Here is a 144,179-nt window from a genome sequence, read left to right on the forward strand (position 1 = left end):
ATAGGAGTTTTTGGTAATGCATATATCCATTTTATGATTGGTCTCTCACATCTCTTCATTGCCAGCAAGCCTAAACAATACCCCGACGTAGTTGTATTTTATGCCATACAAGCCTATTCTCGTTGTGAGTGAGCATCCATAGCCTCGACGAGTCTACTTGTATTTCCCATCCTTCCTCTTTTAATCACCTTTTTGATAAGTGCATTTTTCAAGCTTTTACTTTATGATGTATTTGAGTGAAAGAGGTGGGATGGTAATAGATATTTATGTTTAATGGACATAATACTTTCATAATGTTTACTCCAAATTCATTTCCTAGAACTATCAATAGTAGGTTTTTATGTGAAGGGGTGGGAGGGATTCATTGTATTAAACTCAAATCAGTTCTTTCCTTGAAAAGGTAAACTCCATCACTTAGTAAGGATATGTGTTCCTCCATGAAAATGATTCAAGGTAAGATGGTCTTATGGTTCCATAAGGATTTTTCTTCGACGTAAATGAGATTCAATTAAATAGAAATATTTAAGAGATTTCACATGTATGCTAATTACCATTGGGAGAGGAAATTTTTTTTTACATAAAGCATGGCGGAGTCACCAAAATGAAATCAAAATTGAAAGAAAAACAAAAATAATTCTTAAACTAAAGTAAAAAGGAAATTAGCAAACAAAAATAAAAATGAAGAAAGAAAAAAATGAAAGACAAAAAAATCCAAATTTCAAAGGTAAACTCCAACAAAATTGCTTATACAAATGTTTCAAAAAAAGAGATTAAGGAAAATAAACATATGTACGTTTCTTCCTATGTTGAGATTTAATTTCTTTTATCTTGTAGAGTTATAGGAAATGAGTCTCTCATAATTTAGAGGGTGAATAACAGTAATGATAACTTATATGTTAAATGAGAAAGCTTTGTTTGCTGCAAACTTTATTGTTTCGAAGAAAAAACCTGAAAAAAGCATTTTAACCATTTTCTCACAAAAGTAATGCTTAAATCAATAGTTAAAGGTTCAAAAACTTCTTAGCTTAGCTGATTTAATGACGACCAATATTGCTTCTATCAAGAATCTCAAAGAAAACTGAGTAAGAGAGAATGAACTTCAAATTCGATCTAGTATAGGTGTGAAAGGTTCATGAAGACCCGAAAAAGACAGAGTTTCATATCAGCAAAAACTAAAAATGAAACTAGAAACAAAAGTAGAGTAATGAATATAAATGAAAGTTGGTACATGAAACTTACCATTGGAGAATTGCATTTAATCTTACTTGAGAGGTATCATTTTATCCAACAAAAGATAATTTATTCCTTTAATTAAAATTAAAAGCATGAAGACGCTAAACTAATTGAAATCTTATTAACCCAAAATAATCATTTATTAAATATAATCTAAAGCAGACAGTAAACTAAAAGCAATGTTTCGCATTCAAGGAATCTAAAAATAAAAGAAAATCCATCAGAAATAGGAAAGAAGATATGCTTGTTAATGAATCGCAACCATGAATGTTCTCTTAATATTACGAGTTTCATATCAACTCCATGATTTTAATAAATTGTTTAAAATTAAGACCAAATCCAAGGTAAAGTAAAATTGAAGTATAGATTGAGAGGTCTTGAATTTCGTATATTAAATATAGAGTGATATATTAAAACTCAAATAAAAGAGAAATTGAAAATGGTTTAGCCATACTCCAAATTTCTTATGAATTTCTATATTTCCACGATGGCTACCCAAAAGTGCCTTAAATTATTTTATACAGGACAATGCCTCATTGGATGTTTCGCATCGCAAGCTTTTCTGCCATGCATAATTTTCAAACTACAAGATTCACCTTTATTGATATGCGATTGAATAGAATAGTTAAGAGATAAAGGTAGAGAGGTATATACCGGGGTTTATCGCATCAGAGGATGTCAAGACAAGGCATCATTTGAGTTTTTTTACGCGATAGAACTGTTAGGATATTAGGATTACGATATGAGCATATACAATGAGACATTGCAATGGAGCGATTGCATATCAGAGAATAGTCATATCGCAAATCAGGGTTGTTAGGAGAAAGAAACGCTGATACTATTATTGGGATAACGGGAATGTGATAGATGAAATGGTTCATTGGTGGGATTGACTTTGGATTTTATAAGAGATCGATGATCAGAAGTTTTGAGTATGGGATGTAACATTATTGATATGCCGATATGTGATGAAGAATAGACCCGATCGTTTAATTATATGGATTTAATTTCATATCAGATACAGGACATCAAAACTTTTAAACATGTGCCTCAACTGAAATTGTGATTTATGAGTAGACATAATATCTTTTAAAACTGGATTTAAACATTATATCAGGTCTAAGACATTAGAATTTTTAAACGTATGCTCCTACCAAAATTATGTTTTATGAATGGATGTGATATCTTTCAGAACTAGATTTAAATGTGGTATCGAGTCTGGGGTTATATGTTCATCACAATATTGGTTAATTTAACTATCAAAGATTAGTGAGTCGAGATAATGGGGATATTCTCAATTAAAAACTTTCAATATGTGAAATGCGATATGAGATGTGCCATATGTTGGGCAAACAACTTCTTAAAGTATTCAATTAAAAAGAAAGTGACCAACTTAACTTTAACTCTTAACGAAACCCCTTTTAAAAATTTAATTAACTATCATGAATATCCAATTACAGAAAGACGTTATCAAAACATTATTATGATAAGAGTTGTGATTTGTAATGATCTGATATGAACCTTCTTGTAATGTATTAAAAATTTATTGGAGTTTCAATGAATATAAGGAAATTTAGAAGAGTGCTCAAATCCAGATGAAACAATGAATACTTCCATGAACATGAAGAAGGTTTAGAAAAGGTCTCACATCTTTCTTATCTTAACTCTCCATAATTAAGACGATGAAGACCTGTAAAAGAAACAAAAACATAAATAAGAAATAACCTTTAAAAAAGTAAAATTAACAATAGATGACGATGAACTTGTAAATGCATACCTGGAAATTTTTTTTATTGTAACTTTATCTCTTGAATCTTCAAATTCCCACAAATTTTCTCAAAATTTGCATATGTTCAACATCACTTGCTTGTTTAATCTAAAAATGCTAACTGATTAATTTTCAAATTTCATCCACCTCAAATTTATATCAGAATACAAGAGTGGTGAAAACAAACTCTTTTTGATAAATACTTATGAATAGAAAATTGTCGACCTGTAGCAAGTTATTGGAATTTCCTCATGTATGATAAATGTCATGAAGTTTTGCAAGACAAGAGAATTAATGGGTTCAAAAATATGTATGATATGGCTATTCAAGAACTTCTAAAATGTTCTAGCATACTTTCCAAAAATGAAAGAGGGGGCTCAAAAAAATTTGGATTCATTTCTTGATTATTGAACATATGAAATAATGAAATAAATGTAGACAAAAAGAAATATAATATAAGTTAAGCTATTACTATTTCTAACTAAATGAAGGAAACATGACTAAGTATATTCATACTTCCAATGTAACCATGCAACCATTTTGTTTCCTACATGTATGTACATGTCAAACATTAGTAACACATATAAAAATATAGTTAAACTAAGAAAACAAAACCTCAAAGAAGAATCTACATATATTTTTAGCAACTTATTCACAATTACCTTCTCTTGAAATGTCCTTTCCAGTTGAATTTCAATTGGATCATAGAAATCTGGATGAATTTCTATTAATGATTGGAAGGGATTCAAAAGAGAAGATGACAAGCCAAATCATGGAAATGAGCTTTTAGATACCATGGCCTACATAAATTTGTTAGTTTTATGTGCAAGTGTTAAACTATTGACAATCTTCTGTGAAGGAAAACTTTCCAAATATTTTTCAAATGGGTGAATGAAAAATGGATGAAAATGTATTAGATACAATGGAAGATTATTAATTGAATTAGATTTCTGGTCATATTGTGAAAATACACTCTCTTGTTGATAATTCCTTTGAGAAGATATATGTAATCGGTAATAAATGAACATTAATTGAAATTGGAAGATTAATAGATCTTGATGTTCATGATTATGATCTAAAAATTCATTTTCCCATTCAGACAACACATCAATTGAGTGCTTAATACTGATCTACTTAGTATGCTAGCACAAAGTATCTAAAAATCGAAAATTAAAAACAGAAAAAAAATATAAATTTAAACAAAATAAGTGAAGGACGGATAACAAAATTGAATCATAGTTTACAATAGTGTTACAATTATTGTTACAACACAATTGGGATTGATTTAAAACAATTTCCTTTCCACAATAATTGGTCTAATTTAAAATAGAATTTGAATGATTGCTAATACCAACTTCTGAATTAGAAAGAGAATCATGACTATGAATAAGAATGAGAGCTTTATCGCCATATAAATCATATATCGGGGTTGTTTCTTGAATGTTGAAATCATGAGTATGATTAATTGCCTGAAAATGATAACTATTCGAGACAATTTCTGAATTAGAGTGTTCTTCATTTTCACATTTGATTTGACTTTGATCACGAGGATTCATTTGTGAAAAAGACAAATCAATATCTTCAATGTCAAACTAACTATCATAAATGACCTCATGAAATTCATTAGAATTCCTTTCGATCTCATCCAATGTATCAAAGCAAGAAGGAATATAAAGCACATGTTCATTAATTCCAGAAGAATGATCAATAATTAATTCTCTATCTTGATAAAAACTAATTGGCAATTCATTAAGATCAGCCTCCCTATTTTCTAAAATATCATTAATGTTAAGAGGGGATAAATTGCTATCAGCAAAAATCTTAGGATAAAGAGAAAAATGAGAATTATAAGCAATGGATTTAAAAGCGTCTCTATTTAAGAACCCTTTTCCATTTTGTTCATTATAAATTTCAGATTCGAGATCATTCATTTGTGTACTTGTTCTTTCTTGAAGAATGTTTTTTTGTTGTTCTGAATTTGGCATTTTCTCATCGTAAAAGAATTCAGAAATTTGTACAGTGGATTGTGTTATTGGAAAATTGTTAGGTCGCTATACTACTAGTGTAACCCCTTATTGTTATTAGTTCAACCCCCTTATTGTATTATTGTGCCCATATAGTCCCCATGGTTTTAATATTATGCCCCATAGAAGCCTATTATTGTTATTGTTGTACCCTACAATATTATTGCTATGTAGGCTCTGATTTTATTGGCACCCCTTAGACTCCTATATATAGAAAGGAGGTCTTGTCATTTGTATCATCGAAGAATTGTTCATTTGTGTAATTTAAAGGAGGTTTCCCCCTTAAAGAAGCTGATTTTTAAGTCATTGATCTACCTTTTCTATCTTTCTGTGAGCTGGTTTCATAACATTTGGTATGAGACCTTTGGATTCTAGGGTTTCCCTGCTCCAAATAAGTCATCGTGGCATTTTCGATACAAATTTTTCTCTACGAAGTTTCAGAAGCTAAAAAAAATTTGATTTAAGCCGAAATCATTTTGAGCCTTGGGTCAAATTTTCAGATCTTGTCTCGCTATATTTTCGGAGATATGATCTAAGGAAGTTAGGATTTTTGCAAGCTCGATAATTCCATCACAAATAGGTCATCGTGGAATTTTCACTCTATTTTTTTCTACAAAGGTTCAATCTCTAAAATTAAAACCCATTTGAACCGAAATCTTGATGAAGCTTGGACCTAAATTTTAGGTCTTGTTTTCCTATATTTTTGGAGATATGGTCTAAGACATTTAGGGTTTTCGCAAGCTCACGAATTACATCCCAAATAGGTGACCAGGGGAATTCATCATAACTTTCTCTCTGAGCATCAGATTGAAATTTGTTATGAAAATAGCTCACAATAAGATAGTGAAGATATATCAAAGCCTTAGAATTCAGCCTATTCAAGGGGGAAACCTCCTTTACATTATAGAAATGAACAATTCTTGGACGATTCAAATGAAAAATCCTCCTTTCTATATATAGGAGTCTAAGGGGTCACAATAAAACCAAGCAGACCTAACAATAATAATATAAAGGCACAAAAATAACAATAGTGGGATTCGATGGGGCACAATAATAACAATATGGGGATAATATGGGCACAAAAATAACAATAAGGGATACAACGACAATAGTAATGTGGGAATCATTAGTATTATAGGGACCTAACATGCCCTTCTCATTCAAAAAAGTGTTGTCATCAATGCTTGAGTGGTTATGGATGCTTCTGTATAAAATTCTCATCCTCCCATGTGGAATATTCAGCGGGTAAGTTCTTCCACTTGATGAGATACTCTGAAATTGATTGATTTCGTAGCTGTGAAGTTCTTGTTTCTTTGACTGCTTCAGGTTCCAATATGATTTTTCCTTCCTCATCAAGTTTTGGAAATATTGTTTGAACTGGAATATTTTCACCTTTAATAGTATTTAAGCATGAAACATGGGAAATTGTGTGCACTTGGGAAGCTACAGGAAGCTCCAATTTGTATGCCATAGTACCTATCTTTTGCAGCACCTTGTATGGACCATAATACTTTAGTGATAACTTATTATCCTTCTTAGCTTGCTTTAGGGACTTTTGTTTATATGGTTGTAGCCATAGGAATACCCAATCACCTACATCAAAACTTCTTTCGTTGTGATGTAGATCTGCCTGTTTTGTCATTCTATTCTGCACTAAGGTGAGGTTATCCTTTAAGAGTTGGAGAACTTGTTGCTGATGCTCGATGTGATCTTCCACTGCTTAAACCTTAGAATTTTATCTTAAATATGACGTAATGAATGGTGGAAGATATCCATAAAGTGCCATAAATGGGGTCATTTTTGTTGCAGTATGAAAGGAAGTGTTACACCACCATTCAGCTAGAGGCAACCATTTGACCCATTGTGTTTGTTTATCAGATACAAAGCAATGAAGCTAGCCTTCCAATCATTTGTTTACTATATTAGTTTTCCCATCAGATTGAGGATGATAAGATCAGCTATGAGCTAACTGAGTACCATGACAAGTAAATAATTATGCCCAAAAATTTCTAGTAAAAATGGGATCTCTGTCACTTACAATAATCTTTGGGTTTCCATGTAGCTTTTGAATTGTTTCCATAAATGCAGTAGAAACTGTACTCACTTTAAATGGATGAGATAATGCACAAAAGTGTGCATACTTGCTAAGTCTTTCAACTACCACCATGATAACACTCTTTCCTTTAGACTTGGGTAAACTTGTGATAAAATCCATTAAAACCCCCTCCCAACATTGGCTTGTAATGGATAAAGGTTGTAATAGTCCTGGGGTATTGTTTCAACTTTATTTCATTGGCAAACAAAACATTCTGCCACAAACTTTTGAATATCCAATTCAAGGCCATCCCAAAAAAAACCCTTCTTAAACCTATGATAGTTTTTTAGAAATCTTGAGTGCCCTCCTAAGGGAGAGGTATGCAATCCCATAAGAATATTTTGTTTGAGTTGGGAATTCTTACATAGGTATAACCGATCCTTGTACCATAACGAATCATTTTTCTAGCTAAATGTATCAGATGTATATGGATCTTGTTGTATCTTTTTAATGAGTGCCCACACTTCCTCATCATTCCTCCATTCATCCCTTGCTTCATTTATCCAATCTAGTTGGATGATAGAAATGGCGCAAAGAAAAGCTTCCACATCCTCATCCTTTCTTGAGAGTGCATATGCCACAAAATTTTTCTTCCCTTTTTTGTAGATGATTTCAAAGTCATAACCCAACATCTTTGTGACCCATTTTTGATACCCTTATAAAGATAATCTTTGTTGTAAAAGGTATTTAAGACTATCATGATCTGTTTTTACCTTGAAGTGTCTTCCCATGAGGTAGGGTCACCATTTCTTAAGTGCATGTAGTATTGCTAACATTTCCTTCTCATAAATAGCTTTGTGTAAATAATTTCCTTTGATTGGACGACTTTTGAAAGCAATGGGTCTTTATTCTTGTATTAAGACAACACCAATTCCATTTCCTGAGGCATCACATTCCACAACAAAGGTTTGTGAAGTCTGTTGTAGCTAAGATTGGTGCTTGGAATATTGCCTCTTTAAGATGTTCAAAGGCCTTTGTTGCTTCTGGAGTCCATGAAAATGAATGTTTCTTCAATAATGTTGTTAGAGGTGCTACTATTCTCCCATAATTCTTAACAAACTTGTGATAATACCCTGTCAACCTGAGAAATCCTCATAGATGCTTTATGGATGTGGGGATTTCCCATTCCTTAATGGTATTAATTTTGTTAGGGTCTACCTTAACACCTCCATGAGATACAATATGACCCAGATATTCCACCTCTTGTACTCCAAAGAATCATTTGGATATTTTTGCATATAATTGTTTCTCCTCAAATAGTTTGAGCACCATGTTAACATGTTGGACATGATCCTTCCAAGACTTGTTGTAGATTAGTATATCATCAAAATATACTAACACAAATTTTCTAAGGGTTTGGAAATGGAATTCATCAAATCTTGAAATATAGAAGGTGCATTAGTAAGGCCAAAAGGCATGACGAAAAATTCATAATGACCCTCATGTGTTCTAAATGTTGTTTTTGGAATGTCTTTAGTCTTCATTCTGATTTGATGATATCCTAAATGAAGATCCAACTTGGTTAAGTAAATTGATCCATGCGATTCATCCAATAATTCATCAATGACAGGAATGGGAAATTTATCTTTAATAGTCAGCTTCTTGAGCTTCCTATATTCTAGACAAATGTGCCATGATCCATCCTTCTTGTGAACCAATACTACTAGAGTAGAGAAAGAACTTTGACTAGGTTGAATTATACCAACCTCTAACATTTATGCAACCATATGTTCAATTTCACTATTTTGGAAATAGGGATATCTGTAAGGCCTCATGTTTGGAGGAACACTTCCTGGAAGGAAATTATAGCATGACCGTGATCACAAATAGGTGGGAGGCCTTTGGGAGTCTCAAATGCCTTGGAATGATTGTCCAAGACTTTTTGGAGATCTAGAGAAATGGATGATTTCGATGTGGGAACCTCTAGTGAACATAATTGTGCAATTATGCACCATTTTTCTTTCTTTAGAACCTTTGTCATTCTGTTAGAGCTGATTATCTTTCCCAGTTTCCCTATGATACCTATTAATTCAACTTATTTTCCTTCTAAAGAGAATTTCATGAAAATTTCTTGAAAATTAAAAGCTATTGTACCGAAGGATTGTAGCCGTTGGACTCCTAGTACAACATCAACACCACCCATTGGAATGGAAAGAATTGGGCTATTCAATACATATTCTCCCATGGATAGCTTGATATTATGGCGCTTTCCTAAGCAATTTAGTGTTCGTCCACTTGCAACCATCACTTGACACTCTGGTGTTGGATATATGAAGCAATTCAATTCCTTGGCTATCTTACAATGAATAAAATTATGGGTACTTCCCGAATCCATCAAAACTATTACCTTTTTCTTCTTGATATTCCCTTCTATCTTGATAGTTTGAGGAGTGGTAATTCTAGCTAATGCATTACAATATATGGTCAGATTCATTTCTTCTTTTTCTAGGGTTTTTTCCTGGTGTATATCCTCTTCTTTTGACACTTCTTGTCCCTTTTCTTCCTCCTCTTCACAATCTATGTAAATTAATTTCTTCTAAGCACACTTATTACCTTTACTGTATTTTCTCTCACAACTGTAAGAAAGCCCTTTTTCTCTTTTTTCTTCCAATTTTTGTGGTGTCAACCTTATAGGTTGTGGATGGCTAGGGGTAGCAACACTTCCATCTTTATGATTGTTAGTGGTAGGCTTCCTTGTTTCCATAATTTTTATTTCCATTTTTTTTTCCAACCTGAATGCCTTCTCCAATGAATTTGGTTTCCAAAGGCGAACCTCATGTAGGATGTTATCTTTTAAATTCCCTATGAACACATCAATCCTATTCTCCTCTCGAATATCTTTTACCATTATATTCAATTTTTGGAAGTCCTAAATGCGCTCCATCATTGAACCCTTTTGTTTGAGATTTATCAATTCGATAGAAAAAGTGTTTCTTTTCATATCCTCATAATGTTCTGTCATTTCATCCGTAAAAATATCCCAAGTGACAATTTGTTTATGAGAGTAAAGCCATCGATACCATAGAAACTGATTTGGTTCCAATATTAAAGTTGCAATGCATACTTTTTGTGTGTTTTGCACATTAGGGAGATAGAAAAATTGCTCCATCTGTAGTATCCATGTTCCAGGATCCTTGCCATCAAACTTCCTCATATCAATCTTTGGAACATGGTGGTTCTTTGATCCAACGTTAGAGTCTATGAAATCATGATTAACATTTATTTTTTTCTCATCATGAGTTTCCTTTACTACTCTTTCGCCATTAGTAAGAATTTCTTGTAGAAACTTTATCAAATCTATCTTCAAATCTTCCATGCCTTTCTTTAAATCATCCATATTAGCTTCCATGCCATCCATCTTAGCTTCCACGATGTCCATCTTAGCTTCCACGTCATTCATCTTATCTTCTACAACTTTTTTTAAACCATCCATCTTAGCTTCCACGTCTTTCTTTCAAACATCCATCTTAGCTTCCACACCATACATATTAGCTTCTACATCTTTCTTTAAACTAGCCATCTTAGCTTCTCTTACTTTTTCTGTGAGTGAAATTTGTTACACTTGGTCTCATAATTTTGATATATCATATTGCATTTCTTCCTCTTCTTTATGAGTCATGCTAGAGCTTTCAGGTTGCTTACTAGGTGTTTTTGTTTTCTTTCATTGGGGCATCAATTATCGATAATAATGCTTAACTATGCCCTTTGAATTCCCTCAAACTAATTTTTCAAATGAAGCTTATGTAGAAATTTAAAAAAAACTACACACCTTTTTTCACTTTTTAGGAGCTCGATATCGAATCTGATGTATCTCTGTAATTTTCGATCTCCAAGGTCTGCAGCTTCTTCATGCATTAACCCTTTGAGTAATATTTCTAACCCCGTAAGTATGATCAAGATTCGATTCTCTAATGAATAGCTATGCAAAATCTCCCACGATGACCTGAGTATAGACTGTTTCAATAGAGAGAACATGTACAATATGTTACGGGTCACTGTTTTAACCTTAGGTTCTGTAAATGATACCAAAAGCAAACTAAAATCTGTCCTATTTCTGTAACTTCTTACAAAAATTAAATCTGATGCTCATAGAGAAAGTTACGATGATTTTCCCAAGGTGACCTGTTTGGAATGTAATTCGGGGGTTTGCAAAAACCCTAACATCCTCAGATTATATCTCCAAAAATATAGTGAGACAGGATATAAAATTTGGAACCAATGTTTAGATTGATCCCTTCTCAAATGGCCTTTGTTCTTAGCTTTTGAAACTTTGTAGCGAAAGAAGTATAGTGAAACTTCCATAATGCCCTGTTTTAGATGAAATTTTGGAGCTTGCCAAAACCCTAACTTCCTCAGATCATATCTCCGAAAATATAGGGAGATAAGATCTAAAATTTGGACCCAAGGTTCAACAAGATGTCATCTTAAATGGGTCGTTTTTTTAGCTTCTGAAACGTCCCAGAATTTTTTTTATAGAAAAACTTCCACGATGGCCTGTTTGGGCTAGTGAAACCCTAGAATCCAAAGCTCTGTTACCAAATGTTATGAAACCATCTCACAAAAAGATAGAAAAGATAGATCAATGCCTTAGAATTTAGCCTCTTCGAGGGGAAACCTCCTTTACATTACAAAAATGAACAATTATTGTATGATTCAAATGAAAAAACCTCCTTTCTATATATTGGAGTCTAAGCGATCACAATATAACCATGCCAACCTAAGAATAATAAAATAAAGGCACAAAAATAACAATATTGGGATTCTATAGGGCACAATAATAACAATATGGGGACAATATGGGCACAACAATAAAAATAAGGGATACATCGAAAATAGTAATGGGGGAATCACTAGTATTATAGGGACCTAACAAAATTTCCTAAAACGTTACAGAAAGAGGAGAACCTGTGGCTTTGTACATATCAGTTTCAAGTCGTAAGGTTGAAACAATGACACGCGGAACCTCGTACAAGTTCGCTTTACTGAACCAGTCTATAATCAGGTCATCATGGGCGATTTAGTATAACTCTTTCTTGGAGAATCCAATCTTGATCAGACTTATGGGGTTGGAAAGAGGACACAGAGGGCTACCATAGGTCGCAATTTCAAACATTGGAGATCCGAAATTACAGAGATACAACAGATTCAATATTGAGCACCTACAAAGTGAAAAAAGGCATGTAGTTTTTTTAAACTTTTGCATAAGTTTGGTTGAAAAAATTAGTTTTAAGTAATTCAAAGGACGTGGAAGCTAATATGGATCGTATGGAAGAAAAAATTGAAGGCATCATGAAATATTTGAAGACAAATTTGACAAAGTTGCTACAAGAAATTCTTACTAATGGCGAAAGGGTAGTAAAGGAAACTCATGATGAGAACAAAAGAAATGCTAATCATGATTTCATAGACTCCAACGTTGGATTAAAGACCTACCATGTTCCAAAGGTTTATGTGAGGAATTTTGATGGCTAGGAACCCGTAACATGGATACTACAAACGGAGCAATATTTCGATCTCCATAATGTGCAAAACACACAAAAGGTATGCATTGAAATTTTATATTTGGAACCAAATTAGTTTGCATGGTATCCATGGTGTTTCTCTTGTAAAAAATTTGTCACTTAGGCAATTTTTATAGAAGAGGAGATAGCACATTATGAGGACACATAAAATAACAACTTTCTTACCCAACTGATAAACCTCAAACAAAAGGATTCAATGATGGAGGACATTGAGGACTTCCAAAAATTGAATATAAAGTTAAAAGATATTCCTCATGAGCATAGGGTTGATGTGTTCATAGGGACTTTAAAGGATAACATCCAACATGAGGTTCGCCTTTGGGAACTTGATTCATTGGAGAAGCCATTCGAGTTAGCAAGAAAAATGGAAAGCAAAATTATGGCAACAAGGAAACCTACCACTGACAACTATAAATATGGAAGATTTGTTTCTCCTATCCTTTCACCACCTGTTAGCTACCTATATCAATAGGTTTCATATTTCATGATTGGCAAAGAAAGGTCCAAATATGCTCTGCTTTGGTGATGCAAAGATTCCATATTTCCTAGAGAAAACAATGTATGTACATAAGTTCTTTGCTGACTCAATTTTGATGGGTGATCCAAAAGCCTAATCTGGATCATGCCATGTTTCAATTTTTTGTTGTAGAATAGAGGAAGAAGTCTGTCCAAACTGTTTAATCTTGGCAGACCAGTAGCTTAGGTAGAGAATTAAGGTTCCCAACTGCTTAATCTGGGACCTTGGAAGCAATAAGGGTAGCATTAAATAGAAAATCAAAAGGAAAAAGCCAAGGAAAAGAAAAAGGTATATAAGGGTCTGCAAGTCTAAGTGCACCCTCCATGAAGAAATAAAAAATGCTACGCAAATAGATGGGTAGGCAGTTGGGGTTGCAGAAGTGTCAGCCCTTTCTAATTGAGTGTTTGATAACCTGTTTACAAAGGAAAATCAGTGGATTGAGAAGAACCTCTTCTCCATTATGTTGCAGCAAAGCAAAGGAGCATGTCTAACTTCCCAGTTTCCCCTTTCACTCCCATTTCTAACATCCCTTCATCAGTTGAGAGTCATGGAAGAATTTGTGGTCTTATGGTGGTTCTTATTCCTTTAAAAGCCACATTTCTTGTCTAAAATTCTTTTCATTTTGATCTACTCCCTAAACTAAGTGATTTTCAAAATAAACTTAGTGATATCATCCCTCATTCACCCTTTTCATCCATATTAACCCCTAACTTCTATTATATAAATCCCCTGTGTTACCCTTTCCCTACTATTATAACACTATGGTGTATAAACCCCAAGCATTGTATAAATATCCCTCCCCTTGGCATTATAGCCATATGTTCACAGTCAGGGATTAAATTGGCACCAGGCAAATTTAAGAACCCTAAGCCCTACCCTTTTCCCCCTTTCAAGAAGTTATCCAAGCCATTTAACCCCTTTAAAAACCTTTTCTACCCATAACCCGCTTCATTTGCAAAAAACATATGAAAACCCACTTTTTCCCGTTTACCCAAAGTTTGGCGCAAAAGCGTGTTTGCATAAAAAACATTGGAAAAACCATGTAATCCGCCAAATTTCCAAAGGTCCCGCCGGGCGCGAATCTCAAAAGAAACATTATTTTATTCCCGCCCTCCGCCCGTATCTTGCGGCCATCTCAACGTCCCGTCGACCGTCGGATCGGGCCCCTTTGATCCGACGACCCTCGCGCATATCGGACCGGCCCCGACGTCCGAGAGTTACCTTCCGATATCTGTCAGAGGGTGACGTCAGGCCTCTGCCACGCATCACCCCCACAGCGTATCGGAGGTACATCTGACATTTCTGCTTCCGTATCAAAAGCGGTGCGATATGAAACCGCTAACCACTTCCGGTTTCGGTTGATCCGCCCTGCCAGCGTCACCGCCGTGTCAGTGTCCCGTCCTCCAATTGCCCCACCTGTCTGCCACTTCACCATCCCCGTGGACCTCTAGTATGCCGCCACGTCACCCGATGACGTCATGCTGACGTCATCCGACTTTGACCCCACCTGATGACGTCATGCTGACGTCATCCAAAAAAGGCGCCAAAGTCCTGAAAAAACCATATTTTGGCCGAAATGTCGCGTTTTTTGCACTTTTTGCAAAAAACGCTGTTATATCCTCTGCATGAATTTTTACGTCCGAGCCTTTGCCAACCTGCTGAATCAACCTGGAGACTGCTGGCGCACCTATTCACCTGCATTCTTGACCATTGCTGACTGTATATCAGGTATTTATCCATGCAAATCCTTTCTGCGCCCGGTTTTGTCTGTAAATTGACAAAATAACTTAAAACAGTGAAAAATAGATAATTCACCGGCAAATCCCCTGTGCCTGGTTCCCATTTGCACCTAGAACGTCGAAATTCACCAGCTAAGCCTTGTTTACCTGAAATTTTATAAAAACTGCATTCTGTTCACGCAATCGTGAACTGGTAACCCACACTGTACCAATTTGCGGTAAAAGAGAGAGCAAGGCCAGACATTGCCTTATTCGTGTTCTAAGCAGTATTTCAATTGCTGCAGCTCACCTTTTGTCCTCTGTTCCTGAGTAATTCACCTTCCTGTTCATAGAAAACTCTTTGGTGTTGTTCTACACAGTAACACTAGTCCATAAACAACAAAATCCCAAAGGAAATCATGGATCCACCAGTAGCCCCGGTGGCATTAAACGTTGCTCCATTGAATGCCCCTCAGAGACAATTGGAGTGGCAGCCTCTAGCAGACCTAGACTATCAAATTTCAGAGGAAATTCTGATGAGGACCAAGTTCCACATCCACCTGCTAAATGAATTAAAGGTTAAACATGAGATTGGGACAGATGTGCTGGGCATATGGGACTCTTTTCTCCCTATATTCAAACTCCCTCAGGTCAATCAGTTCCCTGATTTGATCCACCTATGTGCTGAAAACTATGACCCTACTCAGAGGGTAGTGCTTGACCCTTCAGGCTCAGCTGTGTTCTATATCACCCCAGAAGCTATCAAAGAGATGCTCTGCTTCAACACTGAGAAGAAATTGGTCCCTCTATCACTCATAGACTTGATAAATCAAGGAGCCAGATTGACAGATGCTCAGGTCACCAAATTAAATCAGCTGTACATTGACTCCAACTCTATGAAGTATCCTCCCATTAACCAAGTATACCTCAACCAATTGGGCAGAGATCTTGCAGACATGATTAGTCCCATTTTGGGCTATAATTCAATTGAATTTGTTGATGAAACTGTGCTAGTGATGATGCTAATGTTCGCTCCTGGCAAGTCTCCAATCTGCTATGACTATGCCACCTACATCTCTGACAAGATACATGAGCAGTTGATGAACTTGGGCCGAGAAAAGGTGTTCGGATACACCTCCTACATTTATCATTTGATCTTATATTATCAACATGAGAAGTTTTCTTTTGCTATCAAAAGAGTGGATGCCCAAGGCAATCCAAGGTCAGTGATCTATTGGTCCTCTGCCTTCCACTACAGATCTCACTCACCATACAGTTACTGTGAGTTCATAGATCTCTTCATCCACCCAGCCATGTCTATGCTGACAAGCTCACCTCCTCCAAGGCTCACTGATGACATGCAAAGGATCCTTCAGTTATCCAAAACATACAGCATTGGAGACTGGTACTTCTACCAGAACCACACGGTCATCAGGATATATGGGTGTGAATTACCTCCCTACAGATTGCCCAGATATGTACCCATGAGATTGTTTGCCTTGGAATATTTCAGGCAGTTTGGGAATGCCGATGTGCTGCACTTTTCAGGCAGAGGCAACAAAGCACAACTGAAGGTCAGGAACCAACTTGTCCACTTTATCTACAACAAAAGGGAAGAAGGTTGGAAGGAGGTGGATAGCATGTTAGAATCCCTTGGCCTACAAACCAGTTTCCTGTGGAAACCATATGACCCCAATCACTTCATAACTTTAAGAAGGGTCAAGTATAGGCTGTCAGGTTATGACCATGTGAGGATTCCTCACATAGAAAAATATGCAAACCAAGTAAAATGGAGGAGAGGAACCCTAGAGGAGCATGTTACACAAGAAGAGTTGAATCAAAGAGCAGCGAGAAATCTAAAAAAGATGGCTGACCTTGAACTTTGTTCACAGGTACCCACTCTTCCAAGCACACAAGTGGGAGCAGTTGCCTCGTCCTCAACTGCAAATCAGCAAGCAGCCAAAGCTAGTGAGCAAACCTCTAGCAAAGGCAAGGAAAAAGTGATGGAAACAGAACAGCCGACTCATGAGGAGGTGCAGCAGCAACAACAGCAGGGAGAGTAGCCACAACAGCAGGAACAACAGCGAGAAGAGGGGCAGCATGACAAAGAGCAGCCATTACATCAAGAAAGGACAGCTGAGGCCCCAATTTTCACTGAGCAACAGGCTCAGAATACTGTGCCTCCTAGGCAAGAGACTACTACTGAAGCTTCAGTCCTCCAAACTCCACAAAAGGAGGATATAAGTAGGAAAAGGGACAGAGAGACTCCCCTCACATCATCCATAAATCAGGGAGGAAAATGGCATAGAATGAATCCCTTCTCTGAGGAGGAAATACCAATAGGGCAGTCTCTGGGCATGGGCCCACCTAGTAGAGAAGCATCTGCTAGCTCTTTCCAGCAGGGACAAGACAGAACAATGGGAGGAGAAGTCAGCTCCTCAAGCCACCAAAGAGAAGCTGAAGGAGGAATCAAACAGCAGTTTATAGATATTAAAAGGAAAAATGAGCCACTTAAAATACAGCTCTACAATCATCTGTTGAAAATGGCTCCTACCAACCAGCAAAGACTGATGTCTGCCTATGATGTTCAGGAGGGCAAAATGATCATGAGTCATTTTATGCCAGCTGTAGTATAGCCACAGTCCCCTGCAGATTATATAAGGACCAATCTTGAGGTCCTTGCCAAGGACATCCACCCAATGGACAAAATCGAATTGCACAAACAAACGGGTGAGATGGTGTATGCCTCCTTGGCAAACAAAACACTGGACAACTACAGGCTAGAAAATAGCCTAAATAATACAACTTCCCAGCTTGAGTTGGAAAGGGCATCGTCCCAAGCAAAGGATAATAGGACCAGGGCCTTAGAAGATATAATTATAGAACTTGGGCATGATCCCAAGGATATTAAGGTCATGCAGGCATTGTTGAAATTGAGGGATGCAGACATGGCAGCCCTTAGAAAGATGGTCAAAGTCCCAGCAACAATTCACCCACAAACTGAAGAAGTTGCTCAGCTAATACATGATCAAGATGCCACAGCTTTGCTGGTATCCCTATACAAACAGTTAATCCAGACACAAGAGAAGTTGGGAGAGTCAGAGGCTGCCCAGGCAGCGTTGCAGGCAGCATTGCAGCAAAAGGAAGGAGGTCAAACCTCTCAGCCTCCTCTCGAAATAATCAACCTTGAGGAAGCTCCTCAAACCACTGCTCCCCCTACTCAACAAACAGAACAAGAAGCACCATCCACCTCAGCACCAGTGCCAACAACAGACCAGGCTTCAAGCCTGGACATGCAGAAACTAAGGAATGAAATCCAAGCCCTGGAAGCCCAAATGTCAGAGTTAAAAGAGGCTAGGGAAAATTTGGTCAAGTTGAATGAAAGATATGACAAATCCAAGCAGACTGTAGCAGAAAAGGGCAGGGAAATAAAGGCCCTTAAGGACAGGATAAAGGAGCTGGAGAAGGAGCTCACATTGGATAAAGTGACAGCTGAGCTCAAGACAGTGCTATGGGCCAACATTGGCCAATCCATCACTGACCAATGGCAGTATATTGAGACAATCCATGAGCAGTTGGAGCTCATTGCAAAAGCACAAAGGGAAATCCAGAGATCAAGGGCATCTCTAGGCAATATGCCTGAGGTTGCCAATAGAATGATCAATGTGCTTAACAACAGAACGAGTGCTCAGTTAGCTACTATGGGAATCTCCAACAGAACTGAGACCATCCAGCTAATAAAGAGGGTCCTAACACTGAGAAACCTGGTGCAAACATTAGAAAGAAGGACCCAGGACATGCAGACAGAGGTCAATAAATTCATGGACAAGTATGTGGCATTGCAAAACAGAGGTCTCCCTGGCTTACTGAACAGCGCAGGAAGACTACTTACACATGAGCAGTATGCCAAGAGGGTCAATACATTCGCCACAAATCAGATCACTGAAAGGCCCAACACCTCAGAGGAAACAGGGCCAGCTACAGGACAAACTCTCTACAACAGGGTAGAGAATCTATTCTTTATAATGAATGAAATCAAACATCTGTTTGAAGTGCCTCCCAATTTTTATAAATACACAGAGGCAGATGAGACTTTGGATGCAATTCTCAGACATCAATTGCCCACACAGGAATGGTGGACTAAGGCAATACAGATGATATTATAAACCAGAGCCTGTAAATCAAGTTTTGTTATTTATTATTCAAATTTACAAGTGATCATGCACAGGAAAACTTGAAAAGATCAGCATGCATGAAAAGGGAAGGGCTGAGCCAACTCAGCAGAACTATTCGGCCAACAAAGCACAATTGACAGCTAACAGGTAGCAGGGCCGAAAGTTACAGCACGACATGCCATAAAGGCGCATTTTTCAGAGTTAAAGCAGAACGGTCAGACCGACTCAGTGGCCTCTAAAGACCAAAATATCTTCTGACAGACATAAAGAGCATTTATGTTGTATTAAAAGCAGTAATAACTTCTTATCTACTGTTCTGTACAAGTTGGTGAAAGCATTTATTTCTCAGATGACTCAATGCCTTAGATATTTTGTATGACCGTTTGTATATATTCCCCCTGGCATAAGCTTGCAGGGGTTGTTGTTGATTTCTCTTCAAGAGTTCTTTTGCTGTAAATTTTCAGTGTTTAATACAAAGGCCGATGGAATTTCCAAAGTCTGCATTGTCTGAGGGATTGTAATGTGATTGCTAAGTGCTACAGGATTCCTGCATGTTGTCATGGCTCAATAAGTTTCCTTTAAACTTTCGTTATGTTCTTTCTGTTATTTTCTCATAACTCATCCATGTTCTAGATTTCACAATTAATGGCAGAGAAAAAGACTAATTCCAGGATTTATTCATAGAATACCCTGAATTCAATCTGTGCTATTACAAATGTTTTCTTCAGTTATGGTTATAAAGGTGTGATTCTTAATTGCTGCACCTCTACACTGTATCTTTCACAGGAGTTACTGTTTAGGAATTCAAGTCTGCTCCTTTACAATACATCTCTTTCTCACAACCCAGCTTAGTGGAAAATTTTTAATTGCTTTTCACTGGTTACACACATTTCATCATTATAATATCAAGTTTGTTTCATGAGATATTCAAAAGGCCCTGCAGTTTCAGCAATCCTAATCTACCTCTCAAACAACCAGTAACCAAAGACTCCATTGCCCAATGGACTAGAATAATCTGAAGGTTTCCACCTTAGGTACAGAAGACATCCCTCAACCAAAATATAAAACCAAACCCTGAACTTCACAGCTAGCCTAAAATAATATCAAAACAGAGACAAATCATAAAGAGAGAGCCCTCTCTAATTATAGTTTGGCTAGAAACTGTAATCCAAAGATTTGTTAGTGGTTACCCTGGCCGTATTCCCTTGGGAGTGATACGGAACAACCTGGGTGTTAACATAATTGGCGACTCCACTGGGGACTCCTTAGGATTTTCTAATTACTGTATATCTCCTAAATCTACAGATGAAGTCTGAATACCAGCCAGGAAGCCTTCAGAACTGTTTCTGTTTTACATAAATAGGTTCAGATAAATGCTGCTTCAGTCAATCTTCATGTTATCTTTGAGAAATATACAGCCATTCCAAAATCTTGCCTAGTCCTTACAGATATAAAAATACTCCAAAAAACATACTCAAAAAGAAGTTCAGAAGCTGGCTCCTAAAAGGGAAACCAGACACACTAGGTCAAACCCTGACCCAAATCCACCAGCAGTTTTTGAAAATCCTAATACAATCCCCAAAATAATTAGGAAACAGCAAAGGCAGGAAAATCCTAGTGATTTGAGTCCTGAGATAGCGCACCCTGAACCAGTTCCAACTCCTATCAAGGTTCTATTTCGGTCTACCCCTGTTTCCCCCACTTCACCATCTACATCTCAAAGCCCTCCTTTCACACCTTCATCCACTGCACATATTCCCTTGACCAACACTCTAGTTTCTACTGGTCCCATCAACCCTGTAGTACCCATCGTCCCTGTTATCCCGTTTATCCCTGTCAATCCCATAAACCCTGCAAATATGGCCAATAGGTATGCACCCTTGCAGTTACCTGCTAATGCTGCAGCTTTACCCCGAGACTACCAATCCAAGATCTCATATTTTGACTCGATTGGCCCTTTTACAGCTACTCAGCATGCCAAAAGGATGCAAGACCATTTTGAGACCTATGAAATAGATGATGACAGTGTGAGAATGAGGATGTTTTTTCAAAGTCTGACTGGGGATGTAAGAACTTGGTTTAGATCCCTGAATGCAAATTCCATCACAACTCCTTATGAGCTTTATCAAGCCTTTACTAATAGATGGGAGAAAAAGAAAGATCCTCTGCACATACTTGGTGAATATGACACTATCAAAATAGGTCCCCAAGAGACTGTTTTAGAGTATTGTGCAAGATTCAATAATGTATATAACGCAATCCCACAAAATTTAAGACCTCCTCCTGATTTGGCCTTGTACAAATTTCCTGATGGTTTTTACCCTGATATGGCCTACCAGTTGAAGGAGAGAGCTCCTGAAACCCTTGTGGATGCCCAGAAGGTTGCTGTCACAGTGGAAGCTAACCTGATCGCCAAAAGAAACAGAGCAAGGTTGGAAAAGAGAACCACCTTCAAAGAAGAACCCTCAGCCTTTGATCAAAAGCGGGATGCAATACTCACTGGTATGAAGAGATTGGGTGATAGAGTGGAATCTGTTGAGAGAAAGTCATCATGGGAAGCACCAGACAACAACCCTCCTAGGAATCCAAATTTTAGGAGAACTCAAAATCCAAACGTTGGCAAGGCCAGTGTTGACCCAGACATAAGACCCCCTTTCCAAGAGAATTATGCTGAGACTTCCACATCAAGTGAACCCAATGAAGATCCCCACATTAATTTAATGGGTTTGGATGGTGAAAGTCAAGTCTTTTTAACACAAGAAGACCATGAGAATGATGAAATCAAGCTGTTCCAAACCAAATCAGGTGAGTCATTTGACTTTAAGCAAGGCTATGACACAACTATTTATGAAGTCCATAAACAATACAAGCTAAGGAGTAGAACTGTAAATGTAACACAGCCTGAAAAGATAAAGGATAGCCAGCAGCCCAAAAGAGCCATAGTCATAGAGCCAAATGACACAACGGAATCACTTGCAAAGGAAGTAACCATTGAAGAAATCACTGAACCATTTTCTGCAAAACAGCAGCCCATGGCTGCATCATCCTTGCACCCTAACCCAAGTGTCACTCCTCAAGAGACGAGCAAGAAGGACAGGCCTCAAGATCAAGATAAGAATCAAGAAGAAGAGTTACTGAACAAGGAAAGAACTGTCATCCACTACCAAAAGACCCAATCTGAAAAACCCTTTGACCTAGAAACTGAAATTGGTAAATTGAAGGTAGCTATTCCTCTTTCAGAACTAGCCAAGCATGGCATTTATAAACAACAAATCAAGAAGTCCCTTCAACTTACTAACAACAAAGATGATGTCAATGTGCTGGATGATACCCCAGAATTGCTGTTCGGTCCAGAAGTTGATGGAAAAACAGTAGTCACAGGGATCTTACCTTTTCATGTTAGTTTACATGTTCATGATAAGATATTACACAATGCAATGTTTGACTCAGGTGCCTCTCACAACCTCATGCCAAAAGTAGTCATGGAAAGATTGAATCTAGATATTACAAGACCATACAAGGACCTATTCTCCTTTGACTCCAGCCAAGTCAAGTGCTTAGGTCTAATAAAATATCTCTGTGTGTCCCTTGTTCAGTACCCAAATAAAACAATTCTAATGGATGTTGTAGTTGCTGATATCCCACCCAAGTATGGGATGCTGTTATCAAGGTCATGGGGGGCTAAACTTCAAGGTTCCCTACAACTGGACATGTCATACGCCACCATCTCTGTTTTTGGGCAACCAAAGAGACTATACAGAGAAACACTAATGAAATACATGGTCAGCAGTGAAGAAAAGCCCCAAAACTTTCCCATATATGTTGTCCATTCAGACATAGACTCATACATACTCTTCAATAATAATACAACTCCCTCAAGCAATGATGTTGAAACCAATACACTCATGCAAGAGGAGGACACTGATGAAAAAACTGCTACCCAAGAAATAATTCAATTGAACCATCACTAAGCAAAGCTACTGTTCTAGAAACCAAGCTAATTCAATCAAGTGATCAGACTGTCCTAGAAGACAAACCAGGTGAAAAACCAGAACTTCAACTTATGATCCCAGATCACAGAGAAGTTATTAAATCTCCCCTAGAAAAAGAGAACCTATGGTTTCTTGAATTTGATGGGTCAGTCAACAAATTAGGGGCAGGAGCTGGAGTCTGGATACACAATAAACAAAACAGTCATGCTGAAGGCCGAGCCTACAAACTAAATTTCAGATGCACCAATAACATGGCAGAATATGAAGCTCTTTTACTAGGCCTCAAACTAGTAAAGTCCCTACAAGCCATAAAAGTGTCAATTCTAGGAGACTCAGACCTAGTTATCCAACAAGTAAAGGGAAATTTTGTCACCAATGACAAAAGACTGAGGTCTTATAGATCTGCTGCTGCTGAACTACTACATTCCTTCACTGAATTTCAAATTACCAAGATTCCCAGAATCCATAACTTGCATGCCCACAATTTAGCCACATTTGCTAGTACCTGCAAGCTACCTTTTGAGCCCCACCACTGCTTTACAGCTGAGGTAAAACACAGACCTTCTGTCCCAAACAATGTCAAGGACTAGCAAGTATTTGAAGATGATACACAAATAAATAATTTCTTGACCTTGCAACAAGAATTTGCAGGATTAAATATTGACACTGAAAGAGCAAGTCAATCACAAATACCTGGAAGAGCAAGTCAATCACAAATACAGTTTGAACAGAATAACCACCCAATATCACCCAGAACAGCAAAACAAATGCTACATCCAACCATTTTCAACAAATAAAACATACAACAAATTCAACAAAACAGTTATGAAGAACTGCTTGTTATAGAGGCTGAGATCATAGAGCTTAAAGACAATTTTCTTCCAACAGGCCTAACTCCACTAGAGGACATCTTTGACTCAAATGACATCCCTAGAAAACCAAAGATGCAGCCCCTTAACGCTGCCGTTGAGGAATGCAACATTCGAACCATTGAGAAACCCAAGATAATAAAATTGTCTGCATCCTTACCTCCTGATCAAAAGCCCAAATACATTGACTTTTTCAAAGAGTTCCAGGACGTGTTTGCATGGGGCTATGAGGATCTAAAATCCTATGATACCTATGTTATCCAGCACACTATCCCTCTCAAGCCTAATCAAAAGCCATTCAAATAGAAATTGAGAAGAATTAATCCCATGCTTCTCCCCTCAATTGAAAAGGAGCTACAAAAAATGTTTAAAGCTGGTATTATAGCACCAATCAGGTTTTCTGATTGGATTTCAAATTTGGTGCTCACAAGAAAGAAAACTGGTGAAATAAGGCTCTGTGTTGATCTTAGAAACTTAAATCAAGTGTCCCTCAAGGAAAATTATCCCTTGCCCAAGATGGATCACATTCTCCAGAGAGTGGTAGGGGCCTCAAGGATTTCATTACTTGATGGATTCTTAGGCTTTAATCAGATCCTAGTTCACCCTGATGATCAAGACAAAACTGCATTCACAACCCCATGGGGAACTTTCAAATATGTAAAAATGCATTTTGGACTGAAGAATGCAGGGGCAAAATTTCAAAGAGCAATGGATATTGCTTTTGCCAAAGAGATTCATGACTTCCTTGTCATTTATTTGGATGATATCACACCTTTCTCGAAGTCAGACCAAGAACATTTGAAACATTTGAGACAGATCTTCCTAACATGTAGGAAATATGGAGTCTCCTTGAATCCCAAGAAATCCTTATTTGGTTTGGAAGAAGGTAAGCTATTGGGACATATCATTTCAAAGGATGGCATTAGAATTGACCCAGATAGGATACAAGCTATCTTACAAATGCCCCACCCAAGAAATATCAAAGAATTGCAAGCATTCTTGGGAAAAATAAATTTCTTGAGAAGGTTTATCCCAAACTTAGCAGAACTGATCAGATTACTAAATAACATGCTAAGGAAGGATTCAAAAGTGAAATGGACCGTTGAAGCAAATCAAGCCTTTGAAGGTATAAAATTGGCCCTTACCCAAACTCCAGTCTTAACAAATCCTCAATTTGATAAAGAATTCATCATTTTTTCTTTTGCCTCCCAACATACTATTGTTGTTGTTTTATTACAGAAAGATGACCAAGTAAATGAAAAGCCCATTGCTTTCTTTAGCAGAGCTCTTAGAGATGCACCTCTGAAATATCAAATCATGGAAAAGCAAGCTTATGCTTTGGTCAAGGCCATTAAAGACTTTAGGATTTACATCCTTTATTCCCATGTTATAGCTTATGTGCCAAGTCCTATTGTAAAAGACATACTCACTCAAGAAAACTTAGAGGGTAGAAGAGGAAAATGGATTGCTAACATCTTGGAATTTGACATTGAAATAAAACCTACAAAGCTGATAAAAGGGCAAGGCTTGGCCAAATTAATGACTGAATCAAATTTCCAAGCCTTAGACATAAACCAACTGGACAATGAACCGGAGCTAGCGACTCCAAAGATCAACGTAACCTTTGAACAATCCCTTTGGTACTCTGATATATGTTGTGTGTTACAAAACCTGTGTGCTCCCCCAGGATTGTCCAGAACTAAATGTAGGTTCTTAAAAATTAAAGCCTCAAGATTTTGTGTTATGGATGGTAATTTCCTTTGGAAAAACCATGAAGGGATATTGCTAAACTGCTTAATTGAGAATGAGACTAACAATATCATGAAAGAATTTCATGCAGGTGACTGTGGTGGACACTTGTACTGGAAGTCCACCGTGGACAAGATACTAAGGGGTGGTTACTATTGGCCCAATATTTTCTCTGATGTTAGAAAGTTTACCACATCATGTCATAAATGTCAAGTGTTTGAGGGAAAGAGAAAGTTACTACCACTTCCCTTGAGGCCTATTGCCACAGAGAGGCCTTTTCAACAATGGGGCTTGGATTTCATTGGGGAAATTCATCCCTCATCTTCAGGCCAACATAGATGGATTCTAACAGCTACAGACTACTTCACTAAGTGGATTGAAGCTGTTCCATGCAGACAAGCAAATGATTCAACAATCATTCAGTTTTTGGAGAATAACATACTGGCTAGATTTGGTTGTCCTGACAAAATAATAACAGACAATGCTGATGCTTTCAGATCTAAGAAGATGGTCAATTTCTGCCACAAATTTCACATTACCTTGGGCCATTCTACTGCATACTATCCCCAAGGAAATGGCCTTGCTGAGTCATCAAATAAGAGCTTGGTAAACATCATAAAGAAAGTGCTGGAAGAAAATAAAAAGAATTGGCATAAGAAACTTGTGAATGCCTTATGGGCAGATAGACTAACAACCAAGAGATCGATTGGGACCAGCCCATATGAGTTAGTTTATGGATTGGAAGCCAAATTCCCTTCAGCACTAGGGATTCCTGTTATGAAACTTCTTCAAGAAAGTCAAGCTGAACCAAATGATATGCAGAGAAGGATAAATCAAATAATATGTCTGCAGCAAACTAGAGATCAAGTTTATAGCAGAGTTCAAGTTTTTCAAGAAAAATTAAAGAAAGCTTTTGACAGAAGGACTAAGGCTGAAGATTTCAATATTGGAGATAAAGTCCTCAAATGGGATTCAAGAAGAGAGGATAAAGGAAAACATGGAAAATTTGATTCCCTTTGGACAGGACCATTTGCTGTGCAAGCAGTGCAAGGAAACAATACTTATTTCCTCAAAAGTCTTGATGAAGCTGATTTGAATGAAGGTCCTGTGAATGGCCGGATGCTGAAGCACTATTTTGACTACCATCCATGAGTGCAACCATGATTTTCCCTTCTACATATTTAGGTGTATATATTACTTTTTGTTGACATGTAACAATGCAGTTTCTCAAAGTTTTACAGATTATCAGCAAAGGGCAAATAAGTTTCAAGCTTTATCAAGATAGGAAGAACACAATTTTGGATTTTTAAAAAGGAATACTCCAACTTTTGATACAAGAAGTCAAGGGGCAAGGCATTCTAACCTGCTGTTCTTGGTCTTTCAAATGAAAAACCATCCCCATGTGGAGCCACTGTTAGCTACCTATATCAATAGGTTTCATATTTCATGATTGGCAAAGAAAGGTCCAAATATGCTCTGCTTTGGTGATGCAAAGATCCCATATTTCCTAGAGAAAACAATGTATGTACATAAGTTCTTTGCTGACTCAATTTTGATGGGTGATCCAAAAGCCTAATCTGGATCATGCCATGTTTCAATTTTTTGTTGTAGAATAGAGGAAGAAGTCTGTCCAAACTGTTTAATCTTGGCAGACCAGTAGCTTAGGTAGAGAATTAAGGTTCCCAACTGCTTAATCTGGGACCTTGGAAGCAATAAGGGTAGCATTAGATAGAAAATCAAAAGGAAAAAGCCAAGCAAAAGAAAAAGGTATATAAGGGTCTGCAAGTCTAAGTGCACCCTCCATGAAGAAATAAAAAATGCTAGGCAAATAGATGGGTAGGCAGTTGGGGTTGCAGAAATGTCAGCCCTTTCTAATTGAGTGTTTGATAACCTATTTACAAAGGAAAATCAGTTGATTGAGAAGAACCTCTTCTCCATTATGTTGCAGCAAAGCAAAGGAGCATGTCTAACTTCCCAGTTTCCCCTTTCAGTCCCATTTCTAACATCCCTTCATCAGTTGAGGTTCATGGAAGAATTTGTGGTTTTATGGTGGTTCTTATTCCTTTAAAAGCCACATTTCTTGTCTAAAATTATTTTCATTTTGATCTACTCCCTAAACTAAGTGATTTTCAAAATAAACTTAGTGATATCATCCCTCATTCACCCTTTTCATCCATATTAACCCCTAACTTCTATTATATAAATCCCCTGTGTTACCCTTTCCCTACTATTATAACACTATGGTGTATAAACCCCAAGCATTGTATAAATATCCCTCCCCTTGGCATTATAGCCATATGTTCACAGTCAGGGATTAAATTGGCACCAGGCCAGTTTAAGAACCCTAAGCCCTACCCTTTTCCCCCTTTCAAGAAGTTATCCAAGCCATTTAACCCCTTCTTATGCTAGAAACCTTCTAAAAACCCTTTTTACCCATAACCCGCTTCATTTGCAAAAAACATATGAAAACCCACTTTTTCCCGTTTACCCAAAGTTTGGCGCAAAAGCGCATTTGCATAAAAAACATTGGAAAAACCATGTAATCCGCCAAATTTCCAAAGGTCCCGCCGGGCGCGAATCTCAAAAGAAACATTATTTTATTCCCGCCCTCCGCCCGTATCGTGCGGCCATCTCAACGTCCCGTCGACCGTCGGATCGGGCCCCTTTGATCTGACGACCCTCGTGCATATCGGACCGGCCCCGATGTCCGAGAGTTACCTTCCGATATCTGTCAGAGGGTGACGTCAGGCCTCTGCCACGCGTCACCGCCACAGCGTATCGGAGGTACATCTGACATTTTTTCTTCCGTATCAAAAGCGGTGCGATATGAAACCGCTAACCACTTCCGGTTTCGGTTGATCCGCCCTGCCAGCGTCACCGCCAGTGTCACCGCCGTGTCAGCGTCCCGTCCTCCAATTGCCCCACCTGTCTGCCACTTCACCATCCCCGTGGACCTCTAGTATGCCGCCATGTCACCCGATGATGTCATGCTGACGTCATCCGACTTTGACCCCACCTGATGACGTCATGCTGACGTCATCCAAAAAAGGCGCCAAAGTCCTGAAAAAACCATATTTTGGCCGAAATGTCGCGTTTTTTGCACTTTTTGCAAAAAATGTTGTTATATCCTCTGCATGAATTTTTACGTCCGAGCCTTTGCCAACCTGCTGAATCAACCTGGAGACTGCTGGCGCACCTATTCACCTGCATTCTTGACCATTGCTGACTGTATATCAGGTATTTATCCATGCAAATCCTTTCTGCGCCCGGTTTTGTCTGTAAATTGCCAAAATAACTTAAAACAGTGAAAAATAGATAATTCACCGGCAAATCCCATGTGCCTGGTTCCCATTTACACCTAGAACATCGAAATTCACCAGCTAAGCCTCGTTTACTTGAAATTTCATAAAAACTACATTCTGTTCGCGCAATCGCGAACTGGTAACCCACATTGTACCAATTTGCGGTAAAAGAGAGAGCAAGGCCAGACATTGCCTTATTCGTGTTCTAAGCAGTATTTCAATTGCTGCAGCTCACCTTTTGTCCTCTGTTCCTGAGTAATTCACCTTCCTGTTCATAGAAAACTCTTTGGTGTTGTTCTACACAGTAACACTAGTCCATAAACAACAGAATCCCAAAGGAAATCATGGATCCACCAGTAGCCCCGGTGGCATTAAACGTTGCTCCATTGAATGCCCCTCAGAGACAATTGGAGTGGCAGCCTCTAGCAGACCTGGACTATCAAATTTCAGAGGAAATGCTGATGAGGACCAAGTTCCACATCCACCTGCTAAATGAATTAAAGGTTAAACATGAGAGTGGGACAGATGTGCTGGGCATATGGGACTCTTTTCTCCCTATATTCAAACTCCCTCAGGTCAATCAGTTCCTTGATTTGATCCACCTATGTGCTGAAAACTATGACCCTACTCAGAGGGCAGTGCTTGACCCTTCAGGCTCAGCTGTGTTCTATATCACCCCAGAAGCTATCAAAGAGATGCTCTGCTTCAACACTGAGAAGAAATTGGTCCCTCTATCACTCATAGACTTGATAAATCAAGGAGCCAGATTGACAGATGCTCAGGTCACCAAATTAAATCAGCTGTACATTGACTCCGACTCTGTGAAGTATCCTCCTATTAACCAAGTATACCTCAACCAATTGGGCAGAGATCTTGGAGACATGAGTAGTCCCATTTTGGGCTATAATTCAATTGAATTTGTTGATGAAACTGTGCTAGTGATGATGCTAATGTTCGCTCCTGGCAAGTCTCCAATCTGCTATGAATATGCCACCTACATCTCTGACAAGATACATGAGCAGTTGATGAACTTGGCCCAAGAAAAGGTGTTCAGATACACCCCCTACATTTATCATTTGATCTTATATTATCAACATGAGAAGTTTTCTTTTGTTATCAAAAGAGTGGATGCCCAAGGCAATCCAAGGTCAGTGGTCTATTGGTCCTCTGCCTTCCACTACAGATCTCACTCTCCATACACTTACTGTGAGTTCATAGATCTCTTCATCCACCCAGCCATGTCTATGCTGATCAACTCACCTCCTCCAAGGCTCACTGATGACATGCAAAGGATCCTTTAGTTATCCAAAACATACAGCGTTGGAGACTGGTACTTCTACCAGAACCACACGGTCATCAGGATATATGGGTGTGAATTACCTCCCTACAGATTGCCCAGATATGTACCCATGAGATTGTTTGCCCTAGAATATTTCAGGCAGTTTGGGAATGCCAATGTGCTGCACTTTTCAGGCAGAGGCAAGAAAGCACAACTGAAGGTCAGGAACCAACTTGGCCACTTTATCTACAACAAAAGGGAAGAAGGTTGGAAGGAGGCAGATAGCATGTTAGAATCCCTTGGCCTACAAACCAGTTTCCTGTGGAAACCATATGACCCCAATCACTTCATAACTTTAAGAAGGGTCAAGTATAGGCTGTCAGGTTATGACCATGTGAGGATTCCTCACATAGAAAAATATGCAAACCAAGTAAAATGGAGGAGAGGAACCCTAGAGGAGCATGTTACACAAGAAGAGTTGAATCAAAGAGCAGCGAGAAATCTAAAAAAGATGGCTGACCTTGAACTTTGTTCACAGGTACCCACTCTTCCAAGCACACAAGTGGGAGCAGTTGCCTCGTCCTCAACTGCAAATCAGCAAGCAGCCAAAGCTAGTTTGCAAACCTCTAGCAAAGGCAAGGAAAAAGTGATGGAAACAGAACAGCCGCCTCATGAGGAGGTGCAGCAGCAACAGCAGCAGGTAGAGCAGCCACAATAGCAGGAACAATAGCGAGAAGAGGGGCAGCATGACAAAGAGCAGCCATTGCATCAAGAAAGGACAGCTGAGGCCCGAATTTTCACTGAGCAACAGGCTTAGAATACTGTGCCTCCTAGGCAAGAGACTACTACTGAAGCTTCAGTCCTCCAAACTCCACAAAAGGAGGATATAAGTAGGAAAAGGGACAGAGAGACTCCCCTCACATCATCCATAAATCAGGGAGGAAAAAGGGATAGAATGAATCCCTTCTCTGAGGAGGAAATGCCAATAGGGCAGTCTCTGGGCATGGGCCCACCTAGTAGAGAAGCATCTGCTAGCTCTTTCCAGCAGGGACAAGACAGAACAATGGGAGGAGAAGTCAGCTGCTCAAGCCACCAAAGAGAAGCTGGAGGAGGAATCAAACAGCAGTTTATTGATATTAAAAGGAAAAATGAGCCACTTAAAATACTGCTCTACAATCATCTACTGAAAATGGCTCCTACCAACCAGTAAAGACTGATGTCTGCCTATGATGTTCAGGAGGGAAAAATGATCATGAGTCATTTTATGCCAGCTGTAGTACAGCCACAGTCCCCTGCAGATTATATAAGGACCAATCTTGAGGTCCTTGCCAAGGACATCCACCCAATGGACAAAATCGAATTGCACAAACAAACGGGTGAGATGGTGTATGCCTCCTTGGCAGACAAAACACTGGATAACTACAGGCTAGAAAATAGCCTAAATAATACAACTGCCCAGCTTGAGTTGGAAAGGGCATCCTCCCAAGCAAAGGATAACAGGATCAGGGCCTTAGAAGATATAATTATAGAACTTGGGCATGATCCCAAGGATATTAAGGCCGTGCAGGCATTGTTGAAATTGAGGGATGCAGACATGGCAGCCCTTAGAAAGATGGTCAAAGTCCCAGCAACAATTCACCCACAAACTGAAGAAGTTGCTCAGCTGAGACATGATCAAGATGCCACAGCTTTGCTGGTATCCCTATACAAACAGTTAATCCAGACACAAGAGAAGTTGGGAGAGTCAGAGGCTGCCCAGGCAGCGTTGCAGGCAGCATTGCAGCAAAAGGAAGGAGGTCAAACCTCTCAGCCTCCTCCTGAAATAATCAACCTTGAGGAAGCTCCTCAAACCACTGCTCCCCCTACTCAACAAACAGAACAGGCAGCACCATCCACCTCAGCACCAGTGCCAACAACAGACCAGGCTTCAAGCCTGGACATGCAGAAACTAAGGAATGAAATCCAAGCCCTGGAAGCCCAAATGTCAGAGTTAAAAGAGGCCAGGGAAAATTTGGTCAAGTTGAATGAAAGATATGACAAATCCAAGCAGACTGTAGCAGAAAAGGGCAGGGAAATAAAGGCCCTTAAGGACAGGATAAAGGAGCTGGAGAAGGAGCTCACATTGGATAAAGTGACAGCTGAGCTCAAGACAGTGCTATGGGCCAACATTGGCCAATCCATCACTGACCAATGGCAGTATATTGAGACAATCCATGAGCAGTTGGAGCTCATTGCAAAAGCACAAAGGGAAATCTAGAGATCAAGGGCATCTCTAGGCAATATGACTGAGGTTGCCAACAGAATGATCAATGTGCTTAACAACAGAACGAGTGCTCAGTTAGCTACTATGGGAATCTCCAACAGAACTGAGACCATCCAGCTAATAAAGAGGGTCCTAACACTGAGAAACCTGGTGCAAACATTAGAAAGAAGGACCCAGGACATGCAGACAGAGGTCAATAAATTCATGGACAAGTATGTGGCATTGCAAAACAGAGGTCTCCCTGGCTTACTGAACAGCGCAGGAAGACTACTTACACATGATCAGTATGCCAAGAGGGTCAATACATTCGCCACAAATCAGATCACTGAAAGGCCCAGCACCTCAGAGGAAACAGGGCCAGCTACAGGACAAACTCTCTACAACAGGGTAGAGAATCTATTCTTTATAATGAATGAAATCAAACATCTGTTTGAAGTGCCTCCCAATTTTTATAAATACACAAAGGCAGATGAGACTTTGGATGCAATTCTCAGACATCAATTTCCCACACAGGAATGGTGGACTAAGGCAATACAGATGATATTATAAACCAGAGCCTGTAAATCAAGTTTTGTTATTTATTATTCAAATTTACAAGTGATCATGCACAGGAAAACTTGAAAAGATCAGCATGCATGAAAAGGGAAGGGCTGAGCCAACTCAGCAGAACATTTCTTCCAACAAAGCACAATTGACAGCTAACAGGTAGCAGGGCCGAAAGTTACAGCACGACATGCCATAAAGGCGCATTTTTCAGAGTTAAAGCAGAACGGTCAGACCGACTCAGTGGCCTCTAAAGACCAAAATATCTTCTGACAGACATAAAGAGCATTTATGTTGTATTAAAAGTAGTAATAACTTCTTATCTACTGTTATGTACAAGTTGGTGAAAACATTTATTTCTCAGATGACTCAACGCCTTAGATATTTTGTATGACCGTTTGTATATATTCCCCCCTGGCATAAGCTTGCAGGGGTTGTTGTTGATTTCTCTTCAAGAGTTCTTTTGCTGTAAATTTTCAGAGTTTAATACAAAGGCCGATGGAATTTCCAAAGTCTGCGTTGTCTGAGGGATTGTAATGCGATTGTTGAGTGCTACAGGATTCCTGCATGTTGTCATGGCTCAATAAGTTTCCTTTAAACTTTCGTTATGTTCTTTCTGTTATTTTCTCATAACTCATCCATGTTCTAGATTTCACAATTAATGGCAGAGAAAAAGACTAATTCCAGGATTTATTCATAGAATACCCTGAATTCAATCTATGCTATTACAAATGTTTTCTTCAGTTATGGCTATAAAGGTGTGATTCTTAATTGCTCCACCTCTACATTGTATCTTTCACAGGAGTTACTGTTTAGGAATTCAAGTCTGCTCCTTTACAATACATCTCTTTCTCACAACCTAGCTTAGTGGAAAATTCTTAATTGCTTTTCACTGGTTACACACATTTCATCATTATAATATCAAGTTTGTTTCATGAGATATTCAAAAGGCCCTGCAGTTTCAGCAATCCTAATCTACCTCTCAAACAATCAGTAACCAAAGACTCCATTGCCCAATGGACTAGAATAATCTGAAGGTTTCCACCTTAGGTACAGAGACATCCCTCAACCAAAATATAAAACCAAACCCTGAACATCACAGCTAGCCTAAAATAATATCAAAACAGAGACAAATCATAAAGAGAGAGCCCTCTCTGATTACAGTTTGGCTAGAAACTGTAATCCAAAGATTGGTTAGTGGTTACCCCGGCCATATTCCCTTGGGAGTCATAGGGAACAACCTGGGTGTTAACACCACCTACAAGGTTGACACCACAACAATTGGAAGAATAAAGAGAAAAAGGCCTTTATGATAGTTGTGGTAGAAAATACAGTAAAGGTCATAAGTGTTCTGAGAATAAATTAATTTACATAGATGGGGAAGAGGAGAAAGAAAAGGAACAAGAAATGTCAAAAGAAGAGGATATACACCAGGAACTAATCCCAGAGAAAGAAGAAATGAATCTGGCCATATCTTGTAATGCATTTACAGGAATTACCACTCCTCAAACTCTCAAGATAGAAGGTCATATCAGGAAGAAAAATGTAATAGTGTTGAATGATTCAAGTAGTACCCATTATTTTATTAATTGTAAGATAGCCAAGGAATTGAATTGCCTCCAATATGCAGCACCATAGTGTCAAGTAATTTTTTCAAATGGAGGAACCATAAATTGCTCTAGAAAGTGCCATGATATCAAGCTATCCATGCGAGAATATGTCTTGAATAGTCCAATGCTTTCCTTTCGAATGGGTGGTGCATATGTCGTACTAGGAGTCCAATGGCTATAATCTTTGGGTATGAAAGGAAAGGAAGTTAAATTAAGGGGTATTGAAGGGAAACTGGGAAAGCTAATAGATTCTAATAGCATGAAAAATATTTTAAAGAAAGAACAATGGGGTGTAATTGCACAATTATGTTCACTAGAGTTTCCCACATCGAAATCATCTATTTCTCCAGATATGTAAAAAAAATTGAACAATCATTACAAGGTTTTTGAAACTCCCAAATGCATCCCACCAATTCCTGATCACAATCATGTTATTCATTTGATTCCAGGAATTGTCCCCCCAAACATCATGCCTTACAGATATCCATATGTCCAAAAGAGTGAAATTGAACATATGGTTGTAGAAATGCTAGAGGTTGGTATAATTTAACCTAGCGAAAGTTCGTTATCTATTCCCCTGGCATTGGTACACAAGAAGGATGGATCATGGTGCATGTGTCTGGATTATAGGGAGCTCAACAAGCTTCCTATTAAATATAAATTTACCATTCATGTCATTGATGAATTATTGGATGAATTACATCCATCAATTTACTTCACCAAGCTGATCCTCATTCAGGATATCATCAAATCAGAATGAAGACTGGAGACATTTCAAAAACAACATTTAGAACTCATGAGGCTCATTATGAATTTTTGTTCATGCCTTTTGGCCTTACCAATTCACCTACTACATTTCAAGGTTTGATGAATCCCATTTTCAAACCCTTCCTTAGAAAATTTGTGTTAGTATTTTTTGATGATATACTAATCTACAGAAAGTCTTGGAAAGATCGTGTTCAACATGTTGACAAGGTGCTCAAACTACTATTGGAGGAGAAGCAATTATATGCAAAAAGCTCCAAATGTTTATTTGGAGTTTAAGAGGTGGAATATTTGGGTACTCAGCTATCTCATAGCTCATATCATCCTCAATCTGATGGGAAAATTGAGATACTGAATAAATGTTTGGAAGGATATCTTCTTTGCTTTGTATATCATAAACAGACATAATGGGTCAAGTGGTTGCCTCTAGTTCAATGGTGGTATAACACTTCCTTCCATGCTACAAAAAAAGTGACCCCATTTATGGAAATTTATGAATATCATCCACTATCCATCAGATCATCTTTAAAATAAAATTCTAAGGTTCAAGTAGTGGAAGATCACAACGAGCATCAACAACAAGTTCTCAAACTCTTAAGGGATAACCTCACCTTGGCACAGAATAGGATGAAACAATAGGCATATGAACATCAGATCGAAAGAATTTTTGATGTAGGTGACTCGGTATTTCTACGACTACAACCATACAAACAAATGTCCATCAAGCAAGCTAAGAAAGATAATAAATTATCACCAAATTAATATGGTCCATACAAGGTGTTAGAAAATATTTGTACTATGGCATACAAATTCGAGCTTCCTGCATCCTCCCGAGTGCACCCAATCTTCCATGCTTCATGCTTAAAGAAGGTTATAGATGAGAAGGTCTCAGTTCAAACAATATTTCTAGAACTTGATGGGGATGAAAAAATCATAATGGAACCAGAAGCAATCACAAAATCAAGAAATCGAAAACTATGGAATCAATCAATTTTAGAGTATCTCATCAATTGGAAGAACTTACCCTCTGAAGATTCCACATGAGAGGAATATGAGAATTTTATACAAAAGTATCCTAAACTGCTCAAGCATTGAGGACGACACTTTTTGAAGGAGAGGGGCATGTTATATCCCTATACTACTAGTGTAACCCCTTATTGCTATTAGTTCAAACCACTTATTGTATTATTGCGCCCATATAGTCCCCATGTTGTTATTATTATACCCCATAGAGGCCCACTATTGTTTTGTTGTGCCCCTAAAATATTACATTATGTAGGCTTTGATTGTATTGGGACCCCTTAGACTCCTATATATAGAAAGGAGGTCATTTCATTTGTATCATCGAAGGATTGTTCCTTTGTGTAATGTGAAGGAGGTTTCCCCCTCAAAGAGGCTGATTTTTAAGTCATTAATCTATATTTTTTATCTTTCTATGAGCTGGTTTCATAACAATAATTTAATCGCTACTTGTACTTCTTGAATTATGCTCTGATTTTCTAAATGTAACGCACAATACTTTTCATATTTCAAAGCGGTATCTTCTCCAATATTATTGCTAATATCTTCTTGCATTTGAATGGTAAAATTCTTAAAGCTTTGTGATTGAGATTCAGTGACATGTGAAGGTGCATCTTGATGATTATTAATATTGTAGGAAGTGTGCACTAAATGAGAAAAGTGATTGTACATAATAGAGGCCACTTTGTCATCATTCGTTTGCACCTCCATATTGGAATTCTCAATTATGTTTAGGACATTGGAAGAAGATTGAGAAAAGATTGAAATAATTTCACCTTGATTATGAGTGGGAGGAAGAGAGAAAATACATTCAAACCAATCTAATAATTCCTCTTCCGATGGTTTTTCTTCAATTTTAAATCTCAAGTAATTTAAATGAAATTGAATTGTAAAATAAATAAAAGATTCATTTTCAAATATTTGTAAACCTTCGATTTAATCACATACCTATTCGTTGTTATAGCAGTCAAATTTACAAAGGAACATTGAAACAAATTGGTCCCAACTATGAATTGAGGCAACTAGAAGCGATTGACACTAGCGTCTAGCTTTTGCCAAGAATGTAAGAGTAAAGATCCTGAGACAAGAGTCTTACCACTTTAGGTGGAGTATTGGAAGATGCACATCCATAGATACAACTCCAAATTGGAAGTTTAATAGGAGCCATTATGAAAACTAAGATGTTAGAATACAAAGACTCTAATACAAAACAAATTTTAGGCCCTCCCTCTAGTGCCAAAATGTTGAAGCCTCGAAATTCGTTGCAACAACCTTGGGGATTACCACCTGGTCCGAGCCTTAAAAAAATCGTTTTCAATTTGGAATGCTGGTTTTGACTAGTTTCACTAGGTCGAGTTACCTTCTCGACATCTCCAATGGCCTAAAATATGATTTTCATCCACCAATGAAGAAGAGACATCAGATCAACCCTCTTTTTGATCATGCAAGAAAGTGATCCTTGAGATGATATGGGGCTTAGAAAAGCCACAAATAAAGTATTCCTCTTGATGAAGAGGACTTTTAGGAATGTAGAATTAATCTAAATGCAAAATTATTCTAAGATGCAAGAAAAAAGAACTAAATCCTAATCCTATATCAATTAAGAATATATAGATCTAACTGAAACGAGAGCAAGATATTTAAATGATTAGGTTTTAAATATTTCTGACTTATAATGAATATCAAGCTAATGAAGTAGTTCAATTAACTGACATTATAAATACCAAATCACATTCTATTTAGAGACCTCTTAACATAAACAATCAACCAACAACATTTAGGAAGTAGTTCACAAAATGATATTGATTCTTAAATCAGTAATTCGAATAATTAATAATAATATGAGGAAATAGTTCACGACATATCATTATTTGTTAAATCAATATTAAAAGACATATTTATGAGTAAATAGTTACTCATAAATCAGAATCCAACCCATAAGAGCGGAGATAAATAATAACATAAGATTGAGACAAATTAGTCATACCGACAATAGTGAACAAATATGAATAAAATGACACATTCCTGCCACCATAAAATGAAATTAGTATTTAAAACAATAGTATTAGAAACATCAATTTATTGAATCCATTTCTATCGCTCTAGTGTCCAACAGTTGTCTACAATCTTTGAACTTTTGTTGTTACAACAAGAGCTGCAGTAGTGCAAGCTATGCCCATCATACATAGTTTAGAATGCAAAAGAAACATCCTCAATAATCCCTAGATATGAGATTTTCTACCCTCTCACCTACAACTCTAAATACCTATTACAATGGTTCTTTTAGAATTCCAGAATTGTAGAGTAGAGAAGCCCCTAATACATTCTACAATCTCTTATTTATAATATTTACCAAATAATTCTCAACAAGAAAGTTTGTTGAAGAAGAAATCTGCTCCATTAATTTTCATTAGCTTGAAATTTCATTATCCTATTTCTGTAGCATTCTCATTGATTGTGATCTTCTTCTCCTCATTTCTTCAACTGTTTTCTTGAAAAAACAAATCAAAAAAAAATTAAAATGCAAAAATAAAATCAAAATGCCAAATCTGGAATTAAAACAAATCCAATCAAAACATAATTACATAACTAAAATAAAAGAAATATGACCTTTCTATTGATGCCTTTGAATATTTAGTTGGCCAAGGAGAACATAGGTGAATGGATCTGCCCTCAGAAGAAGTTGTGGGCAAACGAAAATGAAGAAAACTAAACTCATAAATTAGTTTTCTTAAAACATTGAGATCTCGTTCTTCCATTAGATTTTACACCTATTAAACGATCAAATATGCAAATAAAAATACTTTAGAAATATTCTCCACGATTTTATCTTTTGAATCCGTTGTCTTAGGCCTCATTTAGCCACATAAAACTTAATTTATCAGCTTCTAAAGTTTTAGTATTAAAATTGCCAGAATTCTGGAATTTTTGTTTTCTCGGCTAAAAATCAGAATTTTTTATTAAAAAGCTAATCCTAGATTAAATTGCAAATATTAATTAATTAATAAAAAATAATTGAAATTATGTTATTAATTTTAATTAATTAGAAATTTAATTAAAAACAGAATTAAACAAAAGTTAATAATTAATTAAAATATTATTATATAATATTTATATTATAATATATATATTTTTTGATCAAGTAAGAGTACGACCTTCTATTAATCTAGCCAATGCTACATAATTTACATGTCGCCACCCCAGCTCTAAAATTCAAGCAAATGGTTAGGCCCAAACTCGGGCCACGCTCTAAAAAACATAAGAAGCCCAGAAAGGAAAACTGGGGATTTACAGTAGAACACTCTAGAAAAAAGTGAGCAATATACAAAAAGAAAGTAACCCTGACCTCTGAGGAAGATAGGTCCATAGAATCGAGATTAAAAAATAAATTAAGAGACCCACTGAGGGACCTCGGGACAACCACCAAAGCTCAGCTAAAAGCCATAGTAAGTTTTAAGTGTCGCCAACCGAACAATCCAAAAGGGCCCCACCCAAGAATCTATTAAGCACGGACCTGAAGAAAACTTTTAGTCCACCTTTTAGAATTTTTCGGATCCAGAACACTGAACTAAGTTGCACGATCAAACTACACTGTTGATCCCCCCACACGGATCCAATGGTCTACGCAGATATCGGGTGATCAAAAAGCACAAAGAATAACCACTCGATGAGGGCGGTATTCTCTCACCTATCGTTGTTATGTGTCACACGTGGAATGGAATCAGAGCCTTGGCCCAAAAAACCAAAAACCGTACAGACCCCACCCAATAAACTGCTGATGGTATTGTCATTGGACACCTCGCTGACTAACTTGTGTGTACTTTCCCCCGGCGCTGGCCATTCATCAAGTGAAATGGATGGTTCTTGTGCCCTCCTCCCAGATTCTCTATCTCTTGAACTGTTTCACTCCATCTTGTTAGTCCATAGATCCATATCTTTGTCTGCTTGATAGAGATAGTCCTCCAACAATCTTCCTGCGGGTAACATCTCCCAAATAAATCGTGAATCCCTATCCATTTTGGTTACTCCTTTGTTCGCCAAATGATCTACTAACATATTAGCTTTCCTTTTCACATGAACAAAGTGAACAATTTTTAAGGTTTGCAGGTGGGAGTGGATACATTGAAAGATTTGTAGAAGCATCCAATTCCTTGAAACTTTATCTGGACAAGAACCATTACATATTTTCTTGGTCACGCTGATAATTAATTCCGAATCTGCTTCAATGATAACATTATGACAATTCGAATCCAACAAGATTTCTAAGCACTCCTCTAATGCCATAAGCTCTGCCATATTATTAGTGGCTTTTCCCAGAGTCCCATGGAAGATCTTCTTTACCTGACCCTATTCATCTCTTATAGCACCTCTGAAGCCAGCTAATCTTGGGTTGCCCTTAGAAGTGACATCTATGTTAACCTTTAGGAAACCATAACGAGGAGGCTTCCAAATGATACTATCTACATTTATTTGTCCTACTCCCTTGGTTAGGCCCTGAGGGATTATGGATTGAAGACCCAACTGAAGAATGATACTCTCCTCTTGGGGCAGAGGAGGTTCCTTAGGAAGTATTCTTACCAAACTTCTTATTGTTTCTTTGAGCTGCCTTAAAATTTGGTCAGTTATTTGTTGTGGCATGCTTGCCTTGTTTTTGAAGATCCTACTATTGCGCTCTTTCCAAACATTTCAGATAACAAATCCTGGCACCAAAGTCTAGGCTTTATTAATGATTTCATTCCCTGAGAAATTCTTCCTCCAGTTCTTCAAAGTGTTGGATATGCTGAGGTTATCCTGATCTATATGTCTAAAAATTGAGGCCACCCAATCCCACACATGGGATGTGAAAGGACAGAGGTTGAGAAGGTGATCCATTGTCTCCTCCTGTAAGTCACAGAGGTAACATTTGGAGGGACCTATAAAGCATTTTTTAAGGAGATTCTCCCAAGTTAGGATTTTCCTTTGATGCACTAGCTAGATGAATAGATTTTTTTCCATCCAGTGGGGGCTCTACAATAATTTTTTCCATACTTGATCAGGATTCAAATAGTTGAATCCTGCTACTTCCAATTTAGCTGCTTTGAGTTTGAAGTGACCTTCAGGGTTATTTCCCCATATTAATTGGTCACATAAGGAGGATACTAAAATCCTTCTCTACTGTAGTTCCTGGAAGAGAGCATCTGCCTGGGCTTTCATAGGACTGATCACTGTGGCCTAGATCCTTCCACTTCCTCCATTTTCCTTCATTTCTCTCCTGATCCCAGAAGTCTTTGACCATAAATAAACCTTTGTTATTTGTATTACTCTTGAGAGCTATGAATTCCTCCTTATAAAGGTTAGGTTCCTATTGCCAGTTATCCTCCCAAAAACGTGCAAGATTCCATGCTTGAATTTCCTAGAAGCTGTGTTGCTGAACAATACTTTTATTTTCCCAAGCAAGGTTCCAAATATGGGAGCCCTTGATTTTCTTGGGCATTCTAATGTGACCCTTCTCCTGCCAATACCTGGCATATTTTTTCTTCCAAAGCTTAGCACAGGGAGTTGTCGACTCCTTAATCCATGTCCACCAGAGTTTGGCTCCTGAAACTTGACTGAGGATTTCAGGGTCATGAAGCCCCAAACCACCATGGCCTTTGGGATTACATATCGTGTCCCAGGAAACTATGACCCACTTCTTTTTCCTGCTCCTCTACCCCACAGAAAATCACTTTGTATGTTCTTGATTTGCTGCTTAATGCCTTTAGGAGGAGGCAGAGCTGAGAACATGAAAACGAGAATTGCCTACAAGATAGCCTGTGTGAGCACAAGGTGTCCTACCAAATTCAGTGTCCTGCATGTCCACTTTCTGACCTTATCCTGAAGTTTATTTATTAATGGCTCCCACACTTTCTTGCTTAGAGGTTTATCAGTGAGAGGTATGCCTAGGTACTTTGAAGGTAGTTGATCCCTTTGAAACCCAAGAATTCTAGTAATATTTCTTTGAATAGCAATGTTAGTGTTAAAGAAAAAAACTTTGGATTTGTTGAGGCTTACCTCAGTTCTTGCTACCATAGCGAAGTCATTTAAGATGTGTTTGATCGCTTGGGCTTCCCTGACTGTGGGGATGCCTTGCAGCATTGTGTCATCCACAAATTGTTGATGAGTGTTTGCTGCTCCATCCAAGGTGAGTTTGATTCCCTGTATCCATCCTTCAGCATTTGCCATTTTTATTGCTTTTCCAATCCCTTCCATCATGAGGATGAAGAGTAAAGGAGAGAGCGGATCTACCTGTCTGAGACCACTGGAAGGTGTAAAGGTTCTTGATGGAGCCCCACTAAGAAAAATGGAAAAACTAGTTGTGGTTACGAGTGCCATGACCCATATTATCCAATTTTGGTCAAAGCCAAAGGCTCTTATAATTGCTCTGACATAAGACCAAGTTAACTTTTCATAGGCTTTTGCAAGGTCCAACTGAGTGATCATGCCAGCTTGTTTGTTACTTTTGTGTTATGAAACCAGCTCAAGAAAAGATAGAAAAGATAGATCAACGCCTTAGAATTCAGCCTCTTCGAGGGGGCAACCTCCTTTACATTACATAAATGAAAAATTCTTGGATGATTCAAATGACAAAACCTCCTTTCTATATATAGGAGTCTAAGGAGTCACAATATAATCCATCTGACCTAACAATAATAATATAAAGCCACAAAAATAACAATAGAGGGATTCTATGGGGCACAGTAATAACAATATGGGGGCAATAGGGGCACAACAATATTAATAAGGGGTATAACTACAATAGTAATGGGGTAATCACTACTATTATAGGGACCCAACATGCCCCTCTCCTTCAAAAAAGTGTTGTCCTCAACGCTTGAGTAGTTATGGATACTTCTGCATAAAATTCTCATCCTCCCATGTGGAATCTTCAACAGATAAGTTCTTCCACTTGATAAGATACTCTGAAATTGATTGATTTCGTAGCTATCGAGTTCTTGTTTCTGTGACTGCTTCCGGTTCCAATATAATTTTTCCTTCCTCTTCAAGTTCTGGAAATATTGTTTGAACTGGGAGCTTGTCGCCTATAACCTTCTTTAAACATGAAACATGGAAAACTGGGTGCAATTGAGAAGCTGCAGGAAGCTCCAATTTGTATGCCATAGTACCAATCTTTTGCAACACCTTGTACGGACCATAATACTTTGGTGATAATTTATTATCCTTCTTAGCTTGCTTGAGGGAAATTTGCTTATATCGTTGTACCCGTAGGAATACCCAATCACCTACATCAAAACTTCTTTCACTGCGATGTTGATCTGCCTGTTGTTTCATTTTATTCTGTGCCAACACGAGGTTATCCTTTAAGAGTTGGAGGACTTGTTTTTGATGTTCAATGTGATGTTCCACTGCCTGAACCTTAGAATTTTCTCTTAAATATGATGTGATGGATGGTGGTTGATACCCATAAAGTGCCATAAATGGGGTCATTTTTGTTGCTTTATGGAGGAAGTGTTATACCACCATTCAACCAGAGGCAACCATTTGACCCATTGTGTCTATTTATCAGATACAAAGCAATTAAGATATCCTTCCAAACATTTGTTTACTATCTCAGTTTTCCCATCAGATTGAGGATGATAAGATGAGCTATGAGCTAACTGAGTACCAAGACAAGAAAATAATTCTGTCCAAAAATTTCCCGTGAAAATGGGATCTCTGTCACTTACAGTAATCTTTGGGTTTCCATGTAGCCTTTTGAATTGTTTCCATAAATGCAGTAGAAACTGTACTGGCTTTAAATGGATGTGATAATACACAAAAGTGTGCATACTTGGTAAGTCTGTCAAAGAGCAACACCTTCTTGGGCGATGATCAACACAAAATTTCCTGAAGAGGCTGAATTCTAAGGCATTGATCTATCTTTTCTATCTTTTCTTGAGCTGGTTTCATAACATTTTGAGAGAGTGTATTACCTCATGAGCTTGGATGATGTTGTTGAGGACTTGTCTTCCTTCCACATAGCCAGTTTTCTCCTCCGAGATGAGAAATGGTAGAAGGGGCTTGAGTTTATTGGCTATCACTTTGGAAATAATTTTGTACACCACATTACATAAGGTTATGGGTCTGAAACCCTCCAGAGTCATGGCTTCCTATTTTGGGATCAAAGCTATGAAGGAATCATTAAGAGCCCTCAAAATCTTTTTGGATTTTCTTGAGTCTTCCACAACCTTAAGTATATCTTGTTTAATTGTTTCCTAGTAGGATTTAAAGAAATCTACATTGAATCCATCTAGGTCTCAGGCTTTTCCATTTTGCATTTCATTAATCGCTTCATTGACCTCCTCTTCCAACACTAGCCTATTAAGATTATGGTTGTCCTCTCTGGTAACCAACTGAGGGATATACTGAGTGAAAAGGTTGATGAACCTGGATCTATCCTCTGGAGGCTCCTCTGCTATACTGAGAAAATGTTGTACCAGGATTGATTCCATATCATTGTGAGAGACAAGCTCTATCCCTTGAGAGTCTTTGAGCTTTGTGATTCTGTTATGTGCCTTATGAGCCATGGTGGATTTGTGAAAGAATTTTGTGTTCCTTTCTCCCTCTCTGATCCACTGTATTCTTGATTTCTGTCTCCAGAAAATTTCCTCTTGCAAGCATCGATCTTCCCATTCTCTCTGCAAAGAGTCAATAAGCTTTTTCCACTCCTCAGTAAAGCCATCTATGATACTAATATGATTGATTTCTCAAAGTTTCTGCCAAGCTTCTATTTTGGCTTGGAAGATATCTCCAAATTCCATTTTGTTCCACTCTTTAGGTCAAGACTTGATGTGTTTGAGCTTCTGCTAGAGCATGAACATTCTAGTGCCTTGAATGTTCAAATCCTCTCTCCACCATTTGTCAATGTTACTGGTGAATTTAGGGTGGGAGAGCTAGGCGTTTTCAAACTTGAAAGGTCTATTTCTTGGTGTGCCCATAAAGGTTTCCTCCAGCTGTACAGGCCAGTGATCTGATCCTCCAAAGGGTAGAATGGAAGCTATCATGGCAGGGCTTGTGAGAATGAGATCCTCTAAAATAATAAATCTGTCAAGTTTGGAGGCAGCTTGAGAAGCCCCTCACCTATTGTTGTTTCAAGTGAAGGTTCCATTTATAGTTTTAGTGTCCACTAGCCCCATGTTCATTATGAACTTTTGGAAGGCCATGGAGTCTCTTCCTAACTGTCTAGTACCACCTTTCTTATCTAAGAGAGATCTCATCATATTGAAATCTCCTACAATGATCCATGGCATATTTGGGTGTCTTTGCCTAAGATCCTCAAGGGAGATGAGAAGTTGGAGTTTATTTCCTTGCTTCTAAGGTCCATAAACATTTTTGATCATATATATTACCTTATCACCTATAGGTTGACATATCATAGAAAGATGGCAAATTTATGTGGATCCCATAGTGTGAGAATCCCCCCCGCCGAGTTGTCTGCTTTCACCTCTAGATACTCATACTTGATTAGCCACTTATTGTGAATTTCTCTAATCTTATCCATTGAGCATTTTGTCTCTTGAATAAAAACCATATCTGGTTTTTCTTCTTTAATTCTATTGCTGAGATTTCTTTGTTTCCTTCTATTACCTATGCCTCTAATATTCCAGGTTGTGAGCTTCATTAAGAAAGGTTAGTAAAAGAATAACTGGTAAGATCTTTCATCTTACCTGAGTTAATCAATAATTTTCCACATTTGTTCAACAGCTCATTTTGTTTTTTTCTTCCTCTTTTCCTACCTGAGTTCTTTGGAGATTGTGCCTGTACATTCTCCATCATTTTGACCCCACTATGCTCCTGGCTTTCATGATTTCTTTTGATTCCATCTCCCTTCAATTGTGATCTCCATAGAAAGAGTTGTTGTACTCTGTCATAATCCTCTTTTGGCAAGGAGTCCACTCCTGTGGTCGTCCCTTGTTCTAGAAATTTTTCTAGATCTAGATTTTCCCTGTCTAGAATCTCCTATAGTTCATGATCCTCCATACCCGCTTCACTTGGAGTCATCTCTAGATCCCTACTTATCTCCATGCAACTTGGTAGATCATCCTTTTTCTGGTTGTTTACTGTGATACCTTCCATGTCATCTTCCTTTTCCTTCTCATGTATTATTTTCTCCTTATCCTGGATTGTTTCCTTGATGCCTTCTTCTTCCTCTAGGATCTTAAACTGATTATGCCTTGAATGTCTGTTCTCACTCATCTTCTTTTGTGGATGTTTACCACCCATGCCTTTGCCCCCAACCTTGGTGAAACCCTCATGATTTTTATCCACAATAGTTTTCATATTTCCTTCCATATTATTTGTTGGGCAGTCTCTGAATAAATGCTCGTGTTCATGGCATTTGTGGCACCTGAATGGGATGTGCTCATAGTCCACAGTTTGCACCCATTCCTCATCATATACTTCTAAAATTATTTCTTTCGTAAGGGCTCCCGATAAGTCCATCTCCACACATATTCAGGTGAAGGATATATATTTTCCTTTTAGAGTTTCCTCTGAGATCTTTAGAAAGTGTCCTAGCTTGTTGCCTATTGTTTTCAGAGATTCTGGTAGCCAATAATCCAGAGGAAGGGAGTATAATCTAATCCATACTGGTACCGATGTGAACGTTTCACGTTCCGGGACAAAGTTCATCATCCATGGCTGCATGTAGAGTCTTGCAGCAGTGTAGAAATATGGCCCTCCTTCAAATACTTTGTCTTTATCCTCCAGGCTTGCGAACACCAATGTGAAAAAGCCCTTAGATCCCAGATGAAGGTGTATTTCCCCCTTTGGCTTCCAATGACTCCTTATCCAGATGTGTAGTGCCCTCTCCCTCAACCATAACTCCATGAATTTGCATATGGTCGCATGTTTTTTCATATGATCTATGTGTGCTTGAAGCGCCGGACTATGAATTGAGGAATGGTGCTCGACTTGGGTTTGCAGACCCCATTAGTTCTTATGGAAGTAGGTTTATCACTGCTACCTCCATTCTCCTCCTCCTTGTTTGTGTCCAGTTGATCTCCTTCCTGTTCCTGAAGTCTGTTTCTTCCCAAATTTCCCTTGCTTCTTGCCTCTGAAACCTGTTCCAGAGGTTTTTTAAAATGTTTCTTTCCTTTATCCTTGCCTCGATTTGTAACAACCTGACTACAAGAGGGAGCCACACTCCCCCCTGCGTGGTCCGCCATGGTGCCCAAACTCAAAACCCTAGCATCAACTCCAACCCTAGCTCCAAAATCCTGAAAACATCCTATTTATATTATAATTTAAATTATATTAAAATTATAATAGAAATTATAATAAAATTATAATAGAAATTATATTAAATTTATAATTTAAATTATAATTATGATATAATTATTATAATATAAATATTATATTTTAACAAAATTTAAACAAACCATTAGAATCAATACTTATTCATTTATTAAGACATCCCATCCACATATATGTTATCAAGGGATAAGGGATGGAGGAGTTAATGGATAGTGAGGTGGAGGGATAAGGAGGGTGAATGAGGTGAGTTAAGGGGGGTGAGTGAGGTGGAGGGATAAGGAGGGTGAATGAGGTGAGTGAAGGAGGGTGGGTGAGGTGGAGGGAGGATGACATGAGGGTGAGGTAAGGTCAGTGAGCCAGGAGGCATAACGAGGTGATTCAAAAAAACTATATGTTAAAACTTAAAAGCCCCATCACATCGTAAATCAGAGTTCGGCATATTTTAATATGACATGCTAATGAAATTGCAATATGTGATACACGATATTGCGATATTACAATTTCGATAATGCATAATTTTATCACAAGTTTTTTTTGGAGGGAAGAGAAGGGAGGTGATGTGCGGCCCACGTGAATTAAGTATCCTATAAATTGGAATTCAGCGACTTTGCAATTTTGGGGTTTTGGGTTACGAAATTTGTTTAAAAATAATAAGTTGGAGAAAATTATCAAGATCCTGAAACATTGTTTAACTGACGTATTATTTAGTTGGGTCATTTCGTAGGACCATTATTGAAAAAATAAAAAAATATTAGTAAAAACTAAGAGTTAATATTTACAATGAATGACTATTTAACTTGAAAAACTTGAAATATCATACATTTTTTTACATTTTTTAGTCCAGGTGGTAAAATGATCAATTTTCAAAGGATAAAAAAATACAAACAATTGACAAAATGAAGCAAAACAAGTATCGATGGAAAGCTAGTGAAAAGTCAGATTCAATGAAACAGTTAAAATAGAAATCTGATGAAAATGAAAACTGACAAAATTGTAAGACAATTAAATAAAATGAAAATCATAAAATATGCTTAGAGAAAAATTAATGGAAAGGGTCTCCATTATTTGATTCAATAAGTAAAAAATGGTGGGTGTTGGGTTTTCCCTACAACACGACTCAAGACACAATTCTGTTGGTTATATAATCTCATTTATTTCATGAGGATTGTGGTTTTTAGTCTAGTCAAACTCAGTCAATCTTTTTTTTTTATATGGGGTTATTAGTGTGCCTGAGTTGACCATTTTTTTGATTAGTTAAATATTTTCTAGAGCCCATAAAATTCTCTTATGCATAATGTGCTTTGATTACTCCATTACATTGAATGATTAATCCTTGTATAGTTTTTTTTATAGTTCTATATGGTTTTTGAATGTTTTTTGGACCATTTTAAGGTCAAACTTGATTTTGGAATAAGCATAATGATAAGAGTTCAATTCTAAAAGTTCCTAGAGGAATGAAATATCTTAATTATGCATTTTAGATGTTTATAATTAGTGTTATGTGTTTTGAGGGTTTCGAGTAGCATGTGGCTTATTTTGTGTATTTACCCAGAGCTCATTCTGAGAAGGGTTTTATGTGAACAAATTGATGAATAGGTGGTAATATGTTATGGAAAGGTAATGGAAGCATTATAACAAAAAAAACATGATCAATTTGAAGACATATATTTATTTAATAGTAGTTCCATCTAGCTTGAAATATTATGGAAAGTAGTCCACCTGAGGTTGAAGAAGGAGGTGGGTGCCCCCACTAAGTTTGGTTCCTCAATTAGGCTCGAGGCTACAACATGTCATAGCTTTCCCATTTCTTAGGTTGGTGCCTCACTTAGGTTAGATCCAACAACAAGCCAAAGCTTTCTCATTTATGAGGTTGGTGCCTCAATTAGGTTGTAGCCTATTGGAAGTAGATTTTGTTGAAGAATGTAACAAGTGTCAAAATTCGTAATTACATTTGAGTCATCATGTAATGTATTTTTCAAAAAGAAGAAGAATAAAATTTATTGTAAAATAAATGGTCTTATTAAAGCACGGATTTCATGCTTGGGTGAATAATTAATAGGTTAAATGCTCCATTGTAGGCTTCTAGGTTTTGTGTCAGGAGTTATTGTGCATGTCATCATCTAAAAGACCCTTCTTGGGCTTTGTTTTCTAGAAATAAATTATTTTTTTATGTTAAATTAGTCATTTGGGCCTCCTCCACCAAGTCGGCCTCAAGTAAGACAAATCAACCTATTTGGGAGCCAAAAAAAACTATGAATAGGAATTACTCGACCTCATTTAGATACACATTCGCTCAAGTTTAATATGCAATTCAAAGAAGGGAAAAAGCTGCGAAAAAGACAAGAAAGGAAGAAGAAAACCTAAAGCAAAGAAGGAGAAATACTAACAAAGGAAGAATACCATTTTATCTTGTTTCTATCTCACACGTGTGAGGAAATTGACACTGCAGGAGGGCCGAAGTTACAGGGCTATAGTAGGCATAAAATTATAAAGCTTGGGGACAAAATTTTGAAGCTGGGTTGAATAAGTTTGATAAAAATTGACTTTTATAATTTGGTTCGTCATCTCTTAAGGTTGACTTGGTGGAGGAGGAAGGTCTTTTGGTCTAGTTAGAGGTCTCGAATTGTCTCAAGTTTAATTTGAATCCATTAGTGGTAGAGTTTGATTGGGTTTTCCCCTATATAAGGGTTTTAGCACTGAATGAGTGACTATATCTACATTCCTTGATATTTATGTTCTATTTTAATTATTCCTTGATGAGAATAAGATAAAAGAAGAATATAAAGAAAGTGAATAAGAACATAAGTATATTACAAGTAATTTTCAAGACGAGAAAATATTTCTTTCTTTCTGGTTTTCTAACATGGCTTTAGAGCCAAGGTAAAGGAGGAAAAAGAAGGGACCTTGAATATATATTGATAGAGTCAAAGAAAAGGGTCATATAAGAATAGGTAGAGCTATTGTTTAAGGAAAATATTATAAAGTGTATGGAAACTTCAATGCAGACAAAGAATAAGTTAGAAGTAGCCACAAACTATAGAGCATGGAAGAAAATGATGGACCTCATCCTTGTAAAACATAATGTTTTGGATTTTGTTCAAGAAAAGGTAAAGAAACTTGCAAATTATGCAAGAAAGAAAAATTACATGGAAACTAGTATCTTGGCCATGAACATAATTTTTGATGGAGTAAAGGACAATCTAATCCCCTAGAATTCCAATATTGATTTCGCACAAGAAATGTATGAATCTCTCTCTAAGTTATTCACCCAAAAAAGCATTGGACAAGTGGTTAGTCTTAGGAATGAACTAAAAACAATAAAGATGACAAAGGATGATACCGTATCTTCCTATTTTTTGAGGTTATCTTGAATAAGGGATTAACTCCAAGCCATTGATGAAGTTGTGAAAAAAGAATAACTTGTGATTGCCACGCTATTAGTTTTACCAAACTCATGGAGCTCTTTTGCATCAGGTATTAGCAGTTGAAAGGACACACCAACTGTTGAACAAATGTGGAGTGCCCACATTGAAGAGGAAGCCTACATCTCATTAACGAGTAATGAAAAGGAAGTAGGTTATGACAACACTTGAAATGTACATTCTACTCATAAGAAGAAGAATGTAGGATACAATAAATTCAAAGGACTAAAGAATAAGCTTGATCTATCTAAGATTGTGTTGAGGGCCCCGAAATCGGGTCAACAACAAGGGGGATACCCACCCGGTCGGGAACCTGGTTGGCGGCTCCTTGCCCGTTTGGTGTAGCGGGTCCGACTGGGGATGATGGGACCAGCTTCCCAATCTAAAAGATGTGTGTGTGTGTGTAGATTTTGAAGATACTAATCTAAAGGTAATTTTAAACTAAGTTAATTCTAGACTCTAAACTGACTCTATGTTACTGTAATCTAACAAAAACAACACATCTAATCTATACTAACCCGGGGTAAAATTCTTTCATTATGCAATCATACAACAACTGGTAATAAAGATCATTCAGCTATCATAAGAATATAAATCAATTAAGATGAACCATTCTGCATAAAAATTTAGGCAAAACAGTTGTGAACAACATATCGCATAATCAGTTATTCATATGTCAATCACAAACAAATGATTCCACCGTACAAAAGTGCCAAATGGTAATCCAGACATTCATACATTAACATATAAACAAATCAGCTGTATATCACTCTAAGAATATGAGCAGAAATTAATCAAGAGATAAAAGTACCATTTATGACCGATTTCACTCACACACTTCAAGCAATAACGATTTATCTCCACTTACTTCTAACATATACTAAGAGTACAGAAGTGCAACATCAGTAGCAGACATTAAAATGCAAACATAAATAAATCTCGATCCATCCATTCATCAAAAACCCCCTCCAAGGGTGCAAAAGTGCATGTTCTGAGGACAAGTTTTTTGACAAATTTCCGGACCCTTCTCCAAATGTCATGAGAAGGGTTAAATACTACTAACTAACTAATCTTAATTACACAAATTTAGGGAATTGCTTCAAATGACCTCCCTTTCACTAAAGCAAATTTATTTCTAAAAATTGAATCTAATTTCTAACTGTTTCTGTATCTGCTCCTTAGTGCTGTAAGCAATGTGAGGTTCGCCTGGAAAGAGTCGGCTGGTTGTCTTTTCCTTTTGCTCAGGCAATGAAAGTAGAAATAACAAAAGCTGGCACCTCTTTCTGACAACCTAGAAGATATTTTTGAAAATATTCCTCTGGCTGGGTGTTTTTTGCTGTGTGTATACTTAGTATAACCCAGATTTCTTTCAAACTGATTGTGTTGTTGCTATTTCGGTTTCCGGCCGTGTGAATGACTCAATGAGTTAGGGATTTTGTTGCCTGAACAATCTTACGTATTGAAAATTTCTTCCATTCTTTGTTCCAGACTTTTCTGAAGCATCATCCATTTTCAACGTTTTTCTTTTTGCTTTACCCAATCTGAGCTTCAGGACCTTTTGCAAACATGCTGCTTTTATGCGCCTTTGACTCTGAGTCTTGGATAGTCTATTTTCATCAGTGTCTGTGGAGTGATACTCTGGACTCCGCGGCTCTGCTGCATGCAGCATTCATTTACGAAGGCATCTCCTCTCTGTTCTTCAAGTATTGGCGATTTCCCCTTTTCCTTAGATGTTTCCTGCATATAGATTTATATCAGTTACTGCCTTACAGTTTATGCAAAGGAAAAGAGATATGACGAAAAGATTGACATGAAAGCTTTAAACTCTAATAAATGCATAATCATGACACTCATAAGGACTTCACTCTTCGAAAAACGCAACACGATCATCTTTGGATACTCAGGCGTGCAATCATTAATTTCCCTTAAGGTGAGCACTCGATTTTGGGTTTACAGATCATGCCGAAGAAACTTTGCAATGAGTGGTTTCTGCGATTCGTATTGCAGCGATTAATAGTTTCATTCGTTGCAGATCGCAAATGGAAAAATTGCAGTTTGTAGGATCGTAGATCGCAAATCGCAATATCGCAATTTTCATTTTCTCGTTGTGTGCTGCTTTTGCGACGTTTGCGATATGCGACGTCGCATATCGGCCGTCGGCGATTCCTTTTTATTTTCTTTTAAGGGCGCTTTCAAAATATGCGATGCGATGAATTTCGCATCGCTTTCTTTGCAGCTTATTTATGCGCATAGAAAAACTCTTCACTCTCTCTTTGCGATGCGATATAGCTTTTAGGGAGTTAAATACAAAAATTTGGATAAAAAATATTTTTGGGATTTTTTGTTAAGGGTCCCCCTTTGCTTGATATTATTGCTAATACTAAACAAAGAGGGGGGTTGTTGTTGACCACAACAATGGCGATTCACTGTGAAGAACCAGTTATCTCTGCTTTTCTATTGACATTTCCACTTCCGAAACAGAAAAATTTTCATATGTCTAAATTTTGTTATGGGCAGATAGAGTAGATTACCCCTCACCCTGCCATTGATACTTTGTTTCAACCCTTCTCTTATTCCAATTGTCTGCTTCCCTAGGTTTAGTTCTTGCATTCATACCAGACATTACTCGGTCCTTTTTTTTTTTAACATAAAATAAGGTCTTCTCTACGTATTGGCTTTAAAATATGCTCATTTGTCGTAGGTAGAGCCTCTGCTGCCCGCAAGCGTCCATAGCCTCGACAAGGTTACCATGTTATCCAGCAATGATCCTTTTTTTTGCTTGAGGTTATTTACAACATTTCAGAGAAAAATACTTTTTGGCACTTTTTCCTTTTTTACTCTCTAAAGAACAATGTCTTGGTTTGGTGGCCAAATTATGACACAGTCATTCACTTGATTTACACTTTTGCTGAACAAGCTGGCTCGTGATGAGACCCCTTGTCTTTTGATTGCAACAATCTTGAGTCGTTGCCCTGTTTTGATAGACAGTATTGGCAAAGTCAGCAAGTTATAATATCTGTGATCATGATAAGCTGACTCGTGATGAGACCTCTTATTCTTTGAGATATAGTGCTTTCTCAGATTGTTTCTCTGAATTCTGCGGTTTCCTTTGGCAAGGAGGAAGTCATTGTTTTTCCTTAAGAAAGCTCTGGACGACAATAATAGAGCTTTGAAAATAACAGCTTTGCAGAGAATATTTATTTTATTATTGATGGTACCTTTCATTGTGTTGGGATAAAACAATTTTTAAACCAAAGGTTGATTTCATCAAAGTCTTTTGAAAGGTTGAAACTAATATCATTATTCAGGCTAAAGTTAACTCTATCTGTCAATAATAAAAACCAGATTTTTTTCGAAACGTTTTGCTATTTGTACAAGTGAAATCAAAATCTGATAGAGAGTTAGTGTGCTCTTTCATGAATCTTATTCAATGATCATTTACAACCGGTTTTATTTATAAGAAAGAGAAAACAAAATAAAAGAAACTAAAACTATCCTACAAAAAAAAATAGAAGAGTGATCTTCTATGGGAAATACATTTTAAGAATCTGTCCATTCACAGGCAAAGAATCTCTTCTACCTGCCAAATCCTGCAACACAAACGTTGATGGGCCTATGACTTCTACAATCTGAAAGGGACCAAGCCACAGCTTCTGAAATTTCGTATGTTTGCCCTTTTCTTCATGAGCCTTATCCCATTTCAAAACTAAATCTCCCATCTGAAAGTTCTTTCTGGTTATGATGGCTGAGTCAAAAGAGGATTTTATTAGCGCTTGGTGGTGAGCATGGGTTTTCTTAGCTTGTTCTCGGCGTTCTTCTAGTTTTATTATTTCCATTTGTCTTAATTGCAAAGAGGAAGCAGATACTTCATCGATGTGTTGTACTAAAGACAAAGAGGGAATGACTAAGTGAGTTGGAAGAACCACTTCTTTCCCATAAACTAAATTAAAGGGAGAAGTGTCGATTGAAGCTTTCTTCGTGATTCTATCTGCCCATAAAGCATTTATCAGCGCTTTATGCCAATTCTTTTGGTTTTGATCGACTGTTCTTTTCATAATCCTGATTAGGTTTTTGTTTGTTGATTCAGCCAACCCATTACCTTGCGGATAGTAATTGGAAGAATATTTCAATTTGAACCCTCTTTTCAATGCAAACTCAGTCATTGCATTTCCAGAAAAGTATGATGCATTATCAAACATTAAGGCCACTGGCAATCCAAACCTAGTGATGATAAATTGATCTATGAATTCAATAATGTTTTCAGAATTAACTGTCTTGAGAGGAACTGCTTCTACCCATTTAGTAAAATAATCTGTTGCCGTGAGTATATACCTATGCTGCTTAGAAGAGTGAGGAACGATCTCACCTATTATGTCCAAGCCCCATTGGTTGAATGGTTGCTCGATGTTGACCGGCTGTAGTGGCATGGACGATTTCCTTTGTTTCCTCGCAGCAGTCTGGCAGATTTGGCATTTCCTTACGTAATTGTATGAGTCTTTGAACAGCGTGGGCCAATAATATCCTGCACGTAAGATCTTATGCACAGTAGTCTCTCCAGCATAGTGTCCACCTGCTGGTCCATCGTGGAGTTCCTCATACGTGTGTACCTCTTCGGATGAGTTCTCAGGAATTTGCGATGCTCCCATTAACATCTTGCAGAAACCTTGACCTCTTACGATGTTTGCTAGTTTGATCTCAAGATCGTATTCTTGTAGAGCGGTAATCCAATTTGCTCTCTTTTCGCCCACATCCTTCCGTACCAAAAGGTTTCTTACCGCTGGAAATGGTACTACGACTTTGGTATGGGCTTTAAGTAAGAAAGGTCTGAAATATTTGATCGCTTTGAAAACAGCATAAGCCTGTTTCTCCACGTCTGAGTAATTGAGTTTAGCACCTTGTAAGTTCGAGCTAAAGAATGTGATTGGAGCTTCTGCCTTTTCTTGATTTACTTGAGTCAAAATTGTGGCATAAGATTTCTCTGAGGCAAAAGTGTATAAGATGAAAGATTCTGAAAAATTTGGGGTAGCTAAAGATGGAGCGTTGATGATAGCTTGTTTGATCAAGTTGAATGCTTCGTGCTCATCTATGCCCCATTTAAAATTTGAATTCTTTTTTATCATATTTTGTAAAGGAGAAATAATACGTGAAAAATCGGGGACAAACCTTTTTACAAAATTGATTTGTCCAAGGAAAGATTGCATGGCCTTTTTTTTATGAGGTATGGATATTTCAGAAATTTCTTTGATTCTGTCAGGTTCAATGTGAATACCAGATTTCGACACTATGAATCCGAGCAATTTCCCTTCACTTAATGCAAAAAAAGATTTCTTTGGGTTAAGTGAAATTCCATACCTTAAGCATCTTTGAAAGATCTGTTTCAAATCTTTGAGATGGTCGCTTCGCTTCTTGGAGTACACTGTTATATCATCCAGGTAAATCACTACTGATTTATTGACTAAACCTTTAAATGCGATGTCCATGGCTCTCTGAAAGGTAGCTCCGGCATTGATCAGACCAAATGGCATCTTCCGATATGCGTATGTGCCCCACTTGGTTCGGAATGTGGTTTTCAACTGATCACCGGGATGCACCAGCACTTGATTGTATCCTGAAAATCCATCCAGGAAAGACATTAATTCTGAGCCCGCTACTGCCTGTAGTATTTGCTCCATAGGTGGGAGGGGAAAATTATCCTTCTGACAGGCTTTGTTGAGATTCCGGAAATCAATACAGATTCTAATATCTCCATTTTTCTTCCTAACAGGCACCATATTGGATACCCATTTGGAGTGTCTGACGGGGAAAATTATTCTGGCTCTCAACAATTTATTTAGCTCAGTCTTTATCTGATTTTCTAATTTAGGGTGAATTTTTCTGAGCTTCTACTGGACAGGTTTTTCATTGTCAATCATAGGGATAGTCTGTTGAATGATAGAAGTGTTGTATGTTTTCAGCTCATCGTAATTCCATGCAAAAACATTTTTGAATTGTCTCATAAGACGGATATATGCTGATTTTTCTTCAGGGGCCAGGCCGTGGCCTAGATTAACGTTTTGCGGCTTCTGATCGGTTCCTAGGTTCACTAATTCATAGTTTAGAGTTGAACTGTAGAGTTTAGAATTGGCAGACCTTTTAAATCGACTTTTCAAATCATACAAATCTTCTAACTTAACCACCGATTTAGGTATAGCGTTATCAGTGCTATTTTGCTGAATTTGGTGATCATGATGGTCTTCGTCAATTATTTGATTTGAGTAGGATCCTTCAGAAGTAAGGAAGTTTACAATGTCTGGATCGTCATTGAATACTCTCCAGTTGGCGATGTTGTCAGGGATGGATGGTTTAAAGATTAATTCTATTGAAAACCTATCAGGACTAAAATCTTCGGAGGGAATCAGTCTAGAGGCTACGTTAGCTAAGAGGTCTGCTCTTGCATTTTGAAGTCTTGGGATTGAAAAAATATTGAATGCTATGAAATGTGAAGTCAGATCTTGTACTAAAGATTGATAGTGCTTTAAATGACTTGACAGGCAATGTATGGTGTTATGTACCTGTTTGACGACAATTTCAGAATCTTCAAAGACTTGAAGATACTTAACATTCAAGCCGATTGCTTTGTATAGGCCTTGCACCAAGGCTTCGTATTCTGCTGTATTGTTTGCGCAATCGAAATCAAGTCTGCATGTAAGCATGGTCTTGTTCCCATCCGGGTTAATCAGAACGCATCCTGCTCCTGCTCCCTCGTTAGATTTAGAGCCATCAAAATATAATTTCCAAAATAAAGATGTATTTACAGAACTATCTAGAAAATTAAAACACCTTGAGTCATCAGTTTGGGAAAAGTTTTCAACTTGGGACACAACTGAATTTTCTAAGTAAGGTGAAGTGTGAGCATTGAAATTGTTGAGGAAAGAATCTACCTAGTAATTGCCTATGATACTGCTGTTGTATGCTATTGCTTCCTTCTCTCCTTCCAATTCTGTCACTATGTACATTTGGTGCAATTCTCGTTCAACCTTTATTTGATTGGGTTTGCCGTTGTAGGGTAACCACATGTGCGACCAGTCAGTTGAGAAATATCTGTGGAGTTTCTCGGACCAATCCCTGCTAAGAATTAAACCATAGAATTTAGGGATATCAGCTACTAGAACGTCGATAACCTGACATACTTTCGGGTTAGACGACAATCTTATGGTCACCTGGTTAAGTTCACCAATCACTTCGACTTGAGATCGATCAAGTTGAACTATGAACACAGCAGATTTATGAGGTTGAACATTCAATTTGGCACATATTGATCTGGGTAGAATATTCATTGAAGCACCAGAATCAATCAGGCAATTGTGCACGTTTTTATTGAAAATTTCATAAGTGAGGAGAAAAGGAGGAGTATGGGATCTTGACCTTCCTCCAATCAAGGCAATGCCATTCGGATCAATCTTATTGATCATGTTGGTTGGAGGTCTTCCCATATTGTGGGAAGCTACAGCTGTAGGTAAAGATGTGGTAGGCACGACATGTAATTCCTTCATCATTATTTTCTGTTGATGTTTCAATTTGCTCAATTCGTAGAGAGTGATATTAGCCCTAGTCTTTTTCATGTCATCGATAATGTTATACTCCATTTCATCCGACACTATCAGTGTTCTTGATGGAGGTGCTTGATCTGATTGGACTGGGTTAAATTGGGTCGCTCTAGCGGTTGTTTTCTTTGTTGCGACCTTATCTTTTGTTGCAGGGCTTGCGCCCTTCTGTTTAGGGGTAGTTTGGGGAGGATCAAGTTAATTTTTGCTTCGTGTGCTAACCAGAAATGCTTCTTGATCCTCTTCTTGTGGGAGGATGAAATCCCACATTCCTTGTAGTTCCACAACTTCTTCATCATCGGTCTGCCCTTCAGTGGTATTCTCTTCTTCTTCTTCTTCTTCTTCAGATTCGACGTTTGAGACAGCATTGGGTGGTTTCACCTCCATGGGAAGGTTTCTTTTAAAAGATCTGTAGGGCTTTTTTGAAGAAGTTTCTGCTACTTGATTTCTTATATCAATCATCTCGTTGGACATGGCCTTTAACACCTTTTGTAATCCTTCCATATCGAAAGGATCTTTCGTTTGCTTCTTCTTGGTGTCTTCTTTGAAAGAGATTTTCTTAGATTTGCGTTCTTCTATTGCAAATCTCTTTTCTAGGGCGACTACGTGTTTTTCTACTGCTAACACCTCAGTTAAGTTTTCAACTAGAGTCGTCTTGTTTGCCCTATCTACGAAGATAGCTAAGTTAGATGGTAAGGCCATGATGTACCATTCACATCTTACTTCCTCGCTGGGTTGAGAAGCAGTGGGAATCTTGTTGAGGATCTTATTGAACCGTAAATTGAAATCTTTAATGGGTTCTCTAGCCTTAGCTTTAAGATTAGATAGGTCATTGATCAATGTCGCTGTTGATCTGTCATCGCCAAACTTGGTGAGGAATTGACTCTGAAAAATGTCCCAACTTGTGATGGACCCGGAAGGTAACGAAAAGTACCATGACCCGGCTGTTCCTTGCATTGTGTAAGGAAAAATTCGGACGACAGCATCTTTGTTGGTAACTCCGTTGAGATTAACAAAAAGCATGAAATTATTGATATGCTCTTCAGCTAGCATGCCTGTTTCTGGATTGAATTTACGTAGCCACTTCTCAGGATGGGCGGGTATTGGGCTCAGGGGTGGAGGCATTAAAACCGCCCCAGGATTGTTCCATGGAGACTGGGCCATCGTTGAGCCGCTAGCTAATGAGAATGCAGAAGATGGTCCCTGATGCTGAGAAGATGAAGGTATTATGATCGTTGATGATTGAAGAGGAAGTGTGGAAGATGGATGAGTGATTTGGGATGAGGATGTGGGTGGTTGACTTCGCGGTGAGGGTGTTGAAATGGACGAAGTGGATGAAAGATTCTCATGGTCAGACTCTGGTGGTGCTTTCCTTGCTCTTTTCCTAGTGTGAAGAGGGAGTTCACTTGGTTGAATACCAAATTTTTCACTCTTCAATCTGGTCAGAGGGTGAGCAGGATTGTACTGCGAAGTCACGCTACTGTTAGATTTATCAGACCTATGAGAAAAAATAGAGAATCCCTGGAGTTTACGAATCAAATTTTGAACTTCAGGGGGTTCAATAATGAGTTCGTCTGATATATTGGAGTAGGTAGCAGCAGTGGATACTCGAGCGACTTGTAACTCTTGGTTTAACAGTAGTGGAGAAGTCGGGGGAGTTGATGAGGGTGATTTACTCTCAGAATGGCATTTAGATTTTGACTTAGTTGCCATTCATAGTTCGTGCCCTCCTTCTAGCACCAAATATGTTGAGGGCCCCGAAATCGGGTCAACAACAAGGGGGATACCCACCCGGTCGGGAACTTGGTTAGCGGCTCCTTGCCCGTTTGGTGTAGCGGGTCCGACTGGGGATGATGGGACCATCTTCCCAATCTAAAAGATGTGTGTGTGTGTGTAGATTTTGAAGATACTAATCTAAAGGTAATTTTAAACTAATTTAATTCTAGACTCTAAACTGACTCTATGTTACTGTAATCTAACAAAAATAGCACATCTAATCTATACTAACCCGGGGTAAAATTCTTTCATTATGCGATCTAAAAAGATTTCATACAACAACTGGTAATAAAGATCATTCAGTTATCATAAGAATATAAATCAATTAAGATGAACCATTCTGCATAAAAAGTTAGGCAAAACAGTTGTGAACATCATATCGCATAATCAGTTATTCATATGTCAAGCACAAGCAAATGATTCCACCGTACAAAAGTGCCAAATGGTAATCCAGACATTCATACATTAACATATAAACAAATCAGCTGTATATCACTCTAAGAATATGAGCAGAAATTAATCAAGAGATAAAAGTACCATTTATGACCGATTTCACTCACACACTTCAAGCAATAACGATTTATGTCCACTTACTTCTAACATCTACTAAGAGTACAAAAGTGCAACATCAGTAGCAGACATTAAAATGCAAACATAAATAAATCTTGATCCATCCATTCATCAAAAACCCCCTCCGAGGGTGCAAAAGTGCATGTTCTGAGGACAAGTTTTTTGAAAAATTTCCGGACCCTTCTCCAAATGCCATGAGAAGGGTTAAATACTACTAACTAACTAATCTTAATTACACAAATTTAGGGAACGGCTTCAAATGACCGCCCTTTCACTAAAGCAAATTTATTTCTAAAAATTGAATCTAATTTCTAACCGTTTCTGTATCTGCTCCTTAGTGTTGTAAGCAATGTGAGGTTCACCTGGAAAGAGTCAGCTGGTTGTCTTTTAATTTTTCTCGGGCGATGAAAGTAGAAATAACAAAATATGGCACCTCTTTCTGACAACCTAGAAGATATTTTTGAAAATATTCCTCTGGCTGGGTGTTTTTTTGCTGTGTATACTTAGTATAACCCAGATTTCTTTCAAACTGATTGTGCTGTTGCAATTTCGGTTTCCGGCCGTGTGAATGACTCAATGAGTTAGGGATTTCATTGCCTGAACAATCTTATGTATTGAAAATTGCTTCCATTCTTTGTTCCAGGTTTTTCTGAAGCATCATCCCTTTTCAGCGTTTTTCTTTTTTCTTTACCCAATCTGAGCTTGAGGACCTTTTGTAAACATGCTGCTTTTGTGCGCCTTTGACTCTGAGTCTTGGATAGTCTATTTTCATCAGTGTCTGTGGAGTGATACTCTGGACTCCGCGGCTCTGCTGCATGCGGCATTTATTTGCGAAGGCATCTCCTCTCTGTTCTTCAAGTATTGGCGCTTTCCCCTTTTCCTTAGATGTTTCCTGCATATAGATTTATATCAGTTACTGCCTTACAGTTTACGTAAAGGAAAAGAGATATGACGAAAAGATTGACATGAAAGCTTTAAACTCTAATAAATGCATAATCATGACACTCATAAGGACTTGACTCTTCGAAAAACGCAACACGATCATCTTTGGATACTCAGGCGTGCAATCATTAATTTCCCATAAGGTGAGCGCTCGATTTTGGGTTTATAGATCATGCCAAAGAAACTTTGTGATGAGTGGTTTCTGCGATTTGTATTGCAGTGATTAATAGTTTCATTCGTCGCAGATCGCAAATGGCAAAATCGCAGTTTGTAGGATCGCAGATCGCAAATCGCAATATCGCAATTTTCATTTGCTCGTTGTGTGCTGCTTTTGCGACGTTTGCGATATGCCACGTCGCATATCGGCCGTCGACGATTCCTTTTTATTTTCTTTTAAGGGCACTTTCAAATTATGCGATGCGATGAATTTCGCATCGCTTTCTTTGCAGCTTATTTATGCGCATAGAAAAACTCTTCACTCTCTCTTTGTGATGCGATATAGCTTTTAGGGAGTTAAATACAAAAATTTGGATAAAAAATATTTTTGGGATTTTTTGTTAAGGGTCCCCCTTTGCTTGATATTATTGCTAATTCTAAACAAAGAGGGGGGTTGTTGTTGACCACAACAGATTGAATGTTACAATTGTCATAAGATGGGACATTACAAGAGTGAATGTTTTGAAAATCCAAGGAATAAGAAGAGATAAATATGACATGCCAATTTTGCAGATGAATCTCCATTGAAAACGAGCAATGTTGAATAATTTGAAGTCAAAGGCTATATTATTAAGTCATACATATCCTTCTAGACTACTTTTTTTGAGTTTATCTTTTATATTTTGATTTCTAGAGAGTACAAATCTAATATATTTTGTTATAAATTCTTGATTTTTTTTTTATAAGTTGTAGGTATCCATTATAAATATTGGATTAAGAGGGATTCCTCATCATTTTACCAAAATATAAGTATATTGTTCTTTGTTTCCTCTTTCATGCTTGGTTTCTTCCACACACCTAGATTTATTTGTATTATATAGTCATAATCCTTTCTTTGTATTTTCCTTGGTAGGAAAGCTTGCAGGAATACACAAAGGTTATGTAGGAATCTTAAAAAAAAATACTTGTGTCATGAAAGTAGGTTTTCTGCTAAAGAAACTCCACAAGGTTAATTAAAGACCAACTCAGGGTATGTTTGATTTTATTTAACTTGTTGTAGAAGAAGGTATGCATACTCTTCATTTTGAAATTCACTTTATATATTACTATCTCTCTTATGTATAAGGATTTTAATCATAAGGATTCTTGTTTGGGTCATTAATATTTAGATTGAATCTACCCTTATCACTCTACATCTTGTTGTTTTCTCATTTTGGTGAAACCTAACCTTTAGGGTTCACTACAAAACCCTATCATTTTGATGCTTATGGCATGTTAATAATGAAACTCTAGTCTTCTTAGGGTTTGTATATAAATTTTAGATCTCATAATGAAATCCTACTATTTTAATGTTTAGTTTGGTAATGTAATGGTAAAGCCATAACTTTTAGGGTTTTTTGTTGATGTTTAGAAACCCGAGTTTCCTTAGGGTTTGGTAAATTAGGGATTATGAAAGAACCATTTTATTAGTCAATATAAAATCCTAGAAATGGACCTTTGGGTATATATGCTTCTGTATAATTGAAACTCTATCTTGGTAAAAAATTGTTGTATATCTAATTTTGGATTTTGATATTTGTATCTAGAGTTTTACGATAAAACCCTAGTATGAGACTTATATAGGCTTCTAGGAAATGGAATCCTAGAGATGCATTAGGGGAAATTTGAGGTCTAAAATGGGCCTCCTGAAAAAAATGTACAACCAAAATAAACTTTAAAAGAACCAATATGATTTAATATGATGATGCCAACCATGGCGGATGATTCACCATTTTTGGAGTAAAAAGGTAAAAAGATTAAACAATAATAAAATAATAAAACTATTTTTTCAACTCATATTTTCAACTTATCTCCCTAAGTTCTACTCATGATTCAAGCGGGAGTACTCATTGGATGAAAAAATTAATTCTTCATCCAAGCAATACCCAAGTTTCATACTTTAGATAGACCCTCCTACACGAAAAATGAGAAATATATGAAAAAACCTTATTGCAATCATGTTTTTCATGAATTTCTCATTTTTCATGTAAAAAGTTCCATCGAAAGTATGCAACATGGGTAATCCTTGGATGAGTAATCAAGTTATGCATCCAACAAGTGTTTCCGTTCGAAATTTGAGTAAAGACTTTGGGAGATAAGTTGAAAACACGAGTTGAAAAAGTAGTTTTTTCCTTTTTCCCTCTAAAATTTGATGATGTAATGTAATATTATTTTATTATTTCTACTATTATTTTATAATTTCTTTAGGAGGCCCATTTTAGACCTCAAAATTCCCCTAATGAAATGTTGACTTGATTGTTGATATTCATGATTTAGTTTTTGAAAATTAGTGTTTGTAACAAAACCATAGTAAATTGATATTCCAGGCCATGATAATGAAACCCTAGAAGTATATTGTTTTTTGTTATTGATATGATTTGATGTTGATGATAAAATCTAAGGTCTGTCAAGAAACCCTAGTAAATGTTTTTGAAAAAAGTATAATGGATAAAGCTCTTGATTATAAAACCAAACTAGGTTTAGGTCTTGAATGTTTAAAATCTAATTTATTATCACATCCTTGAATTCATTCTCTTCTACACATATATTTGTGTTATTTCGTACTTTTTGTTAAAGGTTTACATGTACAAAGTCTTCAAGATGACGAAGATGCTTAACTCATATTTAATGATAATTTGTTGATGATGTGCAGCTTGATGGATAGTGTGATCTGTGAAAACCTATATGGCATTAAAGTTCGATGGATGAAATTGTTACCATGTGAAGGAATGATGAAGTTTCCAAATATATAAATTCCCTGATGAATTTTTGGTGCAAAAGTAAGAGCCTATATGACTAGACGAATAAGACAATTGATGGAATTTTCCTTGGATAAAGGAAATTGTATATCTCCTTAGTTGAAAGGGAGCCTGAAGAAAAATTAATGAATTGATGAAAATGACATGATGACGTTTGAAATAGGAGAATAGATGAAGTGTTATTAATGGTTATTCATGATCGATAATGTTGTGAAGAGAACTACAATGTTTTTTAAATAAGTATTGAGGCTAAGTTGGGTGTTGCCTAAGATGTTAAAGAAGATAACTTTCGATGAAGATATGTTTGGATAATATGGCGATGACCTAAGAAACATTAATATAGTTGAAAACTCCAAAGGTTTATGCTAACTTATATCTCTCTCTCTCTCTCTCTCTCTCTCTCTCTCTCTCTCTCTCTATATATATATATATATATATATATATATATATATCTATATATATATATATATATATATATATATATATATATATATATATATATATATATATATATATATATATATATACTTGAAAGTTTATTGCTAATTTGGCTTTTGATTATACAAGATTTCTCCATAAGAAGGTTGAACATTTAAAGCATGCTTGGATTAGTTGATATATTTTGTTTAGTTGATAGGGAGACATGAAACATCTTCATGTGACAAGATGCTTGGGAGGACATCAGGGTGACCTGTGATGATGTCTAGATCCCGAAGTAGGGAGGGTGGAACTAGTCTTGGAGCTCTAGCCTTAGATATGCAACTCGATCCCTCGGTTGGTTTTAGAGCTAAAGCGTTGTGGTACCTAGAGTGTCTAAAGCTTGGAATACCCCTTAGTCCCAGCCACTTAGCAACCCGGGTCAGGTATCTAATTTGTAGCATTGTGTGTGGTATAACTCTTTGTCGAATATATCATTTTGAAATATTCCATGTACCTTGGTATATATCTAATTATGAATACCTCCCTAGTTAAGAGGGAGTGTTGAAGAATGTAACTATTTTAGGTCTTCATAATTATATTTGAGTCATAATGTAATGTATTTTTAAAAAGAAAGAAAAACATTATTGTATAGGAAATTTACTTATTAAAGCATGGACTTCATGTTTGGCTCAATTGCTAATAGGCCAGTGCCTCCATTGTATACTTCTAGGGTTAATTTCAAGAGTCCTTGTCGATGTCATTATTTAATATACCCTTCCTAGGCTTTGTTTATCAAGAAAGAAATTTATTTTTATGTAAAAATAATCATTTGGGCATCCTCGACCAAGTTGGCCTCATGGAACAAAAGTGGGCCTATTTGGGAGCAAGAAACAACTATAGATAGCCAACTACTCAACCTCATTTGGATACACACTCGCTCAAGTTCAATATGCAATTCGAGGAAGAGGAAATGGTGCGAAAAGGCGAGAAGAGAAGAAGAAAACCTAAAGAAAATATTAAGAAACCCTAGAGAAGGAAGAAGACCATTTTATATTTTCTCTATCTCACATGTGAAAATAAATTGAATTTCAGGCCTATATAAGGGCTAAAATTCTAAAGTTGTACGTCAAAATTCTGAAGCTTGGAGGTCGAAATTTTGACTTGAAGCAATCAGAGAAAATTTGACTTCTAGTATTTGGTTCATCATATTGGAAGGTTGACCTAGTGGAGGAGGGAGGTCCTTGAGTATTATCGGAGGTCTTCAATTGTCTCAAGTTTGATTTGAATCTACTGGTGGATGAGTTTGACTGGGTTTTCCCCTATATAGGGGTTTTATCCCTAACATAGTTCTTGTATCAAGTGTCCTTGATCTTGATATATTTTTATGGTTGCTTGATGAGAAGAAGAGAAAATGAGAACCTAAATAAAGTAAATAAGAACATAAGTATGTTACAAGTAATTGTGAAGACAAGAAAATATTTCTATCTTTATGGTTTTCTAACAGACGCTTCTACATTTTTTAGTTTGGTTCCTTAATTAGGTGTAGCCTACCACAAGTAGAATCCTTCACATTGTTTTTGGGGGGGGGGCGTTCCTCCAAAAATTTGGTGCCAACAAATATATGTAACGAATGAAATAATAATAATAAGAAGAATTTGTGGGTTTCTCCCACATGGGTTTCCACATAAAAGCTTGTGTCCTCTTATGATAATGTGATGATGACTTCACGATGAATTTTGATATTATTCATATGATTATTATTGCTATTACATAATAATACAAGAATAATGAATGATGAAAAATGTTACAATTATGAGTTATTTATTACATTGGCATATCCCCCTCCCCTCTCAGTGTGAGAGTCTTTGGTCCAACAAGTGGAATTAGAGTGGGCGCCTTCAGGAATAGTTAACTACTACAATGTTGACTTCAAGGAGAGATGGAAATGATAAGAGAAACAAGCAATCCTCCATTGTTTAATGTATCTAAATATGCCTTATGGAATATACAAATGGAGACCTATGTCATTATCTTGGGAACTGATGCTTGGGAATTATAGAAATCAAGTATTAATCTCCTGCTAGTCCTATAATATATACAACTTGTAAGGCACTATATACATCTAGTTCAAAAGATAAGCATGTTGTTTTAAGTGGTTTTATTGATTCATAATTTGTCAAAGTAATGTCATAAAATTTGGCTCATAATATATGGAACAATCTAAAAATTGTTATGAAGGGGACACAAAGATCACAATATTTTAGGGACCAATTTGGAAGTTTGAATATGGAAGAAGATTAGGATATTTATTTGCATTTTCTATGATTAGACAATATTGTCAACTCTATTGCAGGTCTTGATGATGAAGTCAAGGCTATTGTTTTTTTCGAAAAATATTCATATCCCTTTCATCTAGATTTAATCCCAAAGTATGAGCCCATGAAGAATTCAAAGACATGGATAGAATGAATATGGATGCACTTCATGGAACACTTTTATCTTATGATATAAGAAGAAGGAAGGAAAAATTGCGAATCAAGGATGAAACATTCCAAGGAGGGAAAGAAGGGAAAACACAAGAAAATTAGGTAGACTCCAATTCTGATGAAGAAGAAGCCAAGTATTTCTATAAGTTGAAAAGAGGAACCAAAAAGTTCAAAGTTAAGCTCCTTTTCAAGTGTTTGAATGTAGAAGAATAATAAATTACGCTTCTAAATGCCTTTATGAAAAAATGAATGATAATGATGATCAACCAAGATTCAAGTCTCAGAATCATAAGAAGAATTAAAGTGACTAAAAGGGGAATTTTGTCTCAAGAGAAGAAAGCAATTATGAAATAAATGAAAGTGTGACTAATGAAAAAAGAGGTGAGATATTTTTATTCATTTAAATACAAGAACCTGAAGAAGAAATATATTATGAAGGGGAACTTAGAAGTGCACTAAACAAGATAAAATCCCTTAGAAAGGGAGAAGGTCAATTAATGCAGAAACTAGAAGACAAAAGTATAATTGAGTAGACCATTCTTTCTCTCAAGCTTAAACTAGAGGAGGCTAAAAGAATATAGTATTTTTCTTAGAAAAATTGAATTAAAAGGACAAACTTTGTCAAATGACAGAAGAGGAAATCTTTCTTCTGAAAGAAGAATTGGAACATCTCAATCACAACCTAAAGCTTCACAAAGGGATTGAATATCTTGAGCATATTCTCATCATGAAAAGATATCCTCTCATCAAAATACGTTTTTGTTATTATGAAAGTTACGAGACATACAAGAACAAATCTATACCACGCAGATCAAATGAAGATCATCTCAAGAAGATTGACCATGCATTCATCGCATCTAGTAGAAACTCATTTGAAGATTTTAATAAAGCAATGAATCAACACAAGCATGTTCATTTCAATATCTCTAATGGTTCTCAGTATGATGCCTAGAATTAGTAGGGTACATCTAATTCAAAAAAAGGAAGGATCTAGAATAAAAAAATGCAACACCCATGATTGAAAATATTCACAAAGGATTGACAAGTAGAAATGGAGGAGTTAGAAATCAACCTATATATGAGAGTCTTCAAAGTAGAAACTTCAAAAGATCATGATCTACCTATACCTATAGGCATCAAAATCACTTCCTTGTTTACTATTTTTCATGTTCAAAATTTGGCCATAAAGCACAATATTGTACAACTTATGATATGATCAATTATAGAGGAGGTGATCAAGTGCCTAGATTGAGGGATATAAACCAAATTAGAATAAATTAGTCATTTCCATCAATGTTTCCCAATATTATGTGCTACATATGTCACAATGAAGGATGCTCAATATGTGATTGCAGACTCAAGAGTGGGGGACTCACTTTAAACCTAAGAATTAACACTATGTGATGGAGAAAAAGAGAAGAATAACTAATATTAGAACTAACTCACTAGATATAATCCTTTGTTGAAGGATTCTTCAAGATTATGACTAGTTCAATGAAAATTTGAAGAACAAAATTGATGTAGGATGAATAATTTCTTACAAAGAGAAAGTTTTGATATGAGGGAAGTAGTATGTTAATGGGAAAAGTAACAAAAAGTGAGAGGAGGAGACTCACAACGGGCTTCCATTTGTGAAGTATTGGTTGCTGAGGAAGAAACATTATGAAAGCTAGATGAAAGAAAGGAAACTAAGTAATTCACGGAAGTTAAGTAATGACACTTGATTTATGTAGGTGACTTTCTAATCCTAGGGAATTGTGAAAACCATATTCTAAAATAAACCAAGATTATTGACTTAATTACCCTAAACATAAGTTGAACTCATAATAGTATAATAAAGATCCACTCAATAATCAATTGTCTTAACTATTTATTAGATTGGTAATTTCATGACTACCACATATGTTTATGGACTCAAAAATTGCGCACTCAATGCAATAGTGTAGAATGATAAAAGAACACACCACCAATTTTGGAGTTTGTTGATCATGCTCTAAAATTGTAGTTTTCCCACGACTATTAGTGTATAGTAAATGTAAATGTAAATGAACAACTTCTTTGTAGTAATTTGGAGGAATCTTTATATGTATTATAGATTCTAGAATATTTTAGAATTTTATAGTTTGGGTTTAATGGTTTGATCCTTTTACCTCTCTCTCACTGCCAAATTCCCAAAAATTCTTAGAATTTTCGTTCAGAATACTTCAAATCAATTATTTAGCATTGTTGAACTTCCATTGCAAATGAAAGATAATTAAATTATAACATTCCTTCAAATATCCTTGATAGTGTTCCATTGCATTATTTTGAAACAACTTTCGAGTCTGTGTGGCATAAAATTCAAGGAAAGTCCACCAAATCCTATAACTCATGGTCTATAACCTTGGTTGAACACCATTCATTTTATCTGATAACTCAGGTTAATTTAAGTTAATTGCTCTAAATATGGGATTCTATATCATGAATTATCACTGTTGTAATTGCACTCATTGTCACATTATCATTATTGTGTAATTACAAGTTTAGGGAATAGTTCCATTGACCATGGTTAGTGATATTATATAATGACACCAAAAAATAGTAACCAATATGATATGCTCATCAATACAAATGTGATTAATTCATAGTTAATTTATGTAAAGACATGTTCCTCCTCTCTAATAACTAAACAATTCATATTTGATGTCAAGTACTCTCTCTAGAATAAACATTTCAAGTGTCATGTTTCATTCAATTTTAATGATTAACACCAAGTATTGGATGCATAATAATTTGATTACAATGCATTAAATTATTTTCAATATTATGATATTTGACTCGTGAGAGAAATGTATTTCACAATTAAGTGTATCATGGAGTTATCAAAATATTTCTTAGCACTCCAAGTATTTCCATCTTGCGGTATACCGAATTTACAGAAGAGAAAATAACAATTTACCAATCAAATTCAATTAACATGAATGTTGGTAGAATTACAATTGTTGTAACTATGTTGTAACTATGTTGTCAGTGATAGACCCATCCCCTTAAATCTCGCATTGCTAATGTGCATCATAAATGTAAGTTGGGAAAAATATAATGCCTCTTAGTCTTACTGGTGATATTTGCAGCATAATAACATATCATTTACAATTCCAACAAAATATAATTTTAGGGGTCCGTAACAAAGGTTAAGTAAATTCTCAAATATCAAGAGTAAAAGTTATCTCATAGAACGCGCAAGGATGTTGAATAAAAGGAAAATAAATCCCATTTTGTCAATGAACTGCATGATTAATTGTTACTCCATGTTGAACAAACCAACCATTTCATCAACATCACCTATTCATGATACACATCCTCCCAGCTTTAACTCTTCTCGCCTATGTAAAAGGTAGTAGATCATATATATGATGCTCCATTGAAATTCTACAAATGTAGCCGGTATAACTAGGAATTTAATTGTATAGTTATATAATGAAGTTTGTGAAAAAATTGTTAATGTATACCCAATTGATAACATATCATATTTATAATAAATATATTTTTAAATTCTTATTCATTATCAATTTAATATACGTATTGCCTAAATTGACTCTGTTAAAAGTAGTTACATTGTATGTAATATTCGAATTTCATAAATATATATGTGGAATGGATTATCATGATAGATTCAAATTCTATAAATAAATAAATATTAAAATGGAAATTAAATTCAAGAAACTTAATTTACAAATTAGTAAATTAAGTTGTTTATTATTATAATGATAATATTCATATATAAGTGGATAACAATACGTTGAAGAATAAATACATTATTTTGATTTAAAAAATGTTTTATTTAAATTTAAATAAGAGTATAAGTTTCATACAATCATTCTGCTTTAAAGGAAGCATGTGGTACATTATGCTAATTCAGCTTATTCATGTGAAATACCCATATGTTTTTCTTTTTCACACATTTCTATTCGTGCACTTTTAAATTATTGTTGGACTTAATGGCTATGGAAGTCACCATCGAAACTAGGTAATGACCTAGTTGTAATTTATTTTATTAAATTAATAAATAATTTGTTCAGAAATATTCAGGAAAAAACACTAGAGCATTAGAGTCATCTTTTCAACTCATAGAAAAACCATTAAGTGGTTAAATTCTACATGGCGGACCTTTCCTAAAAGTGTCCTAAAAATCCCTAGGAGAAAGATGTTAAATATATCAACATAATGGGACAAAATTACTATGTTGATTAGTTAGTTGGCCATAAATGCTAAGTTGTGTGAAAAGTAGAATAAAGCAGATCCGAAGAGAAAGAAATGCTTTAAAAAAAAGTAAATATTATTTTACCAAATTAAAATAAAAGGCTTAGGAAAAAGGTGTGCAGAACTTAAAGTAGGACACTACCAAAAATATGTTGGGAAGAATTGAGAAGGGAAAACTACTTAGGAACCAAATGGGTTGTTGATTCCTGAAGGCAACAATATCCTAGCTCCGGGGGTGGTTAGAGACAATTCATAGTTGGGTGGAATGTGCTATGTTCCTGAATATTCCCCAACCTCTTAGCTACGATTAGACTTGTTTATGTTTATCTGTCATAATAAGAATGTTATAATTATGATATATATAAAATATGAAATTCAGATGATTAGTAATGTGTATTAATTGTGTTCTACACACAATTTAATAGGTATGTGTGCATGTGTGATTCTTATCAGCCTTGGATGCACAACTAGATTATTTCTAAGTAACAAAATTAATGAGATAGGAAAGCATATGCATGTGTAGATGGCATACAAAATTTTCAAGCATAGATAGTATACTTACTATTGTTTTTAAGTATGGTTATTTGTGCACTAATTGTGAGTTAAAGTAAAAGTGGGGAAAGGAGAAAGATTGTGCATGCAAATTTAAAATTGTCCTAATTAAATTATGTTGAGCTAGAGGGAACAATTTCTGATGGATAGTAACTAAATGAATTGACTTAGCATTAATAGTCACCATAGATGAAAAGAATAATATGCTTTTAATAAATCATATAAGTTCTTTATATTTATAAATGGTTCAATGAGACCAAAGAATATACACACATGTATCATAGAAATTGTTTTATCTATGATATCCTAGAAGATTATATTAAATTTAATATTAGGTAATTAAAGAGGTAAGACTTTTTGGTTGTATTTTGATACCTTACTAGAGTAATTGTGTCCTGAGAACTATGTCCTCATGAAAATATGTTTTAAAAATGGAAGATTAACTATATTATTGGATAAGAAAACATGGGATATGTAAATATCCCTTTGAACTAATAAAATACTCCTTTTCTTTTTGAGTCTAATAGAAGGGATGGATTGATTATATTAGGAATTGTCTCTTTATGTTTAAGAATTAATTTGTTGGTATGTCTTATTTTTTGTTACACGACTTGTTTAAAATAGAATATAGAATATTAATTTGAGTATTACATAAGCCGAGTAATTAGGTATTGGTTATAAAATTCTTATAAAGAGCTTCAGGAATATTTTTCTTTCCATAGTTAATTCCAACAATTGTTATAAGAAAAATAAGAAACAATGAAATGTTTTGGACCGATTCCTCGACATTATGATATGCCAATGTCGAGGAGGCTACTCGGTTAAAGTAAATGATTAAAATAAATCAAAGAATATTGATAAGGTATACATGACCTAGAACAATATATAAATACACCAATCCTAGTATGATCGAAGAAACTAGTCTTTAAGAAAATTTAAAATAGAGAGTCCTCGGGGACTATTGTAATTTAGAATGCAATTAAAATTTCAATACATATACATTGTGTGAGAGATACATATATAAAGAATATAACACAATGCCAAACAATGAGTCTAGTTTACGTAAATTCTCCAAGTAAGAAAGATAGAAACTTAAAATGAAACTACAGTTGGAAAGTAATCTCATTGTAAGGAAAAATAACAAAGAGAAATATTTTTGTACTAACATTCAAATTCCAGGATTAATATATATATCACAGAAATTGGGAATCATGAGAGTATTAAAATTATTTCACTAGAATTCTTACAGGTGGGTCGCATAAAAACATACTACGAGTTTAGATCTTGCTAAGCAGAAGGCAGAGAAACAAGATAGAAGTATATCCACCTGGGTTTCAAATCCATAAATAAAAGAGCTTTGTCTAAGACCTAAATTAAAACAATCAATCCACAAGTTGAAACCATATCCAATTGAGGCCTATGTGAGTGTATTGTCAAATGCCAACCTGTAGAATACGGTTTCGAGAAAAAAAATAACTCGAGAGTATGTCTAAAGTTGGGTTCATAATTACACAATCAAATTTAGGTGTGTGACTATCAAATCTGAAATTAGTAAGGTCGAAAGGAGGGTTAGAAACCATGGAAGAATATATAAAACTAGTAAAATACCTATGTCATGATGAATAAACTCACTCACAAAGGTCATTGTATATATATGGTTACCTAAGAATTGAGACTACAAGTCACCTCTCCAAGAGTTGCAAATAACGGGGGATAAGTTAATAATTAATAAGAATAGAATAGGAAAGATGTAAATATAAACCCTATGGTCATCTTAGAGAAATGTGAATAAAAAAATATACTCTTGGCATCTTAGCCATAGTAGAGTAGTAAATAAAATTACCAAAGAGAAACGATATTTTCAGTAGAGTATAAGGAATGGAAAAAGGAAATTGTTACAGTCTAGAAGAAAAAAAATCTATAGACCATATAGATACACTATTTAGGGTCTTTGTAGCAAAAATAAGCATTATAACATCTATCAAAAAAATAAAAGAAAATAAAAGAAAATCCAATTCTGGAAAAGAAATGGAGAGGGATTCTTGGTTCCCTAATATGCGAAGAGAAAAACTATAAAAACAAAGAGAATTAGAACATTACCATATCCATTATAGTCTATCTACACGATGAATTAGTCGCTCTAGACTCTTTCAGGTACCTGAATGAGGCACTAGATAGAGGGTTCAAACACAAGGAACAAACTTAGAAGAATTAAAAAATAAACCCTATGGTCATCTTAGAGAAATGTGAATAAAAAAATATACTCTTGGCATCTTAGCCATAGTAGAGTAGTAAATAAAATTACCAAAGAGAAACGATATTTTCAGTAGAGTATAAGGAATGGAAAAAGGAAATTGTTACAGTCTAGAAGAAAAAAAATCTATAGACCATATAGATACACTATTTAGGGTCTTTGTAGCAAATATAAGCATTATAACATCTATCAAAAAAATAAAAGAAAATAAAAGAAAATCCAATTCCGGAAAAGAAATGGAGAGGGATTCTTGGTTCCCTAATATGGGAAGAGAAAAACTATAAAAACAAAGAAAATTAGAACATTACCATATCCATTATAGTCTATCTACACGATGAATTAGTCGCTCTAGACTCTTTTCGGTACCTGAATGAGGCACTAGATAGAGGGTTCAAACACAAGGAACAAACTTAGAAGAATTAAAAAATAAATAGAATGCAAAGTACATGAGAATAGGAGGCAAAAGGACCTCTAAGAGGACTAAGGGATTTGAAGTTTTCGATCTAAACAGTCTCATAGTCCAGGTATATATGACCCTGATTTGGATGAAACTACATGAATAAGGAAAAACATTCAAGAAAATAAAAGATGCTATAAAAAAAATACCATACTATCAAGAAGGAAGTATTTATACCTCAATCTCCTCAATAATAATGCCGACAACAGTAAGAATAATACCTATAATTGCAAAGAAAATGACTAATATAATAGTTGGGTATGACGCAAAATAGAGGGTCACTCTGGCCACATCACAAAAAAAAACCGAATAACTCAATTGAATTAGGGAATATGGTTTTGGTACCTTTTAAAACCTAGAAGCGTCTCCACCCTTAGATTTCCATAGAAAATCTCAACTGTTAGTTGCGTGTCAGACATATGAACTATGTTCTTTCACATGGGTGATCACATATGTGGTCCTATGTGGAATTTTAAAGATGATTCCATGTTTAAGGGGAGAACCTTGCTGGTTCGCACGTCTTATGTAATTAGCAATCGAAAATTATTGATATAAATTGTTTGAATAATGGAGTTAACCATATTTGAGTCCATGGTGTCGTATTTTAAATATATATATTTATTATAGTTAAAAGCCTTGGACCATTAGAACATAAATACAAGGATCGATAAGAGTTAGGAATATCCTTATAATCATATACAGATCGATGCCACCTCTATTAAAGTGATATAGCCGCAACCATGATGTAGAGATAACTAAATTAAATTATCTTATAATGCTTTGAAAGAAGAATGCTATAAATAGGATTAAATCATGAATCTTAATTTATACACCAACAACCATTATATGTTTCCATGAGTGAGTGGTTAAGTCAAACAATCCTTGGAAACATACATATTGTATATGTATTTGATCAAGTAAACAATATAATCTTGGGTTGATTGTAAGTCCCAACAAACTAATTGAATCTCTTTAGAATGAGCTAGAGCATAAGCAATATATTTATACCCATTATATTATACATGTAATAGACAGTGGTTTGAATTATAATTCAAACCATATTGGGAAAGAAGGAATAATGAAAGTAATGTAAAGTAACCATAGGTACCAAATCTCTATTGTAAATAAAGTAATCTATTGTAAATAAAGTAACTTAAAAAGTAAAGGAGACATAAATTTATAAATCAATGAAGATGATAAAATGATGATAAATGAAAGTACACATAAAGGATACTTCAACTTTTATTTACAACAATTAAAAAAAATGTTGTGTAAGACATACATTACATATGGTATCAAACATGTAGGTTCAAATGTGAAGCCTACGGGTTAAACCAAAACTAAAAGTACTTTGTAGAAAATATTGTGTTCTAAAAAGTTAAAATAGATTTTTCATAATGATGTACAAAACTTTAAGGCTTATGGCCTAAACCACAGTTGAAAATTAACAATGGTTTTTTGTAAAGAAAAGAATACATGAATGATAATAAACTACTAGATCTCCGACAACACAGTTCTTGAAAGAATTAAAAGACTAAACACCGTAAGCCTAATTGGTTATAAAAGAAATTCATAGAAAATTGTGATAAAGAGGAGCGAGGGTCGAGAAATATAGCACTCCATTGAGTAAACTATTTATAATAGATATAACCCACAAATATATTAAAAATATAAATATGCCCAAGCAATATCAAGATCGATCCAAAAATATAAAATAGAAATGTTTCTCTTTATTAATATCAGAAACCATGAACCCAGATGCGGGTGAATTAAATGACAATTGATGATTTTAATGACGGGCAGAAGAGCGTGGTACTGCCAGCTGCAGACCAGCGCAGTTATCCATGAGCGTATCTGGCTCAAGCAGGTTAACCTTAAGCGAGGGAGATTTGGCCTGAATTCAGTATTAACTGCTCACTCCATCCAAGGCGAGGCTCTTGCTGATATTACCATGGCGATCTTGGCTCTCCTTCCCACTGTTTGCATTCCGCCTTCTTGTCTCAGGCCTTTTCTGGCTGAGCGTCTCTGTGGCAGGACTGTTTCTGCTAACAGAGGTAAGCTCTCGGTTGCTCTTGTCATTAGAATTGTGCTACCCTCCTTTCACTCTCAGGCCTGTTCTCTAAGCTTGAAGTGGTTTCCCGTTGTGCTGTATTGTTTCCACGCCATTGCTTCCGGTATTGCTGTGCTTCCCTTCCATCGCCTCATCATGGTTCGCCATCGCATGAAAAGTCGCTTTGGGGGAAGCCGTGGTGGCCGTGGGCATTCGCAGTCTGTTCGTTCTGTGGATATTACCCCACCTCCTGCTACTCAGCCCTCTTCTCCGGTGAATTCGCCTCCTCTCAGCCCTTCCCGCACGCAGATTCCGCACAATGCTTTTCAAACTACTCACTTCAAGTTTCAGAGCAATCTTAACAGGCCTGTTATCTTGGCCAATATTACTATTATCTTCTCTGAAGAAGAGGTTCTGCCTCAAACTATGGTGCGCTTGACGTCTGAGCCTTCTCAGGGTGGTCTCAGAGAGGCGGGCAGCCAGAGCAGTGAGCAGATTTTGGCTGATGGAAGCCAGGAGAAAAGGAATGGTAAGCTGCATGACAAGGGCGGTGCTCCCAGTGACAATCAGCCACCAGGTGGCTGCTCTCAGGGAGCCTTTGTCTCGATGGTCAGGGAAGGCAATTCCAGTGACACACATCCCTCGTCGGTTCATCCTGGTGGCAGTGATGCGGGTAACATGGCAGGAAACGATGAAATGTGGTATGGGCAACGGTGGTGGAGGAGCCTCTGAATGAGAACGTGGTGATATGAGGCCACCTGGGACCTTTCAGACCTTCCCGGTTTTTCTGATGGCTCGAATGATCAAGTTCATGTGGTTTTGGATGCAGCTCTGGTTCTGCCTCTATAGCCTGGCGGTTTCGTTCTTCTTCCTGGTGGGCGGTAGTATAAAGCTCTTTTGTGGTTTTGGCCAGCGTATCTGTCTCTCTTTTCTGGTCTCGTCTTCTTAATAGGTGGTTATACCATCTCTTCCTCATGATCTTTTTGTTAAATTTTGGTTCCTATGTCTGGTTCCTAGCTCACTGTAACTGGTTCTCCCTTACCCGGGACAGTTTTGTTGCATTGAACGCTCTCGGTTGTTCTTGCCCGAGGCCTCAACCCCCTTGTAACATTATTTTGATTTTCAGTTAATAGAATTAGTCTTTACCGAGAAAAAAAAAAGCAAAGAGGGGAAGGAGAAACATTAATAGAAAAACAATATCAGAAACCTTGAGGTAGGGTAACGCCATACAGTCACTCCTTAAGGAAGGAGAACACTCCACAAACCATATGTTTTTTCAATAAAAGAATCCTTGACATCTCTTAATGGGGAGTTTCTAGCCTCTATATAGGTTTCATACATACAATACTATGGGTCATTAATATGTGCATTTGAATACCATACATCTAATACAATGGGCTTATGAAATTATTCCTAACTAATTGTGGTCCCTTGCATAATGCCAGTTAACCACTTTATTTATTAATTATTGAAAATCACATTATTACCTTATGCCCTTGGGTACCTCTCTTCGTACCCCATACTATCCCCCCTAGGTATACTACATTCCAACCCCCTTAAACGTGTTTCATCCCTAAAACATGAGAAGAATGCAAATAAGAAAATCTACTCAAATGAGTAGTCCATTGGTACCATGCATGTGCGTCTAGTCATATAAGAGAAAGGTGATTACCTGATCTAGTTGATGCCTCGTTTGCTTGAGATGGACATTGTTTCTAGTGGTTTCTTTGTGTTGATGTGTTGTGGGTGGATCACCTCACCTCTCGATGTGTCATCTAGGGTTTTTTGTCCTTGTTTCTAAGTATTTTCCACCTTGTTGGTTACTATCTTTCAACGTAGTGTGGGTCGTGATACGTTGAAGTTTTAACTTATGGATTATCTTTCTTCAATTTGGCACCTGATGGAGCCTAAGTGGTATGAGGTTCCTTTTGTAATACCTGCTCATTTTTCTTGTATTCCATTATTACTTCCACAATTGATTCCTCATATGGTGTGTTTGTACCTATAGAGTTCATTTTTTTCTCGTCCTTGGACTCTACCTATTTACAAATGGAAATATCCTATTGTGTAATTTTCTTCCTTTTATACTATAACTTTAGGAATTTATTCTATGCATTCATATTGATAGTAACCATAGATTCTATCCAAGGGTATCCCAAAACAATATCCACATCAACCATATCTAAATAATAAAAACTAAAATGCATCACATACTTATCGAGAGAAAACTTCAAATATTTTTAAACTTACACCTCCTAATTATCAACTTGTGTGTGCTCCATTTGTTTTGCTAGGACTTCCAATCTTTTAGCCAAATTAATATTAATAAAATTATGTTTGTAGCTAGGATTGATAAGCAAAATGGTCTTCCCTTTTCGAATATATCCCTGAACTTGTAATAAGGAGATACCAGCAGAAAATAACGCCTTATGTTTCTCATTATCTTATTTTCTAGCATGAGACAATTTGTCCAAAAGGATTCTTTTTAATTCTTCATCATGAAGGATTAGCAACTTCTTTGTGTGATGTGAGTTCCACTATATGGTAGCCTCATCTCTTAAATTAAGCCATGTTATCTCTTTGCAAGCATTTAGAAATGACAACTTCACCCATTTTAGGAATTCATCAATAGTAGGGCCATTATATTTCCCTATAAAAAACATCTTGCTATAACCCTTAAAAGATAGAGTAAGTGTTTTGAACAAAATCACTCTGGTGAAAATTTAAAATGGAGTTTGTTAGCGCTTGAAATTTCACCTCAGGCTGAAAAAGGTAAACCTCAAGGCAACATCAAACCATTTAGCCTCGTAGCTAGCCCTACGGGGCAGGAGAAGGCTCTCTCTGGTCTATCTCGGTAAAATCTTCAATAGATGAGATGACCAATAAGGTAACACTGATTTTAGGCTAGTAAACTGATCAAAAGGGTTGATTTGGGGTTTTTTGGGTTTTTGGTGGCAAATTGAGGAGAGGGCAATTTTGGGTGCGGGGATTGGACACAGTCTCTGCAGGGGGTTCTTTGGGGCGAGGTAGGAGACAGTATTGATGCTTTTGATTTGAGGTGGATGGTCAGGAATGAAAGGTGAGGAGTTAAAGAGAGCAAACAATAACTTTGAATTCTCTTTAGACAGAAGAAAACATTGAAATTAAAAAAACTTAAAAGAAGAGCATGGCAGGCATGAATTCTTACTTTAACACTTCATTTGTTTAATAAGCAGAAATAAAAGAAAGGAAATGAGTCACATAAAAAGCTTACAAGTACATTGAGAAACACACCATCAACACATGAGTCCACAAGAATCCCAAAGAGGACTGCAAAACCCTGGTCTTCCTTAGCCAAAAATTGCAGAGATACAGTGAATAATACAATGATAGCTTCTCCCTCAAGAGTCCAACCATGAAAATGAGCAAGAAAGTACATAATAGAGATGATCTAACCTCTTTCCCTACCTCCATGGGTCGAGCTCACTATCCTAGGATCTGTTTCAAACACTTCTAAACTAAGCACTACAAACTAGGCAGTCAAAACAACTTGCCTCTATAAGCTAGGAAACCAATTCATTCATTTAATATTTACCCTTTTCATGAATGAATCTTCTAAAAATGTTACATAAGAGTGAAAGTGTCTTAAAAGTACAATAATTACATCAAAGAGAATCATAATTCACCCCAAAAAGTCAAACTGGGTCAAACTGCGTTTTTCTGAGCTGTACAGTGCATTTTGGAAAAATCTGCCTGACGGGTCGCACGCCTTTGGCGCCACTTTTGGGGAACTTTCAGGTGTCCAAATTTGGAAAGAGTAGGCTTGTTGGAAAGATCTGTGAGTCGACTTTCCAACCCAACTGGAATTTGTGAATTTGGAGTTCATTTGCCCTGTCAAAAATCAAATCTCCGAGGACTGCTTTCTGCAATTCAAAAAAGTGGCAGAAAGTCATTTTTTGCTAGTTTTTTGACTTTCTGGAGGCCCAAAACTTCACCAAATCTCAAGTACATCCATGAGAATGTGTAACTTTGCATGAAAAATCTGGAAATTCTGAGTTTTTTCCAAATGGATTTGCCATGATGAAGGGTCGCGCGGGGGGTGAGACCCGTTAATGGAGAAAACCTGTGTTTGGCATAAAAAATTCACAAATGACAAAATTTTCTCCAAATTTCTTGAAATTTGGGTTGGGAGTCCCCAATCGAGTACCATGCTCAGTCAAAGAGTATTTGGCCAAAATTTGGAGTGGATCGGGCATTTTCCTTTGTTTTTGTGCTTTGGCCAACCGTCCTTGGAGCACCTTCATTCTCGCCGGTATTTTTGACATTTCTTTAAAATCATGACACCTGTGCAAAAAGTGAAGGAGGTTTTTCTTCCTTGGTATGTTTTGGACAAAAACCTCTCTCATTTTTCCAAAATTCATCTATTATTTCTCTGGAACATCATTTCAGTGCGACTTGTCCCGATGTGTGAAACAAGGAATTTTGTCGAAATGGAGCGAAATGAAGGGGATAGGGGGCTTCTAAATTCTTGGGGAAATTTTTGGGAGTGGGGAGGGATGTTAGGAAGCAGGGGAAAGTGGAATCTCAGAGATTGAGTGAGGGGAAGGGGTCCAAAAGGGCAAAACACAGGCCAAACCTAGAAAATTGCCACGTTGTAGCTAGAAACTAGGGTTTGTGCAAAAATGAGGAATTTGGCGGATATAAGGGATGGGAAGTCTTTGATAAGGTACTTTAAGGATAGGGGAAGGTGTATGAACATCAGGAAACAAGTTTTTCCAGTGATTTGACCATCCAAGAGAAATTTCCTTCAAAACCCTAGGAGAGGGAAATGACCTTGCCTAGGCACAACTGAAGCATGAATAAGATGTAACATGACCCAATGGAACCTAATATGATTATAGCAACCCTCTGAATGATGATAGGCTCAGCTGAATGATGACATGGACTGACATTTGGACAACTTTGAAAAGTGTGAAAGCAAACCCTAGACCTAATGCCTAGTGACCAAATTTTGCTTGAAGACTCACTGAAATGACAAAATTTGACCTTGACACTTCAAAATCACTTTGTAAGAGCATATTTGATCACTGGAGGAAGGCTGGAAAGACTGACACTAACAGAGTTCATTCAGTTTATATCACTGAAAATATATATTATATCATTTTTACATAAATGAAATAGTCATTCTACATCTTCCCATGTGTTTGAAATCCCAATCTAGGCAATCTAGGAACTCAGATTCGCACTGCAACTATCCTGTCATCACAAACAAATTGAAAATAAAAGAGTTGATTTTAAATCAACGATATCTCCCTCATCTGAACTCTTTTTCGACCAATTTTTTTTTGAACTTCAGTGACTTTTTAATAGGATCTCAAATCTACAATTAGTCTCCAAGATTTATCCACAAAAAATTAAAAAAACTACTAGAGATCCGCCATACATGAATTTTTATTAGAAAAAAATCGAAAAAATAGTTGATTTTAAATCAACAATATCTCCCTCATCTAGACTCCATTTCAACTGATTGTTTTTTCGAAATTGGACATTTTTTGTAAGGAATTCAGATCTGTAATTGTTTTTGGAAACTTTGCACCAACATTTTTAGATCTGATCTACAGACTCACTGCCTAATAAAATCTTGTAAAAAATGAAAAAACAATCCCCCTTTTTGCCCAAGAAAGTGATCTGATACCACTTGTAATAGACCTGAACTGAAAATATATTAAAAATATAAATATGCCCAAGCAATATCCAGGGTAAATTTTAGGGGCAAATTTTAACCAAGGGCGAAATTTTTATAAAACACCCATTTCATATATTTAGCCCAACTTTTATTTAAAAAATAATTATTTTTTTCATTTTAGCCCAAACAAAAAGGGGCAGATAAACTATGAAAAGACTCATTTGACCGAATTCGCCTACTTTGGGAGGTAGTATTCCATTACAATCACCTAATTTTCTGCTTTGCAGGGTTAAATTCGTTTGCAATTGCTCATTTTCTTGTTTGGGAGGTGGTTTGGGAGGTTGTATTTGGTCCCAATAAATAAAAATATAAATAAACGAGAGGCATGGTAAATAAATAAAACATTTTTTTATATTTACTCCATAATTCTTCTTATATTTAGGAACAAAGAAGGGTGTAAATAAATAAAAATATAAATAAATTGGAAGTATGGTAAATAACTAAAACTTGTTTTTATATTTTGTCCATAACACTCTTTCTATTTAAGAAGGCTAAAAAAAACGGTTTTATTTAAGTGAATCCTCTAGGCCAAATACAATATTTAAAAAAGAGGTATGGTAAATTAATAAAAATATAAATAAATGAGAGGTATGGTAAATAAATAAAACATTTTTTTATATTTACTCCATAAGTTAGCTTATATTTATGGATCACTAAAAAAATGGGTTACATTTAGGTGAAGCCTATGGACCAAATACTATGAGCCAAATACCATGGGCCAAATTATTATTAATGCCATTCAAAAAAGCATTATTAACCCTAATATTAGTATTAATAAAAATAAAGATCGCACACGCTATTGACCGATGGTATTCACGTGGAATGATGGCTATTTAAAGGGGGGGATTAAACAAGCATAGATCCATATTTACTCTCGGTCTACTAAGCCCTGAGAGGGAACAAATATCATGATATGAAAACTAGCATAGAGTGAATAAATATTTGATCCCTCTCGGGGCTTGGTATATCAAGAGCAAAAATGGATCTTGTAATTTAATGTCACTTAATGATGATGATGATGATGAGGATGATGATGGTTAATGTCGATTGAAGAAAACTTTGTTCTATTGGACCTAAAGAAAATGAACTATTTAGTTTGATTTAAGATGTTATTCCTATGCTCAAAAATCTTGGAGAGAAGCCTCCCGAGCTCACTATAATTTTGACATTGTAAAAGGCTAGGAACTTCAGTATTGCAAAAAATATTATGAAACTGAGATATAATATGGTTGTATGCAGGGCACTCTAAGAGGAAGTGATTTTCATCCTTGATGTTCATATTCTCATAGAGATGGTACATCCTTTTCATCCATGGTGTCTTAGGAATTGCCCAATGACCCGTTTCACTTTGGAGCCCATGAAAGCTCATTATAATATTGACTATCTTAATTTTCTTCTTTGAGCTAGTTAAAACCAAGAGATAATTTTGATCTTCTAGGGTGGGGTTGATGACCTCCTTATAATATCTTAATTTTATTTTAGCTGCTAAATCTTTCTCACACCACATTTTTTCTTTAAACTTACAAGTAACAATATTTTTAATGTTATTAATGTTTTGGAGTGCAACGTTCTTGTCGATCTCCCAATGGTTTAACCAGGCCATAGTGGTTTTATACCAACCTCATTTGAGCCTTAGGTGGTTTGACTGGAATTTAAAGCCAACTTAGGAAGTCTATGGTATCCTATGTTATTGAGCTTGTGCTTGTACAATAGTAGCATAGTCATAGCGAGGCTCTCGATAGGGAAAAGACCCACTTCTATAAGGAGAATAGGATAGGGTGTATTTCTTTTAATTTTGAGGTTATAAGTTATAAAATTCTTTTGGATTTGCTCAATATTTCTCCAGGATTCTTTAGAGATGCTGCAACCCCAAACCTCATATCCATATAATATAACAAGAGTGACTAAAGCTTCAAAGAGGAACTTCTTTCTATCCCATATTACGAGATTTGTTGTTTTACAATTATTTTCAAGACCAAAATAAGCTTTCCACTCCCCTTTAATCCTTTTCTCAATGCTATAGTTCTAGTTGAGCTTGTGATGAATATCAATTCCTAGGTACTTGTAAGAACACACTTCCTCCAAGCTACTATTGTCATACATCAAATTAGATTAAGTGTCCTTCATGGATTTGATAATCACAACTTTTGCTTTGTTTGTGTTAACAATCATAGCCATGGTACAGAAGAAATCCTTAAGAAGTCTAATTTTATGATAACCCATGGTATTGACCCATTCGTAATACCATGGTATTCATGTGAGAATAGACTATTTAAAGGGGAAATTCTATAATCTTAGATCCATCTTAATTCTGGGTCTACCAAGTGTTGAGAGGGATAAATAGATATCATCCCTCTAAGAGTGGTAGATGTGGAGTTAAGATGGATATAGGTTGGTTTTGATGATAATGAAGATATTAAATAGATTTAGGAAATTATATTGTAAAAAAAATATTAAAGTGAATGGTTAAGACTACATTTAGTCACTTCACAAAATTTAGTAGAAAATACCAATATCTCCATTAATATTGGCTTTTCTCATTTAACAAAAAAAAATCAAAACAGTGAGATCTTATCACTCTTTCTGCATCACCCTCACAGGAGAGAGATGGTCGCTACCTAGATTTCCCACCATTTTTCAAATGTTCTCAATATGATATCTTCATGAAAAAGTTAAGGTACTGATGTTGGGTTATTTGTTTGAAAAATATGCTGGTTTGTACAACCATTCATCTTCTCTGTTATTCTTAGTCTTTGTAATGATTTGTAGGGGTAGGGCCACTCCACCATTTTGTGCTAAAAGGCAGAGATTGTGCACCAAAAAGGAAATTAGTCAACATGTTACAACACTATTAAAAAGTGCCAGACGTATGAAGGTAGTGAATTATGCTAATAAGAAATTTAGATTGGAAGAGACGTAATTAAATTTTATTATTTAATTGAAGATTTCCAATTAAAATAATAATAAATCTACATTTATATATTTATATATTTATTGGAAGGCTTCTAACAACGGTCACTTCTTTCCATTAGATCCCCTTGAGGCCTTTGGAATACCTACTGCTTTCTTATGTTATATAGTTGGGGCTTTCTACTTGTTGGCATGTTGGGGCAAACAAACTTGATGTGTTTGCTTTGATCTCGCAATTGGAGTCTATGGAATAAGAAAGAAATTTGATAGCTTGACAAAAGTGGTAGAGAAAAGATTAATCTCTCCTACCTTGACATAACTGGTGGTCAATATCAACACCTACAAGAACCTTGTTGTGGAATATTATCAAAACTAATAGAAGGATATGAAAGAGTGTACAGTAAGAACCTTGACAAACACAACCACCGAAACTTGAAACATTGTTTGTAGGAAGAGAAAATTATGTTTATTTTTTCCAAACATGTATGTTAGTATATTAAATTTTAACGAATATGTTTTCCTATTATCATATATGGTTTCATACTTTAACAAAACATTCGCCAGGACATCACAATGTTTTATTATTCAGTGAAAGAGTTGCCATGAATTTACAAGATAATATAATTTGGTGAGAGATTCGCCAAAAAAAATTTATATATATATATATATATATATATATATATATATATATATATATATATATATATATATATATATATATATATATATATATATATATATATATATATATATATTATTGATAAAATCACCTCACATTTTTGCTATGTATCATGGGGATTCACCCATTATACATATAAATTTAGGGCGGTTCTAAAAAATTTCCCTAGCAATAACAAGATTGATCCAAAAATATAAAATAGAAATGCTTCTCTTTATTAATATGAATACCCTTCAGGTACGGAAACACCATACAATCGCTCCTTAAGGAAGGAGAACACTCCACAAGGCATATGCTTGTCAATACAATAATCCTTCATATCTCTCAATGGGGAGTATCTAGCCTCTATATAGGCTTCATACATACGATACCATGGGTCTCTCAATACCATACATCTAATAAAATGGGCTTATCACATTATTTCTAACTACTTACGGTCCCTTGCATAATCCGAGTTAACCAATTTATTTATGAATTATGGGCCATCACATTATTACCTTATTTTGATGGGTACCTCCCTCTGTACCCCATATTATCCCCCTAGGTATACTACACTATCCATGGGATTTTAGTAAGTGATTAACTACACTAAATTGGACATGATAAGTGTATAAGGTATTGAATAGTGATAGCTATGCCAAAAAAAGCAAAGTCTATAGTTCAAATCTAACAATTATACCCGAAAAATAGAGAAACCAAATATTGATACACCCACTTATTCAGGCGTAAACATAATGCAATATTAATATATGATATATGAGAAAGAAAGACGAAATTATTTTATTAATATTGTCCAAATATATATATATGATGTTGAACACTACAATCTCAATAAAACACCTACAGTACAGAACATTCAAACACATGGACATAACATAATAATGCAACAACAAAGTTACACCCATATACAAAACATTATATAAGAAAAAGAGATAGCCTTATAGACTATTTCAAATTTATGGCCGAGCCATGTAAAGTATATGATAATAGAAGAGGTGGCTCCATTCTTGGTTTAGAATGTAAATCATAGTACAAAGAGCAACTAATAAAGCTTGTTGCAGGAAGTGTAGGGAAGTAGTACATGTGGTAGTAGATAAAATATTGAATGCATAAGGTATTAAAGTAGACTTGAAATCCAACATGGATGAGAAAAATGATGGAAACAACCTTTATAGATGCAATGAACAGTCCCCAACAATGAATTAAAGGGAATTATTTTGTTCAAAATTTGAGAAACAAAACTAGGAATATAATATAAATCTCGTTAGTATGAACTAAAGAGTCTAATGGTATAAACTAGAAAATTATGCTTTAAAATGAAAATGAATTTGGAAAACCTAATATTTTGAAGTATGTTGTTGTTTGATATGGATAAGATGGAAAATTACTTTTTACTAATATTGTCTATAGTTAATCATTATTTTATTTTCTCCCTGCCATATTGGTATGATTTATATTCAAGGAATTTATGTGAGGGAGATGACCCCTTAGATGTTAAATTCAAGACTTGTGTAGGGAACTGATGTCATCAACTGGCTAGTTGTGACTAAGAGAGAGACATGGATGAAATAATATGAAGATGATATTACATAAGAAATAGCAGGAATTATCCTTTTCATGAGTATATATATATATATATATCTATATATATATATATATATATATATATATATATATATTTATGGAATTATTATAAAAACAAATTAGGGACATTTTTAGCAATTTGAATAGGGAAGTTAAACCACTAAGTTTCTATTTAATACTTTTAATCAAAATACTGTACAAGGTGAAGAATTTGTATAGAATAGATTCTCAGTAAGTATACTATGTGAGGCATAAGGATTAGAGTTTTTATTTATTAGTTGGCAAGTGAACCTTAAAAACATAGAGAACTAAAGAGAAAACCACAATATTGAGTGTAAAGATAAGATAAACACTATGAAATTGGTTGTTTGATAATGCATGGAGGATATTTCTAAGGGCAATAGAGGCATGGCGAAGCAAATACAATTGACTCAACATGTTCTAATAAAGGTATAAAAATAAAATTTTGGATCACCCATAAATTCTAAAAAATACAAACATTCTATTGAGAAATAAGAGAGGAAATGTGTGAATAATATCATATAGGTAATATATAAATTGGATAAAAAGGATTTGGTATGTCTTATTTGTCACAAGATGATACTAAAATGGAGATTTAGCAAGTTAAAGGTACAATAACCTTAAAATCATTCTTCCATATAATGTATTATGTATAGGAAACTCTCTATATTACGTTGAATGTGTTTAAAAAGGAAAAGGTTACTAACAATGGCTGAGATGCTCTGAAAGAAATATATCCATGACTCTACTCAAATTGCAATACGAGAATTAAAAAGCATTAATTTAAAGTAATAAATAGATAATAAAAAGCATTATTATGTATAAATGATCTCTAAATAGAATTAGGTACACATACTCTACAGATTCATTAGATAAATATTAAATACATGCAATGAGGCGAGAAGGGTTGAATCATGGAATTAGTTGTGTGCTCTAGATTGAGTATACCAAGAATCAAAAGTTCAATAGTTGAACAAAGGAACCATGAGCCTACCTGTAAAATAAAGTACTATAAAATGAGATGTCTACGTGATAAAATAATACAGAATGCCACATTGAAAAATTGAAGAGGACTTCTCACATTCAAACTTTCTTGGATAAGGAAATATTATTAGTGTAGTTGTAAATGTATATAGGGGATACCATGAAAATAAGCTGGTAACTAAGATATTTGGTAGACAAGAAGATAACTTCAAAATAACTAGATGGTCAATTCGGTGAGAAAGATACTTGATCCGGATTTAAACAGGAACGCAACAAATTACAGAGATAACCATATACACAAAGATGCAGCGGAAATAATACTTCATTTCATTAATGGAAAATACTGAAATATGCTTACAACTAGAAATGGAAATAAACCAGCTAGGGCGATGGTAGCTTATCTCTGAGAAGAGATGTGATGGCTACATGCCTCTGAACTGTGTTACAATGAGGCTCGAAGGCCTATTTATTGTTGAGAAATAATGGAAAACCCTTAACATTCCAAAACCTAACCCTAGGAGATGAAACACCAAACTGTGGGCCCCGTTTGGGGTAAATTGGTACATCAACTTCCTGGGGTCGTAACTTTGGCATATGATCTCCGTTTGACACGTACAATAGCTCATTAGAAAGATCTATCCGAGCACTATCATTGTTGGAACAAGCAACATCGGTCCATTCCATGGACCCATGTTGCCCCCCGATTCCCCAAAAAACGTCGTTTAGGGCCTCAAAACGGCTCCGTAAGTTCAGGACCCGAAAAACTGCTAAAAATAGTAAGTTGTGCTACAATTAAGGAAACTGAAAATGCTGAGAAAGACAATGGTGGGGGTCCAGGTGGACTTGGCAGGTGGCCACCAATATCCACCTCGATCATTCCTCCCCCCTTAGGAAGCAATGGTCCCCATTGCGTTGAGCTCCTCCATGAGATGGGGAAACTTCTGTTGAACTTGTTCCCTCGTGAGCCACTTGCCCTGCTGAAGGAGTTGGCCTGCTTTGACAACTCGATACAGTTGGATATTCTGTTGGCGAGTGTTCTTGATCTGTGTGTCCATGATCCGATCAGTTGCAGCTTGTTCCATGCAATCTGGATTTAATTCTGTGGGTTTGAGCTATTCTGCAATGTCGGAGGTGTCTAGCAATGGTGGAAAGTATGGTCGAAGGCGGTCCACATTGAACACTGGGTGCAGGCCAAGGAATGGGGGAATGCTGAGCTCAAATGCATTATCTCCCATAGCCTTAGTAATGGTGTAAGGACCATATCGGAGTGGTCTCAATTTCCGATAGGCTCCAATAAGGCGTTCCTTTTGCAAATGCAATGAGACTTTGTCGCCCACCTGAAACTTGTGTGGCACCCAGTGTTGATCATGTCGCTGCTTGTACTTGGCATTTGATTTCTCAAGAATGTCATGGACCTGCTCGCGAATATGTTGGATGCGCTCAATGAAGCTGGTGGCCTTATCTGTTTCGGACTGGACATGAGTTGAATTCATGTGAGTAGCTGCAAGTGGCATGGCCACATCAATGGGGCATAGTGGCTGGAATCCCAAACCCACCTTAAAAGGGCTATGGCCAGTGGAGCTGTGAAAAGCTCGGTTGTAGCTGTGCTGAACATAGGGGAGGCTCTCGTCCCATGTGCGTGGATGCTTTGAGTTATACATGCGCAGAATGTGCACAATCATCCTGTTGACAACCTCTGTCTGGCCATCAGTTTGAGGATGGAAGGCTGTGGACTTCGTGAGTTTGGTGTCCAGCATTGACCAGAGACTGGACCAAAATGTGCTGAGAAACCGACTGTCCCGATCTGAGATGATAGACTGTGGGATCCCAAAGTGCACCCACACTCGTTCAAAGAAGAGTTTAGCAGTGGCTTCTGCTGTGATATTCTTCTTGCAGGCCACCATGATGGCCATCTTCGAGAACCTGTCGACGACCACAAAAACACAGTCATTTCCATGCTTAGTGGAAGGAAGGCCTGACATGTAATCCATGGAGATGGATTCCCAAGGTCGACTAGGGGTAGGCAACGGGGTATAGAGGCCGTGCTTCTTAATGGTCGGTTTGGCAATGGCACAGGCAGTACATGATCGGATGTACTTCCCAACATCTTGTCGAAGATTCGGCCAATAGAAATAATTTTGCAGTACTACCACTGTTTTCTCGACCCCGAAATGCCCAGCAGCCCGACTGTAGTGTGCTTCCCAAATCATCTTGGCACGCTCGGTTGAAGGAACACAAAGGTGACCGAGGTGGCATAATAGGGCATCCTAGAGGTGAAAATCTGCAACATGCCGACCCTCCAAGAGTGTCTGGTATGTGTGGCCGAATTCTGGGTCGCTTTTGTAGAGAAGTGGCCAATCAGAAGTCTCGTGCCCACAAGAGTTGAGCACGGTGGTTAGCGCCATGATCGGTGGCCGACTGAGGCAATCTGCAACATTATTGGTGCTGCCCTTTTTATACTTGATATTCAAGTGAAACTATTGCAGGTATGTAGACCACTTCTGATGGCGATCATTCTGCAATTTCCCTTGGGTCTGTATGAACTGCAGAGGTCGGTGGTCTGTGTGGATGACCGTTTCCTTCCCCAAAATGTAATGCTTCCATTGTCGGCAGGCCTGTACAATGGAATACATCTCTTTATCATAAGTGGGGTACTTCCGGACTGTGTCTGAAAGTGTTTCACTGTGATATGCCACTGGATGTCCATGTTGAGTAAGGACTGCCCCAATAGCATAGTCAGAGGCATCTATCTCGACCTCAAATGGTTGTTGTAGATCTGGTAACGCGAGCACTGGTGCTGTGCAGAGGCGATCCTTCAACTCCCTGAATGCCTTCGGTTGAGATTCAGACCAAAAGAATTTTGCTTTCGCCCCGCCCTTGGTGACTTGACTCAAGGGCCAAGAAATATGAGAAAACCCAACACAAACTTGCGGTACAAGTTGGCATGACCTAGAAAGCTGCGGAGCTCTATTAGAGTGGTTGGAGAGTGCAAATCCCGAATGACTTGGATCTTGGCTGGATCGACATGCACCCCCTGTTCATCAATGATGTATCCCAGATACTGAACCTGGGTCATGCCAAAAGTGCATTTCTCCAAATTGGCACATAGCTTGTGTTGCCGCAGTGTTTGGAGAACCTGTCGGATGTGGTGGAGGTGCTCTTCCCAACTCTGGCTGAAGATCAGAATGTCATCCAAGTATACTACTACAAAGGAGTTGGTGAATGGCCGCAAGATGTCATCCATTAGCCTCATAAAGGTTGCAGGAGCATTCGTCAATCCGAAAGGCATGACCAACCATTCGAAGAGGCCCTCCTTGGATTTGAAGGCAGTCTTCCACACATCGGAGGGTTCGATTGGTACTTGGTGATATCCTGACTTCAGATCGATCTTGCTGAAATATTTCGCCCCCTTTAGTTGGTCTAGGAGGTCATCAATCCGCGGGATCGGGTACCTATTACGGACAGTGATCTAGTTCAGCGCACGATAGTCAATACAGAGTCTCCACGTCCCATCCTTCTTTTGTACCAACACGATCGGGCTCCCACACGGCGATGAACTCGGACGGATGTGACCTTTCTGCAGGAGCTCCTGAATGTGCCTCTTGATTTCATCGTTCTCCAGAACGGAGCGCCGATAAATTGGTCCATTGGGTAGCGGCGCACCTGGGGTCAGATCGATGGAGTGCTTGACTTGACAGTGCAGAGGAACCCATGCTGGGGAGGTGAAGATGTCCTCGTACTCCTCCACAACCTTTTCCATCTGTAGTTGTCGTGAAGAGGGACCCCGTTTGGAGGCCGCGGCCACTGTCTTCTTCTTTCCTTGACGGCGTATCATCAGGAAAACAAATTTCCTGGTTTTGGAAATGATCTTACTGCATTGTTTTGCAGTAATCAAAGAGATGGCGGCAGGTGGTGCTACCTCTGGTATCCTGAACAACTTATTTCCTAATGTAATAATAACAGCACGGGGCCTTGATTCATACACAGCATATCGCTTCCACAAGTATGGTTGTCCTAGTAATACATCACAAACTTCAAGGGGAGCAATGTCACATAATACCTCATCCGTGAAGGGCTTGATGTTGTATGGAAGGCGACACTGCTGGCTCACGCGAAGATCTCATCCTTGGTGAAGCCACCTAATGGTGTATGGTTGTGGATGTGCTGTGGTCGGTAAGCCCAACCGCTTCATGACCTCTGCCGAAATGAGGTTCTTTTGACTCCCGCTATCAACAATGAACTGTATCGGGGAGCCCTTTACCCACATCTGGGAGTGGAAGAGATGCTCCTCCTCCTCTGGATCTTAGGGTTCATTTTTCTGGATCTTTGCGGTAGCAACAGTGGCGCTGGGATCCGCATCAATGATCTGCTTCCCTTTTTCATACCCCTTATCGGGTTCTGACTCAGAGTCGGAACATGCGTCTGATTCTGAAACCTTTAGCTCAGTCACCAGTGACTGCTTGGCCCGACACTCACTTGTGTTGTGAGTGGAGCTCTTATGGAACTCGCACCATTTTCCAGTGTCCTTTCTCGGCTTTGCGGCGCTGTTCTTTGCTTGCAGCTTCGGCTGGTTGTCTTGGGCTGTCCCGCCTTGGCTTTGTCCTTTGTTCTGTGATTTAGGGGCACCTTTCCCCTGCTTTGGATTCGCAGATCCAAAGTCTAGCTTCTTTTGTTTAAACTTCTGCTCGACCTTGACGGCATATCGGTATGCTGCGCCGAGCGAGGGGATGTTTAGGAATTGTATTTCTTCCTGGATGTACTTGTGCAGGCAGCTATGGTATTTGAGTATCAAATGTTGCTCCGAATCCTTGATACCCAACTTTGTGCGAAGGGTATGGAAAAGATTGGTGAACTCCGGCACGTCTTGGTCCCTTCCCTGCCGTAGCGTGGTCCACTTTATGTATTCATCCTCATAGCTTTTGACAGGGTAGTACTGCTCCTTGATGGCATCCCGGAACGAATCCCAGGTGGGTGCAGCTGAAAATAGTGAGCCAGTACTTTCATCCTTCTGCTCGCAGTAGGTTTCCCACGAGTCCTTGACATGGGGGGCTGCTTTGAGAAGAGCAAAAACAATCTTTTCCCATCTCGAAAATTCATGAACAGAAAAATAACCCTCTAGCAGATTTAACCATTTATCTACGACATCTGCGTCTATCTGACCCTCGAATATGGGGATTTCAAAATTAACTTGTACCTTAAAGGGTGTGGCGCTTCCAGAGTAGCTGCTGGAAGCTGATGCACTACTTCTGGGTAGCCGCTGAAGGATCTGGGCAAAGCTGTCCATCATCGCGTTCCCTTGTCGCTCGAGGGCCTCTTCGAGCAAGATTTTGATGGGATCTCCTGCCCCCTCGTCTTTCTTCTGATCCGCCATGTGAGGTCGTAGGGATTTGCGAGGCTGGTCTTGCAAAGGTTCAACCAGTTCAAGCCCTAACTCCTTATATCCTGACCTTGTTGGGGACATGCAAAGAAAAATAGAGAAAAAGCAGACCGCTCTGATACCACTGATCCAGATTTAAACAGGAACGCAACAAATTATAGAGATAACCATATACACAAAGATGCAGCGGAAATAATACTTCATTTCATTAATGGAAAATACTGAAATATGCTTACAACCAGAAATGGAAATAAACCAGCTAGGGCGATGGTAGCTTATCTCTGAGAAGAGATGTGATGGCTACATGCCTCTGAACTATGTTACAATGAGGCTCGAAGGCCTATTTATTGTTGAGAAACAATGGAAAACCCTTAACATTCCAAAACCTAACCCTAGGAGATGAAACGCCAAACTGTGGGCCCCGTTTGGGGTAAATTGGTACATCAACTTCCCGGGGTCGTAACTTTGGCATATGATCTCCGTTTGATGCGTACAATAGCTCATTAGAAAGATCTATCCGAGCACTATCATTGTTGGAACGGGAAACATCGGTCCATGGACGCATTTTGCCCCCGGATTCCCCAAAAAACGTCGTTTAGGGCCTCAAAACGGCTCCAGAAGTTCAGGACCCGAAAACTGCTAAAAATGGTAAGTTGTGCTACAATTAAGGAAACTGAAAATGCTGAGAAAGACAATGGTGGGGGTCGAGGTGGACTTGGCAGGTGGCCACCAATATCCACCTGGATCACTACTAAATAAATTATTTGTTTGTAAGATGGGATGAAATATCCCAATAAATTGTGATTAAATGAAAATTGATCACAGAAACAACAAAGAAACTAAATAAATTAGATATTATCATATCGAAAATAACAATAACAATAGATTTTGGGTTACCCCAAGGAACTATGAAAATAATGAAAGCATCAAGGAATAGTACTAAAAGGATGCAGAAAAAGTTAGATCTATGTAGGAATGGGTAAGTGTGAATTTGATTAAGGAAAAAAAACCAAGAGTGAAAAATCTATAATTCGTTAAAAGGAAACTACAATAGACCCTATAATGAAAAAATAATTCCTTTATGGCTTGACCCTAAAATTTGAAACATATTCAAATATGTATGGATGAGTATCGATGATTTGGCTAATATGTTTGTATAGAAAAGATTTAACCTGCTAATTAAATTGGTAGATGACTAAGGATTGATTAAATAATCTACCAGGATAAATGGGTGGATGATGAATGGATTTCCTGGAGAAGGCCAGTGAAATTATGAAAATAAAAAAAATGACATCAGACAACCGAGTGAAAATGCAAAAGTTTTTTATTGAAGGATGTTGCGATAACTATGAAATGAAAATATTTTAACATATATTTGTCTTGTTCATTATTTGTTAAAATAAAAGGATACACACACACACACACACACACACATATACATGTTAAAATATGTTCTAAAATGATGAAGATAAATATATCAACATAATGTGTTTTGAAGTAGCCGATGTGCATAGGAATGTAAGGGGAAGAGACCCCATGGTGATATATGGGAGTAAAATTCCCATAATCCTTCATCAATAAATTGCAATGTATGACAAAAAAAATAAAAATAAGAGAGTGAGTTAAACTAAAATAGTGAATGAAGTGCAAAAACAAATGTTGTATACCTATGAAGCTACATTTTTTTGTTTTGACCATGCAACTAGAGTATGTCACCCTACCACTTAATTACTTGTGTTGGTACTACAAATTATTTAATTTCTATTTCCTCATGCCTTTTTGGTTTAGCCTTTGTGCTTATAAAAATATACGAAACAAATGATAGAACAACTAGACTCCACTAAATATACTTTGGAGCAGACTTAAAAATGATATAACAACCATGAAAATGGTAGATATACGCAGCCGTCCTACACTTTAGTTATGCATTACTAAAGCATATTTGAGATTATGATATCAATACAACATCATAAAATGGTACCCGGTATGACATGTGAGTAGTTGTGACTCATAGGAAGAAGTAAGGTAAGTAACTATACCTTCAATTATTATTGTAGTTGATCTAATTACGTGAAAGGAAATTGGAAATTTCATGTTTATAAATATTATGGAAGAAACATTTGATGGGGTTCATATCACTTTGCATAACGAGTGGGTCAGTGTGCAAAATTACTTATTGTTATTGTTTATGTGCTATATTGAAGTTGCTAACCATTTTTAGGTGTATGTTGATGAGCCTTGTGCAATGTAGATTGACGATTCATTGTGAGATGTGTGAACTAAAATAGAAAACACTTATTCCATATGTATGGAAACATGCTAGTAAATACGCTAAATTTGCATACTAGAGTAGATTTTACTCTGAATTGAGCCATCACTCAAAGTAAAGTACAATGGAAGCACTTTAGCACCATGGAGACTGTTTTGAAAATTAAAAATAAGAAGAAGAAGAAGAAGAGAATTATAGGATACATTTCTTTAACATCTTTAGAAGAGATGGAATTGATGAAACACCAAGGATTATGTTTACTTCTTGGGGGGCGGGAATGTGACACCCTTATATCTTATCTCTTCAGACATAGCTAGTTTTAGACTTTTGAAGTATTGTTGAACTTAATGACTATGGAAGCGAGGATGAAAACTAGTTAATGATGTAATTATAAATTTTTTTAATAAATTAATAAATAAGTTGTTTGGAAATATTCAGGAAAGAGCACTAGAGTATTAGAGACTTCTTTCAAACTCATGAAAAGTTTTTAAGTGGTTAAATTCCACATGGTGGGCCTTCCCCAAAAATCTCCTAAAAATCCCTAGCAGAAAGTTGTTAAATATATTGACATAATGGGAGAGAAAGATTATGTTAATTACTTACTCGAGAAAAATGCTAATTTGGGTGAAAATAATAATAAAGCACAGTGGGAGAGAATGACATGCTTTAAAGAAAAATAAAATAATATTTTTCTCAAAGTAAAACAAAAGGCGTAGACAAAATTTGGGAAGACCTTAAAGGATGTTGTCAAAATTTTGTTGGGAGGAATCTATAAGAGAAAACCACTTAATAACCAAAGGGGTTATCGATTCATGAAGGCAATAATATATTAGCTGAGGGGGAATTGTTGGAGACATTTCTTGATTGGGTAGAACGTGCTTTGTTCCAGAATACACCCAAAGCCTTTAGCTACTGTTAGACTTGTTTTTTCTTATGTGCTTCAATATGACTGTTATAATTAGGATATATATTCAATGTGAAACTTAGATGATCAATAATGTGTATTAACTGTGTTGCATCCATATATGTGCACATGAGAGTGTGTGTGTGTGTTATTATTCGTGCATGCATAGGTAGATTATTTCTAGGTAACGAAATTAATGAAATAGGAAACAATATGCATCTGTAAATGGCATATGGAATATGCAAACATAGATGGTATAGTTACTATTTATTATTATTATGTTTATCTGTGTGTTAACTGTGAGCTAAAGTAAATGTGGGGAAAGGAGAAAGATTGTGCATACATATATAAAATAGTTCTGATTAAATTATGTTGTGCTAGTGGGAATAATTTATGATGGATATTAAATAAATGAATTCAATTAGCATTATTAGTCACCATATATGAAAACAAAAAGATGCTTTTAATAGATCATAGAAGCTCTTTATATTTATAAATGGTTGAATGAGACCAAATAATGTGCACATAGGTATCATAGAATTTGTTTTATTTAAGATATCCTACAAGAGTATATTAAATTTAATATTATACAGTTAAGGAGATAATACTTTTTGGTTATATGTTGATACCTTACTGGAGTAATTGTATCATGATAATTATCTCCTAAATGAAAAGATATTTTGAATAATGGACGTTGAGCTATCTTCTTTGATCTAAACTTGAACAGGAGCACAAAAAATTATAGATATAACCATAAATACAAAGATTCAATACAAATAACACTTCATTTCATTAAAATCAAAGAACTGAAATATACTTACAAATAGAATGGAAATAAACTAGATCAGGTGATGGTAGCTTATCTCTAAGAAGAGATGTGGTGGCTACATGCCTCTGAACTATGTTATAATGTGGCTAGAAGGCTTATTTATCATGGTAAATTTTAGGGATGAATTTTGGTCCAAGGGCGAAATTTAAGGGGTTTTTCATTTTAGAGGGGAAATTTTTTTATTAAACACCCATTTCATATATTTAGCCCAAATTTTATTTAAAAAATAAATAATATTTTCATTTTATCCCAAAAAAAGGCGGATAAACTATGAAAAGACTCATTTGACCCAATTTGCTTGGTTTGGGAGGTTATATTCCATTACAATCACCCAATTTTCTACTTTGAAATCGCCCATTTTATCGATTGGGAGGTGGTTTGGGAGGTTGTATTTCATCCCAATAAATAAAAATATAAATAAAGTGGAGGTATGGTAAATAAATAAAACTTCTTTTTATACTTACTTCGAAGGTATGGTAAAAAAATATAAATAAATAAATAAATAAAACCTCTTTTTATATTTAGTCCATAACCCTCTTTCTATTTAAGAAGGCTCAAAAAAGAGGTTTTATTTAAGTGAATCCTATGGGCTAAATACCATATTTTAAAAGAGCTATGGAAAATTAATAAAAATTATTAATAAATGAGAGCTATGGTAAATAAATAAAACATTTTTTTATATTTACTCCATAAGTCACCTTATATTTAAGGACACGCAAGGGTGTAAATAAATAAAAATATAAATAAAGTGAAGGTATGGTAAATAAATAAAAATATAAATAAACTAGAGGTATGGTAAATAAATGAAACCTCCATTTATGTTTAGTCCATAACCGTCCTTCTATTTAAGAAGGCTCCAAAAAGAGGTTTTATTTAAGTGAATCCCATGGGCCAAATACCATATTTATAAAAGAGGTATGGTAAATTAATAAAAATATAAATAAATGAGAGATATGGTAAATAGATAAAACATTTTTTTATATTTACTCGATAAGTCACCTTATATTTATGAACACTCAAAAGATGCATTATATTTAAGTGAACCTATGGGCCAAATACAATGGGCCAATTACCACAGGCCAAATTATTATTAATACCGTTCAAAAAGGCATTATTAACCCTAATATTAGTATTAATAAAAATAAAGATGGCACATGGTCATGGTATTCACGTGCAATGTAGCCTATTTAAAGGGGGGAGTTAAACCAGCATAGATCCATCTTTACTATGGATCTACTAAGCACCAAGAGGGATCAAATATCGTGATATGCAAACTAACATAGAGTGAAAAAATATTTGATCCCTCTCGGGGCTTGGTAGATCAAGAGCAAAAATGGATCTTGAAATTTAATGTCACTTAAACGTTTTAACTTGGTTGAAATTAAAAAATAAAATAAAAATAAATTATTAATCTTGTTATTTTTATAAATTACTAATAGTAGTTTTTAAGTTCCAAGTTTATGATAACCCATGGTATTGACCCATGGTAATACCATGGTATTCATGTGAGCATCGATTATTTAAAAGGGAAATTCTATCGTGTTAGATCCATCTTAATTCATAGTCTACCAAGTGCTGGAAGGGATAAATAGATTTCATCCCTCTAAGAGTGGTAGATGTGGAGGTAAGATGGATATAGGTTAGTTTTTATGATAATGAAGATATTTAATAGACTTAGGAAATTATATTGTAAAAAAAAATCTTAAGGTGAATGGTTAAAGCTACATTTAGTCGCTTCACAAAATTTAGTAAAAAATACCAATATCTCCATTAATATTGGTTTTTCCGATTTAACAAAAAAAGATTCAAAACAATGAAATCTTATCACTCTTTTCGCATCACCCTTGTAGAAGAGAGATAGGTGCTACCCAGATTTTCCACCATTTTTCAAACGTTCTCAATATGATATTTTCAAGAAAAAGTTAAGGTATTGATGTTGGATTAGTTGTTTGAGAAATATGTACAACCTTTCATCTTCTATGTTATTCTTAGATTGTCGTAATGAGGGGTTGGGCCACTACACTATATTGTCCTAAAAGGTGGATATTGTGTACCAAAAAGGAAATTAATCCACATGTTACAATGCTGTTAAAAAATGCAAGACGTATGAAGATAGTGAATTATGCTATTAAGCAATTTAGATTGGGAGAGACGTAATTAAATTTTATTATTTAATTGAAGATTTCCAATTAAAATAATAATCAATCTACATTTATATATTTATATATTGATTGGAATGCTTATAACAATGGTCACTTCCTTCCATTAGATCCCCTTCAGGCCTTTGGGATATCTACTATTTTCTTATATTATATAGTTGGAGCTTGCTACTAGTTGGTTTGTTGGGGTAAACAGACTTGATGTGTTTCTCTTTATCTTGTAGTTGGAGTCTATGGAATGAGAAATAAATTTGATAGCTTGACAAAAGTGGTAGCTTGAAAAAAGTGTTGGAGAAAAGATTAATCTCTCTTACCATGAAAAAAATTGTGGTCGAGATCAACACCTACAAGAAATTTGTTGTGGAATATTATCAAAACTAATAGAATGATATGAAAGAGTGTACAGTAAGTGGTGGGTTCCAGTATTGCAGAAATAATGCTAGAACTCCTGGGACTCCCGTCTTTACTTTTATCAACCCCGTAGTTCGTAACAAACTTTGAAGCGACGGTACTGTATGCACAAGTACTAGCTCTTGCCACAGCTATCACTTGGTCAGCTGGCACAAGTCCACTAGGAGCTTAAGCCAACTTCTATGAGCTCTTAGAAGAAGCTTTTTAATTGATGGATGAAAGCTAACTCAAAGGAAGCTAATCTATTTGCGAAAAAAGATTGAAAAACTGAAGGAAAACGAAAACCCTAACAAACCCTAATTCTACCAGCTAGTCCTACTCATGTAAAGGAGAGAATGAAAACTACTGAAAGAGATGCCATTACTTCTATGAAGGTAAAATACATGTGTCTAGACTACCTCTATCTGAAGAAAACATCTTTTTGTATTTTTGATTAAGTCGTCAGTTTCATCATGCATATGCTTTCACTGTTCTTTGACTGTGCAGGGGTGGATCAAGGAGGAGAAATGCTTGGAAGAGGTCAGGAAGGTTCAGAGAGGGTCTAAGGAGTCCCTAACACCCTTCCAGAGAGTTTCACAAAGTTTGGCTATCAAGAAACCTCATTTGTGAGCTTCTACAGGAAGTCTGCAGGGGTTCTACAGGATGTTCAGGAATTTCTACAGGATGTTCAAAAATTTCTACAGGATGTTTAAAAATTGGATTTTGGAGGATGGGTGAGTGAGGGAAGATGCATGAATGGATATGGAGGTAGGATAGGGGTCTGAAGTGGCCCAGGGACTGGTGGATGGAGTGGTGAGAAGGTGTAGATGGCTAAATTAGCTCAAAGAAGGCTGAAACAATGATTGCACAAAACGGTAGGGTGACATGGGCAAGAGGACAGATGTGAGATGAGGAACCTAGCTAGGAGATGGAGCAGATGGCTCTGATGAAGCTTAGGTGGATGAAAGAGTGGTAGAGATGCTCTGCACCGTATACATTCAACTGAATCAACAAAGTCTTGCGAGTAATCAAAGTCCTAGCTAATCTAATCTAACTAACAATAAAGTGAATGAACAACAGCTTTATTTGAAAGAGAACCATGTATATCAACTATGCAATGAAACATTTTAGAGATCTGAACACATAACCAACTTTTGCAAATGAAAACAGTACACTAAGGATTGCATGGTAAAGCAAACTAGTTTTTTTGGTTGGGATAGCATGGTTACTTCAATTCCAGCCCCTGATCCAATAAGGAAGAGGTGAAACCAAAAGTGTTTGTTGACCCTTTTTTGGAGCCTTTTTCCTGTTATTATCCTACCAATCTATTCTAAACATCTGAAGCATTCTATTCATAAAAAGTGACCTAGTTAATCAACACAACTTAATCTGCCTAACAGAAATACATTTGCAAATGTGTCACACGGAATCTGTCAAGGGTGCGGACACGACTGACCTTCCTAGAAGTCTAAGACATTCTAATGACAAACAAGACAAAATGGAATGATCTTTCTCTAAATACACCTTTTACAACATGAAAACTACAAGTGTTTAGGCTTACCTTATTCCAAAACGCTGTTGTTGAAGTTCGTTCTTGACGATCTGGATGAGCTCCTCCTTCAAGTCAATTCCTGCAACCACAAACAATCAAACAATTACCAAGCACTTGCATTTCATATAATAAAACATATATTCAACATGCAGACCAAGGAACACATGAAATAACTCATTAACACAAGCTATTGAGAAAAATAAACCAGTTTGTATTAATAACGAAACAAAGAAACTCTTACAACCTGGCCTTGGTGTTGTGCAAATTCCTTCCAGGGTCCATCAAGGGTTTTCCTCTACTTTGACAAAGCTCACCCTCTCCCAAGTAGAATCAAGTGAAGACAATCTCTCCTCACAAAGGCTCTAATGGAAGACCTAAATCCTGCAGCATTTACCCAAAGAAAATGTATAGCTCCAACCTCTTCTCCTTCTGGCTCAATGCCTTCATTTATAGTGCTGTAAAGAGGTTATTCAGGTCCACTATCAATGGGATCATCCCCCTCTATGGGTGGGATAGCTCCCTTATTGATGGGATAAGTTCCCCCTTAATAGAGATACATGAACCAACTGGAGGCGCATCCATTTCATCAAACCGACCTCTAGAATGTTCTAGAAGTAACCACAAGTAACTTTTTCAAGATAAAACTCGCGCATTTTGCCTTTTACAGAGGGACGCACCTGTCCTTTAACATACAGAGCGTCCATGGATGCAGATTTTGTGAACATGGTCAGCGTCCCCGCAGGTAAGGCTAGAGAGAACCTGCGACCCCAGAGATAAACATGATTTTTACAAGACTTTCTCTCTTCTTTGAGTTTGAGATGGATAACAGAGGCATGAGACTTGCCTAAGAGGGTAGCATGACTTGTTGATTGGAGCCATACTAACTGTAAGTAGTCAAGGTGACATTTTTTAGTGTAACAAAATGCACAAAAGGAAAACAACGATGCTTAAAGGAAAGATAATAGTACATAAAGGAGGCCATAGGCTCTCAGGTTGGGCCCAACCCTGAGAGCTACAGCTCCTATAGAAAACTCAGAGTTGATATGAAATAGGACTGCTTATCATTATCAAAAAATAGTCATCAGTCAAGAGTTATGCCGAAATGGCTACAAGAAAACGAGCTAAAGCTGACAGCACTGTAGTGCAAAAATATGCAATGGTTTCAAAAAAGTCCCTTACAAAGGCTGAGGCCTTATCATTTATACACCACGAGGGCCCTAGCAGGCCTCGTAAATCTAGGGGACTTGGCTGTCCAACTGTTAGTAGACAGTTCCTTTTCCAAAATCAGCTTGGCTGCCTTCAAGATCCGGTTTTGGTGGCCTGTGAGCTCAGAGTTTGGGGGTGAAGATCCCAAGGAAGGGCTATTTAATGTCATAGACAACCCCCTATGAATCCTCACCTCAAGCTTGGCTGTCTTCTAGCCCATGATTGCTCGGTTTTGCTCCAACATGTGTCAAAAAACCTGAAATAAGCACGTGTTAGCCACCTAGGAAGAGTGACCACCCTTATTCGTACAAATGACATAAACATACTAAAAAAATAATGCATAAGCTATGAAAAATGGAGGATTGAACAAGGACTAAACAAGAATAATTAGGAAAAATGAGCCCAATAAGTTACCCAATTTTGGGCTCATCATCACCCCCCTACTAAAAGGGTTGCTCATCCTCGAGCAACTAGTCCAGCTCCTCGTCCTTAATTGCTTTGATCGCCTCCCTCACATCCCAGGCTTTTGAAGTAGTGTCCTCTTCACTGTAATGAAATCCAGCCTTCCTTTCCACCTATTCCCACTGCTTATGCTCTTCTTCTTCTGTGCCTCCTTCTAACAATCCCAAAAGCAAAGGGGGACTTAACTTGAGGCCTATCCAGCTGTCCTGGAGGTTCTTCATAGAATTCTTGTAGAGAGGCACTCGTGCCAAGGCCTCCCTCATTCTAGTTGGAGTGTGGTATTCCCTAATTCTGAGGCTGTGGGACAATGTGTTCCACCTGTTAGCACTTAAAATTTCACCTCAGGCTGAGAAAGGTAAACCTCAAGGCAACATCAAACCATTTAGCCTCGTAGCTAGCCCTACGGGGCAAGAGAAGGCTCTCTCCGGTCTATCGAAGTAAAATCTTCAATAAATGAGATGACCAATAAGGTAACACTAATATTAGGCTAGTAAACTGATCAAAAGGGTTGATTTGGGGTTTGTTGGGTTTTTGGTGGCAAATTGAGGAGAGGGCAATTTTAGGTGTGGGGATTGGACACAGTTTCTACAAGGGGTTCTTTGGGGCGAGGTAGGAGACAGTATTGATGCCTTTGATTGAGGTGAATGGTCAGGAATGAAGGGTGAGGAGCTAAAGAGCGCAAATAATAACTTTGAATTCTCTTTAGACGGTAGAAAACATTGAAATTAAACAAACTTAAAAGCAGAGCATGGCAGGCATGAATTCTTACTTTAACACTTCATTTTTTTAATGTGCAGAAGTAAAAGAAAGGAAATGAGTCACATAACAAGCTTACAAGTACATTGAGAAACACACCATCAACACATGAGTCCACAAGAATCCCATAGAGGACTGCAAAACCCTGGTCTTCCTTAGCCAAAAATTGCAGAGATACAGTGAATAATACAATGATAGCTTCTCCCTCAAGAGTCCAACCATGAAAATGAGCAAGAAAGTACATAATATAGATGATCTAACCTCTTTCCCTGCCTCCATGGGTCGAGCTCACTATCCTAGGAGCTGTTTCAAACACTTCTAAACTAAGCACTACAAACTAGGCAGTCAAAACAACTTGCCTCTATAAGCTAGGAAACCAATTCATTCATTTAATATTTACCCTTTTCATGAATGAATCTTCTAGAAGTGTTACATAAGAGTAAAAGTGTCTTAAAAGTACAATAATTACATCAAAGAGAATCATAATTCATCCCAAAAATTCAAACTGGGTCAAACTGCGTTTTTCTGAGCTGTACAGTGCATTTTGGAAAAATCTGCCTGACGGGTCGCGTGCCTTTGGAGCCACTTTTGGGGCACTTTCAGGTGTCCAAATTGGGCAAGAGTAGGCTTGTTGGAAAGGTATATGAGTCTACCTTCCAACGCAACTAAAATTTTTGAATTTGGAGTTCATTTGCCCTACCAAAAATCAAATCTCCCAAGACTGCTTTCTGCAATTCAAAAAAGTGGCAAAAGTCATTTTTTGCTAGTGTTTTGATTTTCTGGAGGCCCAAAACTTCACCAAATCTCAAATCCATCCATGAGCATGTGTAACTTTGCATGAAAAATCTGGAAATGCTGAGTTTTTTCCAAATGGAGTTGCCATGATGAAGAGTCGCGCGGGGGGTGAGACCCGTTAATGGAGAAAACCTGTAAATTGCACAAAAATTTCACAAATGACAGAATTTTCTCCAAATTTCTTGAAATTTGGGCTGGGATTCCCCAATCAAGTACCATTCTCAGTAAAAGAGGCTTTGGCCAAAATTTGGAGTGGTTCGGGCCTTTTCCGTCGTTTTAGTGCCTTGGCCAACCTCCTTGGATTTCGCGATTGCAATTTTGACATTTCTCTAAAACTGTGACACCTGTGAAAAAAGTGAATGAGGTTTTTCTTCTTTGGCATGTTGTGGACAAAAACCTCTCTCAGTTTTGCAAAATTTATCTTTTGTTGCTCTGGAACATCATTTGAGTGCGACTTGTCCCGATGTGTGAAACAAGGAATTTTGTCGAAATAGAGCGAAATGAAGGGGATAGGGGGCTTCTAAATTCTTGGGGAAATTTTTGGAAGTAGGGAGGGAGTTAGGAAGTAGGGGAAAGTGGAATCTTAGAGATTGAGTGAGGGGAAGGGGTCCAAAAGGGAAAAACACAGGCCAAACCTAGAAAATTGCCAGGTTGTAGCTAGAAACTAGGGTTTGTGCAAAGATGAGGAATTTGGGGGATCTCAGTGATGGAAAGTGTTTGATAAGGTACTTTAAGGATAGGGGAAGGTGTATGAACATCAGGATACAAGTTTTATCGATGATTTGATCGTCCAAGAGAAATTGGCTTCAAAACCCTAGGAGAGGGAAATGACCTTGCCAAGGCACAACTGAAGCATGAACAAGATGTAAAATGACTCATTAGACACTGACATGATAATGAAAACCCTATGAATGATGATAAACTCAGCTGAATGGTGACATGGACCAACATTTGGACAACTTTAGAAGGAGTGAAAGCAAACCCTAGACGTAATGCCTAGTGACCAAATTTTGCTTGAAAACTCTTTGAAATGACAAAATTTGACCTTGACACTCTGAGATCACTTTGTAAGAGTATATTTGATCACTGGAGGAAGGCTGGAAAGACTGACACTAACATTGGCTCCAATGGGGATGGTAGCTCCTTGGAGGTGCCAAGAACCGCAGACCTCTGGGAGAGCAAACCAGTGCTTTCAACCATTGGGAGATGGAGTCATTATTTCGGCAAACACCACAAGATTTTGACTCATTTATTGAATGATAACTTGACTGAAAACTGACTGAAACTTAACTAAAGCTTGACTCAAACCGACTCGATGGCAAACTGAAATAACTTGAAAAACTCACTCAACAGACCAAACACAAATGACTCATGACTGACTTAACTAAAACAAGAACTTACAAAGCTTATTGAAGGGCAGCAGTGCATCAAGATTTGAAATCATGATGACAACCACCTATGTTTCTTACAAGACAATATACATCAAACTATATCAAAATGCCAATGCAACCAATCAAGCAGATGCCTTCTTGATTGATTCTCTTGATTAGATCTTCTGGTCAACAATACAAACTGATAACTAGGCATCCAGAAACATAGCTGACCATGATCTCCTTCATCACTGAACACTGCAATAATCACCTTCACTATTGACTGCAACAGGGCTGCCATTGGATCCTGGAAAACATGAAGACTTGACATTGCCACCTCCTGCTGAAAGAACAAGGTATCCTTTGTTTCAAATTCTGATCTGCCTTCATCATGTGCTTCAGAAAGAGTATGTTCATGGGCTTCAAAAAACTCTGAACAAATGGATGAGCAGATCTCTTCTTGGAAAAACATTTCAGCACATGAAACATATGAAGAATCTGAAAGGTAATCCTCTATGCTCTGATCTTCTGTAGTCTGACAATATTGTAGGTCATCTTCATATGATATCACAACCAAATTATCAAGTTGCTTATTATATTCTTCAATATTATCAAGCACAATATTATCATTTACATCGTCTACCACAAATTCACTCAAAGAAACTTTATCACTTGCTTGAGTAAAGATCTCACCTTGCTGTTCATGAGCAAACTGAATGACCTCCTCATGAAGACTCTGTTCTGGTGAAATGGGAGCACTTAGATTTGTAACTTTGTTTTCTTCATGCCAAATGATCTCAACAGCCAAGTTTTTCTTTATGGGATTCGGCACAAGGTATTCTTGGTCATCATGATCTGAATGTTGATCTGAAATATTTGACTTGATTGCATCACATGAATCTTGACTACCCTGCTCGATGTCTTCTTCTTTGGGCAGATCTAAAATAGAACCCTCTCTTTCATCATTTTCAGCCATATTATCTTCAACCTGCTGATCTTGATTCTGCTGCAAAATTTCCTGATCATCTTGATAGGTACCCACTAGGTTCTCTTCATGTTGCTGAAATGGATTCTCATACAGAGCCTCCATGATCTCAACATCCATAAAATTATCATCTTCATAATATTTCTCAAGGCTTTCAATAAAACTATAAGCATGCTTGCAACAGTCTTGAACCAAATTTAATGATGGATAAGAGTCCTTATATCTTTCAATGAACATAGCATGAAAATCCTTTAAACAGTAAATACAAGCAGGCGGCAAACTTTCATACCATGATTGGGCTTTACCTTCCAGAGTGGCCAGGAATATCTTCATCAAGCAATCTTCAGGAAAATCCACCTTCAACTTGCGAATATGCATATGAAATCTAACTAGATGTAAAGCAGCATCCTTCTTACCATCATCATTAAATATAGGCAGATTCCTTGACCAATCTACCTTCGGAATTTTATTTGGAAAACCAGGGATGTGATCTCGGCGCAAGGGAGCATATCGTCTTGCGATCTGATCCATCTTGAAAATCTCAAAGCTACTGATCTTCCTGCAGTGAAGTCACCATGAAGCATAGGTTGTTGGATTCTTCAGTGAAAGGAGTCGCCAAGTGAATGATTTCAGCCTTGTCAGTGTCTGATCGTTGTCCACTATCAACAATTAGATCTGAACTTGATACATGTACTGGGGTAAACTGCAAATGAAGTGTTGTTTTCACAAGCTCACGGAGATTGACTGAAGCAGCGTTTATCTACTTCCGCTTATGCAAAGCAAAAGCATTTCGAAGGCTACCTGGCATAACTTCAGGCTCTGTCTAAGACTTCTGAAACAAACACATTAATCCACAAAAAAGTTTGTTCTCCCCAGTATGGTCGCCAGTATGTTAGCGCTTGAAATTTCACCTCAGGCTGAGAAAGGTAAACCTCAAGGCAACATCAAACCATTTAGCCTCGTAGCTAGCCCTACGGGGCAGGAGAAGGCTCTCTCCGGTATATCTCGGTAAAATCTTCAATAGATGAGATGACCAATAAGGTAACACTAATATTAGGCTAGTAAACTGATCAAAATGGTCGATTTGGGGTTTGTTGGGTTTTTGGTGGCAAATTGAGGAGAGGGCAATTTTAGGTGCGGGGATTGGACACAGTTTCTGCAGGGGGTTCTTTAGGGCAAGGTAGGAGACAGTATTGATGCCTTTGATTGAGGTGAATGGTCAAGAATGAAGGGTGAGGAGCTAAAGAGATCAAACAATAACTTTGAATTCTCTTTAGACAGTAGAAAACATTGAAATTAAACAAACTTAAAAGCAGAGCATGGCAGGCATGAATTCTTACTTTAACACTTCATTTGTTTAATGTGCAGAAGTAAAAGAAAGGGAATGAGTCACATAACAAGCTTACAAGTACATTGAAAAACACACCATCAACACATGAGTCCACAAGAATCCCAAAGAGGACTGCAAAACCCTGGTCTTCCTTACCCAAAAATTGCAGAGATACGGTGAATAATACAATGATAGCTTCTCCCTCAAGAGTCCAACCATGAAAATGAGCAAGAAAGTACATTATATAGATGATCTAACCTCTTTCCCTGCCTCCATGGGTCGAGCTCACTATCCTAGGATTTGTTTCAACCACTTCGAAACTAAGCACTACAAACTAGGCAGTCAAAACAACTTGCCTCTATAAGCTAGGAAACCAATTCATTCATTTAATATTTACCCTTTTCATGAATGAATCTTCTAGAAGTGTTACATAAGAGTGAAAGTGTCTTAAAAGTACAATAATTACATCAAAGAGAATCATAATTCACCCCAAAAACTCAAACTGGGTCAAACTGCATTTTTTTGAGCTGTACAGTGCATTTTGGAAAAATCTGCCTGACGGGTCGCGCGCCCCTGCCTGACGGGTCGCGCGCCTTTGGAGCCACTTTTGGGGCACTTGCAGGTGTCCAAATTGGGCAAGCGTAGGCTTGTTGGAAAGGTATGTGAGTCTAATTTCCAACCCAACTTGAATTTTTGAATTTGGAGTTCATTTTCCCTGTCAAAAATCAAATCTCCCAAGACTGCTTTCTGCAATTCAAAAAAGTGGCAGAAAGTCATTTTTTGCTAGTTTTTTTACTTTCTGGAGGCCCAAAACTTCACCAAATCTCAAATCCATCCATGAGCATGTGTAACGTTGCATGAAAAATCTTGAAATGCTGAGTTTTTTCCAAATGGAGTTGCCATGATGAAGAGTCGGCGGGGGGTGAGACCCGTTAATGGAGAAACCCTGTAAATTGCACAAAAATTTCACAAATGACAAAATTTTCTCCAAATTTCTTGAAATTTGGGCTGGGAGTCCCCAATCAAGTACGATCCTCAGTCAAAGAGACTTTGGCCAAAATTTGGAGTGGGTCGGGCCTTTTCCGTCGTTTTAGTGCCTTGGCCAACCTCCTTAGATCTGGCGATTGCAATTTTGACATTTATCTAAAACCATGACACCTGTGCAAAAAGTGAAGGAGGTTTTTCTTCTTTGGCATGTTGTGGACAAAAAAATCTCTTAGTTTTGTAAAATTCATCTTTGATTGCTCTGGAACATCATTTGAGTGCGACTTGTCCCGATGTGTGAAACAAGGAATTTTGTCGAAACTGAGCAAATTGAAGGGGATAGGGGGCTTCTAAATTCTTGGAGATATTTTTGGAAGTAGGGAGGGATGTTAGGAAGCAGGGGAAAGTGGAATCTTAGAGATTGAGCAAGGGGAAGGGGTCCAAAAGGGAAAAACACAGGCCAAACCTAGAAAATTGCCAGGTTGTAGCTAGAAACTAGGGTTTGTGCAAAGATGAGGAATTTGGGGGATCTTAGTGATGGAAAGTGTTTGATAAGGTACTTTAAGGATAGGGAAAGGTGTATGAACATCAGGATACAAGTTTTACCGATGATTTGATCGTCCAAGAGAAATTGGCTTCAAAACCCTAGGAGAGGGAAATGACCTTGCCAAGGCACAACTGAAGCATGAACAAGATGTAAAATGACTCATTAGACACTGACATGATAATGACAACCCTATGAATGATGATAAACTCAGCTGAATGGTGACATGGACCAACATTTGGACAACTTTAGAAGGAGTGAAAGCAAACCCTTGACCTAATGCCTAGTGACCAAATTTTGCTTGAAAACTCTTTGAAATGACAAAATTTGACCTTGACACTCTGAGATCACTTTGTAAGAGCATATTTGATCACTGGAGGAAGGCTGGAAAGACTGACACTAACACCACCTACGGGTGCAAGCATGAACACAATTGTCCCCCAATAGTCGCTCCATATCCTCAAAGTGTGCTATGGCCTGAGCCTGCCGATCCATGTACTCTAACAGAGGCTGAGAGTTGGTTGCTATGTGCTGGTGGGTGGATATCAATGCTGTGGGGTCCCGTGGCTCTGCTCCAATCAGCAATGGTTCTTGTAATTCTCAGTCCATGAAATTTCTGACCTCTGCTGCTCTCTTTTCTTCGTGGTTTAGCCATGAGGTCATTGCCATCAGCTGCATGTCCCCTACTGTTGTGTTGGGGTCCCATGAGGTTATATTTGGAAGGGCCAAATTATGAAGGTAGAACTCTGATAGCTTGGCCTTGTCTTCCAATAAACTGTTGTTACATAAATCCATGAACTGCTGGGGGTTTTGGATTTGGGAGATACCCTTCTGTGTCAACGTGTTGATTTGGAATTGCAACCACTGATCCCTAAGGTATAAGCCATAGGATTTGGTTGGCTGCCTTCATTGCAGAGCTTTCGTTGTCCAACTGGCCATGCAGGCCAGTTGTGCCTCCTTTTCTTGCATCTACTGTTTTAGAGATTGTATCTCTAGGCCTGCTTGCAATTCCCTTTCCTGTAGTTGCCGGTTTAGTGCCTCAAGTTCAGCTTGCATTCCTTATTTTCCCTAAGGCTCTTCTGTGGTGTCCTTGGCTGCTGTGTCATCTTCTTTCCTCTGTCCTTGTAGCTGTAGCTGTTGTCTAAGCAACTCATTCTCTTCTCGTAGCTTGGCCTGTTGGGAGATTTCCACATGCCGTACTCTTGCCAAATCTCTTTAGGTCTCCTTGAGATTTTCCTTTAGAGGGCCTATATCTTCCACCCCTTTGGATTTAGCGATCTTCATCCAAGTGTAGCTTTGTACTCTTTCTTCCTCTAGTGCTAGGAAAAGTGGCACTGTGAATTTTTGAGGGATGATTTTCCTGGCCTCTAAGAAGTTATAATAAGAGCCCAAGTTGGGCTGGGGGCTTGGTTCCATAATGGTATCGACCTTCTCCTCCTCCTGTGATGAATTGACTGCTCTTTCCTCCATTTGTTCAGTCTCTTTCAGCCTAGCCAAAGTTTCCTGTAGAGCAGCCTCAACATCCTGTAGAGAGGCCTCCGAGTTCAATTTCTCCATCCTTTCCTTCCATGTGGATGTCTTCGGGCTTCCCCGCTCATAAGTGATGGATGCCTTGGAGGGGGACCTCTCCTTTGCTGTGGTAGGGGTATCTACAATTGTGATTGGCTCTTTTGATGGAGGCTGGGGTCTGCTAGTCTTAATCCTCACACTCCTCCTTGCCTTAAAATACAGGGGGGTCTCCCTCTTTCACTTTTCCTTCTGTTTGGGAGAGGTGCTTAGGGTGGCCAGCACGGCTGCTACCTCCCTAACTAGAATCTCGGTCGATTTCTCCTTCTGCTGCCCTTTCTTCAGACTTCCTGTAGAAATGCCTGTAGTGGCTGGTTTCTGGCTTCCTGTAGAAGCAGTTTTTGGACTTCCTGTAGAAATGGCCTTCTCGCTTCCTGTGGAACCAGTTAGCATTGTTTTAGCCTGCTTGGCTGAGGGTGCTTTCTCCTTCATCTTGGCTGAGGGTGCCTTAGGGGTGCCTTCATTGGCTTGGGCTTTCTTGGTCCTTTCTGCACTGCTCTGCAGTCTTTTCTCCCTGGGTGTTTGTGTTATTTTACCACCCACAGTTTTGGCCTCAACAGCTTGGCCTTTTTCTCGTGGCTCTTTTTGTTCTTTATTTGGTGGTTTTCCCGGGGTTTCTTGACCTTTAGCTTTATTTTCTGCCTCGGTGTGCTCCTTCTCCTCGCTGCTGGAGGAAGTGAGCTTCTCGGCCAAAATTCAGATTCATCATCCTTAGACATATTTCGAAAAATTTCCCAGGAGAGAGGGACAATGTATGTATGGAGTGCATCTTCCACGAGGAGCTTGATAAGCCCATGATGGGCCAGCTGGTGTGGTGTCCCCTCCCTCAGCTTTGTGGCAAACTCAATCAAGGATTGCAGGAGGAAGTAGGGGATGCTCAATTTTTGTTCTAAGGGCAGATCCATTTGGTGCCTGAGTTCTGTTAGAAAATGGAAATGATAACCATATACGATGCTGAGTCACCCCTCACAGGTAATATACTTCATAATTTGGAGGCTGATTTCACTCCAAAATGGCTGTAGGACAGTTTTTCGGACCCCATTCTTGTCCTATGAGAATTGTTCCTCTGGCAAGAAGAACTCCTTTTTAGCCTTTTGACCCAATTTTCTCTCCTCCTTATCCCAGGGTACCCCCATCGGTAGATCAATGACTCTGCTAATGAGTTGTTGGGTGAGTCTTAGGGTCAATCCTCTGAAGTTGATATTAGCTAGTGTCTTCGATTTTGGCTTTAGGGACCTTAGGAATTATTCTGTAATTTCATCATCGTGACCTTGAAGTTTGTCACAGAATGTCATCCCCATGTGCACGGGAAAATAAGTCTACCACCTCAGGGGTTTCTCAGAGTTTCTTGGAGTCCGAGGGTTACTTTCGGATAAACCCTCCTGGCATGGTGAAAGAGACTCTGTTTTTGCTTGCGCTTTGAGCAGAAAGGGAATTCTAGGTATGTTTCCTTCTCAGAGCGTTAAAAACGGTATCTGGAGGCCTCTTCGTATCAGTTCCTCTGTTTAGAAACCGGACTGCTCGTGTACAGAAGGATGACTCGGGATTTCTCTAAATAGTGTGTAGGGCTATGTTTCCAACATACACACAATCATATAAAATTCACAGTTTTTCCACTGGTTAGCCTTGACAGTGTCTCACTTCTCTACAGGAGGAATTTAACTCAGGACTTCGTGGAGAAAATCTTGGACGCAAACCACGAAGACAATTTCATGCAATGATAAGTAAACTGCTTTTGGATTCGTAGACAGACTTGCTTTTAAATTTTTCTCTACCCCAACACGTCAAATTCACCACCTTTTGAACTATTTTGCATGGGAATGGTATGTTCGGGCCTACCTCTCTGAGAATTTCCACCCTCTACGTGAACAGTCCAAGCTTCTTTGTAATGTCGGGCTTCCTGTAGCACACCTTCCTATAGAAATCTTTCCCGGCTTCTGGAGGACGTTACGGTGGTTCTGGACGAGTCTGAGCTATGGAAGGACGTTGGAACAGACCGAGAAGCTCGGGCTAAAAACTTGCAGAGGAGGAGGACGCGTACTCGGCTGCAAAAATGGTTGCAAGTGCGAATGACAGTAGTTTACCGTGAGTTATTCGACTGGCCAATTTGAAATGCTGCGTAATTCATGGTGCGGGGGTGAGATGTCCAGGCCGATCCATTGGCCGACTTCACAGCCATCATTCCTCGGCGTGTCTCTGACCGCCAAATCCTTCCCTCTGCATTCACCACCGCCATTTCTGTCATATTGTCGATTCTCCCTAACTAGACACTTCCCACGTGTCAACTACCCATCTTTTTGGCATAACCAAGCCCATTTGGATCCTACGAGGCCATCTGACTGGCTGTGGGTGACCAATTGAATGGCCACCAAACTTTTTCAATTCGCCCATTCACAGAGTCATGCAAATTTTAGAGTGTAGTTCATGTAATTCGACGAATAAGGTTAGGCACTTACCTGTGCGGTCGTGGACGTTTTTTTTTCGGGCTTCAGGATGAGGAACGCTGGATTTGCTTGTTTTCGCTTCGTGCAAGGGTGCTGGAGCTCCGCTTCCATTGGCTGATGCTGGTCCCAAGACCTTTAGACCTGACTCTCTGGTGGTGATTGTTGCATGCACCAGCTTCGTTTGATGTGAGCTGCTGGTGTCTCCATGGTATCTGCTCCAGCCGGATCAGCTGCTACAGGATTCCTGTAGGACATCCTGTAGCTGTTTCTCCTCCTGGGGTGCATGCTGAAACAAAAAAAGGTGCATTCATGGATGAAGGGTCCTGAGGGTGCCTTGACAGGTAAAGTGTGTGGGCCTTTGCATGCTTTATTTTTCACTTGAAAAAAACAACTTGTTTTATGAGAAAACAGGGTTCTGGTATGACTGTGCAGGTATATTCAACCAGATGGTGGCAATGGTGGTGAAAGGAGATGAAACAAGTGGAGGATGGAAGAAAAGAGTGGTTGCATGCCTCCTCAGCAGACTTCAAACTTCAAATCCCTCACCATAATCGATTCTAGCCTACCCAAAGGCTCTACAGGATGTTTCCTGTAGAAATACAGAACTTCTTGTAGAAAGTCCTGTAGCTTCCTGTAGAAGGTTGAACCACAACTAGATTGTGTCTGAACCCTGGAAAAAATGAGTGTTCATGGAGGGAGTGGATGTGAGGATGCCTGGTAACTTGGTAGGGACCCTTGTCCTTGTGTTGGGAGGCCTCCTTTCTGCATTGTGTTCCTGCAACCTGCAACAATTTCCAGGGATTAAACTTGTTTTTTTTCTCTCTGTTTCTTCCTTCTTTTTCTTTCTCTCTCTCTTTTTTTTTTTTTTTTTTTTAAAGAGACAGCAGGGGCGCCTCAATGAGGTTTTCACCCCTACTATCTGCCTTGGGTGCCTCAGAGAGGTTTTTGCCCAAGGGTCTTTTTATTCAAATTCTTTTTCAGAGAGACAACAGGGGCGCCTCAATGAGGTTTTCACCCCTACCATCTGCCTTGGGCACCTCAGAGAGGTTTTCACCCAAGGATCTTTTTTATTGTATTTTTTTCTTTTTTTTTTTCTTTTTTTTTTTATGATGATGCTCAGGGTGTGGCCAAAACAGAGGCAGAACCCTTCTCTATTACCAACGCTGATTTTTCCACAGTTTTGATGAACTCTTGCCTTGAAAGAGGTTTCCTGTAGATCTTTAGTCGATGCCCACTGACGAGCATGGGGATGGCTTCTTCATAAATGGTCCGGATAAGGATGTGTTGAGTCTTGAAAATGTCATTCATTTGCATTACACTTTCACTATTATGTCCATTATATCACCGCCATTTCACCTCCATTTCACTACTATGTCACCACATTCATCCCACTTTCATTATCATTGGGCCACCTTTATGTTTTTCCAATCTTTATTATTTCTAAGCCTTTTATGTGAATTTGTGGTTAAACATTAGAAAATAATGTGCATATGCTTATACCTAACAAATGGGTTGAGGTTGTTGACATGTGTAGGTTGAAAGGAGACTTCTAGAAGACCCTTATGTGGCACTCTAAGGCCAAATTCGAATTTGGTTGGAAAGAATCATGGGATCATGAGGATATGTGTCACATCTCCTAATTGTATTGTAACTCTAAGAAGACATGTGTCTTATCAGTTCCTATTTTGATTAGGACTCTAGAGGTAGAGGGAGAGATTCATGGACTCTCATTAATGAGATGGCTCTCATCTTTTTGTATAAGTAGGAGATCTCTCTCCTTCATTTGTTAGTCTTTTTAGTCTATTTTAGCTTAAGCTTGTTTTGTAGTTCTTCCTTGATGGCTTTTGAAAGCTTTGGAGAACTTTGTTGTACTTTGTACTTTTCAAGAAATTGAATAAAGCTTTGATGTTCTCAACATGGAAGGAGATGTGAAGTAGATGTCATGGAGCATATTAGGATGTAAGGTAGAGTAGATTTCATTTTGTAAATATTGCTTTGTAGAATGTAAGGTAGATTAGATTTTTCATTCATGCAATTTTAATTCATGCAAGTGTGTTCAATCTTGCTTTGATTTCATAACTAGTGGCATGTGTGATCATCTGGTTTATGTTGCTGACCTTTATTTTTCTGCAGTTTGATTTTCATTAGTATCATTTCTTTAACTTGCACTTTACTTTCTGCTCTTAGATATCAAGTTGTTCATCTATTGATGGTTCTTTTTCCATAATCAAATAACTTTATTGGAGCCAAAATATCACTTAGTACAACTTGGTTTAGTTTGCTTTAAGACTCACATTGCTGACTTGTTCATAACTGTTCTCACATGATAAATCTAGCTGAAAGGCAAAAAGGTTAAGAAAAGGTTAAAGTAGTGTGATTTGTCTCCTTTATATAGTGTAACTTAGATTTCACCCTGCTTAGATTAAGTTGAAGAGTTAAAATAGTGTGAGATAGTTGTTCTCACTTTTAATTGAATTTAATATAGATTTCATTTTCATTTTAAATCAACAGCTGAGATACTGGGCTGATGTCATCAGTCCTTTATTTGATGTCTTTATTTTCCTTTAAGCATTTGATTTCATAGGTGGTAGAGGGCACCTGCCTTGTATAGTTGTCATTTTATTTTTGCATTTTATTTCACCATGTATATTACCTGTACATAAATTGCTTTCAAGTTGATTGTAGATTAGTGATGCACATAGCCTTTTAATGAACTAATGACGTGATAGAATCATCTTGTCCTTTTGCTGAAGCAGCAAGGATACTGGGTCTCATAGTCATTCTCTCATTATTTGATTATTGCATTTTATTTTGATTGAACTAGTTGTATATTTACACTTTTGTTTAAATACTAACTCCATCAATAACATGTTTTAAGTTCTTTTGAAGTGCTAAGTTTTGGAAGTTACCATTAAGGACATAGGCCTTGTCTTGAAATCTTTATCCATACTTGTCCTTTAAAAGTATTCTTAAGACCTTAGAATAGGATTTCCATTTGCATTAAACACTTTAGAAAACCAACAAGAACAAAACCCCAAAAACAACATAAACTATAAAACAACGAAGTAAGAGAAAGGTTAACTAAGCACATATAGTGCACCACACTTCATCAGTTTACGATACCCGGATTGATAATTTATGTAGAGCAATTTAAGACGTTAAATTGACTAGACATTTTGGTTCCGTTGCCGGGGAAGTGTAATTAGGAGACCTCATTTCTTACATCTGGAAAAAAAAAAAGTTAATAATTCTTGAGTATGCTCTCCTCTTGCACTTTGTGTGATCTAGAGGATCAGAAAAAGGATTGTTAAGTAAAAAAGAAAAATAATAATTCTTGAGTATGCTCTCCTCCTGCACTTTGTGTGATCTGGAGGATCAGAAAAAGAATTGTTAAGAAAAAAATAGGAGACAAAATAAACTTCATCACTTCAATTGATTCAAGAAAAAAAAAAAGTAGAAGAGAAAAAATAAACTTCATTTCATTTCCATTTTCACTCCATGCCATCCATTTCATCAATAAAAGTTATTTCCCCATGATCATTTCCATTAAGATTTCCTAACTATCTCTATTTAGCTAAGTGGTTGCTGTGCCAAGTTTCCGCAGCTGACACTGGTTTCCGCAGCTGTAATCAGTTTCCGCAGCCACCACTCTGTTTTTCACATTTACAGTCAAGATGTTAGTGCAATAAAATGAAAATGCAGGAATGACTAAACAATATAAAAATTCACAATTTCAGAAAAAAAAAAGAGAGAAAAACAATCTGTAGCTCCTCTCCTAATAAGTCTAAAGGTTCAACCCCCTGATTTCTCTTTTCTTTTCTTTATGCCAGCGAAAGTTCCCAACAAAAAAAGAAAAAAAGAGAATCTAATTAGCTGAAGGAGATGAGCCATGATCATTAAGTAAAAAGCACGTGGTAACCAAATCAAATGAGAAGCTACAGTTTTGATTAGCTGATCGAAACCTAGCGCATCATGTTCTCGAGTTGCAAGGTGTTTATTCTCTGGGAAGCAAGCCAACTCTGCCCACCCAATTTGATCTATCTTTCTCTCCTGTTACTAGTTGGATTGGAGCCGACACAAGGAATTGATTGATGCACCCAGATTGAGATGTCGATAATGCTACATGGCGTGAGGTTCAGCAAATAAAACCACAAGAAAAAACGAATGCAGCAATTCATAAAATACAGAACAGTAAAAAAATGATAACTCAGAAAAAACGTAAACCTGAAAAACGTCATATTTTAAACATTCGATTTGCCCAAATGGAGACAAATTTCAAAAAAATAAAACATGGGTTTCTTTGCCAGGTGGGTTAGTTAGATAACCCAGAAACCATTTGAAGAAATTTGTGGCGGTCTGGGAGAAATCTTTTGTTCTTTGGAGCCTCTTTTTTTGCCGCCGCGTGAAGAAATTGAGTTAATTAACTGGTAGTTTGAATGCTGATTTAATTCCGCGTGCTCGAGGAAGAGAAATCCGCTCAGGTCCTATCTCCTTGGCGGCCAGATCATCCACTGTGTCACTGAATATGAGGAAAAGAAAGATTTTTATTAATTGAACAGAGGACAATTCAAACACGGCACGTTTTGGGTGTTTGAAGTCATACGTTTTCCGCCACCCGTCTGCCCATCTAACAGTAATAATCAAATATGGCTCTTATCCACCGCATAACTCCCGCTACCTATTATAGACTGTGGTTTGACCATTGCAGGATTTTACTATGTGTGTTTTTCTCGTAGTAATGGTTCAGTAAATGGTTTTTACTACGACCTAGACAGCAGTCCATTTCAAAAGTTAGAGTTGAAGGCAACAAATGAAGGCCGTGATGGTTACAGTTTTGCTTCATATGAGTTTTAGTGAAAAGATGTCTAATGTCATTGATTCTTAGAGACGATGATGGGTACACAACATCGTGTTGTCAAATAGAAAACATGGCTATCAATTATATTTGGTTAATTAATCCAGTACATTTTCAGCCACTGTTCTTCCATAAACCTTACAACATAACCCAGCTGTCTTACCTCTGTTAAACCCTCACAGGCAGACAAATTTTAAACAGAGTAAAGGATGGGGGCAGAACCGGAAGGGCTTAAGTCTATGAAAGGGCCAAATAGTTATGATCATGGTTATAGGCTGTTTATCAAACTATAAGTCCATCAATAAAACTGTTTTGCTCCATTCACAGAGTTCCTAAATGCAGACAATAATAAAAAAATTCGGTTGATTGTTTTAGCCACTTTCCGTAGCTAGCCCAACTTTCTGCAGCTAGCCCAACTTTCCGCAGATGGCCCAACTTTCCGCAGCTGGCCCAACTTTCCGCAGCTGTTTTGTTAAACTCTAGGTTGCAGGTGTCATCAAGCAAAACAAGTCACATGGGTAGCTGGGGGAATGTTGGTACATGGATGGTGTCCTATTCATTCGATCAAATTTGATGAAAAAGACCCCGGTCAAACGGAAGTCAAATTGTGAGTTATCACTAAGCTGCCACACTAAGTCGCCACATTGAGTCGCTACATGTCAAGAAAAAATAATAATTTTGAATCAATGAAATGAATAAGTTATTTGCTCACTTTTCTGAAGGTATTGATTAATTTTGGATTGATGAAAGATGAATGGCTGACTTTGTATTCAAGTTTTTTAGCTACAGAGCTATGCACATTCTGCAGCTAAATTCCAATTCCGCAGCTGTTCTCCAATTCCGCAGCCAGAAAAACCTCATTGTTCAAATCAGCCTATCTTTCCCATACAAAATCAGATTTTGATGATTTAACCAGCATTGGAAAGATCTCAACAAGATCTATACAATGAGAAATCTATCATTAGAGTTTGAAATGGCAAATAATGAAATAAATTGCTGAAAAGAAGCAACATCAACTTGAGGCACTAATTCCAAGGCAGGTATAAATTCTTTTGATTTTTCCTTTGAGAACTTGTTTCATTAATAAAAATTCTTTGTTTTGTGTGTAAATATCATAACTAGCGAGATTGATCACCTCTCTCCTTTGATAATCTTACATTCCATTGCGGAAGAAGTATTAGTTTTTTTGCAGGTTCTAGGAGGAAGGACAAATGACTACAAGAGAATGGTGTCTCTCTAAGAGACCAATTTGTTTCATAAGAGGATGATCAGCAACAAAGAGGAAATATGCTGATGCAAAATCAGATCCAAACACTTGAAAAACTTTCAGATACTATTGTCTCTATCACATCCATCCATCACATCCATACTTCATAATAAACCATTCACCTTATTCCACTCCATACTTTCCATTTACATTCACATACACTTTCCATCTCTTTTTGTCCATTCATAACCCACAAATAAAAGCAAGAGGCTCATTCATATACTTATTTCCCATTGCCATTTCTACTCTCCATTGCCATCTTCCATTTTCATCTTCCATTCCTTGTCATTTTCATTTCGCAAATAAGCCCTGCTTCAATGCAAATTATTGAGTCCATAGTCCTTTGAGTCTAATTTCTTTGTAAAAACACCCTGAAGCTTGCATGCCTTAATGGCAAGTCCTCATGCTGACAAACAATGGGAATACATTAATGTCCCTTGTTCGTTAGATCTTCTAGGTGACTCGACATCAACAAATTTGTTCATACCTAGCAAGATGTGTTTGGGCATCTTGACTCTCATTGTCATCAATGGTGAGAGTTCTCGTGTTGACTAGTGGCATCCATTAATGGCCACTAAGCCAACAATTTCCTACTATGTTCGACATCAGAACATCTTTTCACATAGTAGGAATTGTGCCAATGAGTTTTGAAGACATGAAGACTATTATTTTCAGCATTTTGGAGCAGATTCAACAAGTTTTAGTAGAAGCAATAAAAAGTCATCCTATCTCTCTATCCATGAATCCTCTTGTTCATCCACTTGAAGAAGAATATGATCAGAAATTTTTAGCCACTACACATACAACTCATCCATTCCAAAGGGTAAGTGAAGGTACGGCATTTTCTAACTTTTGACCATAGAATTCCATAAAAAGCTAGAATGATAATTGTTGGAAAAACATTTCTCTTCCTCATTTCATAAAATTGCCAATACCATCAGTTTGGGGGGGGGGGAATACATTCATATTCATATCTTGCCATGTCCATATCATATTCAGGAGCTCACATACTTCCAACATATATTAATTATTACATTGTTATTATGAGCATATAATGGCTTTTGAAAAAGTGCTTAAAGGATAAATTGGATACAAACAAAATCATGGTTGTCACACAAGAACCAACCATCATGCAATCCAATAAAGATATACTTTGCAACAATAATCAAAATATCATTATGCAAAGTTCAAAGATCAAAATAGAAGGCAACAAAAAAAAAAAAAAAATTGTTGTAACACAAGAACCAACCATGTTGCAATTCAAGTGAAACACTTTGCAGAAATATGAAGTTATCAAATGATATCATGCAAAGTTAAGCCAAAGCTCAAGGATCAAAAGAGTTAATGTAATATATATTGCATGAGGACATGCAATAGCTTGAGTTGGGGGGTATGTTGAGTCTTGAAAATGTCATTCATTCGCATTACACTTTCACTATTATGTCCATTATATCACCTCCATTTCACCTCCATTTCACTACTATGTCACCACATTCATCCCACTTTCATTATCATTGGGCCACCTTTATGTTTTTCCAATCTTTATTATTTCTAAACCTTTTAAGTGAATTTGTGGTTAAACATTAGAAAATAATGTGCATATGCTTATACCTAACAAATGGGTTGAGGTTGTTGACATGTGTAGGTTGAAAGGAGACTTCTAGAAGACCCTTATGTGGCACTCTAAGGCCAAATTCGAATTTGGTTGGAAAGAATCATGGGATCATGAGGATATGTGTCACATCTCCTAATTGTATTGTAACTCTAAGAAGACATGTGTCTTATCAGTTCCTATTTTGATTAGGACTCTAGAGGTAGAGGGAGAGATTCATGGACTCTCACTAATGAGATGGCTCTCATCTTTTTATATAAATAGGAGATCTCTCTCCTTCATTTGTTAGTCTTTTTAGTCTATTTTAGCTTAATCTTGTTTTGTAGTTCTTCCTTGATGGCTTTTGAAAGCTTTGGAGAACTTTGTTGTACTTTGTACTTTTGAAGAAATTGAATAAAGCTTTGATGTTCTCAACATGGAAGGAGATGTGAAGTAGATATCATGGAGCATATTAGGATGTGAGGTAGAGTAGATTTCATTTTGTAAATATTGTTTTGTAGAATGTAAGGTAGATTATATTTTTCATTCATGCAAGTGTGTTCAATTTTGCTTTGATTTCATAACTAGTGGCATGTGTGATCATCTTGTCTATGTTGCTGACCTTTATTTTTCTGCAGTTTGATTTTCATTAGTATCATTTCTTTAACTTGCACTTTACTTTCTACTCTTAGATATCAAGTTGTTCATCTATTGATGGTTCTTTTTCCATAATCAAATAACTTTATTGGAGCCAAAATATCACTTAGTACATCTTGGTTTAGTTTGCTTTAAGACTCACATTGCTGACTTGTTCATAACTGTTCTCACATGATAAATCTAGCTGAAAGGCAAAAAGGTTAAGAAAAGGTTAAAGTAGTGTGATTTGTCTCCTTTATGTAGTGTCACTTAGATTTCACCCTGCTTAGATTAAGTTGAAGAGTTAAAATAGTGTGAGATAGTTGTTCTCACTTTTAATTGAATTTAATATAGATTTCATTTTCATTTTAAATCAGCAGCAGAGATATTGGGCCGATGTCATTAGTCCTTTATTTGATGTCTTTATTTTCCTTTAAGCATTTGATATCATATGTGGTAGAGGGCCCCTGCCTTGTATAGTTGTCATTTTATTTTTGCATTTTATTTCACCATGTATATTAGCTGTACATAAATTGCTTTCAAGTTGATTGTAGATTAGTGATGCACATAGCCTTTTAATGAACTAATGACGTGATAGAATCATCTTGTCCTTTTGCTGAAGCAGCAAGGATACTGGGTCTCATAGTCATTCTCTCATTATTTGATTATTGCATTTTATTTTGATTGAACAAGTTGTATATTTACACTTTTGTTTAAATACTAACTCCATCAATAACATGTTTTAAGTTCTTTTGAAGTGCTAAGTTTTGGAAGTTGCCACAAAGGACATAGGCCTTGTCTTGAAATCTTTATCCATATTTGTCCTTTAAAAGTATTCTTAAGACCTTAGAATAGGATTTCCATTTGCATTAAACACTTTAGAAAACCAAAAAGAACAAAACCCCAAAAACAACATAAACTATAAAACAACGAAGTAAGAGAAAGGTTAACTAAGCACATATAGTGCACCACACTTCATCAGTTTACGATACCCGGATTGATAATTTATGTAGAGAAATTTAAGATGTTAAATTGACTAGATAGGATGGAACCATTGTCATTGCACTTCTCCACTACATATGGTCCTAGCCATCTTGTCCTTAGCTTCCCTTTGAAATCCTTATGTCTCAAATCATACAGCAGCGCCCAATCTCCCAGCTGGAATTGTTTGTCATTAAGGTGCCAGTCATGCCATATATTCCTCTGAAGTTGAACCACTTCTGAGTGGAGGAGGGCCTGCATTCGGTGTTCATATAACCCATTTAGCTGCAATAACCTTTCTCGTTGAGCATGGCTGAGATCTAGGTCCAGCTGACCTGCCATCCTCAACATGTTGTACTCAAACTCGATTGACAACAAAGCTCTCTTCCCATAGACTAGCTCATAAGGTGTGAAACTAGTTGTGGTCTTCCAAGTGGTGTTGTAGGCCCAAGTGGCCTCAATCGGGCGATCTACCCAATCCTTTCTGCTGCTTCTCACCACCTTTGTCGAAATTCCTTCTAATGCTCTATTGGTGACTTCCACCTGCCCATTTTCTTGAGGATGATATGGGGTGGAAGTCCTATGCTTGATCTTGTTAATGAGCAAGCAAGTCTTCAATTAAGTTGGAGGTGAACTGGCTTCCTTGATCTGTGACTAAATCTCTTGGGTAGCCAAATTTGTAGAAGATGTTTTCTCTTAAAAACACAGCCACCTTTACTTCTGTTGCTGCTTTGATTGCCTTGGTTTTTGCCCACTTTGTCAGATAGTCTGTGCACACAATGATGTCAGACCTTTGCCTTGAAGGAGGGTTTATAGGACCCAAAAAATCCATACCCCACTTCTCAAATGGCTCAAGGGTCACTTGAGGTTGGAGAGGCATTTCGTCCCTTGCAGTCAGTTTCCCCATCCTCTGGCATCGGTCACATTGGCTGATATATCTTCTAACATCTTGATGAAGAGTGGGCCAATAGTAGCCTGCCTGTAGAATTTTGGAGGCAGTCCTCTTGGCTACGAAATGTCCTCCACAGGGCCCATCGTGATAGGTTAGGAGGATGTCAAAGACTTCCTCCTCCCTTACACAACACCTTAAGATCTAATCGGGGCCAAGTTTGAACAGGTTGCCCCCGATCCAAGTGAATGAGGCACTCTTCCTCGCGATTCTGCTCTTCTCCTTTGAGGATAGATGCGGAGGGAACTGTGCTGAGACCAGGTAGTTTTCTATATCAGCAAACCATGGAGAGAGTACTGAGATAGCAAACAGATGTTCATCTGGCATCTAGTCATCCACTGTTCCTTTTTCACCTACAGGCAAATCCAATCTAGACAAGAAGTCAGCAACAACATTTTCTTTACCTGGTTTGTCAACGATAGTCAAATCAAACTGATGCAACAAAAGTAACCATATAATAATACGAGCATTCGCATAAGGTTTATTCATAAATATCTAATTGCAGAATGATCAGTATGTACAAATGTTTGATAGCCAAGGATGTAGTGTCGGAACTTGTTCAGGGAATGGACCACGGCGAGGAACTCCTTCTCTGTTACAGTATAATTCAATTCTGCCTTGGATAAGTTTTTGTTGACAAAGTATATGGCATATGGAAGTTTTTCCTCAACTTGTCCTAAGGCTACCCCTATGGACTTATTCGAGGCATCAGTGTGGATGTGGAAAGGTAGGGCCCAGTTTGTGCCTCTCAAAATTGGGGCGCACACTAACTTATCCTTCAGCTCATTCAGAGCCCTCTGGCAATCGTCAGTCCATTTAAACCCAACATCTTTTCCTAAGAGTCCAAACAATGGCGAGGCTAGCTTACTGAAGTCTTTAATGAATCTTCTATAATATCCTGCTAAGCCTAAGAAACTCTGAACATCTCTTACCTTCTGAGGAGGTGGAACCTTTTTGATGATAGAAATTTTATTAGGATCCACCTGTAATCCTTGGCGAGAAATGGTATGACCTAACACAGTCCCTTCAGTCATCAGGAATTCACATTTTTCAGGGCTGAGGGATAGGTTCATCTCAATGCACTTGCTTAAAACTTTTCCCAGGTTGGACAAGGCTTCTTGGAAGCTAGACCCGTAAGGAGTAAAGTCATCCATATAGATTTCCACTGAATCATGAACCAGCTCGGCGAAGATGCTCAGTACAGCTCTCTGGAAAGTGGCAGGGGCATTGCATAGCCCAAAGGGAAGCACACGGTAGGCAAACATACCCTATGGACAAGTGAAGGTGGCCTTATCTTGGTCCTCCGGGCTGATTTGGATCTGATTGTACCCGCTGAACCCATCTAGGAAAGAGAAAAAATTCTTTCCTGCCAGTCCATCCAACACTTGATCTATGAAAGGCAAAGGGAAGTGGTCTTTCTTCGTGGCTTTGTTCAATTCTCTGTAGTCCACACAGATTCTCCACTTCCCATTTTTCTTGGGTACCAACACCAAAGGGGAAACCCATTCGCTGTCCGAGATGGGGTAGATGAATCCTGCATCCAACAATTTTTGCACTTCGTCTTTAACAATGTCCTTAAGGGCTGGATTCATTCTCCTCTGAGGTTGCCTAACTGGTTTACAGTCCTCCTTAATGTAAATATGATGGGTATAGACTGAGGGATGGATTCCTTTCATTTCCTTGTAGCTCCAGGAAAAAGCCTCCAAATGGCGGGTCAAGAGGCTACATAGCTCCTTTTCCTGAGAGGGAGAGAGAGAGGAGCTGATATTTAAAGTTCTTTTAGGGCCAAACTCCACATTCTTAACTCTGGGAGTGGTCGGATCAGTCACACATAGGTCCACTAAAGCATTGGCTTGGGTATCTTCCACCAACTCTTCCAAGGATAGTGCACCGGGGGGAGGATTTTGGATCAAGATCCCAATCAAATCATCCTCGGTTTGAGGACCTCCCTTGGTGGCCTCCACTGTGCATAATGGTGTAGAGTAGACCTCATCCTCATCTCCTTCTTCCAACCAGAGGGGTAGGTCATGTTCTAGCATAGGTTGGGCAGGAGGGTATAGGACCAGCTATTTGGACATAGGCCCATTTTTGATGGTCACGCTTCCTGCTCGACAGCTGATGTAAGCATCTGCAGTACCTAGCCAAGGCCTTCCCAGAATGAGGGGATATCTAGTGAGTTTTGCCTTTGGCTGAAGGACCAAGAATTCCGCAGGGTACTCCCAGGAGTCAAAAAAGACCAAGACATCTTCCACAATACCTTCGAGAGTCACGTAGGAGCGGTCTGCCAATTGCAGTATTGTCGAGGTCTTCCTTAAGAAACTCTGAAGGTTGAGCTTAAGCATGGTGTCCCTGGTCATCACATTAATGGTGGCCCCTAGATCAATCAAGGTGTGGGGTATGATGGTGCCATTGATGTGAACATCAACTACAGGACTCCCAGGGTCCAAATACTTTGGACAGATTACTTGCCCCAACATAAGATCGGACAGTTGTCCTATGACATTGATAGTTGAGGCATCTCTCTTTCGCCTGCCTGGGTGCCTGAAACACTTCTCCTTAATAAATTTTTTGTATATCGGTACATCTTTTATGGCCTAGAGAAGTGGTATTTTCATGCACAACTGCTTATGTTCTCCCAGAAGCTCGGTCTCTTCTGGTTTGGGTTGTGTGGTTACTGTCAGTCGCTCAGGAAAGGGTGGAATGGCTTGGGGTTCACTTTCATGTTTCTCTTCCTCCTCCTCTAGGGGAGGAGGTTGGCGCTCTGGAAGGACCTTCCCAGATCGCAGGTTGATCTCCTGGATCTCCACAACATAGGTAGGGCATCTTGTCCCCCCGGTATATACCTGTTGGGCCTGTCTGTTGTTGGGGCTCGGGTTCGATTGAGCAGGCATATGGGGTTGTCTTGGAGGAGTAGGACGTAATGGTTGTGGTTGAGCTGGTGGTGGAGGAAAAATGGTGGGAGGAGTGTTGTACTGGGGCCTCCACCCCAGTTGATGTACAATCCACTGAGGTTGTGGCTGGGCATGTGAGTGAAACGAATGAGGAGGAGGTTGAGTATGGTATGGAGATGGATAAGACCACGGAGAAGGTGCGGACCAGGAAGGATGAGCAGGGGGGCCCCAAGAAGGTATATGAGCGGATTTGTTGGGGTTATAATAAGCTTGGGATGTCCCTTGCATCCCCTGCTGGTAAGGTCTGGGCCCATGTGGCCTCCTTTGGTTGAGGAAGTAGAGAGGTTCAATTTTCGCCTCAGTCCCTAGGTACATGGCTTTAAATCTAGGCAAGGTAGGGCATTGGTTGGTGGGGTGGTCTTCCTCACAAATGAAACATACCTCCACTGAGTGTAATGTGCACTCATTCTTAGGATGCTTCCTTATGCATCTAGGACAAAAAATGGCCAAATCCCTCTCAGCTTCCTCTTTCTTTTGTGGAATTCGGAAGGTATCAAGTTGCATGGCAATAGTCTGTCTCATCTCACTCTTGAGGTCTTCCATCTGGTTAGCAAACTCATGCCTGGAGAAGGTGGTACTAACTGAAAGTGGATTCCCCCTACCTCTCTTCCGGGCCGCCCTACAATGGTTTCTAAACAGGGTCTTTATGTCCTCATAAGGTAGTTGGTAGATGTCCCCTCCAGCCAGCATGTTAAGGGTGTCCATAAGGTCTTCAAGGACTCCTCAGAGCAGAACTAGCTTCAGAGATTCTGGGTCAAGTGTGCACCTGGCCCGTTTATAACTAAGTTGGAACCTTTCCTTGTAATCTTCTAAAGACTCATTGCTTCCCATGGTCATCCGAAAGATTTCTCCCTTGGTTTCCTTGGACCTACAGTAGTCTCGGTATTTGGCATTGAAAGCTTGCTGCATCTGAGCCCAAGTGGTGATAATGTTTCTAGGTAACCCCATGAACTAGCGTAATGCTGCGTCCTTGAGGGTAGAGGGAAAGAGTTTCAACTTTTGCTCGTCCTCAGCATAGTCGTAAGTTCGACAAAAGACAACAAAATCAAACAGGAAGGTATCAGGGCCTTCAATAGTGAATCCATGGAAGTGAGGTAAAGCTGAGGGACTTATGTTTTTCATTTTCATGTCTCCATTGGTCTCCCGGATGGGAAAGGCACCTTCTATTCTCTCATCTTCTCTTCTACCGTTTCGATTTTTATCCATGGCTTCAAATTGAGTGTTCTCTAACTCTTCTTGTGTTATAGGATCTTCGTATATCTCAGGAGGTTCACCTATAGGTTCTTCTGGCTCACTATCACCAGAGAAGAGAGAAGGTTGACTCAGTAATGTGGTGGGGTTGTTGGGTAAGAATTTGCCGGTTTTATCTCTGTTCCTACGAGGCATGAAATGGAAAGACTTTTGATTGCTTTTGTTTTTTTTCTTCTGGTACCTGCAAAACTGAAATAGATTGAACTGCAACTAACTATCTTGCTGAAATGAAAATGCGGAATTGAAATAAAAGCAGGAAAGGACTAATCTATTTTTCTCAAATGAAATTGCAGGAACGAAATGCTAGTCTACGCTTGTAGAATTGAAATGCTAATCTACGCTTTCAGAATTGAAATTGCAGAATTGAAATGCTAATCTATGAAAGCAGGAAATATCTACTCTACTTTTGCGGAAATGAAATGAAATAAACTACTTAGTAGAAGGTTGTAGTGGAAAATAGAAGAAAAGCAACAATCACAAATACTTTGACGCTTCCCCGGCAACGGTGGAAAAAAGATGGTGGGCTCTAGTATTGCAGCAATAATGCTGCAATTCCTGGGACTCCCGTCTTTACTTTTATCAACCCGGTAGTTCGTAGCAAACTTGGAAGCGACGGTGTTGTATGCACAAGTACTAGCTCTTGCTGCAGTTGTCACTTGGTCAGCTGGCACAAGTCCACTAGGAGCTTAATCCAACTTCTATGAGCTCTTAGAAGAAGCTTTTTAATTGATGGATGAAAGCTAACTAGAAGGAAGCTAGTCTATTTGTGAAAAGAGATTGAAAAACTGAAGGAAAACGCAAACCCTAGCAAACCCTAATTCTACCAGCTAGTCCTACTCATGCAAAGGAGAGAATTCAAACTACTAAAAGAGATGCCATTACTTCTATGAAGGTAAAATACATGTGTCTAGACTACATCTATCTGAAGAAAACATCTTTTTTTATGTTTGATTAAGTCGTCAGTTTCATCATGCATATGCTTTCACTATTCTTTGACTGTGCAGGGGTGGATCAAGGAGGAGAAATTCTTGGAAGAGGTTAGGAAGGTTCAAAGAGGGTCTAAAGAGTCCCTAACACCCTTCCAGAGAGTTTCACAAAGTTTGGCTATCAAGAAACCTCATTTGTGAGCTTCTACAGGAAGTCTGCAGGGGTTCTACAGGATGTTCAGGAATTTCTACAGGATGTTCAGAAATTTCTATAGGATGTTTAAAAATTGGATTTTGGAGGATGGGTGAGTGAGGGAAGATGCATGAATGGATATGGAGGCAGGATAGGGGTCTGAAGTGGCCCAGGGACTGGTGGATGGAGTGGTGAGAAGGTGTAGATGGCTAAATTAGCTCAAAGAAGGCTGAAACAATGATTGCACAAAAAGGTAGGGTTACGTGGGCAAGAGGACATATGTGAGACAAGGAACCTAGCAAGGAGATGGAGCAGATGGCTCTGATTAAGCTTAGGTGGATGAAAGTGTGGTAGAGATGCTCTGCACCGTATACATTCAAATGAATCAACAAAGTCTTGCGAGTAATCAAAGTCCTAGCTAATCTAATCTAACTAACAATAAAGTGAATGAACAACAGCTGTATTTGAAAGAGAACCATGTATATCAACTATGCAATGAAACATTTCATAGATCTGAACACATAACCAACTTCTGCAAATGAAAACAGTACACTAACGACTGCATGGTAAAGCAAACTAGTGTTTTTGTTTGGGACAACGCGGTTACTTCAATTCCAGCCCCTGATCCAATAAGGAAGAGGTGAAACCAAAAGTGTTTGTTGACCCTTCTTTTGAGAATTTTTCCTGTTGTTATCCTACCAATCTATTCTAAACATCTGAAGCATTCTATTCATAAACAGTGACATAGTTAATGAACACAACTTAATCTGCCTAACAGAAATACGTTTGCAAATGCACAAAAGGAAAACAACGATGCTTAAAGGAAAGATAACAGTACATAAAGAAGGCCCTAGGCTCTCAGGTTGGGCCCAACCCTGAGAGCTACGGCTCCTATAGAAAACTTAGAGTTGATATGAAATAGGACTTTTTATCATTATCAAAAAATAGTCATCACTAAAGAGTTATGCCAAAATGGCTACAAGAAAACGAGCTAAAGCTGACAGCACTGTAGTGCAAAAATATGCAATGGTTTCAAAAAATTCCCTTACGAAGGCTGAGGCCTTATCATTTATACACCACGAGGGCCCTAGCATGCCTCCTAAATATGGGGGACTTGGTTGTCCAACTATTAGTAGACAGTCCCTTTTCCAAAATCTGATTGGCTGCCTTCAAGATTCGGTTTTGGTGGCCTGTGAGCTTGGATTTTTGGGGTGAAGATCCCGAGGAAGGGCTATTTAATGTCAAAGACAACCCCCCTACGAATCCTCACCTCAAGCTTGGCTGTCTTCTAGCCCATGATTGCTCGGTTTTGGTCCAACATGTGTCAAAAAACATGAAATAATTACGTGTTAGCCACCTAGGAAGAGTGACCACCCTTATTCATACAAATGACATAAACATACTAAAAAATAATGCATAAGCTATGACAAATGGAGGATTGAACAAGGACTGAACAAGGATATTTAGGCAAAATGATCCCAATAAGTTACCCAATTTGGGGCTCATCAGTAAGAACCTTGACAAACATGACCATTGAAACTTGCAACATTGTTTAACATTGTTTGTAGGAAGAGAAAATTATGTTTCTTTTTTCCAAACATGTATGTTAGTATATTACAGTTTAATGAATATGTTTTCCTATTATCATATATGGTTTCATACTTTAAAAAACATTCGCCAAGACTTCACAATGTTTTATTATTCAGTAAAATATTTGCCAAGATCTTACAAGATTTTATACTTCAGTGAAATATTCGTCATGACTTTACAAGATAATATAATCTGGTGAGAGATTCACCAAAAAAATTATATATAAATAATATATTATTGATAAAATTGCCCCCCATTTTTCCTATGTATCATGGGGATTCACCCATTTATTATACATATAAATTTAGGGTGGTTCTTAAAATTTTCCTTGCTATTTATTATTAAGAAACAATGGATAACCGTAAACATCCAAAAACCTAACCATAAGAGATGAAGCACCAAAACTACGAGCCCAGTTTCAGTAAATTGGCACATCAACTTCATGCGGTCATAACTTTGGCATAGGATCTTCATTTAACGCACACAATACCTTATTATATATATATATATATATAAGGACTATAACTTTCAACTACAAACATCTACAAAACAACCATGTTATCTTGTTTTCCGAAAAACATCTTTTAAGGCCACAAAATAGCTTCAGAAGTTCATGACCCAAAAAACTGCACAAAATAAGGAAACTAAAAACCTAAAAGAAATAGTGGTGGGGATCCAAGTGGAATAGGTAGGTGGCCCCCAATATATACCTTAACCAGTCGTGTCCCCCTAGGAAGTAATGGTCCCCATTACATTGAGTGCCTCCATGAGATGGGGAAACTTCTGCTAAACTTGGTCCCTCGTGAGTTACTTTCCTTATTGCAAGAGTTGGCAAGCTTTGACAATGCGATACAATGGGATCTTCTATTTGCGAGTATTCTTCATCTATGTGTCAATGATCTGATTAGTTGTGGCCTATTCCATGCAGTTTGGTTTTAACTCTGTTAGTGTGAGTTTTTCTGCAATGTCTGATGTATCGAGTAATGGTGGAAAGTATCATCGAAGATGGTCCACATTGAACACTGGGTGTAGGACAAGGAATGGTGAAATGCTGAGCTCGAAAGAATTGTTTTCTATATCCATAGTGAAGGTGTAAGGCCCATAACGGAGTAGACAAAGCTTGCGGTGGGGCTGATTGATGCCATCCTTCTGCAAATGTAGCCAAACTTTTTCACCCACCTAGAACTTGTGTGGCACCTGATGTTGATCATGACAATGTTTCTACTTAGTATTAGATGTATAAAATATGCCATGGACCTATTGGTGGATGTGTTGAATGCACTCAATAAAGTTGTTAGACTTGTTAGCTTTAGACTAGACATGAGACAAATATTCCTAAGTAGATGAAAATGGTATGGCCACATTAATGGGACATAATGGCTCGAATCCCAACACCACTTGAAAGGGGCTATGACTAGTTGAGCTAGGGAGAGCTTTGGTGTATCTGTGACGGACATAGGGGAGGCTTTCATGCCATGTGTGTGGATGCTTCGAGTTGTACATGCACATAATGTTCATGATCATCCTGTTGACAACCTTTGTTTGGCCATCAGTTTGGGTGTGGAAAATTGTGGACTTAGTGAGCTTGGTATCCAGCATTGACCAAAGAGTTGACCAAAACATACTTAGGAACCCACTATCCTGATATGATATAATGGACTCTCAGATCCCAAAGTGTATCCACACTCATTTAAAGAAGATTTTGGCAGTGCCTTATTCTATGATACTCTTCTTGCAGGTCACCAAAATGGCCATCTTAAATAATCTGTCAGTGCCCATGAAAATGAAGTCATTTGCATGCTTAGTAGAAGGAAGGTTGAACATGCAAATCCATGGATATGGACTCCCAAGGTCTACTAGGATTAAGTAGAGGAGTATATAGGCCTTTATTTTTTATGGCTGGTTTAGAAATGACGTAAGCAATGCAAGAAATGATGTGCTTCCCAACATCTTATCGAAGGCTCAGCCAAAAAAAATACTTCAATAGCATTGCCACTGTTTTCTCCACTATGAAATGTCCAGCAACCTGACTGCAGTGTACCTCCCAAATAATCTTGTCACACTTTCTTGAAGGAACACAAATGTGTCCCACGTGGAATAGAAGTGCATCTTGGAGGTGAAGACTTGGAACTTTCTTACCTTATAGGAGCGTCCAGTATGTGTTGCTGAATTCTAGACTACTCTTGTAAATATGTGGCCACCCCAAAGGCTCGTACCCACAAGATAAAAGCACAGTGATCAGCATCATGACTAATGGTCAGCTGAGGAAGTTTGTAATAGAGATGTTTACCTTCTTGTACTTAATGTTCAAATGGAATTGTTGCATGTATGTGGACCATTTATGATCGCGATCGTTCTGAGACTTCCATTGCGCCTGTATGAAATAAAGGGGTCAGTTTTCTGTGTGGATGATTTTTTCCTTCCCCATAATTTAATGTTTCCATTATCAGCAGGCCGACACAATGTAATACATATCTTTTTCATAGGTGAGATACTTTCACGTTGTTTCTGAAAGTGTCTCACAGTGATATGACACTAGGTTCCCTTGCTAAGTAAGAACTACACCAATAGCATAGTTGGAGGCATCTATCTCAATCTCAAATGGTTCTTGCATGTTTGGTAATGTGAGAATTGGTGCAGACTAGAGGCAATGCCTCAACTTGGAAAATTCATTCTTTTGGGATTCAAACCAAAGTAATGTTTCTTTTTCTTCACCCTTGGTGACTTGACTTAAAGGTTAAGTGATATGAGAGAACCCCAACATGAACCTATGGTAGAAATTTGCAAGATATAGAATGTTGTGAAGCTCTGTCAGAGTGCTTGGGGCTGGCCAATCTCAAATGACTTGTATCTTGGCTGCATCCACATGCACATCCCACTCGTCAATGATGTACCAAATATATTGAACCTTGGTCATACCGAAAGTGCATTTCTCCAAATTATCACACATCTTGTGTTATCGTGGAGTTTGCAGGACCTATCGGTTATGGTGAAGTGCTCTTCCCAACTCACGTTGAAGACCAAGATGTAGTCCAAATACAACACCATGAATGAGTTGGTGAAGGGTTGTAAGATGTTTTCCATCAACCAAATGAAGTTTGCAGGGGCATTTGTCAAACCAAAAGGCATGACCATTCATTCAAAAAGGCCCTCCTTGGATTTGAAGGTAGTCTTCCACACATCAGAGGGTTTGATTGGTATGTGGTGATACCTAGAATTCAAGTGAATATTGCTGAAATATTTGGCCCCCTTGAGCGGGTCTAGAAGGTCATCAATATGTGGGATTAGATACCTATTCCCAACAATGATCTTGTTGAGCACCTGATATTTAATATAGACTCTCTAGGTCTCTTCCTTATTTTTTACCAACACGATTGAGCTCCTATAGGGTGATGACCTTGGCCTAATGTGCCCTTTCAGTAAAAGTTCATGAATATTCCTCTTGATTTCATCATTCTTCAGAATAAAATGTTGATAGATCGGTCCATTGGGCAGTGGCACACCTCAGGTCATATCAATAGAGTGATTGACTTAATAGTGTAGAGGTACCCCTATGGGTGAGGTGAATATGTCCCTGTACTCCTCCACTACATTGTCCAACTACTCCTACCATGTCGGGGAGCCTTGTCTAGAGGTCATGGCCGCAATATTCTTCTTTCCATAAGGGAAAATCCTAAGGAAAAAAAAAATCCTAGTCTGGGAAATGATCTTACTACATTGCTTCGTAGTGATCAAAACGTTGGTTGTAGGTGGTGCTACGTTTAGTATCCTATATAGCTTATTGCCAAAAGTAATAGTAACAGTGCGGGGCCTAGAATCATACACAACATGTCACTTCCACAAGTATGGTTGTCTTAATAATACATCACAAATTTAAAGAGGAGAAACATCACACAATACCTCATCTGCAAAGGGCTTATTGTTATAGGGAAGACAACACTTCTAGATGACGTGAAGATCTTGCCCTTGATGAAGCCATCTGATGGTGTATGACTATTTGTGTGCTATGGTTGGTAGGCCGAATCGCTTCATGACCTATATGGAAGTGAGGTTCTTTTGGCTCCCATTGTCGACAATGAATTGTAACAGAGAACCCTTTACCAACATCTGTGAGTGGAAGAGGCACTCCCACTACTCTGGATATTCAGGCTCATTCTTCTAGATCTTGGTGGTGGAAACAGTGGGACTGGGCTCCATGTCAATAATCTGCTTCTTTTCTCATTCCCCTTGTGAGGCTCTGATACAGGTTCATAACATGCATCTCATTCAGAAGCATTCATCTCAGCCATCAGTGACTTCTTGGCTGGACACTCACTTGTGTTGTGAGTGGGGCTCTTTTGGAACTCACACCATTTCCCCGTGTCCTTATTTTTTTTCATGGTGTTTTTCTTTTCTCATGGCTTCGATGAGTTTTCCTATGTTTCCCCACCTTGGATTTTTCCTTTGTTCTATGGCATGGGGTCACATTTCCCTTTCTTCAGAATCACATATCCAATGTCTCGCTTCTTTTGTTTAAATTTCTGCTCCATTTTGACAACATATCGATAGGTAGCACCGAGCGAGGAGATGTCGAGGAATTTCATCTTGTCTAGGATGTACTTGTCTAGACAGTCATGGAACTTCTGTACCAAATTCCGCTCAAAATCCTTGATACCTAACTTCGTGCGAAGGGTATGAAAAACATTTGTGAACTCTGACACACATTGGTCCCTTCCCTCCCGCAGTGTGGTCCACTTTATGTATCTATCTTCATAGATACCAAAAGAGTAACATTTCTCCTTGATGGAATCTAGGAAAGAATTTCAGGTGGGTGTGACTGAGAATAGTAAAGGTTCACTCTCATCCCTCTTCTCACAGTATGTTTCCCACTAGTCTTTGACATGTGTGGTAGCTTTGAGTACTGTAAAAGTAATCTTTACCCGCTTGGAAAAGTCATGAGCCGACAAATATCTTTATAGCACATCGAACCATTTATCTATGACATCTGCATCTATCTCACCTTCAAATATGGGGATGTCAAAGTTAACTTGCACCTTAAAGGAAATGGTGCTCCCATAGTGGATTCTGGAAGAAGATGCATCGTTTCTGGGTAGCTATTGGAGGATATGGGCAAAATTTCGCATCATTGCATTCCTTTGTCGCTCGAGGGCTTATTCGAGAAATATTTTGAAAGGATCTCCTACTCCCTCGTCTTTCTTTTCTTCTTCAATGGGAGTTTGTTGTTGTTTGAGGCTCGTCTTGCAAGGGTTCAAGTAGTTCGAACCCTAACCTCAATGGGGACATGCAAAGAAAACAGAGAAAGAGCAGACCCACTCTAATACCACTCATATGAACTTAAACAATAACACAAAAATATAGATATAACCACAAATATAGAGATGCAACAGAAATAACACTTCATTTCATTAATATGAAAGAAATGAAAGATACTTACAAATAGAATGGAAATAAACTAGCTCGGGCGATGGTAGCTTATCTCTAAGAAGAGATGTGGTAGCTACATGCCTCTCATATATGTTACGATGAGGCTCGAAGACCTATTTATTATTGACTATTGGCCGTGTTTGGGAAAATTGGTACATCAACTTCACGGGGTCGTAACTTTGGGGTGCAATCTTCATTTGACGCTCACAATACCTCATTAGAAAGATGCTTTCAAGGATTACAACTTTCGACTACAAACATGTGTCAAAGTTTGATTTTTTCCTATTTTCCAAAAAAGTTTTTTTAGGGCCTCAAAACGGCTTCACAAGTTCACCACCCAAAAAATTGACAAAATAGTAACTATGCTACAATTAAGAAAATTGAAAAACTCAAAGAACAATGGTAGGGGTTCAAGTGGAATAGGAAGGTAGCCACCAATATCCACGTAGATCATGATTTGATAAGAAAACATGGGATATGTAAGTATTCCATTGATCTAATAAAATGATTCTTTTGTTTTTGAGTGTAGTAGAAGGGATGAATTGATCATATTAAGAACTATATCTTTATGTTTAACAACTATTTTTCTAGTATTTTTTTTTTTAATTTTGTTACGGGGTTGTATAACATAGGATCTAAAATATTAATTTGAGTGTTATATAAAACTATTAATTAGGCATTGGTTATGGAATTCTTATAAAGAGATTAAGGAATATTTTAATATTCCTTAATCAATTCTAGTCATTATTATAAGAAAAATAAGAAATGGAGAATCTTTTTGCATGAAGTCCTTGACATTATGCTATTTAATGTCGAGGAGGCTACACGGTGAAAATAAATCAAAGAAAATTGCTAAGCTATACATGAGCGACAAGAATATACAAGCATACCAGTCATATTATGATGTAAGAAACCAGTCTTCGATATAATCTAAAATAAAGAGTCCCGAGGGACTATTGTAATATATAACGAAATTACAAATCCAATAGATTGTGTGATAGATACACAAATAAATAATATAAAAAATTTACTAAACTATGAGTCCAGTTTAAGTAAATGTTACAAGTAAACATGACGGAAATTTAAAATAAAACCCGGAATGGAAAGTAATCTCATTCGAAGGAAAAATAACAAAGACAGATATTTCTCAGCTAATAATTTTCACATTCAGGTTCCAACCTTAATATATATATCTCATAAATTGGAAATGAACAGAGTATTGCAAATTCTTCACTAGAATTCATATAGGCATGTCGCCCAAAAAATATTACGAGTTTAGATGTCGTTAAGGCATTAGGTTGAGAAACAAGATATTAGTAAACCCATTTGGGGATTGAAATCCACAAACAAAAGAGCTTTGAATACGGCTTAAATTAACATATTCAATCCATAAGTTTATACCATATCAACTTCAGGCATATGTGAGGGTACTATAGAATGCCAACCTATAGAATAGGGTTTTGAGAGAAAAAAATTAACTCCAGAGTATGTGAAAAGTCGGGTGCATAAGTACCCAATAAAATTTCGATGTGTGACTATCATACCTAAAATCAGTAAGGTTGAATGGAGGGTTAGGATCCCTGGAAGAATAAATATAACTAGTAAAATCCTAATGTCATGCTAAATATATTAACTGACGAACGTCACTGCATATATGTGGTTACTTGAGAATTTAGACTACAACTCACCTCTGTAGGAGCTGCAAATGACGGGATAGGTTAATAATTGACAAGAATAAAATAGGGTAAGATGTAAATCTAAACCCTATGCTCATCTGAGAGGAACGTGAATAAAAAAATATACTCTCAAAGGCTTTGCCGTTGTGGACGAGCAAATACAATTACCAAAGAAAACAATATTTTCAATCTTGAATGGAAAAGGAAATTGTTACAATCTAGAAGAGAATTTCCATAGACTCTATAACTACTCTAATAAAGGATATTCAAATTGAAAAGAAGCACTAACACGTGTATTGAGCCATAAAATACAAAAGAAGAAAATCCAATTCCTGAAAATAATTGGAGAGGGATTTTCAATTCCTTGATATGGGAAGAGCACGACTCTAAAAACAATGTTAATAAAAACCTTAACATATCCATTATATTCTAACGAAAAGATGAAGCAACTTACCATATCCATTATATTCTAACGAAAAGATGAATTTGTTGCTTCAGACTCTGTTGGGTACCTAAAGAGGCCATTGGACAAAAGGTTTTAAACCTAAGGAACAAACTTACAAGAATTCCCAAATAAATTGAATGCAGAGTACCATGAGAAAAGGAGGTGAATATACCCCTAAAAGGAGTAAGGGTTTCGAAGTTATAGAATGAACCAATCTTTGAGTCTAGGTTTACATGAACCAAATTTATATGAAACTACTTGTAGAGGGAAAAATGTTCAAGAAAAGAAAATATTTTATCAAAAGAAAAATTTACCATACTATCAAGAAGGGAATTTTGATACCTCGATCTCTCCAAGAATAATTCCTATGGCATTAAGCATAATACTTGTAAGTGAAAATAAAACAATCAATAGAACAATTCGGTAAGACACGGAATAGAGAGGCAATCTCACTGCATCACAAATAAAAAACGAATAACTCTATTGAATTAGGGAATATAGGTTTGGTTGCCTTTTGAAAATCTGGAAGAATCTCCAACCTTAGATTTCCATATAAAATCTCAATCATTAGTTGTGCACGAGATATATGGATCGTGTGCTTTCACATCCGCGATCATATATGTGGTCCTATGTGACATTCCAGAGATGATTCTAGGTGTAAGGGATCTTCCTTAATGGTTCACACATCTTATGTAATTAAGACTCAAAAATTATTTATATAAATTGTTTGAATAAAGTAGTGAGGCATATTTGATTCCATCGTTTCGTACTTTATATATATATATAAACCTTGGTCCATCATAACATAAATGTAAGGGTCGATAAGAGTTAGGAATATGTTTATAATCATGTAAACCTCCTTGCCACCCATATTAAAGGGATATAACCGCAACCATGATGTAGAGATAACTAAATTGAATTAACTCATATTGCTTCGAAGAAAGAATAATATAAATCAAACAATCCTTGGAGGACATACATAGTGTATGTTTATTTGATCAAGTATTGAGTATGGTATTGGGTTGGGTGTAAGTCACATCAAACTAGTTGAATCTCTTTACAAAGATCCAAATCATGAGAATTTGAGTTAGAATCATTATATTATATATGAAATAGTCAATCGCTTATGTAATACCATATTGGGAAAGAAGGAATAATGAAGGTAATGTAAAGTAAATAGAGGTATCACATCTCTATTATATATAAAGTAATAAAGTAAGGGGAATAAATACCTAAATTAATGGTGATCATAGAATTATGATACATAAAAAAAACTCATCTAAGATATTTCAATTGTTATTTAAAAAAAAAATGACATGTGTAAGAGGTGCATTATATCATCACATATTCTTGTTCTTGTCAACTTAATTGATGGTTTCATCATTAATTAAGAAAATTGTAGTTCATCCTTAAGTGATAATATAAGCATTATGATAAGTTTCTACAGAGTAAAGGATAACAATCTATTATTTATATATTATTTTTTATTAGTAAATAAAATATGTTTAAGTGAGATAACTCTCATGAAATATGAGTTTAATGAAACCATTATAACAACTGAATCTACTATAGTTACAAATTTTATGGTAGCTCACTATTGATTTTAAACAAACATATTGATTTGGTCTATTGTCAACAATGCTATGTCAAAAAATATATGTATGTGTGGGTGTATTTAAGTGAGTAATGGTAATACACATAAATTTGCAAGAGTCAAGTACATTGGTTTCTCCATATCCTCAATATACTAGTTCCTTATCCACCTAATTTTTTCCTCCATATTCCAGTATCCTATGTACTTGAGGACTTTCTTGATGTCTTTAGATAGTTTAGGTGTAATGTCCCTAAATTTCGCACCAAAAAAAAAATTCACTCTAATTACATAAATTGTCGTTACTTATTGCCACTATATTTCAAATTAAAACATAAATTGACATTACTTACTGCTACTATATTTTAAATTAAAACTAGGCTATAGTAAAATTTCTCCTCTTACTCGTAGGATTTTTATTATTATTGTCATTTTCAAATGTCAATAACTCTTTGTTCTCCGCTACTTACATGTTGGCCTCTCAGAATATGTGTGACATCTATCACTGAGTGATTTTAGTTCACTTATCCTACCATCCTGATATATTTCAAATTGACATCTATCACTCAGTGACTTTTGTTCACTTATCCTGCCATCATCATATATTTCAAATTAAAACTAGCGTGTAATAAAATTTCTCCTCTTACTCATAAGATTCTTATTATTATTATTGTCATTTGATGGCATATATTTCAAATTAAAACTAGCATGTAATAAAATTTGTCCTCTTACTCGTAAGATTCTTATTATTATTATCATTTTCAAATATCAAGAACTCTTTGTTCTCCTCTACGGACACATTGGCATAAATTACCGTTACTTGTTGCCATTGTATTTCAAATTAAAACATAAATTGTCATTACTTACTCCTACTATATTTCAAATCAAAACTAGGCTGTAATAAATTATTTCAAATTAAAACATAAATTCTCATTACTTACTGCCACTATATTTCAAATTAAAACTAGGCTGTAATAAAATTTCTCCTCTTACTCGTAAGATTCTTATTATTATTGTCATTTTCAAATATCAAGAACTCTTTGTTCTCCTCTAGTGACACAATGGCCTCTCAAAATATGTGTTACATCTATCACTTAGTGATTTTAGTTCACTTATCCTCCCATCGTGATATATTCCAAATTGACATCTATCACTCAATGATTTTCATTCACTTATCCTACCATCGTCATAAATTTCAAAATTAAGACTAGGCTAATAAAATTTCTCATCTTACTCGTAAGATTCTTATTATTATTATTGTCATTTTCAAATATCAAGAGCACTTTGTTCACCTCTACTCACACATTTGTCATTCACCTCTACTCACACATTGGCCTCTCAAAACGTGTGTGACATCAGTCTTATTATTATTATAATTTCGGATTCTTATTATTATTGTCATTTTCAAATATCAAAAACTCTTTGTTCTCCTCTACTCACACATTGGCCTTGTAAAATTTGTGTGACATATGTGCATGACATATATTCTTATTATTATTATTGTCCTAATAACTCTTTGTTCACCTCCACTGACACATTGGCAGTTCACATTGGCCTCTCAGAATCTGTGTGACATCTATCACTAAGTGATTTTCGTTCACTTATCCTCCCATCCTAATATATATGTGTTAATTATCTTAGAATCTGCGTGACATCTATCACTTAGTTATTTTCGTTCACTTATCCTACCATCCTGATATATATGTGGTAATTTTCTAATATATTCTTATTATTATTATTTATGTGACATCTATCACTCGGTTATTTTCGTTCACTTAAACTGTTATTTTAATTCACTTATCCTAGTGACACATTCGGCCTCTCAGTATCTGTTATTTTCGTTCACTTATCCTGTCATCCTGATATATATGTGTTAATTTTCTAATATATTCTTATTATTATTAAGAATATGAAGAACTCTACACATTGACCTCTCAGAATAGTAATTTCCGTTCACCTCCAAGAATAGTAATTTTCGTTCACCTCTAAGAATAGTAATTTTCGTTCACTTATATATATATATATGTTAATTTTGTAATATATTCCTATTATTATTAAGAATATCAAAAACTCAGAATAGTAATTTTCGAAAATCATTTTCGAATTTTCGTTCACTTATATTTATAGAATAGTAGTTTTCGTTCACTTATATTCATATCATGTATGTGATATGAATGGATCGAAACCTTGTATCATCCTTTGATGGAAATTTTTTATCACACACTATATGGTATTGTTCCTTTATATATATATAGTCGTGGTACATTTATTCAACATATGTTATGCAACTGTCATTGGAGTTCTATTGAACTTTGGTGTTAATTTTAATTTCAATTAATGTGGGATGGTTTGTATCCCGTGTAGGATTTATTCTACACGTGGTAATCTGGAATAAGCATCACACTAGAAACAACCACGTGAACTTCACATGGTGTTCTATAAACACACTTTCGACAATTTTGATTTAACAATGCAATCTGACGATGGAGGATACTTCAGGTTTCCAAAGGACTATCCCTACCCTTCGCTTATACTTCCATATTTTCATTTCTCTTTCTCTTGCCACCAAAGCATCAAACCACCAGGTATTATTGTGAGTGCTTTTGTG

The sequence above is a fragment of the Pinus tabuliformis genome, chromosome 8, assembly GCF_031772625.1.
Source record: "Pinus tabuliformis cultivar Carrire ecotype Pingquan chromosome 8, CPIR1, whole genome shotgun sequence".
Lineage (NCBI taxonomy): Eukaryota > Viridiplantae > Streptophyta > Pinopsida > Pinales > Pinaceae > Pinus > Pinus tabuliformis.